Genomic DNA, 140,615 nt, shown 5'->3' with positions numbered 1-140,615 from the left:
TTAGATCTGCAATTTCTCTCCATCAAAACTTTGAGAATGATTGATTAGGTTCAATTGTTGGAATTGTTCAATTGAATGATTGCTGCAAGGTTCAATTCGTTCCTTTCCTTGTTTTGTGAGATTGGATTTTGAAAACCAATCTATAAAACTGGTTTTGAAAACTTAGGTTGAGACAAGGGAGTCCATCTTAAAAAGCTTCATCAACAAATTTTGGAATTGTTTTTTGCAAAATTAAAAACAGAAATTGCACCTTTTCCAAAAATAAAACAAAACAGAAATTGCAGTTTTGAAAATCAATTATAGGTTGACCACGAATAATATCGACAACGTTGGGGTTGTTCATGACGGTGGCGGCGCTCCGGCGACGACAAGAAGGCAAAGAGAGAAGGTGAACCAAGATGGAAATCAGGTTGCTGTTGTTGATGGTTCTCACGATTGTTCCGTGTGGCATAGAGAAGAAGAGAGTTTTAATCTCACCCATTAAAATTTATAATTACCACGTGTCATTCATCCATAAAAAAACTAGAGTGAAATGGAGGATAAGGAAATGGAGTGTATCTCAACTCATGAATACATCAATTTTCATTAATACATATGTCTTTTATGAATTAATGTATTTGGCAGTCTCAAGATATTAATTTGATGTTCCTAAAAGTTTACATACTTTTTCTTTTACAATTTGATTTAGAGTTTGTACACCGGTTTACTAGATTGTGACCCTAGTAATAGTAAAAAAAAAAGTGAATATTTTTACTTCGAATTGTGATTTATGACTTTTGTAATCTTTAGGATGTTTTTGTTTGTTTGCACCAATTATGGAAGAAGAGATTGTGTAAAGATGAAAAATTCATTTTTCTAGATTCATCCACCGTTTGAAACAACTCGCGAAAGGAGAGGATTGATATTTGATACTTCTTTCGTGCAATAATATATGTCGTTTTGACACTTTTACACATATTAAGAAAGATAATTAATTTTGTATGAAAAAAAGAGATTATGAGTTTATTTACAAAATTGTTGTTCATTTATGTTATGGTATGAAAAAAATAAATTAAAAAATTGAAAGAATGAAAATAGTTAAGGGTATAATAGGAAAAATAACATTAAATACTTCATTGGTAATATAAAGTAACATATATTGGGGTACGGAGGGAGTAACTTTTAAGTGGGTCCCATGTTAGTAATGGTGTTATTAGCGATATTTTTATTAAATAAATGTACGGATATTTGTGTTGCTTTACTAAATATGGGGAGAGAATTGTAACCAAAAAAATAAATATGGGGAGAGAATTATCTTCGGTAGAGTTTCAATGGATATTATCAAAGTGTAAATTTATATCGTGCAAATAATTTTTAAATTACTCTGACCGTCAGCAATATACATAATTGACGGTCAAGATATGACACTTTCTTTCCTTTCACGTTTTTTCTACTTTCAATCAAACCAAACATTACAAAAAAATATACGTAGAATTCAACTTGCCACTCACTTTTATTCTTTTCACTTTCTTTTATTTTATTTTCTACACCGATCCAAACAAAGCCTTATAGTTGTTTTTGTGTTGTGTATTATCTATCTTGGCTAGTTATCTTTTGTTTTTGCTGGATAATATCTTATGTACTCCAATTTTCTGTATTTATTTATGTAAAAAAAAAAAAAGTGGGTTTGAGATTTGACACATGGATATTTTTGTTGTTGAGGTGTAAGTAAAAAAGAAATTTTCTGGTCTCATTGATGTGGTTTGATGTTTGTTTGTTTTCAAAAATAAATGAATTGACAGATTGTTATATACACGAAAAGAAGTAAGGAAGGATTGAAAGTTGAATGTGGAGGCATCATAACAGGATATCAAGGTGAATGGCTTGCAGAGTTTGCGAGGAATGTTGGTATGTGCGTTTATTGCTGAACTTTGGGGAGTGGTGGAAGGTTTATGTCTTGCCCAAAGACTAGATTTTACGAAGATAGAGTTGTGCATAGGCTTCCAGGCAGCTGTACGAGTTATTACTATAGGGAAAACAAAAGGAATGGTCTTAAAAATCAAATTGAGTTTACAATGGGTTTTAGTTGCGCCGGTGGTTTTAGTTTTTGCGGTTGTGTTATTAGGAGTGTTGGTTGATGGCTGTGTTTTGTTGGTCGCTGTAGCAAGTTGTGGGTGTTAGCAGCAGTGTTTATTGTGGTTTTTGCAGGCGGTTCTAGAATTGTTTCTTTCTGTCGAAACTCTTTCCTCTGTCGACATTTTCTAGAGTCTTCCCCAACCGCCACACAATCGAATCACAATTGTAGGCTTTTTGCTTATACCAGATGTTTTGGGCGGTCTCCACCGAGCCAATTGTTTTGGTGGGCTGTAGTATGCTAAGATCTGTGTGGAGTTTGTTTGGTTGACTAAATTTACTTTTAGTTCTAAAGCGTTTAGTTTGGCAAGGGTGCTTATCAATGATAAATGATTATGTTACGCTTCTGTTCAACAATTTTTGCTTGGGTTTGCATTTTTTTTTGTAGTTTTGTACTTTTTCTTGCCATTAGTTTTTTTTTTTTTTTTTGATAAATCCATTAATATGTCTTATACTTATGGTTTAACATTATAATATATTTTGCTGATAAAAAAGCTCATACGACAACAAAAACTCATTTGGTAAAGTTTTTTCTCATGAGCTTTTAACTTATTTTTACTAGCTTATAGTTTATTTTGATAAGCTAATTCAATTAGTTTATAGCTTATCATTTTTCTTCAAAAGTTTATAGCTTATAATTTTTCTTCTAATTTTACCCATATCATCTTACTTAAAAAAATTAAATATTAATTAAGTATGTTTTTTATGTGATTTCATATTATAAGATAGTTCAATCGTTAATTTTACGAAACCCTATAAATTAAATTACCTATCTTATTTGCTACAAGCTATAATTAACTTATAAACTATTTATTAAATAACTTCATCTATTATAAACTAACTTATCTATATTTTTACGGCTTTGTAACTTAAGCATCATCGACTCATAAGAAATTATTAGTAATAAATTAATAATAATTGGACATCTATAAAAATATTGGTAACAATTTAAAATTTAAAATATAATTTAATAATATAATTGCAGAAGATCTATTTTTATTATTTTGATTACTGACCACTTTTGTAGTTTCTGGTTTTATATCTTTGCATTATGCATTTGAGCACTTTGCAAACAGATCCCAGTTAAACACCGCCATTCAATTTCCAAAGGTATAACTCTCTTCTCTCTCTCTGTCATTCAATTTCAATTCGTTCGTCTTAGCTTCTTCGCCACGGATCTTGTTTTTTCTTTTGCTTTATCGTGGAAGAATCACGGTTTCAGATTTAGCGTTCCTTATCCTGTTAAATGGAAATCGACATTGTTTCTAATATTTTGCATTTCTAATCCTGTAATGCAATTGCTCCTTTCTACTATTTGTTATCATGGAATATTATATCAAATGCTTTTTCCTATTCATAATCTTATCTTCTGGAATCTGTTGATTTTGGAAGGTTTCCTATCATGTTTCACATTTTATGATGAATTTCTTATAAATCAATGTTTTTTATTTTCATTTTATAATATATAATTGCATGTTTCTACATATTATTGATTGGTGGTAATGTGGAATTTTAGGTTTATATATGTATATATTATTATAGACTAGCGGGCCAGACAGGCGCGTTCCGCGCCTGCCTGTGTCTAACTTATGTCCAAAAAAAAAGACACGTTTTATGTTATGGTGAATTTGTCAATAAGAGATTTTTATTGCTAAAAAATAATGGTATTGTTGGTATTATGAAAATTCGACACCAAAAACATTTGTGTCCTCTTTATATATAATATAGATGTAGTATTAAGTTGGTAATCGTTCATGTATACGCAGCCCATTTGCCACTTATTCACATTTTTATGATTTGAATATTATTTTTTTTAAAAAAACCCATTAGTTAATGGAAGTTGTGAAACTAAGTCAAGGGTAAAATAGGGATATTGAAAAATCCATCCCAAACCCACCTATCCTTTTTATATATTGTTATAGATATAGATATAGTATTAAGTTGGTAATCGTTCATGTATACGCAGCCCATTTGCCACTTATTCACATTTTTATGATTTGAATTTTTTTTAAAAAAAAAAACCCATTAGTTAATGGAAGTTGTGAAACTAAGTCAAGGGTAAAATAGGGATATTGAAAAATTCATCCCAAACTCATCTATCATTTTTATATATTGTTATAGATATAGATAGGACAATGCATATACAAGAGTACTAGAGTTTTAAGCTCATACAAAAGGTGTAGGATCAAAGGAAAGGAATAAAATCATTATACTATTGTATGGATATTATGATAGAATGGAGTGAATTTGTCCCGTGAGCTTAGCTCAGTTGGCAAGGACATTGTATTATATATGCAGGGGGCCGGGGTTGGAACCCGGTCATCCCACTTATCCACCTTAAGGGTGGAATTTCTAGCCACTAGGCTACTTGACCCAAAAAAAAAAAAGAGAATGGAGTGAAGTTTCTATTTTATTTCATGCTGCTCAATTTCATTTTTTTTTTTCTCAATCAATCCAAACATGGTGCATTTTCTTATACCATTCTGGTACAGTCTTTACATGAAGCAATTTTCCACCCTAGCTTCCTTGTTATTTTTTTCTGAATATCAAATGTTAGTGATTAGTTGTTTGTCAAACCTTAGAAATGTTAGTAGAGAGAGTTGAACTCGTGATATCTTATATCTCCGACCCTTTTGTTCCTCCCCTCAAACCACCTTATCACTCCATGCTATAATTTCCTTGTATTTGTAATTTTTATTTCATTGTTAACTGAGGTGCATTAGTTTTTTTTTTATCCTTTTTCTTATTTATTTTATGATTTATTTGATCAGCTTTGTATTGTTTGCTTGAATAGTAGGTGTTTGTGCTGCCTTCTTCTATCTAAGTTCCAACTGGTGTTAGTATAGTAGTGTATAGTATGTACCAAAAAACAATTCTATATGTTGATTGATGGTGCTGGCCTTTTCTTTTTCGAATGCTTTGCTTGCTTGTGAAATTAATCCCCTTTCCTGCTTCATTTAATTCTATGTTCACATTTATATTTTTAATTGCTTTGTTTATGTTTTACCCAGTTGACGACCTGACTCGGGGCAAACTTTGCATCCTTTTGGTGTTTGAAGTACTCTTCCATCTGCCAAAATGAGGTAATACTACTAATTTTGCTTTTTTATTTGTTTGCTTATTTGGTTTTTTTTTTTATTGGGAGGGGGCAGGGTCTAAAAAAGGGTAACTTAACTTGGTTTTGTTATGATCCCGTCATGACAGAGTCTGGGGAAGGGTTGGATCCATTATGGATCTATATTAGGTAACCATACTTTACATTTGGGAGAAGCTACTCAAACCTCTCTCCCTAGATTAATTAAATTTGACTTAAAGTTTAGCTGCCCCTTATTTTTGTATATTTTATGAAATACATCGTAGTACTATGAACGTTTTTCTTTTCTTCTGAAGTTGCAGGGGACATGTGAGATGGGACGAAGCTAATATTGGAAACATTGAGGCAACCAAACCTGTGAGGCAAAAAATTACTGAGCCGAAGACTCCATATCATCCCATGCTGGAAGATGACAGTATGTAAAGAAGACCAGTTAAACTTAAACTGCATATGCCCTTTAAATTTTCTTTTGCATATCAGTTTGAATATGTCTGTATGGACATCATATGACTATCTATTGAATAATATTAGCCGTGAAAAATCAGATATGTTGGATTTATTCTTCATTGCGGGTATTATATTCAAAACTTTAGTTTGTGTTCCATGCACTCCAGTTTATAAATGAAAAAACTGCTTTACTGTTATAATGTAAGTTTCTGTTAATGGAGTTTGATGAAAATCACTTTTTGTAATGTTATTGTCGAGCCTGTTGTTTACTTCTAGATTAAAAGCTACTTCATGTGCAGCTACTTTTCATCTGAGTAGCTTAATTTTTTAGGCTCTCAATCTCCTGGAAGAGTAGGGTATGATGAATGTGTTGATGAGAAAACCGACCAAGCAAATGCTGAAGAAACTGCTTTTGATAAAGCGACCTGTTGCAGCAGAAAAAAAACTAGGCAATCTGATGGCTGGTCTTCATCCGAGGATGAGATAGAAACAGTAGAGCAAATCGATGAAGGTACTGTTATTCATTTAGTGTTTCTAACAAAGGTCATTATTTGCCATTACTGCCTATATCTGTTTGTGCTTCTTATTCACGAGATGGTGAAAATTGACGCAGTAATAAATGGATTTGACTAATATGCTAAAAATAAAATGGATATGATGTGATTGAAGTTGAAGTCTTCAATGTGTGTTTTGTATCAGCAACAAGTATTGCTGCTATCAGCTTCAAAACATCACTAAACTTAGAACCATATGTATAGGAACACCCTAGTTATCAAATATCAACAATGAATTGAGTAAAATTTATTGGCTTAAGACAGTTTCAAGAACATCCATATTTGACCCTCACCTATACCTTTTGTATAGCAGTGAGTTTATAAAATATTAAACAAGTGGGTTCTGTATCTGAATAAATTAGGACAGAACATGCATATTTGACCCTCACCTATACCTTTTGTCTGAGTTTTTTTTTTTATTCTCCATTCTCGGGTAAAAATCTGGATTTTTTTTGTCGAGGATAATCAAGACTGATGTTTTGATCCTGAAACAGATGCCAGTTGTAGTTTTAAAGAGCACCGAAGGGCCCACTATGATGAATTCCTTAAAGTCAAAGAACTGAGACAGCAGGCTGCTCTTCTAGAGAATGGAAGTGACGAGGAGAATAATACTGAGCTTGCTGAGGAGAAGAAATCTGACATATCATCTCCAGCAAGTGCTAAGTAAAGGAGGGAAATGGATTCTATTCGATTCTTCCAACTAAATGTTTCTTATATACAGTTTAATGAATAAAACCCACTTGGTGGTTTCATTACTTGTATTTATGGAAAGGAAACAGCTGATCAATTAACTGATTCATTTTTTCATTCATGTATAGATAGTTTATGTTTCCACTTGGTATGTATGTCTATTGAAACTTACATAGTCCGTTTAGGCGCGGGTGATATGCCTAGATTCTGTTGAGCACGGAGCAAACAATGGAACTTCAATGGTTAAAATTGGAGAAAATATAGTTTGACATCTGTTTAGTGTGTATAATACATCCCAAGAGAGTGCAGATAGGAAGAGACTGAGGAAATAAAATGTTACAAGTCAGAGTTGAAGTTAGTTACAGTTAAGTTTCAGCTATATTAGTTAGTGTCAGTTATATCTCCATAGCTACTAGCTAGTAGCAGCCGCCAGCCAATATTTAGTTAGGTTTAGGTGGTAAATGAAATAATTCAGTAAGAAATTCATTTTCAGCTCCAGCAATGCTCAACGCACTAATTCAATTGTTCTTCCATTTCCATAGTTTGAAAAGTCTCTTGAACTTTGTCATAAAGAGAAGCGACTGATGATAAACTGAGACAAAAACTTGAAAAAGAAATAAAGAAACTAGAATTATAGCATAGAAATTAGCTATATGACTTTAGATTTGGTGGTGGTATTCACAATCAAGTTTTTTTTATAAAAAATTAAATACCTCGATATCTGGTCTAAAGACCGACTAATTTAAGAGACACCAATTTCATCATCCATCAGATAGGTTTCGTTATAAGTTAGAATTTTGTTATATATGGCTGACTACTGACTCAATACAAGAAGTGACATCGGAACTTGAAACAAGAAGAGTACTCATAGTCAAGATGTGATGATAATTTTGAAGTTATGATAATTAAATTTTACAATTTATTAAAAATATTGAATAAAATTTGTATAAAAGTTTGATATCTTGTGTTAGTTTAGTCTTAATGATATTAAAAAATTTATGTGTATATTTTGTAAAGTGAGAAAAGAAAATCAATTTTTTGTGGCCATCAGATCAGACATGGACATAATAGAATAAAAAGAAAGCTTATTTATTTATTTATACTAGAGTGTAGTGATTGAAGAAAGTGATGGCTTCTTCTTCTAATTCTATTTCTCAAGATATGGCTTCAATGGCCACACAAATCTGCAACCAAATAGCTTCCATATTTTCAAACCCCACTCATCCATACCCACCTTCACTGGAAATCTTAGTCACCGAGCTCTCCACCGTCGCTTCTCAAAAAGCCCGCGTTTTCCTCTATGGAGTGGGACGTGAGGGCCTAATGCTCAAAGCCCTATGTATGCGCCTAGCCCATCTGGGCCTTTCGGCCCATTTAGTCTTCGATATGACAACTCCTCCAATCACCACCGGTGATCTCCTCATCGCCTCCGCCGGTCCGGGAGGCTTCTCCACCGTTGACGCTATATGCTCAGTTGCGCAATCTAATGGCGGAAGGGTGGTGCTTCTGACGGCTCAGCCTGAGACAGGGTCGTGTGTGAAGCATGCTAGTGTGGTGGCTTATGTGCCTGCGCAGACCATGGCGAATGATGCGGATGCAGTGGATGTGAAATCTAGACCGTTGCTTCCGATGGGAAGTGTGTATGAAGGTGCACTGTTTGTATTGTTTGAGATGGTTGTGTATAAGTTAGGGGAGGTCTTAGGTGAGAGTCCTGAAGCCGTTCGATCTCGCCATACTAATCTTGAATGAAATTGTATCAGCCGTTTGATCTTGCTGTGTGTTATGATAATGATATTGATAGTGTAATCACCATTCACCAATTACTTTTTAGTTTGAATAAATGGACATGTTTGTAAAATGAGAGAATAAATTGAAAAATAAATAAACAAAGTTCCGTGAGAATAATCAAATCTTGTGACCAAACTCATTCATGTTCATTCATTCAAGTATTTTTCATTACAAACAATCTTGTGTGGTTTTATTAGAGCTATGAAATTGTTTTATTAATTTGAGTATGTTCTATGCGACGACTTATCTATTACAGTATATGGCGGACTTGTGTGGAGTTTTCGAATAATTAAAGTTAATTAGTTTGACTTTATGGTTTTTGTAAGGAGGAGTTAAATATTGTGGTTATGGTCTTAAGTTTGAAGAGTGTAGAGGAAGAAAATTGGGATTATGAAGAAAGATAGGCCCATTAGTTCGAAGCCTTAAGTAGCTCATCGAATCATTTGTATCAATTTTTGGATAATAACTGCCCCCTTAAGATGTCAATTTTATTAACGATTCGAAATTGGCATCTTGGAACTCGGATAGAAAATTCACAATCATAATGCCCAGTAATAGGCGCATTACCACATTAATTCACCTAGGGAATAGCCATAACCGTCAAATCCAACTCTTTTTCCACGTAAATCGTGTGGGTTATTTGACGATGACTTTTCAACCTTCCTATTCATCTCCACAAAACTTTATCGTTAAGAATACAGATGAAGAAGAGGTCATTCGAGTCCTTTTGGCTGTCTCGGCCTCTCGGGTACTAATTCTCTATAACTATGATTCTACTTCTTGTACTTTCTTGGATCCTTTCACTCCTTAGAAAGATCCGAAGTTCGTTGAAACCTTTTTCCAAAGCACCCTGATCAGCCTATTCTGGCTTTTAAAGAGCCAATTGACACTTCGTTCCTTCGCAAAGTTGTTCATTGCAATTTAAATGAAAATTAGATTAAATATCGACGTCATCAAAAATGGTACTCAGCATCTGCCACATCAACAACAATTTGACATGTCAGCAAAAAATTTAGCAAACGGACTTTTTAAAAAGTTTTGAGATTTTATGGTGACTAAATTTTTTTTTTTTGCAGGGGCTAAAATCAAAACAATGTGGTACCGTTTTCATATTTAAGGCTTTAAAAGATGATAAATGTTTAAGAATTTTTTTTTTTGAAGCAAATAAATGATTAAGACCTGTATATGGGCCAATGCTAGGGTGGGAGACCATGACATGTCTCTCACCGGTGCACCATATGATATGTGGATTGGATTGAATGTGTACATGATATTATGATGTACTGTCAGTATTATATTATTTATATTTTTTTGAAAAAAAAAAGTTTTAAATTTTTCTGGAAAAAAGTTTTCTATCTTTTTTTCGGGCACAAAATTTTCGATTTTTTCTTTTGGAAAAAAAGTTCCTGATTTTTGGGGGAAAAAATTTCGATTTCACATAAAAGCAATTCCAGAGTTTTTCTGGGAAAAAAATTTTCCGTTCTTTTTTCGGGAAAAAAGTTTCGGATATTTTTCAAAAAAAAAAAGTTTTTGTTTTTTTATGGAAAAAGTTCAGATTTTTCCCAAAAAAAGTTTCCGATTTTTTGGGAAAAATAGTTTCGAAATGTTCACCTAAAAATTATTGTCGATACAAAAAAGAGTAAAAAAATAGAAAATATTTGAAACTTTTTTTCCGAATAAAATATTGGATCTTTTTCAGAAAAAAAATCGGAAACTTTATTTTCGGAAAATATCCGAAACTTTTTTTTTTGAAAAAAGAACGAAAACTTTTTTGTTCAGCAAAGACTCCGGAATTGTTTTTTTCTAAAATCGAAACTTTTTTCCTTAAAAATTTGGAACTTTTTTTTCGAAAAAAAAAACCGAAATTTTTTTTCCAAAAAAAAATAGAAAAATTTTATCCGGAAAAATTGAAAACTTTTTTTTTCAAAAAAATTAATAAATAATATAATACTGACAGTACACCATAATATCATGTACACATTCAATCCAATCCACATATCATATGGTGCACCGGTGAGAGACATGTCATGGTCTCCCACCCTAGCATTGGCCCTGTATATGAAGCATTAAGACAAGCACAAAAGAGTCTTTGTAACAGAAAACCTGCAAGTAACGCCATTTTTCACTCAGCTAACAACAAACACCAACCACAATGCTCCAATTGGTGCTGTTATACAAGAACCCATTGCTTCACGCATCACTCTCCATCATCCTCACCATAACTCTATCTTTCTTCAGAATCCCAATCCTCTTCCTCTACGCTCTCCAAACCTACATCCACCCTGATTCCCAACCCCAATCCAATGGTCTCAAAGCCGCCATTCGCCGCCCCGGAACCGAACCTTCTTCCACGGAGCTCAGAAAGAGGAACAAGTCAAAGGACAAGGTCGATTTCGACGAAAACAATGCTCAGATCTTCAGGATAAAGCTCGATCAAAGTCACCTTCAATCTCGTCTTTATATCGATCAGTATATCGTTGCTTTCACTGTTTCTTTTGTTGCCCTTTTTTCTATTTTGCTTCATTGGTTTTTGGATTGTTCAGAGAATAATGGGTTGTTGGCAAATGGGGTTTTTGTTCCGATTCTGCTATCAATTTTCAGTCTTTATACTTGGGGGATGCTACTTTTTAAGGTCACGTTTGAGAGATCTGCGTCAAGAAGATCAGAGAAGCAATTAAGTATTGTTTTTGGGGTTTTAGGGGCGTTTTTAGGATTGCTTTTGGTTCCTGAGGTTGCTTCTTTGGTTTTGGATTTTGATTTTGGGGTTTCTGTTGATGGGTTTTGGAGGGTTTTCATATCTGCAATGATGGGTTGTCTTGCTTGTTTCTTGTTCATTCCTGCTGTAAGAAGTGCAAGATCTTTTTGGCTTGGAACCGATCAGCTTCGTTGCAATTTGTCAATGATAACTTGTGGATTTTATAACCGTGTGATCCTTTATGCAAATCAAATCTTGCTTATTTTAGTGGCTTTATTATGGATTACTCCGTTGTCTGAAGTTTTCGTAAATAAAAACTACAATTACAGTATGGGAAATAGTGCGACAATGAGGGAAGTTGGTAATGCTGAGAGATTGGTAGGGAATGTGGGGTTTCTGTCATCTGATTTTGACAACTTTCGGCGCTGGTGCTTATTGGGATCAAGTTTGTTGCAGATTGTGGCTTTAAGGGCTAATATGCAAATGTATCTCAACGAAGCTTTGTTGTCTTGGTACCAAAGGCTTCATGGTAGCAAGGTTCCTGACTTGGATTATAGTAGAGCGAAGATGTTCCTGCATAATCACTATTTGTGCCTTGTGGTTTTGCAATTTCTTGGCCCTCCTGTTTTGGTACTTATCTTTCTTGGCTTGTCTCAGATTGATGGTCCTTCCTTTGGAAATTTTCCATTGGCATTGCCTAGCTCTGCTTTTTTCAAAGAGGTTGCATTGTTTTTGGCTTGGTGGGTAACCTTTCTGTCGGCAATATTCTCTTCGGTGATCCTTTTACTGCATCGCCATTGTATTTTGTATGTTTCTTGAGCCTTTGTTTTTTAAAGCACAATTTTATTGGGTGAGCCTTTTGTTGTATGTTGAACACATTTTTTTAGAATGTTGAGAAGAGTGAGAAGATTATTGGATTCATAGCAAAAGTTTTGCAGGTTAGTCTACTCATTATGATTCTATAGGACAGGTAACTTCAAAACATTCAGATATCATATGACTGACTTGTATGTTGTTAATGTAGTTATTCGACATGAGAGTCTTATGGAATAAACTAACAATAGAAAGACCGGAATTATATGACATTTCACATTCCCTTCAAAATTTCATGCAAAATTATTTATATATAAATTAGAGGTATGCAGTATATAATATATATTGGTAATCTATAGCTAGAAAATATTGCCTGCACGTCATGTTATGTGATGGGCAAGCTTAGCACTCTGTATTAGCCATTTGTCATATGTGTAGTTCCCTTTAACTAAACTTTGTCGTGTTTATTCATCATCCTTTTTTTGACCTCTTGTAGTCTTACTCTTTGGAGACCATGTTTCATATTTTTGCTGGAAACACTTTTGAAGGCATTCTTTTAGTTGTTTCTTGTCCAAATATAGCGTTACTAACTTACTATATATGTGCCATCATCTGTTATTTTTCTTCGCCTACATGACAACAATGTATAAAGAATGGAAATGAAATAGAGTACAGGCATCAGGGTCTAAAATAAATTTAAACCCCCTTGATGATGAATGTTAAATTGTTTCAAGTTCTATGTTAGTTTTACTATTACTATAGTCTTTATTGCATGTATAATAGATTAATAGTGGCATATTTAATTTAAGTATAATTATGAACACAAGATGTGTTTGTAACATGATATTTAGTTTTGGAATTGTGATGAATAAATAAAGAAACAAATAACTATTATATCTTGGTGTAAATCTATTGCCCTGTTAATTTCTGCTGTAAGAATGGCCAGTGTGTAACTGGAGATTTGAAATCTATGCATTTTGAGGTGTTAACTTCGCAATATGCTTTCTGTTCATAATTGTTTTCTACTCTGAGTAAAAATGTTTTGGAAGAACACTGTTATAGCTATTTTTCTCCCCCAAAAGAGTTCACTACATCTACAAACTATTTCAGGGAGGATACACCTTGAGAACACCCATTTATTAAACTGAAATTACGTATGAGCATCAAATTCATTTGATAGCATGTTTCAAGATCTAAAATTGATAATAATTGATTATGTGTTTGCACAATAAGTTTATCACATGTTCATGCTGTACCTTTTTAGGATTATGGTACCAAATGAAATCCTGAAATCAACTCACTATTTTTTTAATTCTAATTGAGAGGGCTATCTTCAACTGTTATGTTACTATATATTTTGCCAAATTTATGCTTGCATTGCATGTGCATTCAAGTCATTAGAGAGCTTTTTCATTTTGAGTAGTGCTTTTTATGCCAACCCGTTTGTACAAAAAATGTAGCATTGTTTGTTTTAGCTTCAGCTTCTATGGATTGCTTTGAGAATACATATGCCTTTGAGCATAACTGCTTAAGCATGAGGTGCCATATAGTTGGCCATTCCAGATTCTAGGATAGTGTTAACCTGGACTGTTGCAGTTATAATGTGTCGTGTCTATCAAAACAATGCTGTGTGCAAGTTTCTGGTGTAAACCCAACCCAGATTGGTATTTTTTTTTTTCCATTCTGAAGTTTTATGATGCTCCTTTGCAGCCTTCTAGATGTGACATTTACAGAGTAAATTGCATTTTGAGGCAGTGCATAAACTAATGACTTTAGGCAAGTGTTGCAATTCCATTTTATAGGTCATTTTCAATCAATTTCTAACATTCATGCTGGAGTTTGATGGAAAACTAAAATGTTTTATAGTATTCATTATGTCATCATACTGTAAACAAATGCTTATTTTATTCTTAACACATCCCACATTTATCTCAAGATTCATTTTTGTTTCATGAATACAATTAAGTTATATTGTTTTTTTGAAAGTAGAGAAACTAAAACAACTGATAATATGTAGTCTGATTATTGTGGCTGGTACTTGGAAAGTTGTAGTGTATAACATTATTTTTGGTTGGGATCATGGATGTACTCAAGTTTTGATCGACTTTAATTTGTTTTGTTTGTTTAGTATTGCAAGCAAGGTGGTTCATTCTATTATCTTACTCCATGATGTACCAATCTTCTGTATCATAATGCCCAAGTAAATTTATACTTTCTAGTGTTAAATTTTATTTGCTTCTAGGGATGAGAGTGTCAGTAAGACTTTTTTTTATAGACAGAAGTTAGTTTGTTGGTAGGGTGGGGGAAATGTTAGTTGTTGGATTGAACTCATAAAACTTCTTCGGTGTCTCAACCCAAATCACTTGGCTATTCCTTCGTGGTCACTGCCAACGAGACTTATTTTCATGCTGACTGACATTATCTTCTGTTCAATTTGTGGCATCTGTATGGAAAATTGATACCGGCACATGTGGTTTACATGAGGTATGCAATCTTAACCAACAATGAAACTCAGATTCTGAATCATTTAAGATAGCCATTTATTTATTTTTGTTGACAAAAGGTAGGCAATTATTGGCATCAAATCTCCAAACTACAAAACCAGAGAAAAATTTAGCCCTAGTAAGAAAATATATAAAAGACAAGAAAGAGGTAGATTGCACACACAAAAATCACCTGGTTTAGTTAATGTAAGGTAGGGTTTTTAGCTGTGTAACTTATGTTCTGCGCTGCTTTAAACCGTCCATCAATTGTACTATGGTGTTGACTACGAATATTTGATGGAAATAAAGGTTAAGATCCCACAGTACCGTCCAGTGGCTGCGGATGATCCAAATCTGGTTAGCAAAATAGACTATTAGCCTGAATCAGACACTCACTATACTGAGTTGAGACGACAGTGGTTCTTGATGAATAAATTGCAAGTATACAACTATCGTCAAGTAATAAAAATATCGTTCGCAGGGATTGTCAAAATTCGTACAAACAATTGAATCTAATACGTAATTGAACAAACGAAAACATGATTTGGGGGAAAGATTTCTTTTCAAAATAGTAACGCAAAATTAAGGCAAAGTTTGGTAAGATCAAGTAGGAAAATTAGGCTAGATCATAGAAAAGTCCTTGAATCATGCAATTCCAAGTAAACAACCTTGATGCAACACAAATTCCTCAAGTATTATGATAAGGTTAACCTTGGTGATGAACATCAATTTCTTGATTAGTTCATCCTCACCATTGAACTTAGGTTCCCAATTTCTTGGTAGAACCTCTGATCAATGGAGGAATTAAGTCTGTTAACCTATGAACCAATTCAATCAAGATCTCTAAAGATTAAACTAGTGCCCAATGAATTTCAGTCCAACTTCATTTAATATTCTCATAACAAATGCAATCTAAAATCAATTTCAACTAAACTCACAATTCATTGAATTATACTTGAACTGAGGAATTCATTACATCATAAGAAGGTCTACGAAGGGAATTACATCATTCAATTCCTAATCTAGATCCAACCCTGAGAATTCTAGTTCTTCATATCAATTTGAGCTATCTCCATCACAAGCTTGTGTAGAGAAGGATCCATGAAGGAATCTGATAGAATTCGTCCACAAAACAAGGGAAATCGAGATTCACACCTCAAAATACTCAAAAGTCCAATTCTCTGCCAAAAAATCCGAACCTTTCAACGGGTGCAAGAACAAGTCTTTTATACTTTTTCCTTACCGATCTGCGCATCATGCGCCTCCCATCTATGCATGATGCGCCTGCTGACGTGTCAAGCAACCATTGGTCCAAATTGGCGCACCATGTGCTCGTTCCTGCGCATCGTGCGCAATAACCCGGGAGACCACATTTCTTCCCTTTCCTGCGCATCTTCCCGCAGCTTCCTCCAACTTCATCACTTATGGCGCATCATGCGCCATTGTCCTGCGCATCGTGCGCAGCTTCCAGAGACCTCAGGCCAATCTTGATTTCTGGCGCATCATGCGCCACTTTCTTGCGCATCATGCGCAGATACCAGTGAGCTACTCCTGTTTACTTCCACTAACTTGCTTCCCAAGAAACCTTAGCTTAATTCTCATTTTTCCTCCGTTTTGGGTCCAAAAGCTTCCATATTGCTCTAATCTTACTCAAATCAACTTAAATTGACAAGTAATGACGCGAGTTCATCAGTTCTCAAGTCAGTCTTTATGCTAGTTACTGGCTTTGCAGGGCACCTACAACTACAAGGCTGCAACTTCAAGTTTAATATTTGTTAGGATGAAAATAATTACTCCATTCGTTCCTTTTTAAGTTTTAGCATAAAACTCTCCAGCTAAGATAGTAGATTGTTCTAGTTTTTATTTCTTCTATTATACCTTCATTTTGAAAAGAAAAAAAAAATGTAGTTATTGGGAAAGAATGAATTAATTTTATGGAAAATGTGAAGTAGTAGTTAGTGAGAAAATAATGGTATAATTGACAAATTGTCACTTTAAACTATTAAAATGACAGTTAATAGAAACAAAAAAATTATTCTAAAACGACACTTAAAAGAAACGGAGAGACTGCATTGTTTTTTTCTAATGCTGAAATAATTGAACAACTTTTACAATAGAATGTATGTATGATGGATAACTGATAGAATTTTCTTTTAATTTATAATTTTATAATGAAAAACAAAAAGATAAAGATACTATTTAGGCATTTGCAATAAAAAGGTTGGGGTTTTTTTGAATTGTAAAAGATATATATGATGGATAAGTGATAGAATTTTCATTCAATTTATAATGAATATAATATTTTCTTTTGACTTCTTAAAAAAAAAATTAGGCATTTGTGATAAAAAAAATTGTTGAACGTTTTGAAATAATTGTGAAAAAAAATACATGATGGATAAATGATAGAATTTTCATTTATCTTATAAACAAAAAGATAAAGATATATTTAAAAAGAGTTAGGATCCGTTGACACCAGGTGTCAAACTTTAATTTGACACCAAATCTCAACCATCTATTTCTTTTAATCAAAGGTTAATAATAGTTTCCTATATTAACTCATGTGTGTATCTATTTAGGAGATTCCTTATTTTTAGGTTGCATAAAAATTTGATTTGTTGTTCTACCAAAAAAATAATATTGTTCAAATAAAAAAAATAAAAATTTGTTGCTCTAGAAAAAAAATTGATTTATTGTTATTCAATCTCCCCAAACATTACTATTCCCCTTTGCGTTTTCATTCCCATGGTGTATGAATTGAGTTTAGGAATCTATTGGTCATATAGGTTATAAATCATTGAAAGCAAGTACATATATGAATCATCAATCATGGTATATATGAGTATAAAAATTCAATTTTATTGGTTTTAGTATAGAAAACCATTTTAATTAAATTGAGTTTGGTAGTAGGTTGTTTATGTGCATAGTTTGCAATTGACATTGACAGTTAAGCAAAGGAAAATGAAAACACAAGGAGAATAGTAATGATGGGGATAACAACAATTTACTATTGTAGATCAGCAAATTAATTTTTTTTTTGGTAGAACAAAAAAATTAATTTTTTTTGGTAGAACGTTTATCAATTTTTTTTTTGGTAGAACAACAAATCAAATTTATATGCAACCTAAAAATAAGGAATATCCTAAATAGATACACACATAAGTTAATATAGGAAACTATTATTAGCCTTTGATTAAAAGAAATAGACGGTTGAGATTTGGTGTCAAATTAAAGTTTGACACCTGGTGTCAACGGATCCTAACTCATTTAAAAATAGAGTTGGATAACGAATATTGCTTAATTGTATGAGAGTTAGTTACCTAGTGACTGGGCTATTTATTAGTGATAACCCATCTTGGGATTACCTTATAAATTAACACAACTTATTCAACCATTCATTCATCTAACACTTTCAAGCTTTGAATATTTTCTTCATAAACCTCTCCCTTTCTCCAAATTTTTTAACCAAGTGAAACAACATGGCTCCATCACTTTGTGCTAATGGTTGTGGTTTTTATGGTTCTCCTTCAACTAAGAACCTTTGTTCAAAGTGTTACAACGAGTATCTCAAAGAAAACATTGCCAAACCAAATCTTAAGAATATTTGTGATGATATGAAAGCTATTTCTCTCAATGACAATGAGAAGATGAAGAAGAAAAATAGGTGCAACAGTTGCAACAAAAAAGTGGGACTACTAGGTTTCAATTGCCGTTGCGGGGACGTGTTTTGTGGAATGCATAGATACCCAGAGAAACATGCATGCAAAGTGAATCTCAAGGAGATTGGTCGCAAAATATTGGAAAAACAAAATCCATTATGTATAGCTGATAAGTTAGAATACCGAGTCTAAGATATGATAAATTGATAGTGGTAGTAGGGTGGGATCTCATGTTGGTTAGGTGGTGTTAGTAGGTTGTTGTGTTGCTGAATTTATCCTTTTATTTCCGTCCGATTTTCGAGCACATGATTGGATGGGAGCTCTGCAACCCTTCATAGAACGTGGGTAGAATACTTCTATTATGATGTTGGATCGATCTTGTTGTAAGGATTTGAAACTTTGAGTATCTCTTTATTCCTTTTATTAATAAATTTTGTTTTTCTTCTAAAAAAATTTGATGGTGTATATTTATTTTTATTTTGAGTTTCTTATAATTAAGAATCGTGAATATTTTATTCTTCATGGACATATATTTCTTTCTTTCAATTCGGTCAAATTAATATATACGTGGACAAAACTTAGGTCGAATTTCGGTCATCATCCAACCTAATAATTTCGACATTTCATCCAATTAAGCTAAGTTGTATTTCTCTTATTAACAATTTCTGACAAAGAAAACTCTTCATAATTTCTTTATGGGGTTATATAACAATTTTTTTTAAAAAAAAAAAAAACTATTTCAAAAAATATCAAAGATTTTAATTTCGTATATATCTCCTTTATTAATTGTTTTAAATATACACATCTAATTAAATTATATCATAGTAGCTAGTAGTATTATTATATTGTTATATTAGTTACTTGTGAGATATAATGATATTGAATGTATATGTAAAAAACTTTAATCCAAATAGTGCATATAAATTTATATAACTTATCTAACGATTTTCTTTTTCTTAAAATTAAGTATGAAAAAAGAACAAGTACTTCTAAGATTGATGTCTTTAGAGGTGGTAAGTTGGTAACGGGCTATTGTTTTAGAGTATGAAATTTTGAAGAAAAATTCTTTTTAGGTCTCTCAACATGTTCAAAGTAGATTGAGAAGTCTAAATTTTTTTAAATTTTTTTGAAAATCTGACAAACATAAAAGTTTGTTTGAAAGCATATTATTCTGGAGTGAATTGAGAGGGGATGATGTTTGCCAATCCTCTTGGCCCAAAATTGCAAGATCTAATGGGCAAAATTCGAAACTCCACATCCTCTGATCGCATCGAATAGAATCTCCGTCTTCCATAACCCAAATCAATCATTGACGAACAATATGTAAAAGTCTTCTCGTCAATGATTGGGGATCGGTAAATAACCTAATAAATACCCGTTCTCAAGAAAGACTCATGTACGAAACCTCTACCCAAATGTCTCTCACTTCACGCCCTCTCTTACTAACTTTAACGTCAAAACATCTACAAATATTCTCAACTTTAATCTTGAAGTTTCACTTCTGATCAAATAGTTTACCAATTTTTTTATAAAAGTAATTTTACCGAATAAGTGACGAGTGGTGTAGAGTTTTGTTTTTTTGACGAAGTGACGAGTGGCGTACGTAGAGTTCTAAAGTAGACATGAGTGGAGGAGATAAAATAAAATAGGTTACCATTTGTTTGTTTTTTTAATCTAAATATAAGTGAATATTCTCATAATATATGCAGGGGAACACAAAGCCATTCATCACAAGAATGTAAGAGTTTTTTTTTTTTTTTTTATAGACGAAAAGATAAAATCATAAAAAATTCACACATACAAAGTGAAGTGACGAGAGTTCGAACTTCGGTCCCGACGTCCAACACAAAAATTTCGATATTTTTACTAGTTGAGCTACGATTTGTGGATTTTTTTTTTTAATTTAAATATAAGTGAATATTCTCATACATCGAATTTTTATTTCTAAGTTTTTTTTTTTTTTTTACAGTTTCTAAGCTATGAAATGTTAACGGAATTTTCTAGAAGTGAGATAAGGAAATCAATCCATCCATTTTTTTAATATATCGGCTAGATATTTTTCCAATTTTCATGCTCATTCAATTACTACTACTATACTACATGAACCCAGAATTAATTTGTTTTTTGTTATTTTTCTAAAAAAGCAATAGTGTAGAAGTTTCTTCCTTATCTTAAATCCATCTCCACATGGGAAAGGAAGTTTCGCGAGAAAAAATGACGTAACGTAATTAATTTGTTCTTTTCCAACCTATCTATTTTATTCATTCATCTCCGTAATCTTTCCTTTTTCTTCTAATTCCATTCTCCCGAACCTTCTAGAACTATCACCATAAAAAACCGTTCTCTATTGGTAGCTATAGATTCTTCCCCATGGCTCCGTCGGCGGAACACAACACCAATTCCTCCACTCCCACGCCATTTCTCACCAAAACATACCATCTCGTTGATGACCGCGCCATCAACGACGTGATTTCATGGAACGATACTGGAACTTCCTTCATCGTTTGGAATCCTACCGTTTTCGCTAGAGATTTGCTTCCCAAATATTTCAAACATAACAATTTCTCCAGCTTCGTTCGCCAACTCAACACTTATGTAATTCATCATCACCATTATCATACTTATTTAATTATTAATTAATTCTCATTTTTCTATTTGGATTATTTTTAAATTGTGTTACTTCTTTTTGTTAATTTTTAGGGATTTAAAAAAGTTGCACCTGATCGGTGGGAATTCTCTAACGAATGTTTCCGAAGAGGTCAGAAACGTCTTCTCTCTGATATTCAGAGACGGAAAATCGTTTCAGCATCGCCGGCGGTGGCTTCAAATGCAACGACAGCTGTTCCGACGGCGAAGACGATTGTGTCACCGTCAATCTCAGGGGATGAGCAGGTTATTTCTTCGAATTCTTCGCCGTCGATTGCGCCGGCGGAGATTTTGGATGAGAACCAGAGGCTGAGAAAAGAGAATATGCAGTTAACGAAGGAAATAGAGGACATAAAATCGCTCTACAACAATATATTCAATCTTTTGTCAAATTATGTCAAATCTCAAGGAAAAGAGTGTTGTTCGACGCTTCATTTGTTACCGGATAATCGGTGCGACGGAGAAGATGCAGCTACGATGGCAGTGGAGGAAATAAACCCGAAACTGTTTGGGGTGACGCTAGGTACGAAACGAGGGAGAGAAGAAGGACGGTGTATTGAGGATAATACGGTGTTGAGCCTGCATCAACCAGTTCATGCGGATATGAAAGCAGGACCATTGGATTCAATTAATAGTGGAAAGAGGAAAAAATTGTGGCTAAATCGGTGCTATAGAGAGAATCAGAGTGTATGTAATTGACACGTGTGACTTTAGACGGATTAGGAACACTTTAGATTAACTTAGGGTCCGTTTAGAGACAATATGAGTCCTTAAGCACGGAGACGCACGTTTATCTTTAGGGGTGATCGCGGTGCGGTTTGGTTCGGTTTTGAGCATAAAAGTCATCCTAACCGCGAGATAAAAATGCATGCGGTTCGGTTTGGTTCGGTTGATTTTTAAAAAGTCATCCAAACCAAACCAAACCAAACCAATGCGGTTTGGATCGGTTCGGTTGGTGCGGTTTAAAACATAACGATTGTACCGAACAATTTAAAGCATAAAAAAAAAATAAAAAATTGAAGTTCCAAAATAACATTGTAGTACCAACAAAAATTATTTATCCAAAATAACATTATAGTAACTTACAATTTTAAATATATAAAAAAATTGAATTTTCAAAATAACATCACGGTACCGATAAAATTTGTTTATTTAAAATAACATTACAACACCAAAATAAAATTTCAGTACAAAAAATAAAAACAACTTGAAGTTCGATTAATTTGGTCGACTGACTTGGTAATTGGGCATGTATATTGGAATATAAATATATTTTCTTTTACGATATTGGAATATAAATATATAATAGTAACTTAATGCGGTTTTTGCGGTTATCCGCGATTTTTGCGGTTTTTGCGGTTTGCGGTTGAGTAAGAAAGCCATCCAAATACATCCAAACCAAATGCGGTTTTTGCGGTTTTCGGTTTGGTTTGGTTCGATTTGCGGTTTTATCTTACATGTGTGTGAGTGTGGTTAACCGTTTGGGACACTTTAGAGTCCTTTTAACATTAAATTTTTGTGTGGTTATCATGTGTGTTCGTGATAAAATCATTCGCTGTAACTATCATTTCCGTAAATACAAACTTTCAATAATATTTGGTTAACGCTTCATTTGTTCTGAATACGCTATTTGTCGCGGTTGATCCCTGATTTGAAGCTTGATACTATGATATGGTGATTTCAACCGTTCCTAAAATAAAGAAAGCACAAATTTGATTTAAATAATTAAAATAAAAAACACAAATTTCGGATCTTAATTTAAAAGTGCAAAGTTTTAAGTTTTAAATTACTTGAATTACATTAAACTCTTTCAAGCAATCAACCTCTCTATCTACTTCATCAATTTGTAACATCTTCCAATGAGTGTTAGCCTCGTAAGGTCTAATAAGTAGTTTTCTATCAATCTTCAAAGCTATTAAATAAGCACATGACAACCTATACGTTTCTTTTATTACACAACCATACTTTTTTTGATTCTAGCTGCATTCGCATGATCGAATTTCTTCACCTCGAATAAAGTTTAAGGATTGTCTAGATATGTTATACACCACCTTAGTGTTAGGATTGTAGTAAAAGCAACTTCATCATTTTTAATTTCTTCCTTAAACACCTTAAGAAACCGGTTAAGGAGAAGCCGGGCAGCATCCATGATGGCAGCTTTGATTTGAATATTCGAAAACACAATACTAACACTACACATGTCTTAGCTAGTTTTCGAAGACGACATTTGGGTTGACGTAAACATATGAACAGGGATACATAAGTTGTTATTACTATAAATAGATTACTCAATAATAATGAATGAAAATAAATGGAGTGAAATGCTTTTTTCTATGAATCTAAACAAAGACACTTAATAAATATAATTAATTTTTTTAAATTATAAATCAATTGTTTTAACCACCGATAATGAGTTGTTAATGTTGCAACACTCGCCTATGTTGTAGATGAGCTTCGGCGATATAACCACCCTCACCACCCACTCTCAAAGTCCCCATTCCCACGTTGAAGTTGTGAAGGGGATATTTGATGATAACTATGCAAGTTGCGGCTTCATAGTTGTGGCAAATTCCCCTTATCCGATCGTTATGCAAGCCGGCTAAACGAAGTTGATTTATGTATCTAAATTATTTCCCATATTATTCTGAAAATTCATTTATAGTTGTAGTAAAAGCAACTTTATCATTTTGAATTTCTTCCTCAAACACCTTAACAAATCGGCTAAGGAGAAGCCGTACAGCATCCATGATGGCAGATATGAGCTGGAAGAATGTTGTTTCCCTGATGGCAGATTTGCGCTGGAAGAGTGTTGTGTTGTTTCCCTGATGGAATATCTGAGCTGCAAGAGTGTTGTTTCCCTGATGGCAGATCTAAGCTACGTGATGAGTCGTGGACAAGAAATTGAATTTAATCGTTACTATAGCAAAAGTGAGATTCGTCTTAAGGAGCCATTCATTCAGTCATTCATTCTTGAATTGAATTCAATATTATTTTTTAAAAAAGAAATTACCGATACCAATACGTGTTAGATATTTATCCGATACGCGTGTCAGAGAAGTATCGAGCAATTAATGTTCTTTGATAATGGAAATGAAGGAGAGAAGACGGATACAATCATTGTTCCTCTTAAATAGTGAATGTCAGGGGACTTTGTGAGAATATACTGCTTTTGTGGAATTTTAAAAGACATTTTTAAAAAACTGTGAGTCAATAATCCCAAAATATTTTGAATCTTGATTAGAGACCACCACCACCATCGAATCAACTTGGAGTTTTACATGACGATAACCCCGAATCGATACCAACTTCAAGCCTTCAAAAATTCCCATAACTTAATAATTTTGCTGTTACATTGTATTTATGAGTTGAATATAATTAAGAATCATTGAAAATGTACCTAAACTAGTAATCGGATCCATGCAACGCACGGGCACAAATAGCTTATATGATTAGATAATGACATAAATTTTATTAAATATAACAATTAGACAAATATTAAATAACATGACACAACCACATAATAAAGAAATTATAATAACATAATTGTTGTCATAAAATACCAAAAAGCTTATATGATTTGCTCAAAATTGTCATTTTTTTTTTTACCTATTTTATTTAGTGTTAAACAAAAGCTATATTTTGTTTTGTTCTTGTTTCAGCTAGAAATAAAACTAATTAAGACTGTTGCCATACATGACGTAAAACAGTTCAGTTTCAGTCATTTTATATTGGCAAAATTTGGCAAGAATACATATGTAAACAAGTTCAATTTCGGATACCGTTTGTTTAAAATTCCCAATACATAAACCACAAAAAAAAGAAAGAAATTCCATTGCAAGTGTTAATTTTGTTAGTTGCCGAGTCACATAGTTGCTCATGTTTTAGCTAGATGGACCGTTAATAAACCTATGCTTATTTGCTTTCTAACCTTTCCTTTCCATTATTGACATCTCCAAAAAGATTTCGATAATTACTCTTCTCCCGTCTGCATATTTTTTATCCTCCCAAACCAAGGCAAAAAAAAAAAATTCGGGGAATAGAACCCGAAGTGAGTTTTTAGTGTACTTTTTGCGTCACAAAAAGAAACGCGGAGGGCCAGTTGAGTTATTATCAAAGATTTCAGCCTCCTCTAGTTTTGTTTTAAAAAAAGGTTATGATATTCCTACGGAAAAGTGGAAAAAAATGGTCGGTGAGTATAATTATCCGTGGTTTTTAAGCTGCCGGATAATTTATGGTTGAAAACTGTAGTGACATTTTTCTTGTGACCAAATTGCCGGAAATTCACGGCAAAAGTTACTGGCGGTTTTAAAACAATAAAATAAAAATCAAGTTTTCTTTAATCTAGTAAGAATAAGAGGCAGTTTAAAACCGCTGAAAAAATTGGCGCAAAACGTGCGGAATTAACACACTTTAATATTTGTATTTATGGAAACCATAATTCAAATTTGTTTAAATAATACAAATCTTATTAAATAAATCTTAATATTACAAATGTTAAAAGAAGATAAACTTATTCAAAAAAAGAAAGAATATGAGTAATGAGAAATCGTAGAGAGAAGGGAAAGAGAATGAATATAGTCTCAAGAAAAATCGAAGAAATGAGTGTGACTATGGTCGAGAAATAAAATATAACTGTTGTCATTTTCAGCAGTTTCAAAATTACCGCTAAAAGAAGAAGAAATTCGCCACTTGTTTCCAGCAGTTTATTTTGAATTAAAAAATATAAAACTGGTGCCCAATGTTTACGGCGATTTTCAATCATTTTGAATGTTTCAGGCAGACGGTGGTAGTTTGTACCATGCTAACATTTCCCCCACCCTAGCAACAAACCAACTTTTGTCTATAAAAAAAAAAGTAGCAATTAAAATTTAAAACTATTGCTATAACAGAATTTCCAGTTTACTTGGGCATTAAGGTACACAAATAAGAAGATTGGTACATTGCTGAGTAAGATAATGGAATGTCGATGTTACTGAAATCTACAACAAGCTGAATTTATATTTCACTACATTCTTCATTAGGCTGAGTAAACAAGATATTCCTCAGATTATGCAAGAGCTACATCTTTGTCAACATTTGAAATATGAATTATTTTGCAAACAAGAACTTCCAATGAGCACAGTCTATATTAGATTATTCAGCTCTAAGCTTGTGTTAGAAAAAGTTTGCAGTTAATAAACAACTATTAATACTACATCAGCTACGAGGACTTAATTAAAACTAGTTAATTCTGATACCACCTTTCATCCCCTTCAAGAATTTGTGCACTTGAGACATGGTAGGCCTGTTTGCAGGATTATCAGAGAGACAGACACAAGCAATCTGAAGCATTTGAAGCATCATCTGCTTAGAATCCGCATCGAGAACTGTAGGATCGAGGACTTCAGCAGCCTGTCCTTTCTTGATCTTCTGACCAACCCATCCAACCAAGTTTCCACCTTCAATCTCTTTGAAATCTGGTCCTGTCGGCTCTTTCCCGGTCACCAATTCAAGTAAAATGACACCGAAACTATAGACATCACCTCGTGTTGTTGATCTTCCACTCTGTCCATACTCTGGTGGAATGTAACCCAATGTTCCAGCAATATCAGTTGTGATATGAGTCTCACATGCACTGATCAATCTTGCTAGTCCAAAATCAGCAACTTTTGGCTCAAAATCTTCATTTAGTAAAATGTTGCTAGCTTTAACATCCCTATGAATGATGTGAGGTATAAAACCCTGATGGAGGAAAGTTAATCCTTTTGCTGCACCAGTCGCGATTTTGTAACGTTTGTTCCAGTCGAGGATTTCGAGTCCCCCGGTCCTGTTTCTCAACCAAAGGTCTAAGCTTCCATTTACCATGTATTCATAAACAAGGAGTTTCTCCTCACCCATTGAGCAATAACCAAGCAATGCAACTAGGTTTTGATGCTTTACCTTTCCCAAGGTTTCCATTTCAGCCATGAACTCACGATGACCCTGCGTTTTAGCTTCACTAAGCTTCTTCACAGCAACCGTTCTTCCATTTGGTAAAGTGGCCCTGTACACAGTTCCGAAACCTCCGTCTCCGATTATGTTTGTCTTGCTGAAATTGTCTGTAGCTTCAAGGATATCAACCAAGGTTAACTTCAGAAGAGGCTGCTCAAACATTGCTACATTGATACTCAAAGGTTCCTTTGATCTGCTACTGCTCAGGAAGTAAAGATTTTGATCCACATAACTGTGCAGTTTCCGATCCTCGAGTTCCTCAGGATCATTTTGCTTTCTGCTAATCCATCTATGCAGAAGAAAAGCAAAGATCAAGGTTATTAGTATGACTGTGATTGCAATTGCACCAAGCCTCCATGCATTAAACAATGTATATCTACCGATGCTTTTGACCTCACAATTTGTTCCCAACATCTGGCCACAAAGGTTCCTGTTTCCCAAAAATCTAACTCTTGATAGGTTTTGGCAAATACCAGTTCTAGGAATAGGCCCTTCCAATCTGTTTTGAGACAAATCTAGGTAGTTCAAATTAACTAGGCTGCATAGCTTCTCTGGAATTTTTCCGGATAATTGATTACCTGAAACATCAAAATACTCAATGCATTAGATTATCTGTTTTGAGAAAAATCTATGTAATTCAAATTAACTAGGCTACATAGCTTCTTAATTGATTACCTGAAACATCAAAATACTCAAGTTGCATTAGATTCCCTAGGTCTAAAGGAATCTCTCCGGTCAACAGATTTCTGTGAAGATCCAAAATTGTTAAGTAGGAAAGATTTCCCAAAGACCATGGCAAGTTCCCGTCGAAGAAATTGCAACTTAAATTCATTGTCTCAATCCTCCATGTCATGGAGTTTGAGAAAAGCTCGCCGACATGGCCTGAAAGCCTGTTATTCTGCACATAAAGACCAACTAGACTTTGCACACCCGACATAATGGATGGAAGCTCACCAATTAGCTCATTATAGCTCAAGTCCAAGTGAGTCAATTCCTTCATGTTCCCAAAACTGATTGGAATTGGACCATGCAGCATATTTCCTGTCAAATTCAGCTTCACCAAACGAGTCAACTTTCCAAAATTTTCAGGGATTGTACCGGAGAGTTGATTCTGTCCCAAATATAAACCTTGGAGTGTTACAGCATCTCCAAGCTCAAGTGGAATGGTACCTGACAACAAGTTTCCAGACAAATCTAAAGTTGTTAGATTTGTCAATCGCGAGAATGATCTTGGAATGCTACCAGAAAGTAAGTTGTTGCTTAGCAACAGATCAACAACCATTACACAGTTTCCTAATTCGTCAGGGATGGTGCCGGACAATTGATTGTGCGAAAGATCCAACACACCAATGTGTTGAACAAAACTTAAATCAGGAACGGTAAGCTGTCGAAAATAGGAAGATTCTTTGGCAGGTATAGAGCCCGAGAGATTATTGTGAGAAAGAACTAGGCACTGTAATTGACTTAGTTTCACCAATTTCTCAGGAATAGAGCCATTGAGCTGATTGTTTCCAAGGTCCAATGTAGTGAGTGAAATGCAATCACCAAGCTCACTCGGAATGTTTCCTTCAAGCATGTTTCCATTCAAATTAAAAACTGAGAGACTCAAAAGACTTCCAATTTCCTTAGGAATAGTACCTATCAAACGATTGTTGCTAAGAACAAGCCTTTGCAGAATAACTGCATTCCCAATCTCCATAGGTAGAGAACCCTCTAAGTGGTTATTAGAGGCAGAAAATTCCATCAGGGTTGATGAATTCCACAAACTAGAAGGTATCTGTCCACTAAAATTGTTGTTATCCAAGTCCAACACCATCAAAGGAAGCTCAGAAAGGTAATTAGGGATAGAACCAACAATCTTATTGTTCATCAAACCCAATTGAGTAAGATTCTTACAATTAACGAAAGCCTTCTCAATTGTACCACTAAGGTAGTTATCATCAAGATCAATCTCCAAAAGTGAAGCAGCATTACAAAGCTCCTCAGGTATAGAACCTGTCAACAAGTTACTAGTCAAACTGAGATGCTCCATCACAGAACAATTCCCAAGCTCAGGTGGAATCACACCAGAAAAACGGTTAGCAGAAAGCAACAGAGAATCAACATTAGCCCATTTTCCAAGCCAAGAAGGCAAAGCTCCCTGAAGAAGATTCTTTTCAGCTGAAAATGTTTTTATAGGAAGCTGAGAAAGCTCTTGAGGAAGTGAACCAGAAAGAGAATTGAAAGAAAGCATCACAGAAGTTAAATTTGAACAATTTCCTAACTCAGGTGGAATTGACCCATTAAGCTCAGAAAAAACAAGGTTCAAAATTTTCAATTTTTTCAACTTCCCTATAAACTTTGGAATTGAACATCTCAAAGGGTTATAAGAAAGGTCAAGTTTAGTCAACGATTCAAGGTTTTCCATTTCTTCAGGTAATGGACCTTCGATCAAACAAGAAGGTGAATACAAAATTTCTAGCCTCGAAAGCTTACCAATTTCCTTAGGCAATGTACCAGACAACTTGTTTAACCCAATGTAAAGTGCAGTGAGGTTCTTCCAGTTTCCAATTTCCGCCGGAAGCTCGCCGGAAAACGAGTTGTTTGAAATATCAACAGAAATCAAAGAGAGTGTTCCGGTGAAGAGAGTAATCGGAAGAGAACCTGAGAAAAAATTGTTGCTAAGGTCAAGAAACTGAAGTCTTGTCAAGTTTCCAAAACTCTCCGGTATTTCTCCAGTGAGTGCATTGCCGGAGAGGTCAAGTGTTCCTAGCTGAAACAAGCCACCAAGTTCACCGGGAATTTCGCCGGAGAATTGATTATCCTCGAGGTTGAGTATAGTGAGAGACGAGAGAGAGGACAGAGACGAAAGAGACACAGAGAGGTTACTTCTGAGGTAAAGAGAAGGAAGTTGGAGTTCAGTGACTCGTCCGAGTTGACATGTAACACCAACCCAGTTACAGTGAGGAGTTGAACGGTGCCATGAAGAAAGAAAGTGAGAATTTTGAAGAGACCCTTTGAAAGAAAGAAGGGAAAGTTTATCTGGGTTTTGGTCATTTTTGTCTTTAATGGCGTAACTTAGTTGGAAATTGAAAACGACAAGGTACGAGAATACTAGAATGTTGAAAGAAGAAGCCATGGATGAGTGAAGAAAAGAGTGTGTTTTTGGTGTTTATTTTAAAAGAATTTGGAGAGAGTAGTTGAGAATGCAAATAATGATGCCATTGAAGAGAAATGAAGAAGGGTGGTGTAGTGTAGTAGTGGTAGTAGAAGAAGCACGAAAGCCATTAGAGAGAGAGAGAGAGTACAGTACACGGTGGTAGTTCTAAAAGAAGAAGGACGTGTCAGAAAGCAGCACGCAACTCACGTGATTTCTAACCTTCATAACGGCAAATAAATCCTTTGTTCGATATGGACACGCAATACTTCAATCCTTACACACATTAGTTATTTTTTGGGTATATGTATTAATGATCACTAATGTCATATAGTTGTATCAAAGAAAACATTTGTGTCACCCAAAAAATATTTTCTACCTCTATTTATTTGTGATGGTGTGTATTTTGTCGGAAAAAATATGCATAAAGAAAATAAAATAATGCAATTAATAACATAAAAATATAACGTGAAAATTTCAAAATCAAAGAAAAAAAACCGACACTTTAATAAAAGAATACCAGAGAAAACAAAAAAAAATCAAATATAAGTTTAAAAATAGTTAATGCCTAAAGTTGTGATAAATGAGTGTGTATATATTCATACAGTAAAAAAGAAACAGAAAATAAATTTAGGAGTAGGTGTATAGGTTTACATCAAATCAAAAGAAAAATAAGTGTAGATGTTTAGCAAATGATTCGACCCATTTATATATCCAAACACAGCAAATTTATTGGTTAAGCTTCATCAGAAAACACGGGTTTGGTCCAGCTCTTTTTCATTAATTTGTGGAACCTTGTCTCTTCTCACTTTGATAAACTAGGTATAAATATGTTCTTCCCTACTAATCCCTCAAATAAACAAATTGTTTTAGGAGTAATACTAGTACCATAATTAGAATATTTTTGTAGGACTAGCTTAGCTAGGCTTGAAGTTGTGATTAGCACATTGCACGGCTATGGTTACATTAATCCTCATACTACAAATTAATATTCTAACTTTTCTTTAAAGTATGGTCCGCTGATTTCTTTAATTGTCTTTGATTTGGCATCAAATGGAGAAAAGTGTTTGTTGATGCACTAACCACTTCTGCATGCCTAGTCTATAATAACTTTATTTTCTAAATATTCATTAATTGATCTTAAACACCTGTTTGGTTCCGTTCTGCTGCAACAATTCCACACATTTTCTCAAAATTACGGCAACATCGTTAATGTAGAAGCTGCATTTGCTAGCTTGTCAAAATCACGCCAGTTTTTGCTCACATACACTAAATTCATCTAAAATATGGCAAATGCTAAGTTGCATCCGAGCTCTCCAAGTAATAATGATATTAATAAGGAAATTTTATATTAAAAATGTAAAAATTTATTTTTTTATGTTTAATAAGTGTTTTGAGGCACTGTCTAGCATAACTCTTAAAATATACTACTGAAATCCTTAAATACATTAAATATATTTTTTTCAGATAGTTTAGTGGTTAAAAATTTTACTCTTAAAGTAGATAAGGAGATAATCGGGGTTCGAACTCCGACCTCCTAGATATATAATATAATGTTCTTGTCAACTGAGTTGAGCTCAAATGATAATACATTAAACATTCTATAACTTAAAAAAGTAAATTTTTTCTAATAATATATTGTAATATAGGAAAAATATTTAAACTTCTTCAAGTGGTCCACGGTGAATCAGTATTTAAAAAATATTTAAAATATGGGTCAAGATCATTTATGTAAAATTTCAGACAAATTCAAAATCATTTGATATGTTATTGAGAGACATCAAAATTAACGGTTTGCGTCTTTTTTTTATATGTCATTAATCTTTATGTGTCGCAATAGCATATCAAATAATTTTGGATTTGTCTAAAATTTTACACAAATGATCTATATGATATAAACTTTCAATCCAATGGTGGATTTTATAAAATTTATATCGGTTAAAATATTATTAAGAGGGTAACATTTGGTGTCAAACTAGTTGGTGTCATTTGATCCTGACCCTTAAAATATTATCGAAAATATACGATGATGTTGGAAAGTATAATTTAATGATTATTTTCGTTTTTATGATTGAAATAATGACTTAATTGACACCGGTTTGGTTAAAACAACATATAATAAAGATGTAACTCGTACTGAATTGATGCTAATAATGTCATTTTTTTGACCATATAAACGAGAAGAATCGTGATTTTTACTTTTAAAAAATATTATCAACAATCATTAGAATTGTTGATAATTTTAAACATTAGTCTACAATAGACACTTATGAAACTGGTCCACCATAACATTCGTCTATTTTTACCATTATGAGGTGATGATGAGATGTATAAGTAAAAACTACTACATGTGGAGTGCAGATCAGTGTTTGATATGGTAATTAGTGAACTGACATAACAACACTGGAGAGTGGTTAATGTTGGGATTTGGGTTAATTTGTTTAGCAACATTCCAGTTATAAGACTTAGTGTACGACCCAGGGTTGTTTTGGTCATTAGGAAACCAATTGACTTTTTAGCATAAGGACTAGATATTTGAAGGGACGGTGACCCATGACTAGGTCTATGGGTTTATTTGGAGCATCAAATTCCAAATAGTACTAATAGTAGTAGTGCTTTTGTCTGAACCAGGGCTGTCTCTTCCCCTCAAGCATGCCAAGTTTTGGAATATTTTGGAACCCTACAAATTACCTCTGTTTTTTGCTACACAACTCCGTTCTATATTCTTCTATTTTTGACCTTTATTTATTATAGGCTCCTTGCCATGTGAAATTCGTTTTCAAGAAAGAGGAAGTTTTATATGGGCATAATTTCAAAACAAAGATTTAGGTACATACATAAATAAGAAAAAATTAAAATTAAATAATTTAGTAACATTATCTAATCTAATAATAATAATAACAATCAATGTTTTTATCATTTATTTTTTTTAGTTTACATATGTAAGTCTAAATATAATTTATTTAATGTTATGCCTAAGTAAGAACTACTCCTATAAAAACAATAAATTAAATAGAGCGAAAATAAATGTAAAAAGAATAAATATTAAGTTTGTTTTAATTTCGTAATGTGTTGTCGCTTATATCGATATAACCGACAACACATTGAAGAATCCGGTTGGATTTGGATCGGGTCGCGGGTCAATAGTTGCGAAAGATTAGACATGAACAATTCCATACAGTCGGGTACTGGTCTTTAAAATTTCATCTCTTGGTAACCGAAACAGACCGAACAATTATATTAAGATAAAATTAATTTTTTTTCCATTCTCTCTCTCTCTATATATCTTGTATACTCTTTCCTTTGTTGTTTTTATCCATATATAATATAAGAGAGAAATATTATATTTTACAAGCTTATAATATGTTGATGAAAGATGTGTGAAAGATATTCTAATATATATTCTTGTTCTATTTTAATTTCTACTTCTTTTCTACTTGATTTATTATTGTCTTTAAATCTACAAATTTAAAACAAAATAACTGCATTTCACCCTCTTTGTTTTTTCTTTTAGTTCTTCTATCATTTGTTGTATTGTGTACGATGTATTAAACTATTTGAAAATTATGAATTTTTGGATAACCAAGTTTTAGATATAAACAAAGTTTTAATCGAACCCGTAATAACCAACATGATCTACTTGTCACACGTACACCCCAACAAACCGAAGATATATACAGTCGAAATTGGGTCCAAATGGTTACAATTTTTATCGTGATTTCATAACTTTTAACTCGAAAGGTGGGATGGATAACTCAATTGGTTAAACTATAGTTGAACTGTGAATTAATGAGTCGGAGATTCAGAATTCAAATTCTGACAAAAAGAAAACTAACACATCAATGTAATATAATAAAAACTAACAATTTTGCCATTAAAAAAAATACCCAAATACTACCAAAACTACCTGGTATGCATTTAAAAAAATTTATACACTCAAAACTATAGTACTAGTATAGTAGGAACATCTATTTATTTTGAGAAATGATGATAGTCATATACCCTACATACGTACACAACTCTCACTTGAATATATATGTTCATCTTTATTTATGGTATATTACTATATTATTACATCAATGCTTATATGTTGTCCTAAAATAATACAACGTGACAAGAGTACCAGTGATAATAGTAATATAGTAAAAAGACTAACTATAGTCTTTTTATTTGATATTTTTGAAATGTGTGAAATAATTGAATAGTTATATCAAGTTTATCTTCGTTTATTTTCACCTAATAATTCAACAACCAATTTAGTAGCTAGGTGTTAAGTGTTCACAACAATTATTTCTCCCCTTAGACATAAAACAACAATTATGTTGGTGTCAATTAAATTTTGTACGGCTCAAATGAATGTCAATTAATAGAAGGAAACGTGATGCAAAAGAGAAGGCATAGTGTTTAAAGAGAAGGCATATTATTTTGTAATAAAAAACTATCATTTCCATATTAATTTTTTTAGTATGTTTAACAAGTGTTCATGATACAGTTTAATATGAACATATTTTGTATTTGAATCGTAGAGTCCTTTGTTTATTGCACTTGACATATTTATCTTGTCTCAAAAAATTTAGAATTTCTTTGCGGGGACAATTCACACGAAACGGATTTGTGCTTTTAGTCTTGAATTATCATATAGAAAAGCATATATATATATATGTGCCCATATTTCGTTTTTTAAAGTCTACAGTACATTACATATATAACAAAAAAATAAGTTATTCCACTTAAGTGATTATTAATGAACTCTTCTTAAAAGAAAAATTGTTTATAGAAACTCGAGTTCAATTCCTTCAAAAATAATTTTTAATAAAATTTTATTTACCTCTCAAACTTATTTTGAATCATCATAGACATTTTCTTTAAGAATTAAAGTATTAACACACAACAAAGGTAGTCCAACGTCATTAAAAAAATAATTCCTCTATCTCAAATTAAGTATCACTTTATGAATAAAATTTTATTTTAAAATTGTACCAAAAAAAAAATTAAAATGAATGTTATTCCCACTTTTTTAATGTAATATTTTCTAATTCTACCCCTAATTATTACTATATGTCCCAAGAAATTACCAACTAATAATTTATAGGAATAATTTAGTAAAATGTTTACTTTTTTTTATAATATAATTATATTTTCTAATATGTGTACAAAAAAACTAATTGTGTCAAGTCACTTCAACCAATTATATTTTTTGGCCCCTCTCATAATGGGATTTGATTTGGAATGGCAGCACCTAATCGTTTAGGGTGGCAATGAGTACCGGGTACAATATGCATAATTTGTCTCATTAAAAAGTTTTGAAAGACAATAGAGAAAATAGTACAAAAAAAAATTGAAGATTGAACATAAAATCTACACTTTACTCATTGTTTGTTGAAACCGTACATAGCTAGCACATGAAGAATATGATGTGCAGCCCATACCTATAATGTGGACCTTTATTTACCTGCTCTATCTGCTGCACCATAAAGCAATGTTGCCTTAATCCTTTTCCATGACTCACCATTTTCTTGTGATCCAAATGAACACATAATTAGTTACAACCATTTATTAAGCACCTTGATGCAAAAAAGGAAAAATTGTTCATCTTTAGCTTAGTGTTACTGCTGATTTAAACCACCAAAGTATATAATTAGATTAATCCCTCTAATAAGAAGAAGTTTACTTTCAAAAAATAATTAGATTAATCTATCTGATACTTATTATAAGAAGAAGTTTACTTAATATAAGAATCTTTAGCTTAGGGATACTGCTATTTAAATAAATATGTATTTAGAAAACCAAAATTTAGTCTTTTAAAATATTTGATTATACAACTTTCAAAAAAAAATATTCTAAATTTAGTATACTGTCTTAACTAGTGCATTAGCTTAAAAATATAAACATATTGTCAATCTACTAGACTCAACCTCAACCACGGTTTTTTTTATTATTTAGGTTTGACAGTTAATAATTTGTCCAGCTGAATTATAATATCAAAAAATATAATTAAATTTAAGTGAAGTCTACATTATTTCTTGATAATTTGATACTACCTCCGTATTATAAGACAATGTTTGACAAAAATGTATTATTCATTTACTTTGTTTTGACCGTATTTTTTAATAATATATAAATGTAAATATTAGCTTATAAAATATTGTTAAATTTGTTTTGATGAGTATTTTCAAAATATTAAATTTTTACTAATAGAAAATTAAATATATTAGTGATCAAAATTGTGTACGTGCAGTGGTCAAACAGAGTCTTATAATTAGGGACGAAGGTAGTAGTATTTATCCAACAACTCATTATAACAAGCCACATAAATAAATTTGCATGCGTTGCTTACAACTAATTTTTAATTAACTTCACATGCGTATAATTTATTCTAATTAATTATTAGGTAATTAAATACCCCGAAATTATAAATAAATTGTGTAGAAAAAACCTTAAATCTATGGCCAATGTTCTCAATCTGAAAAAAAACAAAAGAAAATGTTAGGTGTTTGGATCGAGCAGCAACAAATATGGACCAACAACACCTTAGGAAAAAATACAATAATATGAAATTAAGTTAAAGGTTCAGAGGTGGTCCTGAAACCTGATTGTGGCAACTCATCTAACCAAGGAATAGAGGCACAAACATAAGCAATAATGTATCACTGTCAATCTTATACATTCAGAATCCAAATATAGTTTCTTGTATATATCATATTACTGATCAAGCTTAATTACATGAACATTTCTCTCACCAATGCAAATTCTTTCCAACCTGTACTCCATCATCCATCACCATCCCAATTCACTTCTTTTTCAAAAAACAAAAATACCTGCACGCTTATATTTTCAAGTATTTCATGTCAATTTTACCTTCAATATAGTGGCCATATGTTTCTCATGTATATACAACGTTAATGTCATATTTTCATATGTCACTATCTCCACATTGATTCCATCTTGGTAGGAAGCTGCCAATTTCTTTCCACAAAATTTGGCTTTCAATCTTCTACATATGTTTCTATAAAATGCATGCTTTTCTTATCTATTGGAATTACGATTACAGTAGTATTAATTATAGTGTCATTTTTATCACTTGTAAAAAAATATGTTTTATCCCTTATAAAAAATATGTTAAATGTAATGTATGTTGAGTGTTTGTTGATGATCTCTTAATACTAATTAACGACATTGTGCATATTTATTTTCATCATCATAATTTTGTTAAATTATCACAAAGTGGAGACGCATTCACAAATTCTTAATTACGTCTTAAATCATGAGAAAAGATTTATTTTATTTATGTTGAAGCAACTCCTATTTTTGTTCAAGATATTTCATCTTCGAGTGGCATGACTTTCCCTATCGTTGGAGATGTCCTAGACCCTTGAGAATGAAGTTTTTTTTGTGAAAAATTGCATCAAGAAGATGAAGTGGTAGTAGACTCAATTCCTTTAAAAAGTCGGACTAAGTTCATTGTAGTATCGGAATCTAAATGTTTCTTCTGCGACTCAGCAAACTATATGAATTTTCTGAGCAAACTATGGTTTTATACTTACTAATATTACTAGTATATTCCAACAAAAACATTTAATTTTGTGTGTGTTTCCTTTTGCAAATTTTAAATTCTTTTGTTGACCCTATTTACTGCCCCACCCTTATCTAGTTTATAGTTTTATATATAATTTTCTTGTTGACCTATTTCCACGTCACATATATTGGGATATGCAAGCATTATCTTTTCTAATGTAAGTGTTTCTCTTATCTTTTTTAGGTAATAGGTAAAGGGATTTGCAACCAATTAACCCGTATCATATGCTAGTACTAGTACATACTCCCTCCGTCCCAAAAAGAATGACCCAGTTGACCGAAACACGCATGCCAATGCATAACTTTGGCGACTAATATCTTTAATTGTATAATAGTAAAAATTATAAAAAATTGATATTTTGAAAATACTCATCGAGACGAATCTAACAACATCTTATATGTTAATATTTATTTTTATTTATTAGTAGAAAAATATGGTCAAAACAATATATATGAATAGTGCATATATTCAAAATGGGTCATTCTTTTTGGGACGGAGGGAGTACATATATTGGGATATGCAAGCATTAGTTTTGAATTTTCATCATATGTGTGAGTGGTGTTATTAAAATAAGTGGTCTTTAATTAGTAGTACCCGTACTTGAAATAATTTAGGTAGCATTTGAGGTAGCACGACCAAAAGAGAATTGCCATGAGTGGGTAATTTTATAGGGAAAAGAAATAAACAGAATTCTATCACTGCCATGGCAAAAAAGTAAGGCATGCCAGTGGTGTACATAGATAGATTCATGCAGAAGAAACTAATCACAATCAGGTCCCAATAAACATAAAAACCAACCACTCACACAGTTACACTAACTCTGCATTCACTATTATGTTATGTATACACAGTTAGTTATAGTGTGACTCATTATTTATTTGCACTCGTCACCAAAATGCATTGCTGTTAATTACTTCTATGTAAATTATTTTGTGGATATTTGGTTTCAATTCGGTCAGAATTGATTTATGGATATGTAGAATGATTCTGCTTTTAGAATGGATTTTATTTGAAGTTAGAAATTGTAGCTTCTCATTCTAAAATTGATTTTTACACTCAAATTTTTTGTTCAACTCATTTTTGTATGAATATATCGAAACATAAATCAATTCTATCAAACTCAATTCTATTAAAATCAATTCTGTCAAAATCAATTCTATCAACCGCAGAACCAAAGATATACTTCTATGTATTACTAGTTTACTAATACTATATATATATAATTTTGACAATGAATATCCTTAATTATTTCTTCTTAATTTATCTTATGGGGATTGAGGAGAGGACTCAACTCATGGTATAGCATAGTAGTAGTATTCTACTACTTCTACTACTACTAATACTATTGAGAGAACCGTGTACGCTTAAATTGGATTAATTTTTCCTCAGTTTGATGATGAGTTTTGATTATTGAACTGTAAGAATTTTTTTTCCAAAAATGGAAATTTGAGAAAAGATTGTGATAAGACCTTAGCGTGACCAAGGCCAAGTGGAGGCAAATTCAAGTTCATGATTTTGACTGCTCCTTTATTACAAAAGAGAGATTCTATTTCTCTTTTTTACTTTTGTACACGATTGATTGATGACGCCTATTTTTTTTACCCAAAAGATTTTATTTCCTTTGTGCAAGAATTTAAATTTTCAATTAGTATTTTTTATCTTATTAAATAGTATTAATTATTAATTTGAAAAATAAATCTCTCTATTTATAATTAAGGATGATATACAAGTACTTAAAATTTTTTCTTTAAGGTGAATAAATATAATATTTAAAATTTAAAATTTAAATTTCAATCCCTACATTCATATATAAGACAATGTTTCGAGTACTTGGACTAATCTCATGAAAAGAATTTCTTGTGATATTTCTATAACAGATCTGACCTCAAGTGCACATCTTTAAGGAATCATTCGCTATGGAGTTAACCTGTCAAAATGTTATCCTATGTAGAAAAGGGATTTCGATGATTTGAAAGGTGTTAATATATATTATCCTTAATCTCAATTACCAAATAATGCGACACTATTTTAGTGTATTCGAAACAAAAATTCATCTATCTAATCTAATAATAATAAAAATAAAGTTACCAATAATGAATTGGTCTAAGTGGTAAGGGTCTTGGTCCCCTTAAGCATGTGGTTAGGGGTTCGATTCCTGGCTCATACGTATGGAGAGAATTCGGTTGAGAGGGGAGAACCCATCTTGTGTGCCCTACAGGTTCCCCGACAGATGGAGATTAGTCATCGCTATCGGCGGTGGAAACTTCGTACCAATATCATGGTAACAAAAAAAAGTTATACAAAATAAAAATAAAAAAATTATTTCAATTATACACTATAAAGTTGAAAATGAGATAGATGGATACAGAGGAGCACTACTCAAGTGTAGTGTACCGATAAAATTGGTTGGAGCAGTGTACGATAAAGGTTGGATTGAAGTACGAGTTATAAATAAGATCATGCACACTGCCACTATTTTTGCAGTCATGTGCTGGTTCCCTTTTCTTATACTAATTGGAATCTTTTTTGTTTCTTTCTGATTTTCTACTACAAATTATTTTCTACAATCAAAAATTAATTTTGCCTATTTTCTGGAATTTGAGAGCCATTGAAAATGTCATTTTCTGACACCTTATAGGTGTATATTTAGAAATATCATGCATCAAAACTATTGAATTAAACTTGTCAACAGGGTAAACCCACACCCTTCAACTTTGCCCAATATTGTGGTGAGTATTAAGTACTACAAGAGCATCTCTCGTAAGCAACCTTTTAAGTATAAAAAAATGAGTAGAACAATAATTTATCTTCTTAGAGGAGTTTGTTTATAACACACTATCTGACTCCAGTTATTTTTAAGAATTAGTCTTATAGCAAATTCAAAATATGTAAACTACAAAGACATTTTAGAAAAATTATTTCACATTATAATAGTACTAGTACTTCAGTCGCATGAATTTAACTTAGTTGGTAGGCAAGAAATTTGCTATTTTCCTGCGGAAAAATATCTGCAGGTCTTCCTAAGGATTTTCCCGCGGATTTCACATTTAGGACCCATTTGCTGCGCAATTGAACCGGTGGTTCGGTAAACCGGCCGGTTCACCGGTTTTTAGCGGTTCATATCGGTCTAATAGCTTAGCTGATCCAACGTATGAACCAGACCGGACTCTCTCCGGTTCACGGTTCGACCGGTTCGACCGACCGGTCCGGTCCGGTTTTTAAAACACTGATTTAATTTTAAAGTTCTGATTGTTAGGTTACCAATCTTACCAACTTTCAAGATAGTGACCAACTAGGTCAAGTAATAGGCATTTGGATTTCTTAAGCCAAACCCAGATTTTATTATTATAATATTAAAAATGAAAGAGCAAATTACACTGTTTTAATTACATTTTTCTCTTATACAAAAATATTAAATAAGTAATCTTCTCTCTTAAAAGATGATTGGTTTACATTCTCCTCCCCCCTCTTTCTCTATTAATGTATATATTTTATTTTTCTATTTTTGATTCACAATAACTTAAATTTTTTTGAATATGATTATAATGGATGAAGCAATACAAGATTAAATTTTATTATATTATAAAATCATAAAACTAATAATAAGAAAATATTCAGAGTTAATTATTAGTTACATTGTAAGTTATAAAGAAAAAGAAGATTGATTTCTCAAGTGTGGCTTAAAGTTAATAGCTCTCATAAAAATATCCTTTATGTTAAAATGTAATGAATATTTAATTTTTTAGGGATCAGAGTGTAATTCAAATAGGGGTGAGATGGATAATATAACTGATTAAACTAGTTGAGCTAAGGGTTAAAGAAGTTGGAAGTCCAGGGTTCAAGTCCTGACAAGGTATAAAAAACTAGTAGTTTAGACGTTAGAGTATAAAAAGGGAGTTAAATATAATTTACTCACACTATAGTTAAGACCACAACTCTTTAGAAATCAAATAAATCTGGTAAGAATAAAACTTGGCCTGTAATATTAAACAAACATGCAGCATAATATGAGTAACTAACTAAATTATAATACCACAAAAGTGTTAAAATATACCCAAAATATCAATATAAATTAGAGTAAATTACACTCTCCTTTCTTGAAAGAAGTTTAAATTACACTTATCTCCCCTCTTATATTAAAATATACACTTTAGTCCATTTTAACATAAATAAACATTTTTGTGACAACAATTAACTTTAAGCCACTATTTTATGTTAAAAAATATCAAGTCATCATTGAAAAAATTAATTTTCTTTCTTTGAAAATTTTATTATTTTAGAATATAAATTTAATATATAATAGTTTCTTAATTGAGTTTAGTAATTTATCCAAGATTTTAATTTTATTTTTTATAGTTTCATAATTTATAAAAGCATTTAACATTATATGTTAATGATGTGCGTAAAAAAAAAAAACTTGCATTAGAAGTTTGATTATATTAAAATGAAGTTTTATTAAAAGAGAAAAATGTAGGTTTTAATATTAGGGTGGAGGGGAGTGTAATTTTCTCTAATATATTTTGTATATTTTGTATAAAAGGGGAGGAGAGTGTAATTTTCTCTAATATATTTTGTATAAGAGGGGAGAGGAGTGTATATTTTAACATAAGAGGGAATGGTAGTGTAATTTAAGCCTCTCTGAAGGGAGGAGAGTGTAATTTAGTCTATAAATTATTCAATAAAGTGGTTTATCAATGGACATGTAAAAGTGAAATGAAAAGACAAAAATGCCAATTTTCTCTACAAGGTTTGCCACGACCGTGGTCAGATCAACACGAGTTGTGGCAGAGCTTTTATTGCGAATCTTATCTCTCTGACTTGCCTGACATGGCCGTGATGAGACCCCACACAGCCATGGCAGGCTCCAGTTTGGTAATTTCTTCACTTTTCAATTCCTTCAACATTTAGTGACAGTTTTCTTATCTGTTGGCTATAACCATAATTTGATTGCATTGATTTTCCACCTTCTTTTCATTAAGGAAGAGGCTTCCACTATCATAATTGAAGTCTTGGTCACTACAGTACCGTAAAATACATAAAATGCACTCTTTTCTTCATATTCCGAGCATTAAGTCATAAAAATACAAAACAAACAAAAACATGTTAATAGTTCTACTTAAATTTATTAGAAGCTTAATTTATTTAAGTATAACACTACTAAATATTAGACATATTTTAGGGCTATCACACAGTTCTAATACCACTTGTTGGGTAGTCTAAGGGAGCACTGGAAAAACAACGAGTCAATGCTCTAGAACAATAAGATGGAGAGACACCACATCTCGACCTAAAACCTTAAGGCATTAGATTCGTGAGTCACCTCTCGTATAAATCCAACATTATTTTCATTCATAGCTGATAAGAAACTTAATCACCATCAATGATTGTTTTTGTTGGGCAATGTGTAAGGATCATTTGGACATGTCGTGTTCAAACCTGTGAAATCTACACACATTCTCCACTTTGAACTTGGTTTTTTTTACCATCACCATGTTCGCCAACCATTTTTGATATTTGATTTCTTTAATGGACTTCCTTGTCTACCGCCCTTCTTTTATCCTCTATCATTCTCCTTTTCCTTTGGGATACCAGATTTATGCTTGGTGACAATGACCATTTGTGGGTTATTATTTCTTCATCAATACGCATATTTGAAGGTTGTCAAGAAAAAAGATCAAATTTTTCCCTCAACATCTTTAGTATCCTTTCTCCTTCTTATACTTTAATAGTTGTGCACAAACTTGTTACCTAATGAGAGAACTCACCAATTTGTACTTCTTTGGAGTCTTTTGTAGGACTTACTCTCCTATTTTTAAAGTCTTTCTTGAGATGTTCTGCAATATTTTGTGTGAATTTCACATGATCTGCCTCTGACCTAGGCGACTGCACTATTTTACCTCGCCTTTGTTTTGTTTTTATACTAACTTGATAACACCTCTGAGTCGTCATCTGATCACCATGAATCGTCTCTAATATATATATACAGACAATATATTTGAAAGAATAGATGCTTCTTAAAGTATATCATAATTATCCAGGTTTCTACAGATTACTACTCTGATTGTTAAAGTATATCCAATTAAGAAATTGATCTAATTTAAAAAATAAACAAATCAATAGCAGATGCTATATATAAGAAATAAAATAGATTAACTTAAAATAATAATAATAATATTCCGTAATATATAAAAAAATAAATAACAAACCTCATAAACAGATTACTACTGATTGTTAAAGTATATTACGTTCGTTTTATTATATTAAAGATAAAGATTTTTATTAAACATTATTAATAATGGATTATTCAAGTTTTTATCGTAGCCGTTGATTTTATTTTTTTTCAAATGTCAAAATCTAGACCAATAAAATTAAATATGATTAAAAAATTGATCATTTAAGTTTTTATCATAGCCGTTGATTTTATTTTTTTCCACATGTTAAAATGTTGATTTTATTTTTTTCCACATGTTAAAATTTAGACCATTCATATTAGGGTTAGGGTTAAAGGTGACTTTAGTTTTTCTCGTTTTATTATAATAAAGAATAAAGATAAAGATTACTTAATAAAATAAATTGCAATTCATAATTTGAATATCTAAACATTGATCCAAATTAAACTGCAATAAAATGAATCGGATCGGATTTTTTAAAATTATTCATTCAAAACCAAATTGCGAATAATTTTATCTTTAAATCGGATGTGTTTTTGCCTCAAAACCGAACCACAAACAAACACCCCAACTCTTTGCGCTCAGGTTCAATTATCTCTGGTGTCAATTTGAGTAGGTTAATTTAGCTTCTTAAAAAAAAAAAACAAAACATTATTACTTGGTGATTCTGTAAGCCTGCAAACCAAAGACAAATTTAGTTTAGTATTATATATACACACACAACACAAAAGTTAGTATTTGATGTATTTTACTAAATTTTAAACACGACAGACCTTAACACACTTTGATAGCTCTTTGGCAATGCCATCCTTTCTAAGAAGTTCCCTTACGGGCTGCATAGAACAAAGAAACAGTCATTTAGCCTGAGCTACATACCAGTAATAGTAATAAATAAATAAATAAAATATATTTTTAATCCCTACAAAATGATAATCTTCTAAATTTAGTCCTTACTTAATTTTTATTATATTTTTTAGTCCTAGGAAAATTATTATGTACTTGCAATGTCTCTTTAGTGGCTTCATCCATCTCCAAAAGTGAAACATGAACAAGCGCAAAATTACATCTTTGACGGGGAAGATGAACGGTACACTGAAGATGATCGAGTGAGTAGGCGACACGAGAGGGATGAAGACACTGAAGAGACTAATTGTGTTTTGGTTGTAAAAATTAAATATCATTTGTTTTCATCCAAGGGCTGTGGGTTTGAAAATTATTAGTCCTTGGAAAATTATTATGTATATGTGTGTCTAAATTGAACAATTTATTTCATTAAATAAAAGTTATAAAACAAAATATGAGAATATTTGACAAATTTAATGTCTTTAATCCCTCATTGATCAACATTGTTTCGAGTTTCGACACATCTTTAACCCTATAGATGTGTCTAAGATGTGTTCATGGAGTATCTTAAGTGTGTCGAAGCAAATAAGAAATAATTAGGACACTTGTCTAAGTGTCTGATTCGTGTTGTAGGAGCGTCATACATCTGTCGAACACCGATTCAAGGAGTATCGAAACAAAGGAGAAAATATATTTTTTGGAACACTTTTCTGAATTATCTGATACGCATAGTATCAGACACGGCGACACATCTTATCCAAGAAGTGTCCGTGCTTTATAGACCAAAACCTTTCTAGAGCAATATTTCGTCGTGGAGTAAGAATACTACCAAGGAGGAATACTTATATGCATGGTAGTTATTAAACACGTGATGTCGTGATCTAACTCTTAATATTGTACGATCTCACGTGTTTTTCTTCACTCACCGTGCCGGAGCTGAACGAAAATCACCAAAGAGGTCGAAGCGGTGAGAGTGCAGAGAAAGATCGTATAATCGTGGGAGCAGCGCTCTGCCGCATCGTTTCGGTGGGTTTTAATTGGAAAATTACTTTCCAACTTGGGAACTTCTCATCTTTTCAAATTACGTGTTATTCAATGGTGGGAATTAATAAAAAATAAAAATTGTTATAATTTATGTTTAGGTCAAACTCTCATTTTAATGATTAAATCAATAAAAATTACTGTTTTATTTAGGATAATTATGTTAAGGTTATATTTTTTAAGTCATTTTAATAATTTTGCCGATTTGGTGGGATCTTACGATCCGACGATTTACGCTCTTTCTATACCCAAACAATCTTTGGTGGGATCCCAATTTTGACAACCTTGCTTATATAGGCACAACCCTAAATGATAAGAAGATGCATAAAGATAATCAGAAAAATCACCTGTAAAATTGTGTTCAAGGACTTCGACAGAGCCAATTTAAGGTCATATGGATGTAACTCTCCGCTTTCATAGTCAACAACCAACTCTTCAAAGCTTTTAAACGTCCTAGATGGAATGGAAGCATATATCAACCAAACAATTGTACACAATTAAGAAGGCCTAAGGCAACCAGCATGACTCCTAAAATTACTATTACAAATGGAAATTGGAAAATGAAGTTCAACGGAGGAAATAACAAATTAAATTCAAAACTTACTTATTTCCACCATTATCTGCACCACGCTCCACGGTGAACTCGTTGAACCAGGGTAACACAATATATTGTATATACTCTAAGCATGGATTTTGTTCCACAATCTTTGGCGGGCAAAAAGCCTTTTGTATTTTCTCATGCACTGCAGCCTAGGATATTTGAACAGACAATAATTTTTAAAAATATACTAAAAAAACTCATGAAAATTAGTGTAACATCACCGAATGCTAAAGTAGTATTTAAAACCTAAAATACACACACGTCTTTAAATATGTTTTTGTGTGTTAGTTAGAATTTTAATCATTATAGAATAGAAATATAGAGGAAGGGATATATGAGTCATCTAGCACCTTGAGTGCCCATATAAAGAGGATGAGTCCACCCCCATAAGTCAGAAATCAGAAGGGGATTGGATGTAGAATTCATGAAATTAGGTCATGAATTGGAGAAAAGTGGAGAAATTAGAGAAATGTGAAATTAGGGATAGTGTTTTGATTGCTATTAGTCATGTATGTGTAAATTTCTGGTTATTTTGCTATTAGTCATGTATGTGTTTAAAAATTAGAGAAATGACTATTTTGAAGAATTAAGGGTGCTTTGGTGGTTGATCATGGTCACTAGTTCTTCAAAACACTCCCAATGCATATTATCATTGTCTTAATCCTTGATAAAATGGGTAATTGGTACTAGGTGTTGAGGAAAGCTTACGTTTAGGATGAACCAAAACTATTATTACTACTATTATTATTAGTATTATTAAAATGAATGACATGAACACTTTGTGTTAGTGATGATGGCTGCCAGTTGTGATTAACTTCGGCGTAGTGACGAAAACTTAATTAAAGCATGAGACAGTTAGGGCGACCTCAGATAACAGAGGAAGCTCTCCTTCTAAAGAAGGGATGCAGTAAAGTGCAAGTTAAGTGGGACGCTCCTTAAGACCAGAATTTAGGTTTACCTTATGAATATGCTATGTAATCCTTCATAAGGTAAATTTGATGTATGAATATGAGACCAGAATTTAGGTTTACCTTATAATGTATGTATATTTGTATATGTAATAGAAGTCTTCAATTTTTAAGCTTCAGGAATGGCCTATTATTTAGACTAATTTATGGTTTAGTTTGAAGAATTCATTGAGATGTAATCTCACCCCTCGTAGTTTTATTTTTAGAGATGAGCAGGTGACTAAAGGTAAAGACATAGCAGTTTGACGGCAATGCTTAGTTTAGAGAACTGATGTATTTTCTAGTTTTATGATCTAGCTGAAAACCCATGTGTTAACCAAAATGGTGTACCTTGTAATTCATTAACAAAGACAAGTGTATAATGTACTTGATCCTTAAGTGATATTCTAGACAATTAATTTAGGGTGTTATAAATAATATCACGAAAGAATAGATAGCCAGTATTTTACATTAAATCACGCCATTTTTTTGTCTAGGCCTTTTAGTGACAAATTTGATAATCCTATGAGCAACTTACCTCCTCATCATCCATGAAAATGGAAGAAGATGGGTCACTTTTCGACATTTTCTCTTGCCCTTCTTGTAAACCAGGTAACATGTCTGAAAATTACCCCATAATTAGATAACAAGTAATTTACAACTTCAATATACAATAGCTGAAAGGAAATCTGGAACATACGGTGAGACAAAATGATCGGTTTGTTCTTCCTCTTAATAACATCACAATACTCTCTAGCAAGTACATTCACTTTTCTCTGATCCATTCCTAATTGGCAGATATCAGCCTATTTTACGATAAAAAAAAACATGCATTATTGTCCAATATCTTGCAAACAAATTAACAGCTTTAGATGAGTCTAGAACATAATAAACACAACATATAGGTACTTAAAGATGATAAAGAAAGAAAAATCAATATAAGTAGTTTCCATTGTGGCAATCAAGCATCCATTTGTTTTTAAATAGTTTTATATAGTAAACTAACAACAACCGCCATGGGTGGCCTATAATGGCACAATTCTACCAATTTAAATTATTTCATGTTACATGACACAACCCAACATTGGATATATAAGTTGAAGTAATCAATAAAAACATCAATATATCATTATATAGGAAAAAGTGAAGTACACCTTGAGGAAAAATATGTCAGCACACTGCATGCATGGATAGATTATTTGAGCAGCAGTCAGTTCATCTTTTTCACTCCGTCCCATTATTTGGCTACACCTATAACATGGAACAAAATAAAATTCACGAAATAAAATTTATCCAAATCCATCATTTAACAGATCATACAAGGTGAAAAATTAGCAAAATGAACCTGATAATCCTGTTAAGGCTGTTATTCGAAGCTATATCCAACACAAGAGGCCAGTACTCATCGGCTCTTGCATTAATCTCTTTAGATGACCACAAAAATTCAACTTTTCCTCCTCCAAGATCCATCCCAATGGCTTTCCAGATCTCAATCATGTAGCGGCCAACCGTCTCTATTTTCCCCAGATCTCCCCCCATTTTATTATTAAGCTTTGCAAACCAATCAGCAATCCATATTTTGACTCGACAATCAGCGGAAATTAGCTTGTTCACATTGAGTGTTTTCATGATACCCTAAATATAAGTAAAAAAATAAATAATATAAGTCATATAACTATGTAATCCACGAATCACCTTCAATAGAGTATAAATCATTTATTCATCCTAAATCTAAACTTGATACTTCTTATTTCTTTGAAGGAATATTATCAATATTCAATAACTTTATCAACCAAATATAACATTACCAATGGTTAATTTTTATATTAGATTTATTTGAAAAAATAAATAAAAGAGGTGACCTGAGCTATGTGCATTCTGCCAGAAGGTTCAAAACCATCGTAACAGAAAATTATGGGCTTCTTGGCGATAAGGTTACGAAGTTCATTTTCTTGAATGCACTCTTCCCCAACGCTCTTTACGATTTCAAACTTCTGCTCCAACGTTAACCTGGTAGTGGCAGAGAAGAGCAATAAAGAAATTGAATAACCAAACCCTGCAAGTTTGAGGACAAAAAATGCTAGTCGACAAGAAGAAACTCACTGGTCCTTATTTGAATTGGATGATTCAGAGACAGACAATAATTTAAGAGCTTCTGCGGCGGGTGCTTCCATTGCTCTAGTAGACAATTCAGGTAGATAGAGTACATCAAGTGATCATGGTTTACTATATTATTTTTTATTAAAAAACACGTAACTGTAAAAATTATATATATTTTTTGTGATATATGACTATATATATTTTAACTTCACTTATATTTAGATATAATTATTTTCCGTAATCTTATAGATATATTAGTAGTTTTCTCTTTTATTAGGGATGGTATATTTGACCCATAATGTAGGTTCCCAAATGCACAAATGTAGGTTTCCTACAAGTCGATGTGCATTTAACAATTAAAATTCAATAGCTGCTTATTAAATAATTTAGTTAGCCGAAATATTTAATCAACTTACTTGGTGACTCCACAAGCCTGCAAACCAAAGACAAATTAAGTTTAATGCATATTGATAGACAAATAAATAAATAAATAAATACACACACAGACCTTGACACTCTTTGGTTTAGCATGCTTGTCCTTCCTGAAATGTTCCCTCACAAGTCAAAATGTGCAGTTTACAGTTAAAATTCAATGGCTGCTTATCAAATAATATGGTTAGAATAAATATTTAATCAACTTACTTGGTGACTCCATAAGCCTGCAAACCAAAGACAAATTAAGTTTAGTGCATATTGACATACACACACACACACGCAACTTCTAAACCAGGCTTACCTTGACACTCTTTTGTAGGTTGTTAGCATATGTGTTCTTTTTGAAATGTTCCCTTACAGGCTGCATATTCCAAGAAACAATAGTTTAGCTTGTGCTACATACCTTCTGTAAAATAATAATGGAAGGATTTGAGCATGAGTCTTCAACTCATATAATTGAATGCTACATCACAACTCTTGCTTTGGTCAAGCGCACAATATATAATCAGATAATATAATTGATACAAAGTATATTCTCCAAAGCAACCTATGCATGTGTGTGGTAGTCTGTTCTGTTGTCTAACACTCATTTTCTCTCGCAGATTGATTCAACTTAATTGCAACATGAAAATTTTGTGGTTAATAAACAAGAATCTGGTGGTGTGCGGCCAACCATTGTTGCTCTGCTTCAGGGCGATTGCAGCGCTGTCTGCCACTATTAATTACTCCATCCCTAATCTTTGGTCTTTTTAGCTTTTATTTTTGTACCAAAACTTTGGATTTTTTCGGAAATCAAGATACAACTAATGATGATGCTCCACTCCAAACGTGATTGCATCACTATCTGCTGCTATTAGCTACTCCATCCCTAATCTTTGGTCTTCTTATTTTTGTCCAAAAACTTTGGGTTTTCTGGAAATCAAGATACCCTAAGGCTTTGTTTGCGAGTTTGGAGGGGAGTGGAGGGGAGGGCTTTGGAGGGAGGGAAATAGAGAGAAAATTAGAGAAATCTTTTACATTTTTTGAGAAAGTATTTTTTATAGAGAATGACAAATAAATACTTATGATTAATATATTATGAATTTAAGAATATTATAACAACATTAATTAAATTTGAAGAATTCATATAAACCCTCCAAACCCCCATCCAATACAATTTTTGAGTTCCCCCAAATTGGGGGGTTTTTGTGTTATGAAGAAAAAATATCCCTCCAAACTCCTTCCCTCCCAAACTTCTCTACTCCTTCCACTTGTTTCTTCCTTTTTAGCCTTTCCTTCCCTTCCCTTCCCCTCCAAACTCGCAAACAAAGCCTAAATGTTTTTCCTTTTGTACCCGTACGAAATCCAAAAGCATGCATTAAATGAGTTGAACTTTTACAAAATGAATTAAGGCTATAATGGTCTAAATTTATCTCACTTCATTATTTCTTAATATGTGTGCATGAAGCTTAAAGGACCAAAGATTAGGAGAGAAGGTATCACCTAGAATGTTATGGTGTATGAATGTAAATGCAGAAGTATTAAAGTGACCAGGAACGCTCCTTTACAATTAACTTTTACTTCCATTCATACTCTCCTCCAATTCCTAGACCTTCCTTCGAACAGACTAACATACTTCAGAATGATATTTCAAATTCCTATTACAACTTTGCCAATCCTCTTTGTTTCCCTCTCTGCCTCTCCTTAGATAGACTATCCTCATTGGGGTTTGCTAACAAAAGGTAACACACTAAACAGTTCAAAATATATTAACCATGGAAATTTTAAACCAAACACATTAAAAGTACACTAAACAATATGAGTATAAGAATATTGAATGTGATATATTTGCAGAGTTCAAGTACATATGGACCAAAACCTTTCTAGAATATGTGTTTCATTCTGAGTAAGAATACTACAAACATAGTACACATGGATAAATATAATTAGAAAACATCACCTCTAGAATTTTATTTAATGACTTTGACAAAGACGGTTTAAGATCACCCGGATGTATCTGTCCACTTTCATAGTCAACAACTAGCTCCTCAAAGCTTTTGTAGGTCCTAGATTGAATGTAAGCATGAACAAATATTCAACCAAACAATAGCGCATAAGAAAGGTTAAAAAACAGACTTAAGGTGACCAGAATGATTCCATAAATTATTATTGTAAAATTTGAAAGTAAAATTCAGAGATAAATTTGAAAAACCTAAAACTTACTTATTCCCACCGTTATCTACATTGCGTTCCACAGTGAACTCGTTAAACCAAGGTAAGACAACATATTTAATGTAGTCTAAGCACGGGTTTCCTTCAACAATCTTTGGCGGGCAATAAGCCTTCTTTATTTTATCAATCACTTTAGCCTATGATATAAAGATATAATGTTTGAATAGTCAAAAAGTATCCAACATTTTATTTCTCCATACTAAATAGTTTTCTAAATAGTTTTAAAATTTTCAATGAACAAAATATTTGTTTATCATTATGTTCAAAATAGAATGCAACTAGATATAGCTCATAGTTGAACTTAGTCTTTGCAATGGTAATAGTCCTAATGTCCTATTAGAAACTTACCTCGTCATCGTCCATGAAAATAGATGAGAATGATGGGTCACTTTTGGACATTTTATCTTGCCCTTGTAGCCCAGGTAGCATGTCTGCAAATCAACCAAAAATCAGTGAGACTTAGTTAGGATGACCAAATAAATAGAGAAGAGACAAATATCAAAAAATTTAAGTAGAAATTTTGTATTGTATAACAGTTTTCACTGAGCAGTGTACTGTTGTCTATGTTGCTTTTATAGACCCCTGTCGTCTACTTATTTTTTATTTTGCATTTTGTAGTGAAAGAATCCAAAGACACAATTTGAAATTGGATAAATGAAGTCTATGAATTTTCCATTATGAAGCATTAGAAAAATATTTAGAGTTAGTCTAGTGCCTAACCAACACTAAAACTATGACTGACACCAACAGCTTAAGATTCTAAAATATTCTAGCTCAACTTAAAAATGTCTATACTACTAACTTAAGATTCTGATATATTCTGGCACAACAGGTACTTGTGGAGAAAGACAACTACAGCCCCACTTAAGAGTGATTGAATCCATACTAACTCAGTTACAGTGAGGGCTAAAATGTGGTAGTCCGCTTTTGCATATGAAACCTTCACATGGGACTTATGGTGTGCTGGAGGTGTGAGAGGGCAGCCTTTGAGCTTTTCATATGCAGCAAGCAATAAAGAAATCAAGTGTGTTTTTATTTACAATATGAAAGTTATATTGTTTACAATATAGGGAAATAGGCAACCATGCTTGTCAATATTGAACACATGTCAAAAGAACAAGGGGAGTTATATGCCAAGACTGTCACGGCCCTAACCCATAAATACAGTATTTCTTTCCTATCTCTCTCACACTTATTTCACTCTTTAGTAAATCTACATAAACAAACTATATATTAGTAAGTGATACAGAACTTCAATAAAAGCTAGGAAAAAGGAAATCAGAAGCATACGGTGAGATAAAATGATTGGTTTGCTCGTCCTCTTAATATTATCACAATACTCTCTGGCAAGTACATTCACTTTCCTCTGATCCATTCCTAATTGGCATATGTCAACCTATTTTATAACAAAAAAATCCAAACATTATTCACCAATATCTTCCAAACAAATCAACAGCTCTATATGAGGCTAGGAATCAATATTAGCTAGTTTATATATAAAAATTTGAACGAAACTAGGACAAAAATACTCAATAACAAAATAATTTAGATTTAAAAGAAATCATTCAACATTCAGCTCATACAATTAACACGCCTTAAGTTGCGAACATCTATCACATTTTCGAAATACTAGAGGTCTCCATGGAAAACAACATCCATTGTGGGGGGGACTATAATCAAGCAGAAAAATTGTAGTAAATAATGCAGACAACAATCATACAAATAAATATAAATGCACCTTGTGGAAAAATATGTCAGCACACTGCATGCACGGATAGATTATTTGGGCAGCAGTCAATTCATCCTTTTCGATCCGTCCCATTATTTCGCTGCAGCTATAATGTGGAACAAAAAAATAAAAAACAACATTTTAAGTTTAAATCCTTCATTTATCAAATTATATGAAATAATTTATAGTAAAAATGAACCTGATTATCTTGTTAACACTGTTATTCAAAGCTATATCCAACACAAGAGGCCAGTACTCATCTGCTCTTGCATTAATCTCCTTTGACGACCACAAAAACTCAACCTTTCCTCCTTCCAAATCCATCCCAATGGCTTTCCATATCTCAATCATGTAGCGGCCAACCGTCTCAATTTTGCTCAAATCTCCCCCCATTTTATTATTAAGTTTTGCACACCAATCAGCAATCAATATTTTGACATGGCAACCAGCTGATATTAGCTTTTTTACATTGATTGTTTTCATGACACCCTGTATATATATATATATAAGCAATTATTATATACAAGTTAGTTATGAGAAGTTAGTTGTGATTTCTCTTATTATGAAAATAGATAGATGTTGAGTGTTGACAATTAAATGAATAGAAAAGTTTGATTTCTCATCATCTTATTCTCTTAAATAAATTCACAAAAGTGTTGTATCAATTATAAGTGAATGTAATCCACAATGAACAATTTAAAAAATATAGCCCTCATTGTTGATTTTGTGATTTGTTGCAATAAATAAATAAGTAAATATATAAAAGAGGCCGGCGACCTGTGCAATATGCATTTGTCCGGAAGGTTCGAAACCATCATAGCAGACGGGTTGATGTTTACTGGCAAGGAGGTTAAGAAGATCATTTTCTCCAATGCACTCTTCCGCGACGCTCGTAACGATTTGAAACTTCTGCTCTAAAGTCAACCTGGTAGAGTATAACATTAACACCAAATAAATAAATAAATTGAACAATGAAGAGACAAAGATCATATGTTATTAGAGGAGAAACAAACAACTTACTGCTCGTGAATTGAATTTGAATTTGAATAGGGATTGGATGATTCCAGATGTTCTTCTATCATTGCTGCTGTTGGGGTTTTTTATTTTCCAGAATTTGTCGATCAAGGAAGAGAGATTGCGGCGGATGCTTAGAATATAAACAGGGGTTAAGTGCATACACCCATAACCCCTTGATTTTTTCTTGTTATTTAAGTTTTATATTACACTAAAGTAGAAAATTTATTTAGAATAAACTATTTAGAAGTATCTTATAAATATCGTTAAAATATAAGTGAATATAGAATTATTATTTTTATTTCGAAAAATACAATATGAAGTATGTATTTATGTGGTTTGAATTATGCGTTTTGAAATAATTAAATTACATAGCTTCCCCAATTATCATCCCATCAAAGCAACTCCATTTATTGAAAATAAGAAAAGAAGACGACTTCTAATGCCATCTCCGGACGCAGCTAAGAATGGTCTTCTACCTGAAAATCTACGATTGCACATCGTAAGGTTAAGTTAGAAAGGGAAACAAAAGGGGTATTGAGTGATATAATCGCATAAAAACAGCTGAACTCAAGTAATACGAAAAATAGTCAAACATGAAATTAATAAACAAGTATCGTCATTCTAGATGATCAAACAGATAAACAAACACAACACATAATCATGGCAAGCAAAAGAAAAAAAGCGGCCAAAAGAGAACAACCCAAACTTAGTAATTTAAATTAAAAGACAACAACTATTAGATGAATGCAATGCGACCTAAACCCTCTAAATGCATGTGGTACCAAAAGGTAGAAGGTCAAAATTATATCCCTAAAAGCACTCTCAACGGCTTGGACTCAAACTCTCATGGATGAATGCATGAGCATGTTTATGACTCGTCAATCATTTAGGTAAACAACACCTTAAGACAACAACTTATAATCACTAGCTTATAACAACGGCTTATGAACAACAACTTTTATCAATAGCTAAATCAATAATAAATTAAATATTATTATTCAAAGTTTCTAATTCACTTACTTTTTTTGATGACGTTCTAATTCATTTACTTAAATTGACTAACAAACCTATTAATATTTTTAATCAATTGGTCTGATGGTATTGGCTTGAGACCTGGGAGTGTGCTTTTCTTAAGGTCTCAAGTTCAATTCTCACCGGTGCCAATTTAGGTGGGCTAGTTTAGCTTCTTCAAAAGAATATTTTTAATCAATTCAATTATTAAAGAAATTGCTTAATAATTAAGTCCTGGGCAAAACAAAACTGGAACGGTTCTCAGGAGGTTAGAGATTAATTTTAGAAATCGGGAAAAAAGTTGAGTTATCGAATTCGAAACAAAAATTAGCAAAATTAATTTTTTGATGCTAGGTTGCACTGATGCATAACCGGTTTGAACCAATGTAAATGGTTTCTGAAAAAATTGAATCGATTTAAGGGGTCTTGAATCGATGTAAGGCAAATTTGGACAAGATGAACCGGTGCATAATAAGGATACACCGATGCAAGGAACACATGAGAGAAATAGAGAGGATCTTGCACCGGTGCAAGAAGGTCTTGTACTGATGCAAAATGCCTAGAAGGCTAGAACCCAACACGAGCCGATTAAAGTAGCAGTTGAAAATTGCAGAAAACATAAAACTCCATTAACACCCACCCAAATGTAAAAATATTATTATAACTAAATTAGACTAAACGGTAACAGAAAAAAGGCTAAACAAAGTATCACAACTCAAAAAAAATTTCAAACAATCAGAACTCAAATAATTTGAAAGTTAGAATTTTTTTTTATGATTTACCTTATGACAAAGAAAGATGAGTTGAATCTTCTTCTGCAAAGAAAAAAAAAATGCAAAATTGATTTACCTTATGACATATGTGTTCATCATTGTCTCGTTTTTTTAATTCAATGGCTGTTTATCCTCAAAGTAAAAAAAGTAGTGTAGAAGAGAGATGAATAAATTACGTAGTTAAGATGAGGATGTAATAAATAGTATGAGAGAAATGACTAAAGAGGACACAAATAAAAAATCATTGATACAAAAATTATCTTAACATAAGTTAACATACATAAATAAGGGGAAATCTTGTGGAAAAAAAAAATAAAGAGGGAGAAAAGGTGACAGAGTACCATGTGATTGGGATTTGGAACGTGAGCAGGAAAAGGGAGAAAATGTTTTGCAAAAAGGAAATAAGTGAGGTCAAAATGGTCTTTTCGTCAGGGTTTAGCTCCTCTATTATACTTTCTGCGCGAAGGAGAGCAAATTAGTTTTTGGGGACCTACCCACCAGTACTTTCTACGTATTTTGTTACCCTCACGTAGTATTTCGGAAATGGATTTAGTAAAGTAACCCCTAATAGCCGTTGGATTAAAAGTGAACGGTTGAGATTAAAACTATAAAAAGTTATTAATTATAACGGGATTAACCAAAATCATTTGATTATGTTTCTAGGAATGAAATTATTGTCTACTTACTGAGTGAAACTATATAAAAAAAGTATAACAAATAATTTACATCCGTCTTTCTCTCCACCATGTATCTTTCATTCCTCTTTCGCCTCAATTAAACAATCTCACTCCTCTACTAAACAATGTACCCCGTATTTAGTCTCAGGAAAAATTTGACCTACAAAATGCTGATGTGCCACAAAAACATGGCGAATAATTTGCTGAGGTGAGTTAATAAAATTTTCACCCATTTATTTTTTTCAAACGATTTTTCTGCCATTTATTACAATTTGTAGTATATTTTAATGTAATATTAATTAAAATATAAAAACAAAACAACCTAATTAATAAAAAATGAAGAAAATTCACAAATTCTAATTCTACAGATAAAAATGCTAAAATTCTTAAATCGGATGGTGTGTCTAGGTTTGAATTTCAACTCATTCACTTGTGTGACTATTGTTTGTCTATCTACAAAACGAACTTGAAGGTGGGTTAGTTAAATAATCCATAGTTTCAATTTGAGGCTAGAAGTTCGCAATAATAAAGACGATCTCTATGATTATAATATATTGGCTATTAATATTATGTAATAACTCTCTCCATTTTAATTATAGGAGAAAAACTTATTTTATTTGTCCCTAATTATAAAAGAATTTTTTTTTTTATGATTTTAATAATTACTTCCATTTTTTTTACAAAAATAATCACTTTCATTTATTTTCATAAAAATGAGTATTAATTACATTTAATTTTGCTCTCTCTCTAGAACGACCAGAGTTGTAATTAAGCAATTTGAAAAAAATCTAAAGACTAAAACTATATTTTATCAAATTAACCATATAAAAATTAGAATAATTAGAATTAATTTAAGCTAGTTGAATTGAATGAAAACAATAAAGATACACAAAATCTTTTTAGTAGAGCACTCTGCTCTAACAACACGGAAAAGCGCAGTTGGTTATAACAAACTACAAAAGACCTTTCAAAAAAAAAAAAAAAAAGAAAGAAAAGAAAGCAGAGAACGTGTAACAAACTAGAAAACGTGAAGCTTCATCACCGTTGAGTTGATATCTATAACAATATATAAAGGGGATAGGGGAGTTTGGGCTGAATTTTTCCTTGGTCCATTTTGCCCTTCACTATCATTTGAAATAACACTTAACAATAATACCAATAATACCCTTGATTGGCTCTCCAGGTTGCTTTAGTGTAACCTTCTCCAGGTTGCTTCCCCTCATCAAATGTTATCAACATCATCGCCATCATCATCTCATTGGAAGCAAGATTGGCTCTCTGGAAAATGATCGCGTCTTCCATGTTAGCAACGAATTCCATAGTTCTCTTTCTCTCTCTTGCGTTGTTTCTAAAAGTGTGAAATGATAGTTCTCTTTCAATTGGTTTTTCAATATTGATAATAGACACAACGCAGTGGCCTGGGATAAGTAATGTTAAACAATTGGAAACAATTAACTACGTGTAAAAACAAAGTAGAAAAAGCTTCATCGTCATATATATATATATATATATATATATATATATATATATTGAAGTCAAAATTTAATTGGAAGTCAAAATATGGAGTTGAGTGGAATTGCAAGCTCACTGAATTAGTTTTACAATAAATTGATAAAAGAGATGTGAACATTTGTATGTAAACTGTGATTGATAAACAGAGCACCAAAACATTGCAATCATCAATATACAGAAAATACTAATTCATATCATGAGCTAGCGTCCATACAAATAATGATTCAAACATATAATGTGCAACGCAGTGGTGAACATATATATAATGGTGATTATATCCACAAAACTCTAAAATCATTGGTTAATTAATATCTATGAACAACCAAATTTCATCGATGAAGAATCACAAAATATCGAGAAATTTGATAGAAGATTAGAACTATGGAATTCGTTGCTAACATGAAAGACGCGGTCATTTTCCAGAGAGCCAATCTTGCTTCCAATGAGATGATGATGGCGATGATGTTGATGACATTTGATGAGGGGAAGCAACCTGGAGAAGGTTACACTAAAGATCAGAAAGATCTCATTGCAAAACTGCAAGAATCGACCGATTCCGAGAAGAAGAAACTGCTTCTTTATCTTCAAAGGAGGAATGAACTGATTGTGAAGATTGCAAATGGCGATCGAGCGTGTACGTGACATTCCACCACCGGCAGCGGAACAGTAACATCTTTCTAATCTTCTATCAAATTTCTCGATATTTTGTGATTCTTCATCGATGAAATTTGGTTGTTCATAGATATTAATTAACCGATGATTTTAGAGTTTTGTGGATATAATCACACCATTATATATATGTTCACCACTGCGTTGCACATTATATGTTTGAATCATTATTTGTATGGACGCTAGCTCATGATATGAATTAGTATTTTCTGTATATTGATGATTGCAATGTTGATCTACTATTGATTCCGTTCCATTCAATTGATTCCAACTATTGTTGATGTTTGGCATGTTTTGCTAGCGCTTTCGCTGCATGATAAACCTCGAATTCGATCGTCACCGATTTTAGTATCAATCAACCTTTTGGTGCTCTGTTTGACACTCACAGTTTACATACAAATGTTCACATCTCTTTTATCAATTTATTGTAAAACTAATTCAGTGAGCTTGCAATTCCACTCAACTCCATATTTTGACTTCCAATTAAATTTTGACTTCAGTATATATATATATATATATATATATATGTATGACGATGAAGCTTTTTCTACTTTGTTTTTACACGTAGTTAATTGTTTCCAATTGTTTAACATTACTTATCCCAGGCCACTGCGTTGTGTCTACTATCAATATTGAAAAACCAATTGAAAGAGAACTATCATTTCACACTTTTAGAAACAACGCAAGAGAGAGAAAGAGAACTATGGAATTCGTTGCTAACATGGAAGACGCGATCATTTTCCAGAGAGCCAATCTTTCTTCCAATGAGATGATGATGGCGATGATGTTGATGACATTTGATGAGGGGAAGCAACCTGGAGAAGGTTACACTAAAGATTGCAAATGGCGATCGAGCGTGTACGTGACATTCCACCACCGGCAGCGGAACAGTAACATCTTTCTAATCTTCTATCAAATTTCTCGATATTTTGTGATTCTTCATCGATGAAATTTGGTTGTTCATAGATATTAATTAACCGATGATTTTAGAGTTTTGTGGATATAATCACCATTATATATATGTTCACCACTGCGTTGCACATTATATGTTTGAATCATTATTTGTATGGACGCAAGCTCATGATATGAATTAGTATTTTCTGTATATTGATGATTGCAATGTTGATCTGCTATTGATTCCGTTCCATTCAATTGATTCCAACTATTGTTGATGTTTGGCATGTTTTGCTTGCGTTTCGCTACATGATAAACCTCGAATTCGATCGTCACCGATTTTAGTATCAATCAACCTTTTGGTGCTCTGTTTGACACTCACAGTTTACATACAAATGTTCACATCTCTTTTATCAATTTATTGTTAAACTAATTCAGTGAGCTTGCAATTCCACTCAACTCCATATTTTGACTTCCAATTAAATTTTGACTTCAATATATATATATGACGATGAAGCTTTTTCTACTTTGTTTTTACACGTAGTTAATTGTTTCCAATTGTTTAACATTACTTATCTCAGGCCACTGCGTTGTGTCTACTATCAATATTGAAAAACCAATTGAATGAATTGTTCTCCATTCATACGTTTATGTCTCCCATAAATCACTTTTCAAACAAAAAGAGAAAATAACACAAAACTAGCTTTTTCATCATTTCAAGTGATCAATAAGCTAGCTTTGTTATAAGCCAAATTCTCCTCTGATTAGATTGGTGTAAGTTCCCTTTCTATTCCATTTTTATTGGATTCGTGAATATTCCAATTTATTAAGCCTATTTTAGTTTTTCAAAAGCTGTCATAGTAGATGGAATTATGTTTTCTCATTCGTTCACCATTGGATCGTGCTCATCTTTGAACAATAGTTTCACAACAGTAGAACTTTGTTTTCAACACCAGATTGATAAGAAGCTCTAATTGCCCTCTTCCTTTTTCTCTCTTGGTGTCAAATTGGTCAGCACCAAAAGCAATGTTGTAAGGCCTAATTCCGCCAGCACCGATTGATAATAGTCCAAGACCTGCAAAGAAAACTCCTAGTTGCCAATTTTGTGGATGTTCACAAGTTGGTATATGAATATCCTTGCAGCTAATAGGTCTCAATTGATGAATATCAGTTGTTAGTGTAATGGTCAATATTCCCCTGCCAAATAAAATCCAAGATTGTTTATGTTTATATTATGTGCATTCTCAGTTCTCACATGTTAATTAAATAAAAGTGAATAAATAAAGGATTGAAAAGCTTGGTATATCATTTGTAGCTAAATCACGGTCTCTTTGGTTTTTGGTACATAGCTAAATCACAGTCTTAACATAGTATGATTATATTAGACGCAACTTCTTATTTATAATTAATACTATGTGACTACGGTTGAGGATGGTTCATATTCAGGGCCCATCCTGACTATTTGAAGGCCCGATTTATATAATAAAAATGGGCCTTTAATAAAAAATTTAAAAAAATTATTCTCTATTTAAATCATTATTTTTTACTCCCTCCGTTCCTTTTTATTTGTCGTTTTGAAAATTTAAGGTTATATTTTGTCTATTATACCCTCCTTCCTATTTTTTTTTATCGACTAAATTTTAGATAATCTTTTTATGGTATTTTTTTTCTTTTTACTAAACTTCTTCATATAATCTTTTTATTGTATTTTTTTAACTAAACTTCTTCATATAATATTTTTATTGTTTTTGTTTTGTTTTTTTTTTTTTGAAAAGGCAAAAAAAAAACTGGTTTGTTTGTTGTTAGTTGTTATGATCCGCCTTTAATTTTTTTGGCGGTTTTAATTTTTTGGGAAGAGAAAGTGTGTGCTAAAAAATAGGAATTTGTTGATGGATTAAAATTAGGGTATAATATATTCCAAAAAAAGAAAGGTATAATTGGAAAATAAGGTAAAAAATACACTTTCTTAATTTGACTTTTTTTTTCTCAAACAACACATAAAAAGGAACGGAGGGAGTATTTGATTGAAATTTTTTTTCACCAAACATATGATATTTTATGAACATTGGTAATATTTAACCATTATTATATGACCTCAAAATTAATTTATCAAGTACATCTAATATTTTATAAAAACTAACGATATATAACTATTATTATAAGACCTCCAAATCTTGAATTGAGACCTCCAAAATTTTATGAACATTTCTAATCATTTTTAATGGTCAAGTATATCTTATGCGGAGTTGTTTTAAGTATTGTCAACATTTTTCTTCAAAGGACTTTGTGAAGTCAATGTTGATGGTTCTATAAGTTGATTAAATTCTATAAGAAATTCAGTTGTTAATAACTTGATTCAAATTTTACAAAGAAATTAACTTTAACTCTCAATGCCGGTATAGGAAACTTATTTCATGAAAGTTTGAACTTTGAATACTTGGATTAAACTCTACAATTTAAAATTTTAACATTTGAACTTAATTGAAATATTTCTAGATCAGCAAATAAAATTTTTAAAATTCCAGCTTCTTCATGATAGGGTTCCACCAACTCGCCAAAATCTATGGAAAAATAGGATTTTAGCAGGACCCTGGCAGTATTTTGTGGTGCGATGGATTGTTTGTTGTCATGTGTGATCTTGTCATTCGGGTGTGGTCTGAAATAATTAGGTGGTTATCGATCTTGCTTAATTGTTTGCCTGATCTCTTCGAGGCTTTGTGGGGGCTAAGAGGACTAGCTAGGATTAGGTTAAGGTTGTTATTGGTTTGACACTCATTTGTGTGGTCTATTTGAAAAGTCTAGAATGATTCTATTTTCTGTGGGATGACAGTAATTGTTGAGCAACTCGTAAAAAGTATAGGAATAGCCACAGATTTTACTCGAAAACCATTTTCACGGGATGACGGTAATTGTTGAGCAACTCGCGAATTTAGTAAAGTTCCCGTGAAAATGGTTTTCGAATAAAACCTGTGGTTATTCCTATACTTTTTACGAGTGAGAGATTCAACATGTTCTTTGTTGGAGGCCGATAGAGGTGTGGGGCGACACCATGCTTGGGTCATTTAGAGTGTGGTTTGTTTGTTGGCGATTGTTTTGGCTACCTTTGTTTGTAGAGCCTGATTCATTTTTCCTTTATAGGGTTGATATAAAGTTGTCTAAAGTTTTTGATATAATACGGAGTAAATTATTTGTTTCTATGCTATGCCTAGTTTTTCTACCAAATTTCAGGTATTTAGGGTCTGTTTGGCAAGGCAAAGAAGCTAGCTTTTAGCTTTTAGTTTATAAGCTAAAAGACCTGTTTGGTAACGGTCTTTTTAGAAAGAGCTTTTTCATAAGCTATTTCAAGTAGCTTCTGAGCCATAAGTCAGAAGCCAGAAATCAAAAGTCAGTAGCTTCTCAGCCAAAAGCTATTTTTGCCGAACAGAGCCTTAGTAGTATTATGAGTGGGTGGGTGTTGCCTCATTAGGGAAACAGATTTCCTGCTGTCCATTATCACACAGTTTTCACGCAGTAGTTGATCAGGACCGTCCGATCTAAAATGAGTGGTTGAGATCTCAAACTGTTAAAAATCATAGAAATCTGTGCTGCATAATTACAGCTGTCTGATTAAAGATCAATAGTCGATATTTAAAACAGCGGCTAACTGTGTGATATTTTTACTGTAGGCAATCCAGATCCCCTCATTAGTATACTAGTTTCTTTCTGTTTAACTTTAATTTTAAAGTTCTGATTGTTAGGTTACCAACCTTACCAACTTTCAAGATAGTGACCAACTAGGTCAAGTAATAGGCATTTGGATTTCTTAAGCCAAACCCAGATTTTATTATTATAATATTAAAAATGAAAGAGCAAATTACACTCTCTGGATGTTTTAATTACATTTTTCTCTTATACAAAAATATTAAATAAGTAATCTTCTCTCTTAAAAGATGATTGGTTTAAATTCTCCTCTCCCCACTTTCTCTATTAATGTATATATTTTATTTTTCTATTTTTGATTCACAATAACTTAAATTTTTTTGAATATGATTATAATGGATGAAGCAATACAAGATTAAATTTTATTATATTATAAAATCATAAAACTAATAATAAGAAAATATTCAGAGTTAATTATTAGTCACATTGTAAGTTATAAAGAAAAAGAAGATTGATTTCTCAAGTGTGGCTTAAAGTTAATAGCTCTCATAAAAATATTCTTTATGTTAAAATGTAATGAATATTTAATTTTTTAGGGATCAGAGTGTAATTCAAATAGGGGTGAGATGGATAATATAACTGATTAAACTAGTTGAGCTAAGGGTTAAAGAAGTTGGAAGTCAAGGGTTCAAGTCCTGACAAGGTATAAAAAACTAGTAGTTTAGACGTTAGAGTATAAAAAGGGAGTTAAATATAATTTACTCACACTATAGTTGAGACCACAACTCTTTAGAAATCAAATAAATCTGGTAAGAATAAAACTTGGCCTGTAATATTAAACAAACATGCAGCATAATGCATTCTTAAACTATAGTATTTCAGCAGCAAAATGTAAATGTTGATGAGATAAACCTTACAATCCAAAAAAGGTATTTATAGTTTCATCAGCAAGTGGTTCCAGTTCCAAGATTTGTGCTTTGTAAATCTATAAAATTAGTGGCAAGCCATAATATACAAATGCTCCTAATATGTTACATAGCTTAAACTTTCTAGTCATAAAAAAACACCCCTGACAAAATGAAATCCAATTTAAAATTAAAATAAATCACAAACACAATTTCCTGAAACTGAAACTAACTTTACATCGGCTCTCTTAAATATTATAACTCACTCTTAAATATCATAACTCATAAGACTTAAGAGGGCATGCAGAAGGTGGTTGAGTAAGCTGAAATACCAGAGAATTCTGCGTACGAGTTTTTCGACTTTCTGATATGTCGACTGAGTTCCACCATTTGAGTCTGGTCGGTAAAAAAAACCATGGACAGCTCTGTTGATTGAAAAAAATGGAACCAATATCCACACGCACAAAACACTTTAAGCATTTATCTCTGAATTGCATTGGTGCTCCCTGCTGCAACTTCTTCTACCCCAAAACATGTTCGAGCAAGTTGTTTTATCCAGTCTCGGGCCTTCAATTTTATCCTGATCTGTTGTGGACTCTTGTAAGTGATGAGGTGATTCATCTCGTGTTTCCACACATCGTGGTTCAAATGATGGACACGTACCATCATTGCAGGTGCATAGAGGTATTGCCATAGATGGAAATGGACTACACGTGACGGGGCATAGTAACTCTGAAGGAACAGAATCAACACAGTTTCTTTGGATCTCTGGAGTGTGAGAAAGAGACATCTGATCTATGTCACGTGGATGTAGCATGCATGGAGTACAGAGGCCAAGGGACACATGTAATTTATTTTCTTTTGCTTGCGAACCTGGCAACTTGACAAATGAGACAATTCCATGTCTACAAAGGGGGCAAGGGATAGAGCCAGGAGGGCCAAGCATTTCAGAAGAAACGTTACTTGTCGAGCAAAGATAGAGCGCACATCTCACACAAAGTTCATGTCCACATCCTGTACATAAAATCTAAAGGCATCACTTACACTGTTATGCACTATGAAGTACAAACAGGGATACCAAATACGTCGAGACCAATAATAATTTGAGAAAATGATATACTGCGGAGGATGAGAACACTACCAAAATTCCTCGTTCCATACACATAGGTGATAGATAAATTTACTCTAATAGAATGACATTTTCGAGTTCCAACTTTGAATTTTAGATTCTGGAAAGTAGTCCTAACATAATCACTCTTTTAGGTTATGCGTCCATATTTTAATGCAGAAAATGCAAGCAAGCAAACAAACAGAAATTCAAAAGGTAAAGAACGCAGTACCTTCAGCAGCCACTGAACATGGCCTCTCTAGGCATACAGCACAAAAGTCGATCTCATCAGAGGAAGTTGTAGATGATTGCAATCCAAACTCTCTGCAGTTATTTCAAATCAATCTTAGTCCCATTTTCAACATATGTATGTTCTACAATTTTTCTCAACAACTGACTACAAATATCCTTAGGCTCTAGGCTAGGCTTGGCAGCAAATTTGATTTTGTTGTAGAAGATTTTATAAATAGAAGGGAGCTGTGTAGGGTTCGATGGAAGAGAAGAGGCTGTAGTATACACTAAATGCAGGATAGGACGGAGTAATTTACCCTGAATATATTGTGTAATGTCATTTCAAATTTTCATTGTGCAATATCTTTAAGAAAAAGAAATCGCATACATCAAATGCCAACTATAACAGTCCATGACTGCTCAGAGTTGAACATTGATATTAGACAGCTAACGACCAAAGAGATAATATAGATGTCCGTTCATTGTGTAAAAGACTCATGGAAATTTAGAAGGCACAGTGTTCCATTTGTTATCTACAAAATGAACCAAAGTCTAAAAAGTGCAAAAGTCTTGTAATATATAATTTATTCTTTTCTTTTTGTGGAGAAACTTAATGTTACACACCGGTGTCTCACTAGTTCAGAAACGCTTACTTTTTAAATTATTTTCTTATTTAAATGAGGGGTGGTGGTGGGAAGCCATACATGCCAATAGGTTCTTCTAATTATGTTCACCAATAATCTGCCTTGCGTTCCTCTATTTGTTTGTTATGTTGATTATGTAATATATTTTCACACGAAAAAGTTGGGTAGACTCGCAGAAATAGACATAGTGGATTGCAAAATACCTGGCTATGTTGAGAGCACTCATGAGAGGCAAGGACAAATAATTTGAATGAGGGAAGGCAGGTGTTACGGCATCAGAACTAGGTGCTAACAACGGTTCAAGCCAATGACGCCCCCACATCCGAGCAATATCAAGAGGAAGCCACCTAAGCGATGAAGAAAAACAATCAAATTTATATTGATATGTAACAAAGCAAGTAAGAGTTTGCACACAAATACCCTTTGCAAATAAATTACCCGTTGCAATTCAAAGCAGTCCGACTTGCACCCCTTGCAAGGAGGACCTGAAAAAGAAAAACGTTATTGTAGGAGTCAAAATAAAGAGCCAGAAGGTATGTCAATATCATGCAATATTTTAATCTGAAGCAATTCTTACCTGACAGCATTTTAAATTTCCCCCACAAGCAGCGTAATGCAAAGGAGTGCTTCCAGCCCCTATATCAAATTACATCAGTTAAGTTGAAAGGGAAAAACAACAAGAGGAATATAGCAATAGCGTAATAAAACAAAAGACATACCTATTAAATCCATTGATGTTCCATAATGAAATGTCACAGAAGACAAATTTGCATTAAGATCTAGTAGCAGTTGCACACAATCAAAGTATCCATTTAATGAAGCCATATGAAGGGCAGTGATACCACCATCAGCAGTCTTATTTACAAACTTCGACAGGGCACTGCACTGGAATAAAGTAAATAAATTGCTAGAATAAAACATAGACGAATAAAAACTATAGTTAAGTCACGCCTTAAAATGAAATCTCAAATAACCATTCCCACAATAAAAGTATCTATATCTTTTACAACCAATACTTTTATCTAATACTACTTATTCATGTGGGAACAGTAATACTATAATTGCATATGACATAATGAAAAGGAAAGGGGTACCTTTGCTCATGTTTGCTTTTCACATTTGATCCACCACCCTTGTCAGCGGCATCTGAGTGAGCACGTATCGCTTCATACGGAGCACTTGGAACAAAGTCGGCCACAACAAGTCTAATACATCTTACATGCCCGTTCATCGCTGCAAAGTGAAGAGCTGTCCTCCCACTGAGATAATCTGCTCTCATAACCTGTTATTGAATAGACTACACTCTAATGATTTTCAAAATCAAACTTTCATCATAAAAAGATAAGTTTTTTTTAGCAAAACTCACATTGCATCTGAAGAGTAGAAGTGTCTGTGCAACTTCCCAATGCCCATATCTACAAGCTTGCATCAAGGCCGTCTTCAAAATTCAAATCAAGGATCAAATTAAACCATATTTTCTAATCAGTATAGCAAACAAATGTATAAAAACTAAAAAGGGGTGGATACAGATTATCCAAGAAAATCTCCTATATCTAGTAAATTAAGCTTCATGTTATGATTCTGACATCTATTGAATTGATCTTAGATCCATTGATCTAATTGCTTATCATAACACACACTCAAAGCAACAATTTTGCAGAATAGAATCACACCAAAAAATCGGAAATGTATAATCCAATTTCATCAAATATTTAAAATTTACCACTAAATGTAACCATTTCATCTATTAAAATCAGTATAGCAAACAAACGTTTAAGAAAATTACATATATCTAATAAATTAAGCTTCATGATACTGACATCTATTGAATTGATCTCAGATCCATTGATCTAATTGCTTATCATAGCGCGCACTCGCGCGCACACACACTAAAAGCAGAAATTTCGCGGAATAGAATCATAACAAAAAATGGAAAATGTACACTCCAATTTAATCAAATATTTAAAATTTACCATTAAATGTAATCATCTCTAATCCATTAGAATCATTATATGATGTAATTCTTGTTTAAAATTAAAAAAAGGGTACCTGGCCAGAGTAATTTCTTGAATTAACATCAGCACCATTCTCAAGCAACAATGCAACAATCTAAACAAAACCCAACAAGGAAAAACAAATAAATAAATAATCTTTGAAGAAAATAATGAAAAGGGTTAATCAGAGAGATGTGAATTATAAAAACCTCGTTATGACCCTTTGCAGATGCAAAATGAAGAGGAGAATTAAGACCACCAAAAGTGGAGTATTTAGCAAGACAAGGGTTACAGTTCAAAAGCATCTTTGCTTCCACAAGGTCGCCGTCTCTGGCCGCCGATACAAGTCTCTCGCCGGAGGCGGAACATCCAAAGGAATTACCCATCTGAAAGAAAGGTCAACGTCGTCGTGTAACTAACTAAACAACGTAGTGATATCTTCACGCAATGTTATGAAGAAGGTGATGATGACGTGGAAGGTGTGTATATGACTATGAGTGAGTGAGTATGTTGGTTTGGTTGGTTGGTTAGAACTTAACCTGTTTGATTGTGATGTTTTTTTGCTTCTATGGAAAATAAGTTAATTTAGCGATTGAGGTTTGAACTCCGATCACAATTTTAAATGTAGTAATTTTAACATTTTTTTATAAATGTTTTTTTTTTGGGTTAATAAAGTGGATAGAAAAAGTTAATTGAGCGGTATTATTTTTGTCAAGTTAGTTATTATAAACTCATGCACATAAGTAAATAAGTAAATGAGCTGAAATTTGAACCTCGAACATCCAGTATGATAATTTTAGTATTTTTATCGGTTGAATTAGTATTTATGGACCTATTGTAATTATACGATATCATATCAAAGTCCATATTGTATGTTTGATATTTTTATTTTAAAAATAATAAAAATATATGATCATCTTAAAAATTATCCTAAATGTGTGAATGTTTTTTAATCAAACAAACATTTGCAATTAAATAGTAAGATTATTTTTTGGGTACAATAAATAGTAATTTTTTTGTCAAGGAGTCTCTAGCGGATAGGAAATCTACTTTAAAGGTAAATAAATGAAGTATTTGAGGTTCGAACTCCGACTTCTTTATAAATAGTGCGATGTTCCTACCAACTGAGTTAAGTTCACGGTACGAGGACTAAATAGTAGTAAGATTTTATATAGTTGAGTGTTAATATCCATCGCGCATGTTAAAAAAGTAAATATAAAAATTATTTTTTAAAATTTGTGCATTTTAACTTTTTAAGTATTAAATTTCTTGTGTAAAAAAAAATTCTTGCATTATTAAATGCAAAATTTTTATATTAAGATACATAACATGTGTCCGAAGACACAACTCTTTTATATATTAGATTTAAAAGATATATATAATCGGTGTAAAACAATTTTACAGAAACGTTTAATAAAAATCTATTAATTTGTCTTTTGAAACGTGACATAAGACTTGTGGTTTATTATTAGATATTAGTAATGTAAAACTATTTTATACATGATGTGCCAATTAAATTCTTATATATTTATAATGAAATTGAATTTTTAAGCTCTTATTTGTCAAAAAAAAAAAACAGTCTTAAAAAGTTTCAATTTGGGCCATTTATCCCTTGAGCTGCCTTGATGAAATTGATACTTTACTTTATCTTCTTTTGTTCTTTTCTTTCTTCTAACAATCACTTTAAAAAGTTTGGTTCTTTTCTCGTGTCAGCAATTTCAATATAAAAGACCCATATCAATATAAAAGTGAAAAACATCACTAAAACTAATTTATATACTATACAGTGAAAAACATCACACATAATTGCTAAATTTTGTGTTCGAATTAAGATAAAAATGTAATAATGTTAATTTTTACCATTTGAGATAAGACTTATCGAATATTAATTTACAAGAGATCAGCTAAATATTTTGGAAAAAATAGTTTTTGAGATTGTTCGGGGTATGAATATATACATCATTTATTATCTTCGTGTGCAAAGTTACATGTGGTGAGAATTTTTTTCAAAACCTGAAAGTTACATGTGTCTTCATATAGATCTTAATCTTATGTATATATTTTCCAGCTTCGAGAATTAATTCAGTAACGAATGCCCCCCAAACTCTTTTGACTAAGTTGCTATATATCAACTTCTGCAGCACAATTGAGGAATAAACTTATCTTTTCTATGAGTGTCAATTTTACTATGTGTTTTTAAAATTTTGTAGTTGATAATAGTTGGTTTATACTACTCATAGTTAGCATAACGGTTGAAATGGCTAGTCCAATTATATCATAGGCAGACCAAATTATAAGTATTATTTAGTCTAACAACTCGCCGAGAAACATTCGAGGGGTACTCCCAGACATACAGAATGCGTAGCACGTAGTCTCACCCCAAGTGACATTATTACATTCCATGCCAGCACCTCAGCATCTAAAAGTATGACAATGTTTTGTTTCGCCTTTCTAGTTATTTGGAACATATCCACATCGAATAAGTATTAGAATATTTCTAATGTCATAGAAGCGGTCAAATATGAGATAGACACACTCCTTATCTCTGGGTTCAATCATGTATCAAAATCTAAACTGATACGATTCAAATGCAAATAGTAACAACTAAAAGCTTATAATCTCGCACTACAAATAAGGGGTCTTCCCTCAGGTACAATTATATTGTACCCTATGACCTAACATTGATATTGGAGTGTCTTTTGCACATACTACCTTCTAACTTGGAGAAGGAACATATGATCAGTACTCCAGCTACAACCAAATTCTTGAGTGTGGCATAAGCAACCTTTACTAACAGAGATAACCCAAATTTTTCAAATGAGAACAATAATAATTTCCCCCATCCAACCTAACCTTAATATTTATATTGATTTCTATTTATTATTTTATGTACTATCTATATATCACTTTATCCTTTTTCAAAGAATGAGTCCACAGAAATTAGGCAAAGTAAGCAGAGGTTATGAATGCCTTTGCCAAAGTTTGTTTTCTTCACATCTATCATTCACTGGTCCAAATGCAAAGTGAGTGAGTCAACAAGATGGCTTGAGTTTTGAATAAAAGAAGACTATTTTCAAAAGTGTATGGTTAATTGTCTATTGTTGCTTCATGGCACAACAACTTTTAGAACTGTCAGATCTAGAGAGTGTATGCTTGACCAGACCCATAACATAGCTACGTTTGACAAAAGGTGAATTTTCGGTACACATCTTATTTAAATATGTATTTGTACGGTTGTACATTGCTGAAGTTGATAATTTTAACAGGTTCACAAATAACGTTTATTAATTTTTAGACCTATCAAAATTGTCAATCTCATGTACCGATACATATCGATATAAAATGTGTATTACCAAGTTTAAAATGTAAACATCTTTTTCAGCTATGGGGTATAAGTAGTAGGGTGTAGGGTGCATTATAAAGTTTTTGGCCCATGACTCTATGTGGTGCATTAGGAAAAATTCCACTTCATATATATTCATTCATATATCATATCATATAGCTCCAATACAGAAATGAGAGTATTGATCAAATGTCAAAATCTTGCAATGAATACACATAACAAACAAACCACAAGCAAAGGGTAGTTGGATTTTAGATGACAACTAATGAGTGCATTTAAGTATGATATATAATATCTAAGCTTTCAACAAAATAAAGCAAAGTTTCCATCATACATTATGAATGCAGAACGTGCAATTTGTTGTGAATAAGATATGATATGGTCCAAGTGAGCTAGTCACAATAATTTTCAAACAATGACTGTATCACTTTGAAAGATGGTTAATTTGCTGGCTTTAGATGGAAACTTTAATTTATAGTTTGTGCTGTATAGCTTCAAATAGTCAACAACTATAGCAATAATATATGTCAGGGAGTAAGCATATCATTAAAATCCTATTAATAGAATACTGTATCAAAGAAGAAAAATAAAATCAACAAGATAAGAATAATTGTATTTTTAAAAGTTATTCACAATCATTGATCTTTGTCTGGATAATGAAATAAATTATAATTAAAACTATATTGAGGTGCTTGGTAGGAATTACTATATGGGAAGTTCTTGAAAAGGAGAGGGTTTTGAGGATCAAAGTAGAGCGAAAAATAGAAAAATCTTTCATATTTTTTTAGAGAATGCTTTTATAGAGAATTATAACTAAATTGCCTGTTTGGATTGTCTTATTTTTTAGTTTATGCATAATAACTTTTATAAATACATACGTTTTTATGTATTATTATAAGTTTTTTTAAGATAGTTTATGAAAAAACAGCTTATGAAGATACAGTTTTTGTTAGTGAAACTTATGAATTAACGTAAAAGTTTATGAGAAAACAGCTTATAAAGGGCCACCATTAATTGTTGAACTCGCGGCTGATGGTGCATGCAGTTGCATGATCTTGTTGATGATGCTCCATTTGAACACATTCCCAAACATATGGAAATGGTAGTTGTTAAAGAGGGTGCATATATGTGGAAGATATTGGAGTGAAAATTGTTCCCCAAAATCACCCTATCTTCAACACTACATTGAATCTCTTGCTCAATTCTTATCATAAAATTCCTAGTTTGTCTTAGAATATTGTTGGTTTCAATTCTCTCTTGGATATCAAGAATACGTAACGTAATTGAATTAAATTATATATATGACTGTCAACAAGTTTGTGAATTTCAGTTCAAATTGATGCAAACAATTCAAATCCGATAGCGACTTCACCTATTTATGTAATGGTCTCATACTCATAGGAACATGGAATTAATATTCTTTGGGCTAGTCTATTTCATTAGGCAAAATAATAGTTTTTAATATAATGGCAAAACAATGAATTTAATAGTGATTTAAATACCTCATTATATCTATTCAATTAAGTAAAAAGAAACGTAAAAGAATTTGTCAAAAAAAAAAAACGTAAAACAAAAGCTCAGAAATTCTTCAATTGAGTAAAAAAAAAATTGCAAAGTGGTATCATCACAAATACATAAAAAAGTTTTCATAAAAAAAAATAAAAAATAATTAGGAAAGTCTCTTAAATCTCTTGATACTAGTTAGTCAATTTGAAGGTTGAATGAAATTAAAATAAAGGATAATAACTAAGCATGTATACTAGATATTATGATAGAGAAACCACTCTTGACAAATACGACAAAGGTTTCATTGAAAAAAATAGGAAAGTCTATTAAATCTCTTTGATATTTGATAGTAGTCAATTTGAAGTTGAATGAAATTAAAATAAAGGATAATAACAAAACATGTATATGCATGCGGGGCCTAAATTCGAACCGAGATCTTCCACTTATTCACCTTAAGAGGTGAATTTTTAGCCTAATAGTTGGATGATAAAAAATAAAAATAAAAACTAAGCATGTATACTATAGATATAATGATTGAGAAGCCACTCTTATAAATACAAGAAATGTTTCATAAAAAAAATAGGAAAGTCTCTTAAATACCTTGATAGTCAATTTGAGCAATAGTTAAAAATTACAATAATTTCTTGCTTTTCTACCCACGAGATAAGTTTACTCTTATGAGCTATTGGAGAGATCATTAGAAGTACTAATAATTCAGGTAAGGTAGGTAGAATCTAAAACAAACTTGTGTACTAAAATGAATGAAACAAGGATAATCCGGCTTATTAACATTTGACATAAAATAGTTACAAATTTTGTTAACTTATGTGAGAGGAAAAAAGTGATAACGACACATTTTAAAGTTAAAATAATTTTAGTATACCAAATTTCATCTCAAATAAATGAACCAAAATAAAAGAAGAAAATCTATCACCAAAATATAATTAAAACCAAAACATGAAAAATGCTTTAAAAAGTCATAAATAGTTGTTCAGTTCACATTTGCAAGTTGCAACTGTATAGGACAGCATTAATAACAGAACAGACACATTTGTTTTAGATATGTATGTAAGAATACCAAGACTAATTCGCGGGTCAACGAGTCAATACCCGAACCACCATGTCTAGAAAACTTGCTTGCATCACACGGTGCATGGATCAGTCTCAACAACAAGTTCCTTTTTACGCGGTTCGTTCTTGACTCGAAACCTTCCTTACGCGATATTTCCTATACAACCAAATTTATAACCTCTTTCTCTTCAATTCAAAAAATTAATCAAAAAACAAGTTCACAAAATAAGGTATATAACTTGCATTGTGCTAACGAGATGGTTTTGTTATGCAACTCTAAGTGCAGCTTTGATCTTCTGAATGGTGCATGAGATGAGATTGTTAACTGTATCAACTGACTCCATTGTAAGCTTAGCAGATGGAAGACTATTCACCAGAATTTGGAATCCAACTGTGAGCAAACTTCCACCATCATCGCTGCCGTTGCCTTTCTGTAAAGTTCCATTTGATGCACCATAGCCAGAGGAGTTATTGCCATCAGGAACAATAGCAAAGCCTGAAGGCAAGAGTGCCACGTATGCAGAATCTCCGCCACTCATCACCACGTTCAATGATTGCCCGTCAACAGGTGCGTACACCACGACGGAACACGATGTATCCATCCATGTCTCTTGCAGAATCAACATGCTGCTATCGTTCGCATTAACGGCCTGCAAACACAAACACGGCAAAGTTTTTGGATTTTGGTCGTACTCATATACATGTGATATCAACATGCAAACAATAGTCTTATGCTAATGAACCACACTAAACCGATTTACGAAATCAACATGCAAACAACAGTTTGATGATCCAAACTCAGTTCTACAAAACCAATTTATAAAACAAACATGCAAACAATAGTCTGATCCTAACTTAATTCCGCAAAATCGGTTTATAAAATCAACATGCAAACAACAGTTTGACCCAAACTCAATCTCATAAAACTGACTTACCTATGACAACTGTTTAAGCTTTACTAGTTCTATCTATGACTTATAGCTAGCCAATGTAGAATTTGGATTTTTTCGGATAAGTAAAACTTACATTAGCACGGAGGAGAGAAACACAATTTCCTTGTCCTTGTCCTTTTGCAATGTGAACCATCTCTTGCATTGGTCCGCCATTAGACAAAATGTCCCACTCGCTTCTAAGCCGTTCATCACGCAGAAAATCAAACAGCCTTTGCCGTGAAACTGGCATCCAAACAGATGTAGCAGCGCTGAGCACAATACCGGGAGGCTCGCCGGGGTCATCAACATTTTTCCTAGTCATAACTCTCATGTCATCACTCAAGGTCCCCATTTGAAGGCTGTCCCATTTTCTAGCAGATGAAGCACAAACACCAGAACAGAAGTTGTTGGTCATGCGTTGTGCCAGCTTCAACATGCTTCTTCTACCAGCTTGGCTCAATGCTGCAGAATCAAAATGACAAATTTACACAATTTAATTTGCAGTTAACATGTGATTAGAAGCGTATAGCAATTTAAATTCATGCATGCGGCATGGTTTACCGGTGTGATCATCACTTGAGATGGAAGAGGACATGAGGATAGCCAAGCCTTCACACTGCCTTTGGAGGGTGGCGATCCATCTATGAGCGCCGAATCCAGAACCAGATATTATCAACGGACGATAAAGGTTGTGGACAACACTCTCATCATACTCCCAATGCTCAATCCAAGTGACCTACAACAAAGCAACTTAACTTATGTCACTATCCAAAATAGTCCATGCAATGGTACAAATATATTAACTATATAAAATAAACAAAGTTATTGTAATGCAATCCACATTAAACTACATAGAAAATGTTGACATCAAACACTAGGCTAATTATAAAATGTAGAGGTGAATCCCAACACACTTGGCAGATTATAGAATTTTCATAATTATTAAAAAAAACTGCTATATTATATTAAAAGGCACAGATTAACACCACACATGTCTCCATTATATTAAAATAGCATTAGCAGCAGAAGACTGGATCCAGGTCATATTGGTCTCGTACACAGTAAAACCAAATATTTTATACAAAAGGAGACAGGAATAGAAGCATCAATTGTATTGTTTATGCAACAAAGATCGAAGAAACCAAGATTTAAAATTTTCATGCAGTTTAAAATAGTAAAAGATGCTAAAAAAGATATGAAGTTTCAAAACTAAACAATATAAGCCTTGATTCACTAATCTCTAGGAGTAATAGTGGACAATCTAAGTACAGACAAAAAGCATCTTCTCAGACAAAGTTCAACCTTACTCTATTTAGATGGATCAGTGAGAAGTCACTGTAAAGAAAACAAACTTCAAAGTACAAAAAATACAAGATAAGAGAAAGAGAAAACTTAGATTAGCACTTACCTTGGAGTAACCATTTGGCATATCCTGCACAATACAGCCAGAAGGAAGCCTTCTACAGCTAATGAAAGGTTGCGCATTAGCAGCATCGTGACCGATCTCAACAGAAACATCGACCACAGCCCATACACCTTCTGCATGCTGCTTACAGAACCGAAGGATTTTCACTTGACGAACCGGGACTAGTGGTGAAAGCAATTGAACCTCAGCATGCATCTGAAATGCATAATCCTAATCAGCTCTTGCAAACTAAGGAAAAATGAATGCAAACATACAGTAAGAAAAAGCATACCAAATGTATAGCACCATTTCTTGTTCCACCGATGCCACCCGATAAAACATCAAGGTTGACTGATCTAGCAATCATCGACTGAAACATATCTGCGTACCGATTCTATTCGAGAAAATAACAATCAATTAAAACAATATACTAAACAAAACAGCATAAACACCAAAGGTAATTCAAAAACAAAAACTAGTAGTTTCATTTCATCACTCGAAAATTGTTGGCTATAAAGCCTAAGAATTTGAGTATTTGAAAATCATACCGCATCCATCAAAGTTTCCATCAGAGCTAAACTGTTGATTATTACTATGCCAGTTTCTCTGGTAGCTTCAGAGACAAAACCAGTGGGTTTTGGACCAATACAAGAAGAAAATGACCTTGCATACTCTTCATGATTTAATATGTCCCTTTCTCCATCCAATCCCTTAATCCAAATAGGATTATCTGTCTGAGCCATCTTTAATAATTCATCCATAGCAGCCAATGCAAGATCTATAAGCACCGATCTCTCGAGCTGAACATCATTACTATTTCCCATCAATCCCATTGGCGACCTAATACCATGCATCGCAGGACCATCTCCAAGATCAAGTCCCATTGGTAAAGAAGTGCCATGAGAGCTTGAACCACCACCAAAACCATTCCTTCCAATACCAAGTTCAAGACCAGAATTTGAGGTTGGTAGAGCCATGGGATTAGCCAATGACGATATTGGTTTGCCGAGGAACTTGTTTGTTAAGGCACATATACGGTTCAATTCGTCTTTTAGACGAGCATTTTCAATTCTAATCTGGTGCTCTTCAAACAAAATTTGGCCAGGAATTGCTGGTCCACCACAGTTGTTACAAATTGGATTCACCATTGCTTCTTTCATCATACTATTCTCCCCTCTTAGCTTATCATTTTCTTGCCTAAGCATTATGTTCTCGTGTCTTTCCAGCTGAGTCTGATTCAAGGAAAAAAACAATTTAGTTAACCGATACAATATTGCTATTAATCTCTATATATACAAGTCAAATAACTACTGTGTTTATGAAGGCTTTAAATCGCAGTCATGATCTCTGCTATTATGGAGAATCACAAATAAATGCGGCTGAAGCGGCCTTGTGGTGGAGACATAAAAAACATTAATGCCGCTACTCAGCCGGCATTCACCGATTATAGAGAATTGGACATAAATGCGCAGACGAAGCCTTGTTGTCGAGACAAAAAAACTTTAATGCCGCTACTTGGACGGCGATACCAGATTTACAAAAAATAAAAAAAACTTGTTTAAAATTCACCTTCATTTGGGTTCGACGATTCTGAAACCAGAACTTGACTTGTTTATTTTCCAAGCCAAGTCTCTTACTAAGATCCAACCTTTGCTTTTCATCAGGATGAGGACACTCTTTGAAGAAACTAAAAGAAAAAAAAAAAAATCAATAAAAGAACAAAATAGATCAATCAAAAGAACAACATTAGTCAAACACAAAAAACACAAATTTTTCGATAAAACCATACGATTCAAGCTCTTGAATTTGATTAGGAGTATGTCTATGGTATCTCTTCTTCCTCTTGCGCTGACCATCATCACCATCCTGGTCATCACCAGATATTCCTTCAAGATCAAAGTTATCGCTTCCGGACCGGCTTTCATACTCATCCTCCCTCATTCTCCCTATCATACTAGTATCTAAACTTTCACTAGTGAGACCAATCTCACTCTGACCCTCCATTTTTTTTTGCTGCAGAAATTCAAACAGCCTCATCAGCAACAGTAAAAAAAATCAATGAAATCAATAACCAAGATTCAAAAATGAAAAACCAAATCCAATGCCAATAAAGAAGAAAATATAAATAAAATAAAACATATAAAGCATACAGTTGAGAAAAAGGTAGAAGAATTTTGCATTGAACTGGAAAAGGGTATAGAAATATCAGTGACAAGTCTTGCAACCTTACAGGAACTGTTCACACTCTCAAACCCCATTTTTTCTCTCTAAGAACTTGTCTGAGAAGAATAGTCTCTATTCCATTCATTCTGACTCTTATGTACTCAAAAGTTTATTTTTTTATTACTAGCAATCGTCACTATCACTTTTTGATTCCACACAAGTCTTTGACTTTTTGACCCTTTAAATCAGATTAAGCTAAAAACTGACAAGATTGAATTTTTTGATTAAAAAAAGTTGAAAATGAATAAAAAGCTATTTTCTTTGTCAACCCAACAGCATCACACACAGACACAAACAAAAGACTTTTAACACTTTCTCTCTCTTCAGAAGAAAGCCTAATCCAGAAACAGATTAAAAAGGTAACAATAGGACAAGAAGAAAGTGTCTTCCTTTCTGATCCAAGGTTCACACATGCTTCTCATGTCTGAACCAACAAACAGCAAAGAAAAAAAATCACAAAACAGTGACAGATAAGAGAAAGAGGAAAAAAAAGTCTCTAATTTTCTTATATTTCACACTTGACTAATTTCTTGTCAGTATTGAGAATTTTGACAGAGACCCAGAAAGGAGAAAATCCAAACAAGTGTTTAGACAAAAAAAAAATTTATCATTTTTTTTTGTAAGAAAATACATCAAAATAAGGAAAAAAACCTTATCTCACATGTATCTCAAAGTCATATTCACACACAACACCAAATCTAAGCAAAAACAACTGGTTGACATTTCATTCTCTCTCTCTCTCTCTCTCTCTCTCTCTCTCTCTCTCTCTCTAAGAAGACACACACAAAGACACAACACTGATAATATAAGTGAGAAACAAGAGAAATGAAAAAAGTTAGATGGTTACAAACCAACCAAGGTACGAAGAAAACGATACCTTTAAATTTGACAGTGAGCAACGTAAAAGGACCCAAAAACAAATAGGACTAATGGGTTCCACAAGCAAAGAAAAAGTTATGATTTTTATTTTTATTTTTTTTATCAAATTTATATGGTTGATGAATTTGACGGTAGCTGCATTAATAATTTTATAATAAATGGTAGATAAAAAAAAAATCATTTATTTCGATTTCAAAAAATCATAAATTTTAAAACACCACTATACACAAACAATTACATTGATATATTTTTCTTGAAAATTAATGTGTTTTGTTCAGATTCTTCAACACTTTCTCTCTCATATTTTCTCCCTATCGGATCTGTGGAAGAGAAAAGGACAGGTAAAATATTATTCTACTGTGTGACAATAGAAAAATGTAATATATGTATGTGTATATAGTATCTTGATTGAATAATATTAACAATTAAAATAACGATAGTGGAGCTGACTTACAGTGACTATGTATGAGATGAGGTAATCACAAAGTCAATGGCTTTTCACAAAATATTTGTTTTTTGTTGCTGTCACAAAAGCCCTTTTTTTTTGCATTGAATCTTGTTTCTGAATGAATGCAGAGCAAATTGTTGTCAATGCCAGCTTCTTCAAGCACATCTTTTTTCGCTATGTGGTCTTTTCCCCTTCTTATTTTTTTTGTTTTTTTAGTTTCTCTCTCTTTAGTTGTGAGACTGAGAAACAATGTAAATATTTAATTTTTGAAGTTTAAATTTTATGATTTACTTCCTTCCTCTTGTCCTTAATATAATTATTTTTTTTTACTAAATTCATGAAATGATTGATGTATTTGGTTTAAAAAATGGACCAAATACATCAATCATTCAATAAATCTAAAAAACAAAAATTTTCTTATATAAAAACCAGAGGAAATAATTAAGGAAAAAACGTTCTAAACGCACATGTTAAGAAATTCATTATAGAAATATTAGCCTTAAAATCCGTACATTTAATTTTAAAAAAGTCAAAGCATTACCTTTTTCAATACAAATTTTCCATTTTTAAATATTCGCCTTAAAACATGTGCTCTAAGGGCATATGCTAGTAAAACCATTTAATTAGTTAATCAGTGTCAAATTCTTTTTTTGTATTAACTTCTAGTTATGAGGGGAAGACAGCCGGTAATTTAGAGTTTGACTGTGAGATAAGTAAAATCTAATTAAATAATATTTCTATTATAAATCGAACTCGGATTTTTTTCGAACAATCCATCCGTTCTAGAGGGAGTTCATTAACCATAATATTTCAATTTTTGACCAAAATAAAATAAAAAATTAATATTTCAAATCTTATCCTAAATGTTGATCAGTTTTGTTTTCATACTATTTTGATCTTTTCTTTTTTAAAATGGTAGTGGTATGGTAGAAGATGTAGAATTGGAGAATGCATTTCATATTTTTGGATTTTAAATTTGGTCTCAGTAATTTGAACAAATTTTGATTTTCGTTCTTGTTATTTGTACGAATTTTAATTTTTGTATGACATGACCACATTAAGGACTAAAACTAATTAATTTGAAATTACATGGACAAATTAAAAGAATTTTGTTAAGCATTAAAACTCAAACTCGTTAACATTACGAGCACTAAAAGCATATTTTACACTATCTTTTATTAAAATAAAAAAAATTCAAAAAAAGAACAGTGTAAATATTCATTTGAGAGTTATCCATGCACATAACTTTGGTCTGATCATAGTAAATAAAAAAATAATGATATTATTACATTAAAAATTACACTCATTTTAAATTTAAATACTATACTTACCATGAAATAGAGCGATTAACATATGTACTTGTTTCCTTCAACAAAAAAAACATATGTACTTGTTTTTTTTAAAGAAAAGAAATATATGTATTTGGAGTCCATGTTAAAGAACCGACATATATATCTTAAAAAAAAAAAATTAACTTCACAAAAAATTAAATGTGCAATTTTTAATATAAAATTTCTCTATTTAATCCACTAACAAGTGCCCTAAAATATAACATTTATCTAATTTTTTAATTTAATTACAAAAATAATTCAAATTCCATAAACAATATAGTAAAACAAATTCAAATGCTAAAATATAAGTAATACAATCCTCTTGAAAATAATGAAAGTAATACAATCCAAATGATCATGAACTAGGGCATTCTCCATCCAAAACTTGAGACAAGTACAAGTAATAAAAATAGTCGATCCGATACGCATTAACGATACATGTAAGAATTTCAGATGACTCAATAGGTTGTTAACAAACCAAAATTATAATCCAAGCAACCAAACTAATTTCTTCCTTAAATGGTTAAAGATCGATAATAATTCAAGATTCACAATTTTGGTTTCATTCAATCACAAAAAAATTATTTGTAGGTGTTCGCTAAAATCGACTATCGATAGGTCACGAGACAACCAATTTAACCACATACAGATAAATCATTTGTGAGGTCGAGAGGATGTCATTTTGGTGATAGTCCCATTACTCTCTTCATCAAAATATTGTATCGATAAAATGTATTATTCTCAAGTGTTTCAACAAACACACAAGAGTCGTTTGATTTGAAGAAAGTAAATAAGGCATAATAAACTTTTTAAAGATATATATGACGATTCTTTTTATCGTATCATCAATGAAATTTGCCGCATCTAATTTCTTTTATCGTTTCTCTGTTATTTCGAATGATTAAACATTTTACACATTACTATCTTAAAATAAGATTTTGTTGTTGTAACTATGTGCAAATACTACAACAAATCATCTAAACTCTTGGAGTCTGTTTAGTTAGAAAGAAAGTGGAAAGAAAAAAAATACAAAAATCAATAAATAAATTTAGATTAAGATTTACCGTAGTTTAAGTTCATTCATCGATTTATTTTATTTATGCAATTAGTTTGTTTGTGAACCAAACATTTTTCTAAAATATTAGACGCAAGTTAAGTGTGGGGACGTGGGGTTCACTAGTTGAATAAGGAGTTCGTGATGTCTGCCCTCGATTCGACTATGAACGCGTGATGCACGCGCCTGTAGCTACTGTTTGTCGACACTATTTATTTTCCTTTTTCAAATGGCATTAATACAGTGTGTGCTAGACCACGGCAACTACCAAATGTTGTCTAAAAAGATCCAATAACGGTGTCAAACGCTTGAAGATTATACGGTCATTTCTGGAAAATTAAGGTTGCGTTTGGAACATAAGTTATAACGTGGTTGGCCACATGCTGATTTTTTAATTACTCCCGGCGTTTCAAATCTTTAATTTTTTTAACTTTTTAATTTTATCACAAAACTTTAGTCCTTTTAAGAAATGAATATACATTTAGTGATACTTTAGCATTTGTACCCTCACAAAAGTTAAAACATTAATTAAATATATTTTCTCTTTCTTAATAAAATAAGGATAAAAATAATTTTACTTATCATTTCTTAAACTCCGTGCAAAATTCAAAAAAACTAAAGTTTTGGGACGGAGGGAGTAGTAGTCGGTGTAAGTGAGTGTCCAAATGACCAAATTTGTGAATGAGTGGCGTGACCGTAGGATTTAACAGATTGGATTTTTTTGTGCCACTAATCCAACTTTTTTTTTATATCCAATATTGGATTTTATTCTTTTCCATTTTTCTAACTTTTCTATTTTTTTTTTGAATCATTAAGCATTTCAACTTTTCTATTGTTTAATTGTAAATTTGTAAACGAGAGTGGGGATGGAAACAAGTTCCCACATATAAGAACATTTATAAAAAATCATCTAAACTATATATAAAGAGGATACATGAGTTTTGATGTGGACTTTTCATAATACCAACAATATCCTTGATTTTTTTAGTAGCAACAAAAATCTTTTATTAACAAACTCACAAAAACATAAGGCACATCTTTTTTTTTAGCAACAAAACTCTTTTATTAACAAACTCATCATAACATAAGACATGTTTTTTTTTTTGGGGACATGAGTTAGACACAAACAGATGCGGAACGCACAGGCAGGCACGGAACGCACAGGCAGGCGCGGAACGCGCTTACCTGGCCCGCTAGTGGATAATAAAGAAAACGTAGGAACAATTTTTTTGTCGAGCTTTATTTATTTTATGGGTAAACTTGAATTGTTAGGGCCTCTTTTTCTAAGAACCAAAAGATTAACACGAAAGAGAAAAAGTTGTTGCATTTAGAATTTTTTTCGTTAAATTGTGTACACGGTAATTTGAATTTTTTTAATTAATGTTAGATTGAAAAAGTAAAAAAAACACTTATTTTATAATAATAATAATATTTTTTGCTAAAGCAACAATTATTTTAAAATAAATGGAGAATTATTTAATTGTAAAAGTGGTGGTTTTTTAATTTGAATAATTGAGATTTTTGGTTGAAGAACTTTTGTGTTGTTTTTTTTTTGTCAACAATGTTTGTTTTGAACTGAGCTAGAATTTGTGATGTGGTCTAGTTTGAATTGTTAGAGTTCTTATTTTTGTGTTTCCTGGTTGTTCGCTTGCTCTTTCGGAAATTTTATAAATATTCTTTCGTTACTTAAGTAGCAAATTCAAGGGCTGCACAATTTGAAGAAGAAAAAAAAAATTTATATTCTAGGTAGCGAACTCAGTTCGTATCCTAAGGTGCAAACTGTTTTTTCCCCCAATATTTACTATTTACATATTCACATCTCACATTATAAAGGGTAGAATTGAAAGGCTGAAAGGTGATGAAAAACTCAGAGGGTGTGAAAAGAGAAACTCTGAATTGTTATATGCATTCTTGAATTTGCACCTCTCATAGTCTCATTAAAACAATTTGGGCCTTGAATAAGACAAGCTCCAGCTATATGTGAAAATTGCTTTTTAGACCCCGCAGTGTCTTAGGCCCCCAAAAATCTAAAAATATCCCTGATTTTTGGGATTTAGGATGGTTTAGAAGATACAATCCGAAAACGCGATATGTTAACCACCACTTTATATATTTCTGTCCAACCCAAATACCTTGTAACAAAATCTAATCAGTAAACCATAAAATAAAAAAACTACTCAGTAATGATTGTATAAAATTATGTATCTATATTTCTAATTATTTTGAGAAATTCAATAAAAAAATTATTTATTTTGAGAAATTAATTGTATCTATTTTTTAATAAAAAACTTGTTCTACTAATTAATATATAAAATAAAAACTACTTTAAATTTATTTATTAAAACTTATAGAAATTTTTAAAAACTCAAGCATCAAAGGAATGGTTAAATTTTTTTTTTTTTGAACAAGCAGGAATGGTTGAATTTTACTACTAAAGAAATCTATCTTCGATGAGATTTTCCCGGGAGAAGCAATAGAGACAAGGCAACGAATCTTGAAAAGCCAGTGAAGTTATTGCACGTGAACAGCACCGATTGGTTGGTAGTGATAAGAATAAGAATTTTGCTTACACGTTGTGTTCATATGGTGCCATTTTGCAATTGCATCCAGCGGCACATGTTTCAGTCTTATCAGAATGGAAGCTATCGATCTGTTTGGTAAAAATAAGCTATAAGCTAGCTGATAGCTGAAAAGCTAGCTTATAGCTGATAGCTGAAAAACTAGCTTATTGAAATTAAAGTGTTTGGTAAAATTAGCTTTTAAAGTGGTTATTAAATATAAAATTACATAATTGATAGTTGGTAGTTTATTTTTTAGAGTGGGTAGTTATTAAATTAAAGGGTAAAAATGGAATAAAGTGTAAAAAGCTATAAGCTATAAGCTCAAATGCTACTTGAAATAGCATCTGAAAAAAAGCTATAAGCTAGTACAAAAAGTTTGTTACCAAACACCTCTAATTTTTTGAAACAAGCTTATAAGTTCATATAATAAGCTAAAAGCTAGCTTATTTGTGTTACCAAACAGAGCCAATATCTCTAGTTAACTGAAATTTATTTAGCTTATCATTTAATTAATCTTAACTAGAATCAATTTATCTTTATAATTGATTCTAGCATACTTCTTTAGCTTTGTAGTGCGTTAGTTTCAGTGGCGGAACTAGAAAAAATATCGTGGGTGGGCCGAAAAATAGTCAATCTATTTTCAAATTGAATTTTTTGCTCTTCTATTTTCACATGTTACTATTTTGGTACCAACAAACTACATTTTTACTCTAAAAATTGTGATTTTTGGCTATAAAGGTGATTTATTGTCTCCAACATTGAATCTAAAGATGAAATATCAAATTTGAGACCAAAATTCACAATTTTTTCCCATTAAAATTCGCTAATTTTACAGCAAAAAAGTAATAAAAAAATATTTAGATAGGACTAAAATTACAACAAATGTGAAAATATGGGACTTTAAAAATTTAATATTAATTAAACATATTTTTTATGTCATTTCATATTTATATACGCTAGTTCAACTGCTAATTTTATCTATTATTATAAATTCAATTAATTATGAACTAACATTTACACTAATACTTGAACTAATATGTGTACCGAATTACTTATAGTCATCAATAATATACTCTAAATTAATATTTATATTAATATTTGTACATATATATACCGGGTGACTTAAAATCATTAATAATATATTTAAATTAATACCCTACATATAAAAAAAATTATTTTTTTGGGATGGGGTGGGCCGCGGCCCACCTCAGCCCACCCCTAGGTCAGCTGCTTTAGTTTGCCAAGAGAGTAGAGACTTAAAAGGTAAGTTCATTGCACCTTCAACACGAAGACCATAACATTGACAACAAAACAACCTACAAATGAACACTGTTGTTCTAAACATCCCCATAGGAAGCTGTCCTGGACTTCCTGTGGCAATTCAACCTATATTAATCCAAGACAAAATAGGAGGATGACGATTGGCAAATAATAATTTCTTAAGGTTCATATATAGAACGAATAAAACTGAATAATTTAAGTTGATTCAAGTCGGAAGAATGACTTTTGATGTGTGGAATTAATGGTATGAGAGCTGATGGTTCAACGAATGGTTTGATCGGTTCTTTGAATTGAAAGTTTTTATAATAAAAGTGGTCAGCACCGAGCTAGTGGCAGAGCCAAAAATTTTATTTAGCATGGGCAAAATTTTAGTTTATCTTAGTTTTGAACAAAAAATTCAATAAATCAACACCTAAAAATCTTTATTTTTCTCTAAACTGAACCCTAAAAATACCAAAAATTTGGCAAGAGCCTGGACAACTACCTGGGCTTGCTGGCCTGAAGAATCGCTCATGTCGTGAGCCATAAAACTAACGTCTTAAGATTTTGGGTAAAAGTGTGGTGTCTAACTCATTTATATAGTTGTTCTTAAACCTAATGTAGATGATCTCCGACTGACCCCCCGCGTGACCCAACATTACAACTCAAAATGACGGACAATGGGAAAACTAAGTGTAACGTTAATGTAAAGTTTTTAGCCTGGACTAGTGTGACTTCAATGAGTGCTTGTTTTGTTTCCGCGGTCGTACAAATGATCTTGTGGTTGTGTTTTCGCAATCAACTATATAACTTAAGTGCGATTGATCTGTTAAAAAATAGAGGACCGAACAATTTTTATTGTACCTTGTTTGATTTTAAAAACTGTTTATGGGATTGAATAAAATATGTAGCAATAGATAAAAAAACAAGATTTTTTGTCCCGCACCGAATCACATCACAAATTTTTGTCCATCATAAAGCTATAAAAAATACGAAAATATCCATTTTATTTTTAAATATAAAAAATATTGGTGTATCCTTCCCCAATACAATATTGTCTTGTGATATTCAATACTTGTTGTTTGTGATATTCAATACTTGTTGTTTTGCACTTAACTTAATTAGTCAACCTTAAACATGATTAAACCGATCCATTTATTTTTTCATGATTAGAAAACCGAACCTTCCGGTTAAGTAAAAGGCAAATTCTTATCTACCCATTCCATTAAAATGGGCTGAGGTACCCATTTGAGTTGGCACAATCTAAACCATTTGATCTATCATCTATTATTTATGTAATAAAATATAAAATTTGCAAGGCTAGTATGTTAGAATAATGTAATTGCAAAAAAACCCCTCTAATTTTAATATTGGTTTTTCGTTTCATCTTCAGATTTGCAAGTGAACATTTTTTTATTTTCATCTCTAAATTCTTCTTCTTTTCTTACTTTCCAGATTATTTTCGTCATATTCTTTTTTCAAAATTTCGAAACTTGAAATCCAACAAATTGCAGTGAAATATTATAAGGCTTTTGTAGATCATGATTTTAGGAATCTAATGTCACAAATCTTATGTTTTTTCAACAATCATGGAAGGAGTAATCAAAGAAAAACGTTTTTTTTATGGGATTCACAACTTCAGAATTTTTTTAAATCTTATGTTTTGATGTTTAAAACTTGATAATTTTGTGTTAAGATCGTTAGATTATCAAATCCGGGTATTTCTTCCATAAATCTGGGTGAAGTTCTTCAGCAATTCTGAGTATTTGTATTTGTTCACATTTTGTCAGATTTGGATTTTGGTATTTGATTTAACACATTTTTAATCAAAAATAAAATCAGAAATAAATTAGAAATGATTTGTATGATTTTTCTGGGTTATTAATTGTAGTTTTTTATATTAAAATTAATCTGAATAGTGCGAATTTTGATATACATATGCGGGTCATATTCCGGGTCGCTGTGACCCGCTGGAGGTTGAAGATGATGCTGTTTTTATGTAACCTTTGTGATATATATATTAAAGAAATAAATAACAACTCAACTATCATGTATTGTGCAGCGGTAACTGTTTCCTTAATCAAGCAGCTGGTCGTGTGTTCAAGTCCATGCTATGCCACTTTTTTGCGAAAATTTATAAAATTATTACTTAAACGTTGGCCTAAAGTGGTATATATATGGTAAAATTTATTAATTACTTAATATTTTGTGGAAATTAATTAATTACTTAATTATATATGGAAGGAATCATTTATTAATTACTTAATATTTTGTGGAAATTAATTAATTACTTAATTATATATGGAAAGAATCAAATTATCGGTGTAACTTTTGAGTGATGTTATCTATCTTTTATATTATAAGCTTGTATACACAAGCAAACTCTAAACTCCTAATTTGTATACACAAGCAATATTTCCAACCACTATGGCAAGTACACCGACTGTGATTAAAATTATGTGCAATAATTGATAAGCACCAGCAATTTTAAAAGTATATCATATCAAAATTATTGTTGACTATATTATTCATCACGAAATATTTTTATGTCTTTCCTGATCAATGATTTTTTTTTCTACCGGATAATAAATTTAGAGAATAATTACCGTGTGAGATTTGGAAAGTTATTATCACGTGTGATTTGGAAAATTATATATATTCTCAAACTATAACACTTTCAACAATATTGAAATCTATTAAAAAAAAATATCTTCCGTCGCCGGTGTTTTCACATGGTCAGTTATATCTTGCAATTTCAAGAGTTAATTATAGAAAAAAATTAAAAATATTGATCATCGATGACGGTTTATAAGGAAGTCTTCCGTAATATAACATAATTTTCTTTGTATGAATATTTATCCAAAATTATTGTTGAACTATCGTTTAATGTTACTCAATTTTTTTCATATACCTTACATTATTGGAATTATCTTATTTTATTTAATTATTATATATCTTACAACTAATCAGACTCGTGCACCGCACGAGTCGATGTTCTAGTTATTAATATATTAAAATATATTACTACCAAAGTTACTAATTTATCCTTATTGCTTTTAATCATGTTGCAAGTTTTATATCCTTAATTGTAATTTCACTAAAATAGATTATAAGAATATAGAAATAGAAACATAAATAATATTTTTCATAAAAAAAAAACATAAATAACATTTTTCATAAATAAATACAACTATTAATAATAATAATAATATAATAATAATAATACAATAAAGTTAATTACTATCAAATTTACTAAATTATCCAAAATATTCCTAATTTTTTTATTAAAAAATATACACGGGACCGTTATTTGTGACGGATACATAAAAAATTAGATAGTTTATCATTGATAATTATAATCAAATTTATTTATTTATTTATTTAATAAGTTTTACAAAAAATAGCACAATAGTTTCGCTTATATTTTAACAATATTATATAGTAAATTTTTAAATATTTAATTCTGAATAAATTTTCTATCATGATATAATGACAAACTTAAATATCGAATAAAATTCAATGACTTGTGTTCTTATAAAAAAAAGTCAATGACCAGTGCGACTGGACGAGTCTTTAAACTCTATTCTTTCTTACTACTTTTAACCACGTTGCAAGTTTTATATCTTTCAACGTAATTTAACTAAAATAAATATTTAAAAAAAATATAGAAAGATGATATGCTTAAAAATAGGAACATAGAAATTATAGAAAAAATAAGATGAATATGCATAAAATTATGAATATAGAAATAGAAACATAAACAATATTTTTCATAAAAAAACTAGCAGGACAATGAAATATAAAGATAAAATATAAAGAATATAATATTTGGTAAAAAAAACAGAAAAAGATCAATGGTAAAACTATCACCAAGAAACATTAGGTCTCCGTATTAATATATGAACATAAATATAGATAATGTATAAATTATGAAAAAACAGGCTACCTAATTAATATATTAGTAAAAACATAGGTCTTGTAAAAATCACCAAAAACTTAGGTCCCTGTATTAAATATATGAGTATAAATATAGTCCCGTATAATTATTAAAAAATAGGCAACCTTATTAATATGTTAGTGAAAGTATAGGTCTCACAAAAATTGGATAATTTATCATTGATAATTATAATCAAATTTATTCACTTTTTTTTTAAAAAAAAAAGTTTCACTTATATTTTAACATTATTACATAGCAAATTTTCAAATATTTTCTAAGTAAAGTTTCTACCATAATATAATGACAAACTTAAATATCGAATAACTAGTACTCTATAGAAAAAAACATAAACAATATTTTTCATCAAAAAAATAAAAGAAACATAAACGTTCTTTTTTTTTAATAAACGAAACATAAACAATATTACTAAAAAAATTGATACTAACCATTAATAATAATATAATAAGTTTAATCCTAACCATTAATAATAATATAATAAAATTAATTAGTATAAAAAACAATCAAAAGAGGTGATTCCGGGTCAAAATTGATCATAAACCACCCCTGTCTAATTAATAAACCAAGAAAAATCATGTACAGTGTCATATACAGAGTTTTACTACATTTTTATGAGAGGAACAGGAAAACTGCACCTAAAACAATACATATAAGTTTTGTCTTATCTATATAAAGATCATTAAATCTTTCAAAAGCTCTTCTAAAACTCATAAATGATCTGTAACACTAATGCAGACTAGATACATTAAATATACGAACTGATAAAATACATTTTTGCTTATAAAGTATTTTTATTTTTTTTTTCTCCTTCAATTTTGCATTTAAAATTCTAATCATAAAAATAATAAATTAATATTTATATTTTAAAAATAGAGTTAATAGGTTTTACCCCTATAATGTTAGCAAGTTTTGCTTTATCCCCGTGTAATTTTTTTTTTTTTTTTTGCATTCCCCCCTAAAATGTTAGCGTAATTTTTATGAAAGAGACATGAAATTTGACTAAAACTATTGATTTTGACGGGAGATTTCAAATTTTATCAATTTGACTGTTCAATATCACTTAATTGGACTAACAAACGAATTAGAATGAGAATTTTGATGATCGAACTTCAAACGTATAGATCAATTGTAATAATAGTCTCATCTGAGACCTAATTTGTATGAAAGGACCATAAAGTTTGACTAAAACTACTGATTTTGACTGAAAATTTCGAATTTTATAAATCCGACTGTTCAATATCACGTAATTGGACTGCCAAATGACTTAGAATGAGAAATTTGAAGATCGGACTTCAAACATATAGACCGATTGTAATAATTGTCTCATCATAAAACTAGTTTTAATGAAAATGCTAAGAAGTTTGGGAAAAACTACCGTTTTTGACTAAATATTATGAATTTTATCAATATAATCGGACTAACAAACATATGGGAATACGAATTTTGATGATCGAACTCCGAAAGTATAGAACGTTTGTAATAACGGTCTCATCGAAACATAGTTTTAATTAAAGGGTCGTAAAGTTTAACTACATCCATCGATTTTGACTGGAGATTTTGAATTTTATCAATCTGACCGTTCAATATCATATAATTGGACTAACAAACCAACAAGAATGAAAAAATTGATGATCGGATTTCTAATGTATAGAAACCGATCGTAATAACAGTCTCATCGAAAACTTAATTATTTTTTTTTAAAAGAAACATAGTTAGTTTTTAAAATATAAATTAAGAGGATTTCACAAAAATGTTTTAAGCATGAATTGAATGTATGGCAACGTTTAAGTAATAAATAATAGTCAAAAAAAGGCACTGCCAAGGTTTGAACACATGACCTACTAGTTTGGTTAAATACCCAACCGCTGGGCCAAGGCTGCTACTTGTTAAATGGTTTAGTTTCTTAAATTATATACCATATAACCAACGTAAAAAAAAGAATCATCTTCAACCTCCAGCGGGTCACTCTGACCCGGGTTACGACCCGCACATTTGGATCCAAAAGTCGCACGTTTCAGAGCATTTTTAACATAAAAAATCACCACCCATAAACATCATACAAGTCATTTCTAATATATTTATGATTTTAATTCGATTAAAAAAAGTGTTAAATCAAATATTAAAGTCAAAATCTGACAAAATACAAACAAGTATAAATCTCAGATTTGCTGAAGAACTACCCAGATTTGTTGAAGAAATATATAGATTTGATACCAAAATCATGGTTACATTATAGTATGTTAACAATTATGCGAGATGAATTTGCATAAGAAGAAGGAGAGACATTTAGTAAAAAGAAGAAGTAAAAGGAGAGTTTTTTTTTTCCGAAAATTCTAACAGGTTCATACGAAGAGGAAGGAGATGGAAGAGAATGACAGAAAAATTAGGAAATATGAATTGGATCATGGGTGAATCTATAATTCTTAAAAAGTTGTATTGTCACAATTGAAAAATACCACATTTTAATAATGCTATAAGTGATATTTTGATTGAACCAATGTATTTAAAACACATAGGATGGGCTATCTGACCCAATTTTAAGAAATGGGTAGCCAAGTTCCCACCTAAGTAAAAAACCCTTAAATGACGTGGATAGTGTCCAAATTTTAGTAACACGATACAATGATTAAATTAGTGATGAAATTGGCTTAATCAAACCCCACTACTTTGTATTTAAAACCCATTCACCAACAACTACTCCACCTCTTCATTCTACTAAATTGGCTTTATTTTTACAACCAAATTTCATACTTCAAATATTCCTCAGAGACACAGAGTCAGAGAGAGAATTAACAATGAATTCTAGGAGAGATGTTGAAAGTGGAGGGACAAAAAACAGAACAGGGGACAACAACAACGATTACTCTGCACCACCTGCTTCTTCCTATGTTTATGATGATGATGCTGAAAATCATCATAGAAATTCATGGCTTGTACCTCTTTTTGTGTTTATTAATGTTGTTGTTTTCATTGTAGCCATGGGCATCAACAATTGTCCCCATAACACTTTCGGTTTTCAAGGTGATTGTGTTGCTAGGTTCCTTGGCAGGTTCTCTTTTCAACCTTTCAGGGAAAACCCATTGCTTGGTCCTTCTTCTTCAACGTAAGGGATTCATCAAGTTTCTGTTTTTATTTAATTTCTGTTATTCTATTTTTGCTTCTATTTTTATTATTTTGTTATTTTGTTGGGTTTAATTTGATTTTGGTATTGTTCTTATTGGCTACTGAACTTGCTTAGTTTAGTGAATTGTTTCTGTGTAATTTGGTAATTTCAGTGTTTGATACTAATTTGAGTGTTTGAACTTTGAAGGAGAAAATTGCAGTTCTTTGAATGTAACAGTTTAATTAACTAGTATAGGCTGTTATGTTATTGAAGAAAAATTATTGATTTGAAATGTGTTGTGGATTTTTGAAGATTAACCAAAATGGGAGCTCTTAGATGGAATAATGTTGTGCACCAGCATCAAGGATGGAGACTTTTCACTTGTATTTGGTTACATGCTGGAATTATTCACTTGCTATCAAACATGGTCAGCCTTGTGTTTATCGGAATTCGCCTCGAACAACAATTTGGGTTTGGTAAGTTTTTCCTCTGCTGAATGTCATACAAAATAAGGAAAAGCACCCTTTAGAGACTTTTGATTTTATTAATTGCAATAACCTTATAATCTTATGCTACCTTTTAGAGAACTTGATGTAGTTGTTCTAGTAAATGGTCATGACCTAATATTTTAGTTTGACAAATTTATGGCAGTCAGGATTGGATTGATATACCTATTATCTGGATTTGGTGGAAGTGTACTTTCTTCTCTTTTTATTCGAAACAACATCTCCGTTGGTGCTTCTGGTGCTCTCTTTGGACTCCTTGGAGCAATGCTATCAGAACTTCTTACAAATTGGACTATATATTCCAATAAAGTTAGTGTAGCTAATGAAATGGACACCCTAATCGAATTATAATTCTTGAATTCGAGAAACACATCAAAGTAGAGTTGACCTTTATTTATGATTCTATTTTTCCCGGGTTTATGTAGGTGATGGCTTTGTTCACCCTTCTCATTATCATAGTCGTCAACCTCGCTATAGGCATTTTGCCGCACGTTGATAACTTTGCTCACATTGGGGGATTTGTGGTAGGATTTCTCCTTGGTTTCATTTTGCTGCCACGTCCTCAATACGGTTGGTTAGAGCAGCGACGTCTTCCTACTGGTATTCGCCTCAAGTCAAAATTCAAAGCTTACCAATATGTTCTAGGGATTGTCTCTCTAATTCTCTTGATTATTGGGTAACATCCTTTCTCATTAGTAATATTAAATTCAGTTTCAATTTTTTTATAAGTTACTAGTATATGTCATGAACTTATTGAATTTATTTGTTTAAATGCAGGTTATCAATTGGAACTGTGATGCTGTTCAAGGGTAAGAATGGATATGATCATTGCCATTGGTGTCATTATCTAACATGTGTGCCAAGCTCTAAATGGGAATGCAACAATGACAGTTAAACTGCAACAGCTTATATATGGTTTTAACTAGGAATTACTCTTTCTCTATGTATGTATATACATAGCTGTTATTTCGTTTGTTTGGTTGTTTAATTGGTCTGTCTTTGTGGATTTATATCTTCCTTTTTAATGATAAATAAACATACAAAGTATATATATAATATATGAAGAAATTTATTTGTATATGAATTTGTTAGGAACTTTCAAGTTATATATTCATGTAATGTAATCCTTTAAGTAATCAAGGGAGTGATAAACTGATTTAGAAGGAAGTATCAATCAACATTCCAAATTAATTATCTTATAAGTTATAATATAGTGCTTCAACTTATAAGCATACATTGAATTAAAAAACATGGCCAAGCATACATCAATGTCTTGTAAGAAGTATACATCAGAATGTCTTATAAGAAACGATAAATACGAAAATTTATCTGTAAGAAATGTCTCAGAATCAAATGAATGATGTTTTACATAAGCAAATTAGGTAGGAAAGCAACTGATTAGAAATAAGATGTTTACATCTCACCAGAATCATTACTGAATCTATAAAGGTTTAAAAAAGCTGTGTTGAGTTTTTCCTAAACTTAAACATATGATCACAGTTTACATTGTTTTCCTTAAACATTGGTACTTGAGTTCACACGTTGCAAGGTACTGAGACTTTGATGCAATAGTGTTACATTAGGAAAAAAAACAAAACAATTGGCTTCGCCCGGGTTCGAACCGGAGACCTTCAGTGTGTTAGACTGACGTGATAACCAACTACACCACGAAACCTTTGTTGATGAATTTCGTAAACAAAACTACAAATAACCTTGCGAAGAATCACATTGAATGTTCTGCTTATGAAAAAATAGTTGCGTCATGCATGCCTCAAAGTTCATATAAAATTCATGTATGTAAAATGTAAAACCACAAGCTCCACATTGCACACCAACCAAATTAAAATTTCACACTTATATATGATTTTATAATTTATTTTATAAGATACTCATTATTTGGAAAGTTTTTTAAGCAAAGGACAAAAAAAAATAGAGATTAAAGAAGTAGAAGAAAAAAATATTTCCTTTGAAGAAGCATATTCTAATGGAACTTTGTACAAATGGAAGCTACAAATTATTAAGAATAATTGGAATTTTGATGTTACTATTATCCTCTGCCCCTTTTGTGTTAGCATACATAGAATGCTCCACAGTTTCTCAACTTTTTTCTGCATGCTCCATATTCATCAGCTATGGTACCCCAGACCCAATTCCAGGGTCCCCATGTTGTGATGCCATGTTAGGATTAAGTATAATTGCTAATTCAGGTGATAATAAGCAATCTGTTTGTAGATGCATAATGGGCCTTCTTCAAAATTACAGCACAAATGCCACAGCTATAGGTACCTTGCCAGGTTTATGTGGTATTTCTTTGGGCTTCACAATTATTCCTAATCCACAATGTATACTTTAAGCGTAATTATAAGAAAGCTACTTTAACACTCTCATTGATTTATTAAAAATTGCATCTCTCCGAATTTATCAATCCAGACGGAAAAAAACATCATTTTTTCTCACTCTCGGATCTATAAATTCATACGAAATGATATTTTTTTCCCGTTTGGATGGATAAATCCAGAACGGAGTGATTTTTAAGAAACATGGGGGTGGAAAAAGAAACTTCCTAATTAAGCAATGCCTTTTGGGCTTGGCCTTGAGTAAGTGTGATTGCCAATAGTCCAAGTATTATAAGATTCACTAATGGAAATAATAAAAAGTTTGTTGTAATGTCATATACAATATTTTGTTGTAATTTTTTCTTGCTGAAATCTTATCAAACCAATTAAGAACGAGTTGATTTGGTTTGGTATACCGGATTAACATTTTTAAACATTTAAAAATTTATATTCTAAAATCTAAAAATTAATTGCTTTTAATCACATTTTTTATACCCTTAGAAGAACAAGTACATAAGCTAAAATTAAAATAAATACATGAACTTAGGCAACATATTTTATAAGCCAACACTACTAATAAAATGTGAAAATCAAAGAAATAATGACAAATATGGGTTTGGTTTTCGAGCGATTGATTTTGAATTACATAAAACCAATACCCAAACCAATACAGAAGTTGTGTTTGTTTGATTTGATTCGGTTTGAACCTGAACTTAGAAACAAACCGAACCAACCTAACTGGTTTGAATTGAATTTTCTTATTGATGGACTCATTAGTTTGCTTCTTAGCCACTCTCCTAACCCATTTATCAGATTATCCCCCACCATGTACTATTGTATTGTATTCTAGTACATTATATTGATCCTATAATTCCTCTTTTGTTTCTCCATCAACAGATTAAACTATTCATGAAGATACATTCAAAAAATGGACCTAGAGTCAGTGTACATCATGATGGATATGGCACATCTTCAATAATTAATCCTAGTACAGTTTTATGATTCACCATCAGTGCTATAGTTTGGTCCTGTTCTTCTCATGGTGCTGTAGACCAGGTGAAAGCAATTCAACTAGCACATTATCATCACTCTTAGTTTAACTGTTGAAATTCAAATTGATTCAAATAAACTTCTTTTTTCAGCTTTTATATGATTGATTTATAAAAAGAAAATCATTTTGGCATAATGAAAGGCTAACAAGCCATCACACTTTACAAAAGCAGTAAAAGAAAAGTGCTTTTTTAGTTGCCATTTGATACAAAGGTGGTATACATAAAAAGAGAAGTAATTCAAGATCAAAACAGCACAAGGGAAAGGGAAAGGGAAAGGAGATGGTACTGTAATGGTGTCATGTTAATTTCACTTTTATTTATATGAATTATTTTGTCCTTTTGTTTTATAGTATCTCATTAAATGGACCACCGAAAGGCTTAACTATAATAATAGAGATAAGTTATAGTTTCCGTGAATTCACAGTGGATTGGATAAATCATCATGGCCAATGGGAACTATACTGATTCAACTGTGTATTGGAACCAGGTCTTCTCAAAATAGCTATCTATGATAACTACTACACTATCAGTATCTATGTAGCAGCTGAGATTCAAACAAAACAAAAAATAAATTGTGCTCGTGAACTTAGTTCAGTTGTTACTTGTTAACCATAAAAGAGATTGATCAATTGAACTAGTTTTTGTTTTGTGATTTCATTTAAAAATTGAATCACACACAAGCATACAACTATACAAGCAAGGATCTCCACCAAGAAATGATTACTTGGGTCCATCATGAACAATATAATTGCAAAAGTAATGTATTTGCATATAAAGTGAAAAAGCAATAATTTTATTCATATTGACACTAAGTACTGTAACTCTTCTGTTCACTTTGGAGAAAAACTCCTTTTAGGGTAAGTATGAACTATGAAGGGGCTAGTTTCTTGTTTGTTAGTAACAATTCAAACCAACCATGCACATTCCACTAAGCAAAATAGTCAAACCAAGTCATGATTTACAAATCAACACAGTTATAAAGTCAACAAAGTAAAAAAAAAAAAAACATAATTACATTTTTAAAAGCTGCCACACAAGAAAAAACAAGCAAAAGAAAACATATCTTCTTTTTCTTTTTTGTGGTAAAATGAGGTAATTCAAATATCTTGATAATACACATAAGCATAAGGCAAAATGTGTCACCTTAAATTATTACTACTTCCAATTCTATTAAAACGACTCAAAGCAGGTGAGACTTTGTGACTCCTTGAATATTCATATTCAGAATCTTGGTCTGAATTAGTAGGCCCCACATCCCAAAATCCCTTAAAAGGTTTTCTAGTTGAACTGCATCTCTCAAACTCAACCCTTTGTCTTGGTGCACTTTGTGATCTAACCTTAGCTTTAGAAGATTCAGTATTTGCCATGTAGTTAGGGTAACCAGAGTATCCACCTAAGAAACTCCATGAACACTCACTCCTTGTAGGTGTAAAGGGTGTAGCTCTCCTTACACCATTTCCAGTTTTTGAAGAAGCAGAAAATGTTTGTGGACTATTATCAGCGGTACGCGGGAGACTTTGATTTTGAGGTTTTGTTGAATATTTTGATGGTGAATCATGTGGCTTCCAAGTATCTACTTCGAGAATCTTGTCGCATTTTTTATTATCGGCTTGTCGATTCTTTGATGAAGTGTTTTTTATTTTGTTACATGAGTTATCTTGCATCCAATGGTCTAACCAATTGGGACCATAACGTGGTTTTTCTGACTCAATCTTCCTAACATTTGCATTGGAACTGCATCTCTGCAAGTTTATAGAAACTAAATCAATTAAGCAGAACTTATGAAACATTTTCTATCTTTGTTTTATAGTCTAAATGATAGTCTCACATCGATTATAAATGAATTAAACAATAGTTTTTTAAGATTTTGAATGAAATATAATGTGCTATTCGAACTAAAAAATGAGAGCAAGACTTCCATGGTCACATAACCATATAGTCAGACTGACATAATTTTTTATTATTTATGAAATAATTAAAAGAATAAATTAATAAAATAAAAATTCAAATTTTGTGAGTGTGACAAAAAAATTATATTTGGTCATGTGACCATATAAGAATAATTCAAAAAATGATGTCATATTAATATATTAATTTTGTTACAAAAATATTAATTCCTTCATAATTAAGGAGTAATATTTTTTTAAAAAAACATATTTTTTTATAGAATTCAAAACAAATTTTTTTAATCTACTTTATGAATCAAACAACTATCTTTTACCGTTAACAAATATCTCATTCTTAATCTGAGAAAATTTTAGAATTGAAATTTAAACTTAACTCAACCATACAAAATTAATTTTATATGGTAAAGATTGCATCTGCTTATAAACTCTATTCATATCATCTCACATCCGATCGGATGTGAGACTTTTTAAGCATATTGTACCTTGAGCATGGAAGATCCACCGAATTTTGTAGTGTAGACAGGATGTGAATGCTCATATTCTTCAGGGACCTACAATTAAGTATAAATTTAAAATACAAAGGGAGATATTAATGATCATCAATTATTATATTTTTTAGTAATAAGTACATTCATTCAATCCAACCTAAAACAGCATAGTCAATCACAATCTTGATAGAGTTTGGTATACTTACAGGGTAATGAGAAAGTGAAGACTTAAAAGAATGCAAATTATCTGATGTTGATAAGTGGGCACGACTTGCACGTGCCTGTGTCTGCAGTCTCACTAATGTTTGCATACGCCTAAGCATATCTGCACTTTGTTTTCTCACTATGTGCCCTCTAACTAATGCTTGCAACTTTACCAATGATTTAAGTGCTCTCAACGCCCTCCTAGCCTTCCAAAATTAATCAATAAAAATGTTGTTATTGTCTATGAAACATTTACAAAGACAACAAACAAGACACAAATACGTCAACACGAATAATAGTAATTTAAAAATGACATATTTCAATATAGTTATATTGGATACTAATGTGTGTCCGACACTGAGACACACCTAATATGATGAGTGATCGTGTTTCATAGTTATTGTTCACAAATAAATGTCTTATAATGTTACCGGTGTGCGGGAGGAGATCCTCACTCGTGTAAAGTTTCTCCAAAAAAATTTGGACCATTTATTAAAAATTTTAAGAAGTGAAAAAACATAAAAAGATGTTTTAATGGTGCAGACATATATTGTTCCCTCTCCAGTGAATATTACACCGGTGACAATTACACTTGAGTGAATTCTTTTTCCTAGTGTGTACTCATTGATAGCAGTAACACAATTACTGCATTAGCTGTCCGATTAAAAAGTGACGGTTGAGATCATTATCAATTAGTTTTATTAATATGTAATATGGACCGTCCGATCTGTATTTAGCGCATGAGATATAAAATTGTCTGCTTTCTGCACTGCTGTGAATCCGGATCCCTCATTTGTTAGTCCATACTATTTTTTTTTGGAGCAACATTAGTCCATACTATTAATGCCTAGTATGCAAAGACTTATTCAATTGGGGGTTGCTAAATTTCAACATGGTATTATTAGAGTTTAATATGATCTAATAGTCTATATAGATCATATCCAAAACAAAAATAAAATGAGAAAAAAATTCAATGAGTAACAACCAAATTAAACTATTCTTAAGGACAAAGAACAATTACCATGGTCCATAAGACATCATTTAGAAAACTTCATAAAGAAGAAATGAAATGTTTGCTCCTAGTTGAAGTTAATTAAGACTACATAGTAAAATGAAACTTCATTTGAGAAATGACAAGCAAGGAAAGAGTGCTAAATTTCTCACCTTCGCTTGCCTTGCATAACAAACTGAAAAACAAAAAGGTAATTATAGAATAAGTTAAGCTAATTAGTTAGCTGATTGTAACCTCTCTCCTTCTCTCTAATATTATAGTAGTTTGTTAATTAGTGACCTTAACCAAATTTAGTTCTTTCACCAATAGTAATTTGCAAAGCCCCTTTTTTCCCACAAAGGAATGTTTTTTACCTATTGAATTGGCAAAGCATAGAAAAAGACTTGATCACAAAGAATACATACCCCATACGCAGCCACAAACAAAATAAGTGGTTACCAACTTGTTAATCGCTCTCCTATTACATTGTGACATTACAATCAGTAATAGCAACCCTACCTACTAGTACTTGGGGCCATTAGCTCAAACGTGTTGATGATAGGTTGGCAATGGTCCAGTAAGGGCCATCTTAGTTTGCCTCATGTAAGGGTAACTATCATAATTCTTTGTCTAGGGGGGATCTCACTCACAACACTACCACATTTCCTTAAATGAATAAAATGTCAAAATATATATTTTTACTTTTTTTTTTTTCATCTAACTCGCTGTAATTAGAGTCTTTGACCGCCAATAAGTTATTATGAGACTAATTATTGAATTAGTAGTAAAACATTTATTTATTTTTTCTATACAAGATTGAACCGCCTCCTAAATGATCAACTCCACAATGAAATTCACGATTTACTCTCACACTCTAGAATTAACCTTACATCTCACCAAATATGTGGGTCTCTTATGCTATTCCTTTAATTTCATTCTTCCTTTGAATTCCCACACAAGTGACACAACACATTCAAATTCTAAAAAAAAATACACTTTTAAAAGTTAAATATTGTCACTCAATAGTCAATAGAGACTATATGGCTAAGAATTTAGGAGAGGGAAATAAAAAGAAAAATTGAAGGTTTGAGTGTGTGACGAAGAAATGACACATAAAGCAATTTGTTAGCACGCAGCATCAGTACACAATTCCAGGCGACAGAGAAACAAACACTTTCCACAATGTTACTACTATAAATAGTAACATGACGTTGCCAATTGACATTGCCATCTATTGTATCCCTTTAAGCATTTTAAGAAACTCATACTTTTTTGTACGAAAAAATATACTCATACTTAAGTTTAGCAACAAAAAAAGTTAATTATAATTTATAATACATGGTATTTTTATTTAACAGGTTAATTAAAAGTTGTTCATTTAGATCATATGAGATGTACATGTATGGAAGGGACCAACTCCGATGTCCACGGAACAGTTTGCTTTCACTAGCTAATAAAATTGCATTATTATTAAAAAACAAACATTGAAAAGTATTTGACCTTGAATAAAAAAATTATTATTTGATTGACAAAATTTGACCGGTGTATAGTATGCCAACCGACTGGATAGGAATCATAAGATGATACCCAATTTGAAATTACTGCGACGCGGTGAACATGCCTTGATGCCATGATTATTACTCCATCTAGTTGAAAACTTACTATGAATTGGTCCAAGTAGCAAGAGTCTTAGTCGCCTCAAGTACATGATCGGGAGTTCGATTCCTGATTAAGAAAATTTGGTTGGAATGGTAGAATCCACCTTGTATACCCCACAAATTTTTTGTTGGAGATTAATCATTTCTAATAACGGTGAAAACTTTGTAAAATAAAAACTATATAAATTTAAAGATAACTTTTTTTGATTAGTGTCCTAGTTAGCATTAATTTTTATAACTTTAATTTTTTTGATTAGTGTCCTGAATCAGGAAAACGAGAAACCAAGGGACCAAAAACATAATCCTCGTAAGCAAATCCTCGTAAGCAAATGTGACTATGATTTCAAAGACATCGTTGTAAACTACCGAAAGTAAACAAAAATATTGAAAGACAATTTTTACTCACCAAATAACCGCGGAAAGCTGACTGTATTTTAACAGCGGCGGTCTCCACCGGCAACCGTGGATGGTCAACACGCACTCTGGGTCTGCTTACGGCACTACTTCCACCGACACCGTTGCTTGTCAGTCTAACCACCTCAGCAGCAGCACGAGCAGCGGTTAGAGCAGCCTCGGCTACTGCTGCTGTAGCTGCAGCAACAGCAATTGCATGTTTGTTGCGTTCTAAGGAAGTTGAGGAGTCAAATTGGATGAAATCAGTTGGTTGCGGCGGCGGAGGTGGCGGGAGTGACCTTCTTCTGCCACTTTGTTTGGCAAAGCTCCATTTTTTCTTATTAGTGTCTTTGTTAGGCTTGGTACCCGACCCATTAGAGGGAGGAGCCGGTTTTTTGGCGCCAAAGAGTCGCCGGAGAAATCCCATATTTCAACTCATTAGTGAATTTTGTTTGACTTTGGAAGGAAGGTGTTTAAGGAATTGGTGAGGAACAGGGAAAGAGAAGTTAAGGTGAAGAAATGAGAATGAAAAAGTAGTTGAAGAAGAAGTGGGAACACAAGACTTGGATTCTATAGATGGAGAGTGTCGGAGACTAGAATTGGTCATGGGACTTTGGTTTTTATAGTCAAATTTCAACCTCACGCGTAATTACAAGGTTGACAACTATGGATGTCATCTCTATCTACCTTACCTAGCCACAATTTGTATTGCAACACTTTCATAACATAGACATTTCATTGCATAAAAATAAATAGCATAGACATTTCAATTCAGTAAATACTATTTAAATTTGTCGTATTATCCACATTTTAACCAACTGGTCATAATCAAGTTGTTTTTCTTTCACAGAGAATCAAGTTGTTGATAAACAATTTTTAATTACATTTTACTTAACTTTCGACTACACTCTATATTATCGTACTCCTTTTCTTTTTTTTCTTTCTTTTTCTTCAATTATATGAAACAATAGTCTCTCAGTTGGAACTAAGGGGCTAAAGAGTCCATCAGTCCTTGAGTGTGACGTGAGTTCAACCTTTATTTGGTGCTTTAAAGCTCCGACCTCATATCCATAACACTGCATTTCGTATGAGCCCTCATAGTTTTATTATTTGTTAATCTTCCAATTCTTAGGAGAAAAGATCCTGATAATCTAGAGTTCATTTTAGGGGAACTGATTAATAATTCGACAATCACTTACTTTTTTTTAAAGAAATAAATAATCTTTTGTATACATACATTTTAGAGAAAAGAAATGTTGTTTATCCAAAATTTGTGTTTATGTGTTAGAACGATTAGTAGGAGTATTTAAAAGTTTATTTTATTCTAAACTCGGAACCCTCGTCACTCAAATGTCCACGGAATCATTTTTCACTTTTTTCTTACTTTTGTGTCATAACTTCTCTTTTATACACCCCCGTGATAATATATAAGCAAAAATTAACTTTTTAGATTCATTGCATATTTAATGCATCTGTCTTGTAATATAGACCAGATACATTAAATATGCAATGGACCTAAAAAGATGATTTTTGCTTATATATTGTCACGAATGGAGTATATAGAAATGAGGGTCGAAGTCCCAAAAGGTGTTTTGACAAAGACCAATTTTGATACCGCAGCCTATGAACTATATACAGGTCACGGTATTGAACCTAACGTTTGCCAAAACACTTTTCGGGATTAGGCCCTCGTTTTTATCAAAAGAAAAAATTACGACAAAAGTAAAAAAAATTCTGTAGACAATTGAAATTACTACCATCTTGACCAAAAAAAAGAAAAAGAAATTACTACCATCTTATCTTATGAATCTTTGTGTTAGATGAATTATTGGATACACCAAGGTGTAAATATTTGGTTCTGAATTCGAAAGAACAAGGAATGTTTCACCTTTGAATTCACTTTGTCGTGGTCTGGATGAAGCTGGGGGGCTGGCTGGTTGTATGAACGAACAGGACCTACAAAACATTAATGCAAAAACAACACTTTGGTGTCATTATTCACTCAAGTTCTTTCTTTTTTTCTTGGCGTTTGATATTTGAATAGAACGTGGTAAATAAATTATTCGTAGTATACTAAAAAAGTATAGTAATAATGTTTTAATTAAACATTCAGTAGTATTATTAAAAAAAAATTAAACATTCAGTAGTCAAAAAAGAAAAAACACTAACAATCATTTTCATTCGTTTGTATTTTTAAAATGTATAGATATAGAACATTTTCATTTTAATCTGTTCATCTAACGCTAGCTATTTAAGAAAGACGTGTTTTATGTTAAGGAGTGTGGTGTACAATAAGACAAAATTCTCTCATTTTCTGCATCCCAATCATGACTGTGTTGTGGTTTATAACTATCCTTGTCATTTTAAGGCTGTTTTATAACTAACGACTGTGTTGTGGTTTATAAATCCCTTAAAGAATGCCATAGTCAAGGACCACACAATTGATTTTACCCTTGAGTTCAGTTAATTGCAGAAGTTGTGTATCTACCTTTTCATATGAATTGATGGTTATCTACAAAAAAAAGGGATTTAAGCATGTTTGGTATCATGGTGGCTCACTATGATTACGGTAAACCCCACCGTGATAACAAACACACTACGTTTACAATGCTTATGCGTTATGACTACTTGACTAGACTACAGAAGCAATGGCATTGCCAATACAAGATATGATTCAACCATGGTCCTTTAATCCGTTGTGCAGGGTCGGAAGCATGATACAGGATTCTGAATGAGGATTTTGGATATCAAGATCCATCCCCTACAACATATATACACAAATTAGAATCTGGGAAGGGGGTTTTGTTCAAATTGTGAACATTAACTAATGTTTTACCTGTCGCGTCTGATTATTGCTTGGCATGGATTCATGGTATGTGTTTTGGATGATAGGAACCTGAGTAAAATATTCATGATATGTTATACAAACTGGAAAATTCCACATAAAAGAGAAACTAACGACTGGAAAGATTAAAACCTGCGATAGGTGAGATCGGCAAGGAGAACTCTGTTGATTAGAATAGTAGTTTGGTGGTTGGAACAGGTTAGTATTAGATTGATGGTTCAACACAAGATCAGGCTGTTCATACATACATTGAACCACTTGATTGGCTTCAAAACCAAATAAGCCCTGCAACACAAATGAAAAAATCAACAAATGCATTCTCTTTATTTTTTATTTTAAAAAATAAATAAATATGCACATATTATTCTCTGAAAATTTCTGAGCATTACTAAACTTCATGATCTCTATATCAAATATGAATATATGATCACAATAATATAAGGTACCATATCAAATAAACAATAAAAGCTTACCTGCAAAAGGGAATTTGGTGTCACGGATTGAGATGAAACATATGGAGATGAGGGGCTTGATATGCAGACAACGGTATTTGGAGGATGTACTTCTGCATTTAAAATCCTGTCTGAATCCGTTTGATTATAATTCACCGTTGTTTGGGCAATATCCTGTGTAGCGCTCCTGTCAATTTCTCCACTTACTCTGTTACTTACATCCTGATCCTCAGTTGCATGTCCATTCCGAAAGATCTCTGCAGGCGCACTTTCTGAAGCATCTTCTTCCTCACCTTTCAAAATCAAGATTTTCTGCACTCCTTCCATCACTTCATCAAGCTGCCTCACGGCAAATTGATAAGCTTCCACGGATTCAGAAGCTCTTGCTGATAACTTGACAAGTCTGTGGCACAAATCTTTGTAACAGCTTGCTACAACCAACTTAGGGTTATCTTGCATTTTACAGTGTTTAATCTCCCTGATATTTGCCAACCTTGCATCTTTTGTCCATCTCTCCAAGATGTAACGAGATGGAACTACTTTTATGTTTCTATAATCAAGAACTTTTAGTGCATGGCTACACAGAAAACCAACATGTTCAAACTTCATACAACTGCAGACAACTGTATCATCTAAAGAATTGAAGGTGACACTGTATTGTCTAGCCTGGCCAAATGTATTCACTTTATACTCAAACAAAGATCCATCTACGTTGTGCTGGTTGACAAGAACATTCAAAGATTTCTCATATCTTTGCTGAAATACTTCAAATGCTCTTGGAGTATAAGCAACACTTGCATGTTTCAACATAACCACATTACCCATTAACTTTGGAAAACATCCCTTCATCTCATCATCAGCTTCTATTTCTTTATAGCGTTGCTCATCTACCACCCTTTCAAAATGGTTACAAAATTGAACTACATCAAGGTCAGGATTTAGATAACTTCTAAGCTTACGAGACAAAACCTCACCTAAATGAAAGCCTTTGACATCTACAAAAAAGGTATTCTGACCAAAGAAAACAGCCAATTTCTCCCTTTCTCTATACATCCATCTCAACCATTCATTTTGCTGGAGGTTATACTTCTGCAGCATAGCCTCCCAAGCATGGGCAAATTCTTCCTCATCCTTGGGGTCATATATACAACTCCTTAGATCATTTGCAAATGATTCAGCATCTTTAACAAAATAGCTGAGGTGTTTCAGAGTATTCTCATACATCTGCCATACACATGTATACCGGTTTGTTTCAGGTAAAACCGTATTGACTGCTTCAATGATTGTAGCATCTTGTTCTGTTATAATGGCCTTTGGCTTTTTCCCAGACATTGCGCCGATGAATGTTCGAAATAACCAATTAAATGATTCAATGGTCTCATCATACAAAAAAGCAGCAGCAAATATTAATACTTGTTTGTGATGATTAACACCTAAAAACTGTACAAATGGCCGCATAACTCTGTTTGTTCTGCAAGTTGTATCTAAACAAACAACATCCCCAAAATGGTCGTAATCAGCCACCATATTGTCATCAGCCCAAAATACATTTGTTACCTTGTCATCAACATCAAGCTGTATGGCATGAAAAAATGTTGGATTTTCAAAGTGTTGCCTTTGAAAATAACCAAGCAAACGCCCCGCTTCTCCTTTACTTATATCTCTTTCCCTTACAGAATGAAGGTAGTTGTCATAATTCATGGACAGTTGATCAAGAGAATCACGTGCATCTAATTTTTTATTCACCATACTTAATGCTGACCTAGATTTGGGTTCCAAATTATTATTAGAGTCAACCTCCACAGCTTGAGCAACATTAATTTCATTTTGCAACTCTAGTAATAACATGTTAGAATTGATCGAGTTTATATCATCATGATTATGTTGTCCTTCAAAATGAGTGACCTGGTATTTCCCGTCTGGTTGACGAGTGATGATCATGTGTGCCAAACAGCCAGTTCTCGTCTCCTTCCGATGTTTCTTCACATTATCATCTCTCTTGTCTTTCCTACGGTATCCCTCTTTCGAGCAGGTAAATTTCCTAGAAACCACCATACCATGTACCTTACTCCTATTTACCCAATCTTTTCTAACATTGAAACCCATTAATCTGGCATACTTGTTATAGAATTTGTATGCATGTTCATCAGACTCAAATACGGTACCAATTCCCAATATTGCATTGCTGCAGACTACATTTACTGATGCGACACCAGATTGAGAGCCATTAGCATGAACAACATTTGGGCTGGAACTGTTTTGCTCCACATTCAAGTCCAAATTATTCGATGTTTCAGGTCCAACATCAACATTTTCTTCATGCACATTACCTAACTTGTTACGATCACCATCCATGAAATACCTTCGCCGAATTAAAAATAAATAACTAAATTAATATAACTAACTAGCTCATAAAAAAAATAACAAAATGATCAATAATCCCAACAAAGGCGATAACTTAGAACACATGTCAAATCCACAATGATCTTCAATCACAGATAGATACATTTTACAATTTGCATATTTGATTCGAGTAGACAATAATAAGCTAAAATGAACAGAAAAAAAATCCCAAAAAAAACAAGAAAAAACTTAATTTTGCACAAAAAAGGAGAACACTGATTATGATTAAAACAAAAAACTTACCAATTTGAACTGAGACAAACGGGAACTGTGATTGGAAATTGTGATCAGAGGCTGAGAATTTGATTGAAGGGAAGGAACAAAATATCCTGCTGAGGACGCACGACACTATCCATGGTCTATGGGGTTCGCGGCGTGTTATAGGTGAAACGAAGCAATTGGTGAATCGCAACTTCGTATTGTATCGTTCTTTGAATTTGAATTGAGGTTCTGATGGAGCATTATTTGAAATTCAAACTCCAAAATGCAATTCTGCAAACCCTAACTCGATGGGGAAGACAAATCCTGAGCTTCTTCTTACGTGTTAAAACTCAGAGTTTCGATGATATTGTTTTACAATTTTGGGACTAATTTACATTATTATTATTTTTATTTATTTTCATTATTAAAAAATGATTTTTTTTCCTACCTAACATAGCATGACCGAATTGGATTTGCTGATATAAAAGGAACACACAATGATGGGTGAGATGCGTAAGTTGAGGTGAGAGTTAAAAAAATTAAAGCAAATTTTCGATTTTGAATATTTAACTGAATCTCACATGTACGCATTATTCAAGTTATTTCAAGATGTAAAAAATTAACAAAAAACACATAGTAACACGTTATTTTTATCTAAACCATCCGATTTGATTTTAACGGTCGAGATCAATTTAACTTACTCCATCCGTTTCGAAACTTTAGTCTTTTTGGAGTTTTGCACGGAGATTAAGAAATAATAAGCAAAGTCATTTTTACCCTTACTTTATTAGGAAAGAGAAAATATATTTAATTAATGTTTTAACTTTTGTAAGGGTACAAATGATAAAGTATCACTAAATGTGCATTGGTTTCTTAAAAGGACTAAAGTTTTGAGACAAAATTAAAAAACTAAAAAAACTAAAGATTTGGGACTGAGGTAGTAGTTTTTAATCTAAGTTCTCCAATCTAAATTTAATATATGAGATTAGAAAATGCGTATAACTATATATGTGCATATTTAACTATGGCAAATCCTAATCCTTAGCATGGCTAGTTTATAATAAGATAAAAGATTTAATATATTTTTGGTCTTTTTATTTTCACCATTTTAAAGAATTGATTCTCTATTTTAAAATTTAGTCATGCTAAACGGTATCCTATGACAATCGTTAAAGAAACAACAATGAAAATAAAAGCAAATATTTGAAGTATAAAATATTTTTTAAAAAATAAAATTCAAGTCATTTATTGCACTAATTTCAATATTATATTATCATTTTTTTACTCAAATATTATATTATCATTTTTGTTTCCTTACCAAAAAATAAACTATATCATTTTTACTTTAAGTTTGACCTTATTTCATATTTGATCTTTGAAGTTTTTTGTTGTTTTTGAATTGGTCTTTTATATTTCATTATTTTTGTATCGTTAGTCTTTCAGTTATGTTCATTTTATCTAGTGTTATATATACGTTATATTTTGTGACCCTATAAACCACAACTTTTTTTTTGGTAGAAATATAAACCACAACTTTTATTTCACAGTAAGAGATAAACCACATCACATGTCTCACACTATAGATGAATTACCTAGTGTTTTAAGTTCGTAAAATTTGTAGCATCACTGGTTTGGTAATAAGTTTTTCTACAATGAATATTCTTCTAAATATTAATCAAGCATGAAAATATATAATAAATCATGCATAATATAACATGCTTACTCTTAGCTAGGTGTATGTAAGGTCTAATTTTTTAAAGATAACATGTCAGATTTAGACTTTGAACATTCTCAGAACATGATAAGTTTGTTTTGCAAAAGAATTGTGAGGTTCATCTTTTTTGTTTGAAGCAAATTGAGAGGTTCATCTTATTGTCACCAAATTCATTTTTAGTTTTAATTGTTCTTTAGGCATCTGATTTTATTGGTTTAGGGAAAGGGACACCAAATTGTAACAAATGCAAAATGTCTACATAACTTTTTTTATTTCATAATAACACTGATCACATATATTATTTTGTGATAACAATATCACAAAACATTCAAAACAGAGTCACAAAACAAGATGGGTGTTTCTTCTTTCAACCTTTTATTCTTCGCCAATGATCACATCACCATGCTAGCTCTTCTAATTCAGAACTGTAAATAGATAGACATCATAGTAATTAGATTAAAATAACAAGCTAGGAGAACATAAGGAAAAGGAATATGTAAGTGATTATTAATTACCGCAACCAAAAGATGGGAGTTGGCACTGAGAAGTAAGTTGAGAAGCGATTCTAAGAGTGTTGCAAAGACAATCACGGTTGGTTCCTTGAAGTGCAGCACAACATTCAGCACTTGGTCCAGTGTTGGGTGCACCAGGTAACACAAATGGTGCACAAACATTCAGATTGGTTAGTTGAGTTGGACATGTATTTTGTGCCTCACCCATTTGGGTTCCTAATGCCACAACCAATAGTAGCACCATTGCAACTTGGCACCTTATTGAAACAATACTTGCCATTTCTTTTTTAGTTCTGAAATTTGTTTACTCAAAAGTATGACTAATATAACTATGATTCTTTTTCTTGTTATGATATATGATATGATTAACTAATGTCTCAAATTTATAGTTAATTTTGAGATTTGGAGGCTTGGTCATTTTCATGAGTTACCTAACAAGTGTTTTAAGGCTCACAACATTTGTGTTGAAAATGAGAAGCTACCATGATGTTTGGTATATACATATTAAAAATTAATTTTAATATCTCAAATTATTAAACAATTTTGTCTTTTTAATAAAATAAACTACTCCACTTTATTGATACATACATATGTTAGAATAACAACTTGGTGTAAAAGATATTATATTGATGTAAAAGACGGATCAATTTTGAATGAAAACATCAAACTATCAAACATGCTACAAAACTTTTGAGCTTAACTGGGTTTTTTTTTTGGTCAATGCTTAACTGGTTTTTTATTCTCCAGTAATACCACAAAGATGCTTTATGCACAGTTAAAGCAAAACTCCATTCCATAGACAAATAAAGCTTTATACAAGTTTTATTTTCCCACTAATGGATCAACAAATCTCACCATTAGACCAAGTGAATGGAAAAATAACTTGTGCATGACACAAGACTATCTTATTTGTACAACATAGAATAGAATTAGCCTCAAAATATGTGTGAATTGTTTGAAAGAATTGGAAGAAAAAAAATCAGAAAATTAAAGAATCTAAAAGTTTTTAATTAGTCTTGTCGGAAGCAGCAGGAGCAGTCCAATACTTCTTGACAGCAAATAGAAGCTTCTCCCTTTGAAGTGGTCCATCTTCATGATCTACAATAACACTATCCCATTCTAATCCATTGCCAATGTTCTTTACTTTCAACAATACATCAACATCATCTCTGATTATTACTGCTCCTTCAGGTCTAAGAATCCTATCCATTTCTAGCATTATGTCTTTCAATTCACATCTAAAACACACAGAAAAACCATGTTAGTTGGTAACATTTTACAGAATCCAAATCTAACAAAACTATGTCCAATATTTCAATTGTCATCAAAAGCATTTCAATGATCAATAATACCAAACACTTGTAATGCAACATATTATTTACCTGCCATTGTAAAGGCTGAACAGTGAATCAGCATGAATTAAATCATAGGTTCTTGGATAAGTAGACACTGCTTCACACCTACAAAAAACATAATCAAACTTATTAGAGGAAAACCACAGAGAGAAATTCATCAAATAAGACACAATGGAATATTAATTTTGCTAACCAATCATGATATATTCCAATCAATCCCCTTTCATATATTGCTCCAAGTGTATTAACACTAGCTTGAACAGGAACCACATTCATGACCCAAACAGGATCCTTAATTAAAACAGATGCAAATCCACCCAAGTTAGCATTCATATCCAAAATGTTACGGTATCTTGTAGTTCCTAGTTGATTATTCACTTTCTTATAATGTGACACTCTTTTCTTCCAAAGCTCATAATCTTTAGAAAAAGTTTCAGAAGTAACCCCTTCAATAGTACCCTTGTGAATCCTTGGTGGAACAGACTCAAGTCTCTGTGGCCAATTCTCCAATATCCCACCAGCAGTTTCTTCTTTGTTGGAAACTTCAGGAACAGGACTCAAACATGTTTTCAAATCAGTATACCTGAAACAAATAAAGAAATTAGTCTCCACAATTGTGCGCACAAACCATAAACTAATTCAAGTTACATTAAAATTTGAATGAGCCACAAACCAGGCACTGTCAGGACTATCTTGTGCACTGCAAAAGGGGCGGCTTGTAGCGAGCTTACGCGCGGATTTGCAATCTAAATGGTTTTTGGGTTTCTGCCAAATAGCAAGATCATCTTTCTCAGTTAACTTAGTCCAACAAAGACTTTTAGCAACCTTTTCAATTTTGGTCTGTTCTTCATTCAAATCCTTCTTTGTTCTCTGCCATCCTCTCCAGTGTTTCTTCCAATTAATTGGTGGTCCAGATAAAATCCAGTAACCACCCGGGCGCAAAACTCGATCGACTTCATTGAGAAAAATGCCATCATATTCAGCCCATGGAATTAAGCAACGAGAGCAGTGGGAAATGTCAAAAGCTCTTGAAGGAAAAGGTAATCTCTTGGAGGCTAAGACACCAATCATTGCAGGAACACCTCGTTCTAGAGCAAACTGAACTTGTGCTTCATGTGTATCCCTTGGTGCTATTGATAATGTTATTATGTTACGTGATGCAAGATATGCACCCCAGCTAGCAACCTGCATTATACACACACATCCATCACCAAAGTTTCACAATGTATATTACTAACATTTTGAGGCAAAAATAAAAAACAAAACAGTACTAATTATATATTATAACCAAAGTTTCACAATATATAGTACTAATTATATATTATAGCCAAAGTTTCACAATATATAGTTAAACAAAATAAATTTAAGTAAAAATAAGTATAAAATTTATAAACAAAACAGTATTAATTATATTAAAAAAAAAAATCACATTCACACATTTGACATATTCGAAATTGATAGATCAAAATTGAAAGGTTCATATTATAGGTTAAATTGTATTTTTGACCCCTTAATTTTTACAAATTTACAATTCTGACATCTTAACTTTCATAATATCATTTTTAGTGGCAAAATTGTAAATTTATGAAAGTTAAAAGGTCAAAAATGTTATTATAAAGTTAATGGATTAAAATTGCAAATTTATAAAAATTAAAAGGTCAAAAATACAATTTAACCTAAACTTAATCCAACAACCGAAAATAAAAGCGGTCCTCTACATTCCAACATCAAATTTTTAACGACTTTACAAACACTTCATTATTTTCAAATATTAAAAAAAATCTTGAGCTAAAATTAAATTTTCAATTTTCTTGTGAAAATAAATCTATTTAAAAATCATTAATTTTTTTTTTTGTCTAGTATATAAAAATCATTACTACCGTCGACAATAACAATATGAGTATGATACGCTCATAAATTACAATAAATATTTATTAAAAAAACGACAAATCCGTTTTTTCAATAAATAGAAAAGATTTGATACACACGTGTATACATGTAAGAATAATATCTAAAAATTAAAGAAAAAGACAAAAAATAATAAAATAATAAAAAACAAGAAAATATTTGACTAAAAAATAATTAAAAAGAAGAAGAAAAAGAATATACCCCACAGCCAGTATCAAGAGCAGTCCTAATAGAACCATCTTTAAGATTTATCAACTTTCCGATATCATCAATGTAAGCATCAGCACCATTAGGAAACATAGTTCCACCGCCGGGAAAAAAGAACCTATCACCGTCATAACGGATCCAATTCTGAACTGCTTTTTCAACCGTAAGTTCACGGTGAGGTACATTTGCATACCAAGCAACATCTCTACTTGCTGGCCACGGAAAGGGATTCCGATAACCATACGGCGGCGGAACTCTACACTTCAAATCCTCTTCTCCTTTAATTGGACAGTGTCTTTCTCTATATATCATTCTACTACGTTTATACCTTAACGATCTTGTTGGATCTTCACACGGTGTGTATTCGCTGAAATTCGCGGTACATCGAGGGAAGACGATTGTTGTTGTTTCAGTTGTTTCGGTGGTTGTGGCGCTGTGATTTGATTGAAAATTGAGGGTAGTTTGGGGATTTGGATAGTTGCATGGTGTTGTTGTTATGATGGTTTTTTCGGTTGGGGTGGTGGTGGTGTATGGTGCACGTTGTTGATATGCGCCTAGGAGATAAAAGGCTCCGCAGAGAAAAACGAGGAGAACGTAAAGATGAGTTTTTTTCATGGATGATGAAAAAGAAGGTTTTGTGGATTTGTTGATACGTGAATAAGATGATGATGAATCCATAATCACTGTGAAGAAGATTCAAGAAGAAGAATAATGATTCTTGTTCTTTGTGTTATGGTTATGGTGTGTGTAATATATATGTGATGAGTTTGAGTATTTTACTTTCTTGATGAGATTGAAATTGAATTGAATTGGACGCGTTTATGGATATTTGGAGGAAGGTTTTATAACATACGCATTGGGTTTTCCAACAATCCATTAATTTCTATTGGTTTTTATTTTTGGAATAAATAAATTAGTAGAAGATTTTTGTTTTTTATATGAAAGAAAGTACTGATTTTTTTAATTATGGGAATTGGGTAAATAAGGATGATTCTGTGCATTTATTATTATGATAAATATTTTTTATAAAAAAATATATACAGTACATGCTGATTTGGATATTTTTTTATGGGATTTCTAATAATGTGATTGTGAGATAAAATATAATTATTACCTTAAATAAATAGTATACCAAATTCACCAAAAAAAAAAAATAGTATACTAATATACCAAATTACCAATATTAGGTCCAAAGCTGCACTCCAGTAGGCTCATACCTAGAAGCCTAAATTAAGAAATACTGCTGATTTGGATAATTTGTTTATGGGATTTCATTAAGTCTTGTGTTTGATTTATGGTGGGTTTTTTTCGTCTTCCTAAATTGTTCATATTAAAAAATAGTAGTATATTATTGGAAGATATTTTTACAGCGTAATGGCTCAATGAAATTAAAGAGCACTCAGAGCACAACATTGAAGGGTTTAACGACCGCTCATCAATGTTGTCGGACAGTTCTATCATATTTTTTATATAAGGTGTTTTCCTCTAACACTTTAAAGTATGTAATTCTAATTTTAAAAATTTCTCAACTCACCTTATGATACTGGCTTCAAAATGTTTAAAAGTATCCTCACCATGAAGACTTCAAGTCTTCAACCATAATAATTTTCTATATATGAACCACCTATATGGGCACTCTATATAGAACACTCTATGTATAACTAGTGCATATATGCTTAGACAAGGCATGTGCATGCATGAAGAATGGTATGATGGCATGTAAAATTTGGTTAGTTGCCCCACAAAAACAAAACAAAAAGTCAAATTCATTTTTCTGCCTCGATAAATTATTTTCTTAAGACCATTAATGGTTGGACAAAAAATACTAGTATAACATAAACGTAGAGATTATAAAAGAGATAAAACAAACATAAAATTAGTAATTATTTATTTATTTATTTATTTATTTATCCGTCTATTAACTTTTTTTTTTTTGTTGAAACAATCCGTCTATTAACATTAAACACACACAATAATACAGAATACATATATTTTAGACTATTTGGAGGTTTATGTTTATAAAATGGAGGTTTTTGAGTCATCACCTGATGTTAAACTGTTGGTATTTGACGCATTATGGAAGTGGATTTTCCGAAGTTACAGCACGTCGTTGTAATGAATTTTGATCGTACAACTTCAGATTTACGGCTGAAATTATTTTGAATGAAAAAATTATGTTTAAAATATGGACTAAATATCAAATCCAATCTTTAAGGCCCGGCTCAGGTTTCACCTATAAGGTCCAACCCAGTGCTTCCATTTGATAATGATTTCATATTTAATCATTAAAGTTTGTAAAATCTACTAAATATCTCAATAATTCTCCTAAATAAAATTTTGCTCCCTCATTTTTCACAAAGATTTCTATCTTAAAATTTCCGAACATTTTTCTCTATGACTAAGTTTTTTTGAATAAGTTTATCAACAAAAAAAGTATTAAATATGAAAATTACTTTTTAGATGCTCATATGGTCATATTACTCTCAAGCCCCCAAATTTATGTTTTTGCCAATCAAACTCAGTTCGAAAGTTATGTTTCGAACTTGATGTTAGATCGGAACATAGATTTTGAACCAACGTTACATAATCACGGTACAAAATTTAGTTTCCGAACCACTACCACCGTATTGCATCCTTCGATGTTTCTCTCGTCTTTTCAAAACTATTTCTGACACCTAGGATCCATATATGTCTCTTCAAAAACCAAAACCCATGATTTGTTACATATCAAATATTTTTCTAAATCCATTGTATCAGTTTTTTTTTTTTGTCTACCCTCCAAATTCTTGAATGACTTGCATACCGGCCAATATTGATTGCAAGTATTTGTGTCCAAGCCAATACAATTCATCTCAAGCTTCACAATCCATCAAAACCACAATTTGGTGATACATCTCTTAGGTGAGAAAAAATCTACTAAAACCATCAATTTTCTACGATTCCAAAATCTTCAAAACATTGTATCAACTCGTAATCCATTCATCCCTCTATTGTAATATAAAGTTGTAGTTGTATTTTATTGCATTTGATTAAGGATTCATTGAATAAAGTACTCAATTATTAAATTGGATTGGGGGTAATAGTGGTTTGGAAACTAAATTCCGAATTTTGCCTATGTAAAACTTGGTTCGGAAACTACTACATTCATAATCAACATCATGTTCAAAACGCAATTCCATAACTAAATTTAAGGGGCAAAAATATAATTTTGAGGGGCCTGAGAGCAACTTGGGAGTTTAAATAGCAAATTTTATTAAAAATATTCAGAACTCATTAAGTGGATTAGGAGAAATGGGAATATTGTTGTTCATGAGAAATGGGCTGTCAATGAGACCAACGTTCGTTGGACTACTAATGCACCTCCCAATAATATGTACCATATCCAAAAAATATGGAAGGCTTTTAATTTGTCAATATTTGTTTTGTTTCAAAATATATTTTTGTTCAGACAATTTCAAAAACTGAAATTTCCTAAATACAACAACAAAAATACCATTTTCCAACATCAACATCTTTCACGATTTCTAGTATTCAGATCAGATAAATACTAAAAACCCTAATTATTTATAGTGTCAACGGAGTATTTAAATGAGATAGACGCCCTCGCCTATCTCAAGTTCAATTATTCTTCAATATTTGAATATATATGAGTCGAGTTCAAGAGTTAAAATAGTAACAACATGGAGTATATCGCCTCAAGGCCCTCAACTCACTTGCTACTTACTAACTGCCATAAATTTTTTTTGGTATATATCCAATCCATGTTTGGAGAAGAATGGTACAACTGGTAAAAGAGCCTTATTAAATATTCGCTTTTTAATTTTACTTAGAATAAAGGTAGCAACAACTTTCATCAACAAAATAAACAAGTAGCAACGTTTTGTCAAAAAATTAAAAATAAAGATAACAACGTGATTCTCGATTAGCCAGCTAGTGTCACGATGATCACATACATGTAGTCATTTACTACACAATATCTCCAACCACTAGATCATCACAAGAAATAATTTTGTCGGGAAGTGTCCAATTTCAATTGGAGAAAGATGTACTCATAGGACTAGAAAAGACATATATCAGTATAGTATAAAGTAAATAATGTTAATTTTGTTTCAACTAAATCTAATGTAATTCATTAAAATATAAAGGAAACAATACATGTTAGAATGTCAATATAAAAATATGCTAATAAAGAGAATTGAGTTTAAATCTCTTTTGTACTAAAAGAAAAAAATAATGTGTGGATAAGGCAGATAGTTAATACGATTTTTTTTCTTCTAAATTCATTAAAAAAAATAGTTTATATTTACCTTTACTTTTTTTTTTTTTGATAAGCATATTTACCTTTACTTACATTCTGATTAATTTATGTGTAAAGAGAAAAAAAATTGAGTTGTCTTTATCTTCTTGGTTGGATATATAACATCACAATCTAATATTAAAATTTCTCAATTTGGTTAGTCACAGACTACAACTGTTTAACGAAGAGAAGATATATATATATATATATATATATAGAGTCAGGATCCGTTGACACCAACTAGTTTGACACCAAATGTTACACCTCTCAATAACGTTTTAACCGATATAAATTTTATAAAATCCACCGTTGGATTGAAAGTTTACATCATATAGATCATTTGTGTAAAATTTCAGACAAATCCAAAATCATTTGATATGCTATTGAGACACATAAAGATTAACGGCATTTAAAAAAATACAAAAACCGTTAATTTTAAATCTTTGACTATCTTTTATTTTTTATTTACTTTTAATTTCGCTTAGATATTTCACTAAATAATATTTTAATTAATAATAATAATAATAAAAATTGTATGACACACCACAACAACTAGTGGCAACACAAAAATCTTCTCTTCTCTCTCATTTTCATTCGCATTCTCATTTACTCTTGTTCGCTAAAAAATAATAAGTAAACATGTCATGTCATAAAAATGTATAGTCATATACCAATATGTGTGGTCAGAGGACATAGGGTTAGAAATAGAGAATTTTTAAATTATAGGGGTAAACAAAATTCACCCAAATGACAAGGTGCAAAACACCTATTAACTCAAATTTTTATTAAAAGCTTATAATATATTGTAAGCATTTAATTTCTTCTTTTTAAAACGAGTTTAAATTTTTTGTACATATATAAAAATGTAATTATATTGTTAAAAGATATAACAATTTTATCAAATTAATCTTATTTATTATTGATGTAACGTTTTGAGAATAGGGAATACCTATGATAGTGAAGGGACCATTGTAGTTGTTGCTAAATGACTATAGGGGTCTTGATGCGACTCTCTCATAAGCTTCATATCAAGTGTCTTGATTTTTGTAAATGACTTGGTTGAGTGATTCATAATATTCAATTCCAATGGATTTAACATCTTGCACCATTCAAATTTCAAAGCCAATCTCCAATTATCCTTAGTTTAAGTTCCATAAAAAAAATCTTATAATAAATTTAAATTATTAACTCTAATGCAAGAAGTTAAACTTCAACAATGTGGGAACTAATGTTTGAATTCTACTTAGAGGTAATATTTCACCAATTTTTTTACATGCTGGAGTCTTATATTTCTGTATTGTTGAACATATATGTACTTGAGCATCCTTATCTTAAGCGCTAACTTTTGAGAGTAAAATTCAAACTCATTCAACCATTTTCACAATGCTATAATGGAGAGCTTATATTGAAATAATTAGAGCAATTTCATGGAGGAAGAAGAAAGTCCTTTTAGGGTAAAAACATTGAAAAAGCAATTTTAACTTATATACCTTTAATCAAGAAACTTATATATATTTGCATACCGTAAAAAAAAAAAATCAAACCCTTAGCTCAACTGGCTTAACCAGCTGAGCTACACATCCTACCCAATAGCGATAACTTTTGATGATATATTAAAAATGAAATCGCTATTACTGATAAAAATCAAAGAGGCCTTGTATCTTATTTTCAGAATGTAATTTGTCTTTACTAATAATCATAATTTCAAGAAAAACAATGTTTTAAACCAAAATAACTCAGGAAGTTTTGAACGGTTTATAATTATTTAAATTTTTTTCTAAAGAGTTTAGTATCGAAACTTACCCACTAAATACATAGAAGTGAAGTGAAGTAATATAGGTTGGAACCGTTTTCTAACCTACGAAATGTCATTGCACTAGTGGCTGCTTGCACACATGTGCGAGATGTGCGACGGCATCGGGCCTTAAAATTTTGAGGGTTTTGACTCAAAATTTTGAGATCCTATAATATTACTTATATATTATTTATATCTATAAAATATCAGATGTATATTAATATATTAATTTTTAGGCCCTAAAATAATAGTTATATATATATATTGTTAATGTTCATAAAATATCATATGAGTATCAATAGATTAGTTATCTATACTCGTAAATATAGTTCTACTCCATTTTAATCTTTGCATAAAATTTAACCTTAGATTAGGAGGTTCCTTTTTGACGTTATATACAAAAATGATTATTTTGTATTTCTTGTCCCATTTGATTTAATGCAATTGGTTTAATATTGATAATTTATATGTTTACAAGAATAAGAATGATTTTTTTTTTATATTATATGCAATTTAAATCAACAATTTTTTTTTTAAAAAAATTATATTTTTTTATTAAGGAGTCACTTTTATATTTTGTACAGAGCCTCTTAAAACTCGGAGACGCCCTGTGTAATCGTAACATTTTACCATATCAATCAATTGTATTTACAAGTTTTTTTTTCCTTTTTATTAACATTTTTATGCACATATATACTTTTCTTATATTTATTTTTGACACATACTTTTCTTATATTGAACTTCTTAAGTTTTGAATATTATTCATTAAAATGAATAAAATAATTTTGCTATGTGTACACGAAAAGTAAATAGGCGCACATAATCTCCACCACCACACACGACAAAGAGGCACTATGTATTTATTGACTTATTGACAAAAGGTATATATTATACTCCTTTTATATCAACAAAAAAAATAAAAATATACAAGTATGCATGAGTTTGTTTATATGTAAGGCTAGAAATTAATTAACTAGTTCTACCAAAAAAAAGAAAAATTAATTAACTAGACTCACCAAATTCCATGCACCCATGTCTAAATGTCCCATTCACAAACAAATTCTTTCCCTTGTTGGAACTTTGAAGATTAAATTGACATAAAAGAATTTCACTTTATACCTTTTCCCATCTCACAAACGCACACCACTCACATGTTCATTATTTAAATCAAAAACTTATAAATATAAAAAAAAATATCTATATGTTCCTATGCCACCACTCTTCCACACCAAAGTCTAATAAAATGGAACCACTTTCTTCATCATCACTTTCTCCTCCAATCTCTTACCTATTTTATCTCCTCTTTTACCTTTGAACCAAACCCTTTTCTCCAAATTCTCTCATCATTCCATTTCTTCAACAAAGATTTGTTTTTTCAATTATGGGGGCTAATATTTCTTCAACTACATCAATAAGAGAAAAATATGATGAAGGGTCAAATTCTTCATCATCAAGAACTAGTCTTGGTGATATTCCAGAGAGTTGCATCTCTTCTATCCTTATGAATCTTGATCCACTTGATATATGCAAATTGGCTAGAGTCAATCATGCTTTTCATAGAGCTTCCTCAGCTGATTTTGTGTGGGAATCCAAGTTACCATCATGCTACAATTTTCTTGTTAATAAAGTTCTTGGTCAAGAAAATCTTTCTACTATGACTAAGAAAAATATCTACACAAAACTCTGTCAACGTAATCTCCTTGATGATGGTACCAAAGTAAGTTAATCCATATCTTAATCTTAAGTAGCATACTTAATTTGCCACTTAGCGTCAATTGTTCAATTGTTTTGATCTGTTTTCTTTTTGGTGTAGGAAGTTTTGTTGGATAAATGTAGTGGACAAGTTTGTTTATTCATGTCATCAAAGTCTTTGAAGATAACAGGAATAGAAGATAGAAGATATTGGATTTATATTCCAACTGAAGAATCAAGGTGAGAGATGTACTATAGATATGTTATATTTAAGGCTTCTTTTTATTAACCGTTAAAAAAGTCTAACGTCGGTTGTGAGGTGACCTGAATACGTGTTTATGAAGTAGAGATAATCACCATCATACAAGCCGATTTTGTAGGGTTAAGTTAGGTCCAACTCGCAATTCTTAGATAGTATTAGAGCCTCCTCCACGATCTGTTGGGCTATCTGCTATCAGATTTCTGATCGGGACCCATCATTTATATCCACGCCACTAGCCCAATAGCGTTGGGCGTGAGGATGTGTGTTAAGAAGTCCCACATCGAAAAACAATCTTCACCATTCAATTCAGTTTTGTAAGGTTGAATTAGAACTAAATTTTAATTATAAGATTAACTTATAAATAATATTAAACTATTTTCTCCTATATATTTGATTTTTTTTTATTATTATGTATTGAAGGTTATGTTTCTAGTCAAAATCATGTGTCCCGACTCCTTAACATTTTCTATCGTTTGTCTTTTTCCTATACCTGCTTGTGTTTACAGAAAATTACTAGTTAGTAGGTTGAATTATTCATTTTCATAAATTTTTGGTTTTGTGTATACATGAGAAACTCAATACACATTAAAAAGAGATTAAGTTTGAAGAGTATTTATAAAGAGTGACCGTCATTTGGTTACAAGTCCATCTTGTAAGAATTAAAAATTAAACTCAATATAAAAATCTTAATATGGTATTAGATTCTATCGATTCTAACGAACATCAAATAAGGCCTGTTTGTTTGAGACTTAAAAAAAAAAAAATTGAAAAAAATCATTTTCAAGAAAATAGATTTTCTTGAAGAAAATCTAAATATATTTTTCGTTTGTTTACGATTATAAAAATCTATTTTTTTAGAAAATGATTTTTAAACTATGAAATTACCATTAAGGACGAAGTGAAACTGGGAATGGATTAGCGGTCAGTAGAGGTGGGAATAGGCTTGGCCGGCCTACATGGCCTTAAGGCTCAGGCTAGGCTATTTCTTTAAATAGAGTAGGCCAAAACTTTTTTATAAGTCTATTTAATTAAATAGGTCAAACTGCAAGCTATTAAAAAAGCTTTTTAGCATACTAGACCAACTTATTTAAGTTAATATGAATAATATTTTTATTAGTATTATTATTTATAGGATATGGATCCTCTCCTTCACACACACACACACACACACACACACACATATATATATATATATATATATATATATGTTAGACATATGTTGGTAGTAGGCTTGATCTTGTATATGTGCAGGCTTGAATGTTGTGCAGTAGGCCTAAGCTGGCAGGCCTGGCTTGGCTGGCCTGAGGTTGGGCGCGCGCGTGTGGCTTGCGTGTGGGCCAAGTTAGTTAGTTAGCTTTGTTGTTAGTTTGTTGTAACCGTTTTTACTCTTTGATCTTTGGCTATATAATGCCTAAGACTATTCTAATAACATGAGAGATTCCATTTGCCTCCACATTTGGTATCAGAGCCTGGTTTAAACGATCCATTCAGTTTGTAACAGAAATTAGTTACAAAAGATTCATCGCTCGTTTTCTTTCTTGCTTGAAGCATCCATGGCGGATTCAAGCAACTACCTGCAACCATCAATCCCTCGATTTGATGGTCATTATGATCACTGGTCAATGCTTATGGAGAACTTACTGAGATCCAAAGAGTATTGGAGTCTCATAGAAGATGGCATTGTTGTAGCTCCTGCAGGAGCATCGCAAGAACAAATTCAACTTGCAAATGAAAGCAAATTGAAAGATTTGAAAGCTAAAAACTTTTTGTTTCAAGCAATTGACAGATCCATACTTGAAACAATTCTTGCTAGAGGAACGGCCAAAGAGATTTGGGAATCAATGAGACAAAAGTATCAAGGATCCACCAAGGTGAAGAGAGCACAGCTTCAAGCATTGAGGAAGGATTTTGAAACCCTCAATATGAAAATTGGTGAGTCCATTGAAGAGTATTTTTCAAGAACTTTGTCTATTGCTAATAAGATGAGTAGTCATGGTGAGACTGTGACACAGAGCATGATTGTTGAAAAGATCTTAAGATCTTTGACATCAAGATTCAACTATGTTGCTTGTTCAATAGAGGAATCTAATGATACAACTAGTATGACAGTTGATGAACTGCAAAGCAGCTTGCTAGTTCAAGAACAGAGAATGAAAAGTCAGAAACAGGAACAAGAACAAATTCTAAAGGTGTCTAATGGGGGAAGAGGTTATGGTGGTAGAGGAGACAATTCCAATGCCAGAGGTCGTGGCAGAGGTAGGGGAAGAGGTGGAAGAGGTGCCAAGATCAATAAAGAATCAGTAGAATGCTTCAGATGTCACAAGCTTGGGCATTATCAGTCTGATTGTCCAAGTTGGGATGAAGACAATGTCAATTATGCTGAGTTTAATGAAGGGCAAGAAATTCTTCTGATGGCACAAGATACAGTGATCAATGAGTCTCAAGATTCTAGTGAAAAGCTTGAACTGTGGTTCTTAGATTCAGGCTGTAGCAATCACATGGTGGGAAACAAGAATTGGCTGTTTGACTATGATGATTCATTCAAGGACTCAGTGAAATTGGGTGATGATTCAAAGATGAGTGTTGAAGGAAAAGGTAACCTGAAATTGTACATTGAAGGTTTTACTCAGATTCTTACAAATGTATATTTCTTGCCTGGTTTAAAGAACAATTTGTTGAGCATTGGTCAATTACAACAGAAGAATCTGACTGTCATCTTCAAGAATGATACCTGCAAGGTGTATCATGAAGAAAAGGGTTTAATCATGGCCACACATATGACTCAGAATAGAATGTTTGTAATCAAAGCACCTGTAATAGTCCCCCATTGTATGAAAGCCTCAAAAGCAAGTGACACTGTTCTATGGCACCAGAGGTATGGTCACTTAAGCTTCAAAGGTATGAATGCTTTACATCAGAAAGAAATGGTTATTGGCTTACCAAAATTGAAAGAACCAGATGACAAATGTTCAAATTGTATGAAAGGTAAGCAGCAGAAACTATCAGCACCTAAGATAAGTTCATGGAGAGCTAGCTCAAAATTGCAATTGGTTCACTCTGATATATGTGGACCAATCAATCCTGAGTCAAATGGAAAGAAAAGATACTTCATTACTTTCACAGATGACTTGAGCAGGAAGACATGGACTTATTTTATGAATGAAAAATCTGAGGCCTTGAGCATGTTTAAAAGATTCAAAGCATTGGTTGAAAATGAATCAAATCAGGTGATTCAATGCTTCAGAACTGATAGAGGAGGAGAGTACACTTCTAATGAGTTCAATGAGTTCTGTGATCTTCATGGCATAAAGAGACAACTTACAGCACCATACACCCCACATCAGAATGGTGTTTCTGAGAGGAAGAATAGAACTATTCTGAATATGGTTAGGTGTATGATTAATGAAAAGAATATTCCAAAGACATTTTGGCCTGAAGCAGTGAATTGGGCTGTGCACATACTCAACAGATGCCCCACTTTTGCAGTGAAAGATATAACACCTGAAGAAGCTTGGAGTGGAATCAAACCATCTGTAAGTCACTTCAGAATATTTGGTTGTATAGCTTATGCACATGTGCCAGATAACTTGAGGAAAAAGCTAGATGACAAGAGTGTAGTGTGTGTACATTTAGGGCTCAGTGAGGAGTCTAAAGCATACAAACTCTATGATCCAATTAGAAGAAGGATTATTGTCAGCAAGGATGTGATGTTTGATGAATTTAAACAATGGAACTGGGAGAGTAAAACTGCTGAGAAAACCAATTTGATAGTTGACTGTGATGAGATAGAAACTTCTGCAGTTTCAGCTGGAAATGAAACTATCAATGAGGATATGAATGAGGATCAGGCAAGTAATTCACACAGTGAAGAGATGGATCTTAGTGTACCAGATTCAGAAGATGAAGAATACCACATTGGCAATCATTTAGGTAAAAGAGTGTCTAAGAAACCTAATTACCTAAATGATTATGAAACAGGAGATGTTGAGGTTGGAGAGAGCAGTGCCAGTCAAGCTTTCTTTAGCCCTAGTGATGACCCCATCTCATACAATGAGGCAGCCAAACATGATGTATGGAAGCAAGCCATGGACACTGAAATTGCAGCCATTGAGAGCAATGACACCTGGGAACTTACCAGCCTTCCTCCTGGAGCCAAGAAAATAGGTGTCAAATGGATTTATAAAACAAAATACAATGAACAGGGAAAGATAGATAAATACAAAGCAAGATTAGTTGCTAAAGGATATTCTCAGCAGTATGGCATTGACTACAATGAGGTATATGCTCCTGTGGCCAGATGGGACACCATAAGAACCATGTTAGCAATAGCTGCAGCTAGAAGCTGGTTTGTGTATCAGCTTGATGTGAAAAGTGCTTTCCTACATGGTGAGCTGGAAGAGGAAGTCTATGTGGAACAACCTTTAGGGTACCAGAAGGAAGGGAAAGATATGGTGTATAGATTGAAGAAATCTCTCTATGGTTTGAAGCAAGCTCCCAGAGCTTGGTATAGTAAAATTGAAGCATACTTCTGCAGTGAAGGCTTCATGAAATGTGCTCATGAACATACATTGTTTGTAAAGAAGGAAGCAGGAGACAAAGTAATCATTGTAAGTCTATATGTTGATGATCTGATATTCACAGGTAATGATCAAGAGTTGTTTGAGAAGTTTAAGACTTCAATGGAAAAGAACTTTGCTATGACTGATCTAGGCAAAATGAGATTTTTCCTTGGAGTTGAAGTAAAGCAGACAAAGGAAGGTATCTTTATGTTTCAGCAAAAGTATGCTAGTGAAATTCTGAAAAGATTCAAGATGGAAGACTGCAATAGTGTGTGTAATCCAATTGTACCTGGGAACAAACTAAAGAAAGATGAAAATGGAACAGCCTGTGATGCAACTAACTATAAGCAGATGGTTGGTTGTCTGATGTATTTGCTTGCCACTAGGCCTGATCTAGCCTTCTCAGTATGCTTGGTTGCTAGATTCATGGAGAGGCCTACAGAAATACATGTTGCTGCAGTCAAAAGAATTCTCAGATACTTGAAAGGCACTATCAGTTATGGCTTGTGGTACAAGAAACAAGAGAAGGATGAACTCATTGGTTGGTCAGATTCAGATTATGCAGGAGATCTTGATGACAGGAAGAGCACATCAGGTTATGTCTTTATGATTGGATCAAAAGCTGTGTCATGGTCCTCAAAGAAACAGCCCATTGTTACTCTGTCCACAACTGAAGCTGAGTTCATAGCAGCAGCTAACTGTGCTTGCCAAGCCATCTGGCTGTCAAGGTTGATTGCTCACATCAGTTCAGATATGAAGGAATGCATCACCATTTTCTGTGACAATAGCTCATCAATTAAGCTGTCAAGAAACCCAGTCATGCATGGAAGACGCAAACATATAGATGTTAGGTTTCATTTCCTCAGAGATCTAACCAAAGATGGTAAGATACAGTTGCAGCATTGCTCATCCTTTGAGCAAATTGGAGACATAATGACCAAAGCATTAAGCCTTGACAATTTCTGCAGAATTAGGGAGCTACTTGGATTGTGCAAACTTGAGGATGTAAACTGAATTTGATTGTGTGTTTATGTTGTGTAAGTTCAGTTTAGGAGAGGCAATGTTAGACATATGTTGGTAGTAGGCTTGATCTTGTATATGTGCAGGCTTGAATGTTGTGCAGTAGGCCTAAGCTGGCAGGCCTGGCTTGGCTGGCCTGAGGTTGGGCGCGCGCGTGTGGCTTGCGTGTGGGCCAAGTTAGTTAGTTAGCTTTGTTGTTAGTTTGTTGTAACCGTTTTTACTCTTTGATCTTTGGCTATATAATGCCTAAGACTATTCTAATAACATGAGAGATTCCATTTGCCTCCACAATATATATATATATATTATTATTATAAACTAGAATTGAAATATGATGACATATATAGTCAAAGTCTCTAAAATATCATGTTAAATATCAAAAAGATAGTGGTTTATTAATTTATAAGTATATTTAAAAGGGTCATGTTAAACAGTGCACCCGGTGCACTTGTTAAACATACCAAAAATAGAAATAAAACATAAAGTTAATGTTGATAAAAACAATTTTTTACACTTTCAATGGATTGAATGCACGAGTTTCAAAACAAAATTTCTTTATTTATATGTTTAACTAGTGCACTCGGTGCACTATTTAACATTTTTCTATTTAAAAATAAATATAATTATTTATTTAAATATGTTCATGTGAGATAGACTTTTAAATAGGCTAACAGACCACACTAGGCTTTCAAAAGATCAGGCTCAGACCTAAAAGATAAGTCAATAATAGGCCACAAGTCAGACTTAAACCTTTGAATTTTTGATAGGTCAGACTTAGACTTGGCAAAACCTATTCCCACCTCTAGCGGTCAACTTGAAATTGGGAATGGATTAGCAACATCAACATATGTTCTATTCAAAAAAAGTGTTCTAATTTCCTATAACTAGGTTGAAAACAGATTTCTTTCAAAAAAAAAATAGAATTAAAAAAAAAAGATTTTCAAGAAAGTTGTTGAAAACAACTTTTCATTTTGAAGGAAAAAAATGATTTTTTACCAAAATGATTTTTGAAAAAAATCTTAAACAAACACATGTAAAATTTAAAAAAAAAAAAAGAATTTCTTTTGCAGAAAATATATTTTCTTGCAAAAAAACTGAAACAAATAGGTCCATTATCCAAACATCAAATCCAATATATAGTTTGGGTCTAACATGAGCGGGTTTATAAAAAAATATCTATTGAATTATTTACTATTAAAAAAAATTCATATTTTTATATTAAAAAAAAATAATTGAGGGTGTGAGTATAACATCAGATCAAATATAATCCGAACATTTGTTTATAAGTGGTTGACAAAAATCCAGGTTGCTTGCCCAAGTTTTTTTAGAAGGAACCGTAATGATTTTTATTTATATTGAAAATCTTCCATTATTAGTTGTAGAACATGACATTTTCCTGAAATTACGATGGAAGTTTTCACCCTATGGCAGTTTCTTAACGAGGGGGACATTGATTTTAAAAGCCTATTAGCAATTCTATTGGCTTATGTATTTTTTGTGGTCAAATAATATATCTTATATATAATTTAAGTAAACAAAGAAGTGTACAAGCAATCTGCTCCAAGAATATATTATCAATATAGCATGAAAAGGACATTTGTTTAAGGGAAATTAATGTTAACAAATATCTATTATGGGTAAATCAAAGTAGAGAAGCAATGCCATATTCTATTCTTGGTATTTGATTAGTTGTGTATTGCTTGCCACAAAAGCTTCTTTGGCCAATTATATGTACTACCTGAAGTGCCCTTTGTCTTATAATATAATTATAATAAACTTTATAGTATATATGCATGCTTTTAAATTATGCGCATTTTACATGGCATAAAGACACCCTTTCCCATTATAATAATATATGCGATTCTCAACCGTTTATTATTACTGCTTTTAGCAATGAAAATATGGAATATATGGTAAAAAAATCAAATACGTCTTTTTATGTGGTTGGCTTGGGATTGGGACCATTTGTTGAAAAATAGAAATAAAATGACAAAATTATTACTTATATGTTCTTTATTATAATAGTGGTCACATACATTATTTTAGTCAACAACAAAAAATAGTGGTCACACACATTAAATGAACATTTATAAAAATCTTATCAAGCTTATCAAAGAAAAACAAGAGGATAAAAGTTATACCACTAGCAAGTTTATGTGAAGAGAATACCACCAAGGCACCAATTAGAGGATCAATTAGTTAGTGGTAATTAAGAAGTCTTAATGGTAATTAACAAAATAACACACATGTGTGCCCGTGAGCATAGCTCAGTTGATAGGGACATTGAATGTTATATGCAGTGGCCGAGTTTAAACCCCGGTACTCCATTTATTCACATTAAAATATGATATTCTAGCCACTGGGATAATTGAAAAAAATAAATAATAACACATGCAAATTTTTATTAATATATTGTTACTAGCATTTAATTCACACATATACTATTAGTTGTAAAAAAAAATCCATATTGTCAACCAATTATAATTCACATATTATTAAAAATGTTTGACTTTTATCGTAACAATTTTAAAATTACACACATAATTGTTTGAGATGTGATTTACTTATCTACAGGTTTAAGAATGTGGCATATCTTCAACAAATGTGGTGGGTTGAAGTAGTAGGGGAGTTAGAGTTTGAATTCCCTGTGGGTAGTTACAGCATAACTTTCAGACTCCAATTGGGAAAGTCATCGAAACGATTGGGGCGGCGTGTGTGCAACGTTGATCAAGTGCACGGCTGGGACATCAAGCCGGTTCGATTCCAACTCTCTACATCTGACGGTCAGCGTTCGATCTCCGAGTGTTACTTGAATGGGCCAGGTGAATGGGTTTATTACCATGTAGGAGATTTCATGGTTGTAAAGCCCAATGAGCCCATAAAAATAAAGTTTTCTTTGGCCCAAATTGATTGTACTCATACCAAAGGTGGCCTCTGTATAGATAGTGCAATTATTTGTCCAACTGAGTTCAGAGAAAGACTCAAAACAACTTAGCTGGTTATTATAAGAGAATTACTTTTGCCACCTTAACGGTTACTCGCGCGTCCTACGAAATTACCAAAATACCATTCCGCTACTTAAGTAGCGGACGTTATAAAAATCAAAAAAATTGAAAAACAACGTCTGCTACTTAAGTAGCGGACGTAAGTAGCGGACGTTATAAAGGTAGGGTGTTTTGAGGGTGTCTACTACCTGCGGACAAGGGTATTTTGGTAACTTCATAGGGTGTGCCCCAGAATCAGTAGGGTGTCAAAAGGAGATCTCTTATTATAATGTACAAACATAGTTTAATTATGTACATGTATTACAGACAAAAGAAAAGGAAAAAAAAATTAAACAGACAACATAATATTGGTGTTTGTGGTAACTGATTATTATTCAAGTAGCCGTTTATTTTAGGTGGGTTTGAGAGCATTCTTTTGTAACTTATATGCATTTGTTGTTCTACAAAAGTGTGTTATGTTAATTTAGAAGCAAAAAAAAAAAAAGTGTTTAAATCAATTATAAGTGTATCAACTATCAAGTTTAAGAACTTGCATAGTTGCATTTTATCCTTATTCATCTCATGTTTCAGGAACATAACTTTTTTCCTCTTTAGCATTAGGGAAATGAAAACTCCTTAGTAATATAACATATGTTAAAGTGACAATGCAAAACTTCATATGAATAAATTGGTATCAAGCTTTTCATTCAAAAACTCTTAAATGAGTTTGACAAAATCACGGTGAACCGTCATTTTCTAAAAGCTACACTTTATCAATAGGCTGGTCAGGAGATCTGTCCCTTGAGTTTAACCAAGATAAGAGGCTTTGGTCACAAAAACTTCTCCAAGCCATATACCAAGTTCTTCAAGGATAAAGGGGGAACAAAAAGATTGAATCAGAACAAGTAGAATTATATAAAAAAAGCTAAAAGCTCATAATTCAAAGAGAGTTGAGGTACCTTAAGGCGCACTACTTTTCTAATGGCTAATAACAGGCCTGGCATGAGACATTGTACATCTGTGATATCATGCTTGATGGAGTAAACCTGCCGCAATTGACCTCGTGATCAGAAGATAATCGGTGATTGACACGTAGAATAAACATATGTTAACCAAAGACATATACCTCTCCTGGACCAGAAAAGTGAACTGTTGTACTAGAGGGAAGCCCTGGTAAGACTAAGCTGTGCACACGAATTCCATCTCCCAAAACTTGACCCCTTGCCTTGTCATGTGATAAATAATTAACGAAACAAGTTAGATATCTCGCTACTAGTATTTATTTTTTGTGTGTATTCATATGAAGTGAGTGTGTTTTTGTCCTTACCAAGACATCTGTTGAAGAATCTTCTCTGTTATAGATTTGGCCGAGGTTAGAAAGATTGTTTGCAATTTGGTTTGCATCCGCTGATGGAAGATCCTATTCAAACAAGGCTTTTCAGAATATTTGATTGCAAATCTTTAAACATTGATGTAACTATAAAGAAATTTAATAAGCTCTTACATTTGCATTAGCCCTGGATTCCACGATTTCGATGTTGCGATAATGAAAGGAAGCTGAAATTGCAGCTTGCTGCAATAATATTGATCCTATGGAAAGGGTTGGTGCAACCAAGACACCCTGACATTATAGTTAACCAAATGCAAAAACAGATTAAATGGCTTGGTAGCAGGTTTAATCTAAGGCTGTATTCCTTGCTATTCAAATGTGGACTATATATATAAATCTCACCACTAGCTCACCATGCTGGCCTTCTCACAAAATGCAGATAATGCTGCAACTGTATCTAATTCGATTCGGGGAACGTAAACTACGCTTTTCATGCCAAATGCTGTTGCCTAGAGATGAATGAATCAATGTAAAAGTATCAAATGTAAAGATAAAGCCTTGCTCCAAATGTGAAAGTGTCAAAACACAGTCTAATGCTATATTTGGGGAACTATAAGCATGTTGGTAGCCAGAATTCTAACCTGTTTTACATTGTCGTATACTGTGGTAGGGTCTGTGAAATCAATTACAACTGCTGTGGCCTTGGACTGCAAATTATTGTTCAAAAAATCATTCTAGATACAAAAATATTAAAGAGGTATTAATTGAATAATACTAAGTTTGCTGTTGCTTATTCACACACATTACCTGAGATATAGAGCCCAAAACCATAGTAAGGTCATTTAGTATAGGTATTTCAAGGGGCTCTTCCATGCCACAAACCTATAAGAAAATACAAAATTTGGCCCCTTAAGCACACATTTCATCAAATAAGTACGTATCTATAAGTCATTTCTATAACAAAAGATACAATAGTTTCATAAGCTATCCTATAGAGCTTATCGAAATAAGCTGAAAACTGTTTATTGGCATGTCATAAATTGTTTCTATAAACTCTATCAAACAATTTCACGAGTATTTATGTTCGTAGATAAACTCAAATGAACCGTTACAAACAAGCTCTAAAGACAAGACTAGAAAAGTTAGTTTTGCTTTAATGCAATTAAAATGAGACCAAAAACCTGTCCAATATCTTCCCCAACAAGGTGAGAATCAACAGCTCCAGCTACTTCCATTCCTCTTGCATTTGTGACAGCTAACACTGCTGCTCTTCCTATTTCCTTAGCTGCTCCATTTATCACAACCTATTCATTCCACAAAGAGTGATGAAAATTGATATCACTAATCACTTTGTAATTTCTGATTTTGAAAATGCTCTTCAAGTTGGTACCTTTATATTGCTTTGTATAGGCTGTGCTGAGCAGGAAATTATGGAATGCTTGCTTCTGCTTTTGACCTTTTGAGAATTCAAGTGGTTGATGGAATGAAACTGGCAGCTTAAGGCTGCCATAGATGCTCAAAACCTGTGTTCAAAAGAAGATAAGCCTATATATATTCTGTGACACGCACATAGCTTCAGCTGAGCTTGGGTAATATTTTGATGATAAGGTAAATTTATTTTTATAGCCAAATTATCTCTCAATTTTAAGTCCTTATGATGTGTGTCAAATAATGTGTTGCTAGCATAGGGAAATTTAAAACCATAAAAAATCATAAAAATCCATGAAGTTGGTTTTGAAAGTGTTAATAAAAAACTAAAAATCAAATTTTATCCTTAGTTCGATGACAAATATGTCGAAATTGTTAGGCTAAACATGTCGAATCCAATTCTTCTTCTCCTTATATGTCTAAGTTTTCAATCACTATTCTTGTTTAAGAAAAAAATCATTGCCTGTGTGAGTTTAAACTCTGTCGGTAAGGAGATCGCTCTATATGTAGGAGCGAGATTCAAATCATCATAACACTCCGCTTAGGATCCATTTTGATTAGGCTTATTATTAAGCTTATGAAAATAACTTATGCAAATAAATAAACTTTTCTATTAATTCATAAGTTTTTATGGACAAAAATTGTATTTTATAATGAAAAATTTATGATAGCACATAAAATCTTATTTATTATTTTTACATATAAGTTATTTCCCATAAGCTGAAAAATAAGTGATACCTTTGTTCACCTTTCATCAAAAGGCTAGTTGAGAAAAAATAATCACTTCTAGCCAAACAAACACACAAAAACAAAAATTAGAAAAATCAGTCACTCCCTCTTTCTCTCGTTCGTTCTCGCACTCGATCTTCACTCCCAACCCAATCACCGCTCCTCGCAGCCGCCGGAAGTCTCGAAGGCGCCGTCGGACCCCTTCCCCCCACGACCTTGCCGCCAACTCAATCTGCCTCAAAGCAGAGGATCTTTTCACTGCACAGTCTCAAAAGCCAGCACCGAATCATAATTTTCCATTGTTTCATATGTCAAACACACACCTCTCATCCAAACGCTGCACAAGCTACAAGAATGTACAAATCAACGGTTATAAATAGTTCCTTCAATTCACTAAATGCAACTAATCCCTCGTTAGGTCTTGTTCTTTGAGTTCCATCATTTTCTGATTCAAACCCATCTTCAATTCACGCTAATTGTATCCAAAGTTTTCATCTTTACCAATTGGGTCTATGGTATTTTTGTCTTTTGTTTCTATATAATTTTTTAGAGTTTTTGAAGCTATGGAAGCTTATAAGAGATGGGTTAGACAGAACAAAGACTATGTCCACTCCTTAGAGTCTTTGGCCAATGTAAGTTTATGTTTTTGATTAACAATTTCACAATATTATTTTGTTTCATTTTCTTTTTTAATTTATATGCCATAATCAATTTTTTAGAAAGTTCATGCTTTTGTGTTGTCTGTTAGTTTTGGCTATTGTTGCATTAAGTGCTAACTTATGCTGTTTTTTTTCTTGATAATCATTAATCACCATTTTGAAATTTCCTTCATAAAATCTAACAATTTGGTGTTGTTGTAATTTGAATATCAACTAAAAATGGAACCTTAAAATAAATTAAGCATCTAGTTTTCTGTGATTGTCATTGTTGAAAAATTGTTGTATATGAGCATTTGTACACGACTTGTAATCTTATTTGGGGATTGAAAATGTTGACAGGGATTGACATGGCTTCTTCCTGAACGGTTTTCTGAATCAGAGATTGGACCAGAAGCAGGTTTTGTGAATTTTTTGTTCCATTTCTTGAATTAAAAGTAGTATAACTAATAAGACTATGTCTCACTTTAAGAAATTAAATTAAATTTCCGTTGGTCACAAAATGGGAAGAGAAATATGTAAGACTATGCTGGCACCAAATAGGAGCTTCTATCAACAATTATATGTTCATATTGGTCTTGAAAACATTAATTAGGAAAGAAAAAAAAGACTACATAGCTGAGCCTTGTGACTTCCTAGATTACTTTTGTGAATTACCAACTCATATTATGTCCTCATAGTTTAGTAGTTTACCGACATTGTCTTTAAAATTAAACAAGTTGCGATTGTCGTATGCATTTTTCAATTAGTTTTCTTCTGCTATAGAAATTGGTTCCTTACTGAAAATTTTCATGATTTCGTGTAGTGACAACCTTTTTGGGAATCGTCACTGCTATCAATGAACATATAATTGATACTACTCCTAACCAAAATATTACAAGCTCTGTTGAGCCTAATTCATTTCCTTATCCATTATGCTTATCTGCATTAAAGGATGTGGAAACGTTAGTTGAAGTGGTGGCACAACATTACTATGGGGATGATAAGAAATGGAATTTCCTTGCTGTTACCGAAGCAACCAAGTAAGCAGCATAATGCAATTAATTTAGCACATTGTCCTTAGGATGTCATTTTATATATGTAATCGCGTCTATCCATTTTTCTTATTATCTTGAGTCATTCGAACTCAGGGTACTTGTTCGATTATCTTTGTTTCGAAAGAGTGGATATAAAATGTTGTTACATGGAGGGGAGACATCTAATGATGTGATGCATTCAGACGATTCTTCTACTTCACAACATCAAATAGCCGGAAATCCGAAAGGGCGTTTTAAACCTGGAACAAACCCTTGGAATCTGGAAGGAAGAGCACTTTCTGCTTTAAGTCAATTTGGAGAAAAAGCACGAATGGTGTCAGAACCGGTGTGGTTACGTAGGGTTCATCACCAACAAGCAATCATGGAGCCCACTGGTAATCTGTTCTAAAGATACTTTTAGCACTATTCTGTAATGGAATAGATTATAGTTATAATGATTTAATTTGTTTGTACTGTCAGTGTTAAAACTTTTTTACACATGTATTCAATCACATTTCACACCAAGTAAATATTTGTAGAGATATTTTAGGAACAAATATAACAAAGTGACATCAATCATTATGATGTAATTTGATTGGATACATGTTTAAAAACATTTATACTGACCATGCATAGAAATTAATCTCTAATTATAGTGCAGGTGAAATTCCACTAATACTTGTTTTCCACTGCATTGTTACAGCTTCAAGGGCAGTGACACCTACACTATCCACCATACTGTCAAAAAAGGGTTTTCGTGGAGCTTTGTTTTTGATAGCAGAAGTTCTATTTATTGCTAGACCGCTTATTTATGTTTTATTTATTCGAAAATACGGTATTCGGTCATGGACCCCTTGGTTTCTTTCACTGGCTGTTGATAGCGTATCAAACAGTATTCTCTCACTTGTTACAACAACGGTGGCGAGTGAAAATCAGAAAACAATTCATATTTCTGCTCCAGAAAAGGATGAGGTTTGTGTTTCTTTAGACTTAAAACCATACAACATAAGATGCTTTCGGCTTACTGGCGTTCTGGACTGAATATACTACATTTAGAACCGGTGTTGTTAAATAGTGGTGTTTTAGCGTAGCGGAATTTGAATATATCATGATTGTTCCGTGATGTACTATTTAATACAAAATGTTGTCAAGTAGTGGCTAAAGTGGTGCTATAAGCCTATAACACTGTTCTGTTGCGGAATTTAAACAAACTGCTATTATCTATGATTTGCGATTGACAACACTTTAGAACTACCTTATTTGCCAATAATGTTCAATCCATTAAAGAGCTACCGCTGAAATAGTTTTCCTTCAGGTTAAACGACGGAAGCTGTTATTCGTACTTTACCTAATGAGAGATCCATTTTTCAGCAAATATACTAGGTACAATGATTTCACATTCTGCTCTCATGTTTTTTTTTTTTTTTACTTCTGAGTAGGAAAAGAAATGATACTAAATTTTCTCTGCCCAATTTTTTAGGCGAAAACTCGAAAGCACAGAGAAAGTTTTGGAAACTATACCTGTCATCGGATTTCTTACAGGTGCGCTTGATATTTATATATTTCATTTTGTTACCCTATTTATGGCATTTTAGATTAGTAGACTACTTTGAATATCTAATATGTATTTCTTAATATATTTGTTGCAGCGAAAATTGTTGAGCTTACGATCGGAGCTCAAACACGATACACTTACATGTCAGGATCATGATACAAAAGTCCAAAAGAGAGACCTTATTGCCCTCCAAAATTGAGGGAAGATATTCTCACACAAGGGAAAAACTAAATGCCTTAGCCGATAAGGTTGTATGGACTTTATCATCCACCAAATCTTCTGATCTCCTGTTCTCAATTATGTTAAGCAGCTCCTGATCTCCTGTTCTCAATTACCCTTTTTATAGGGGAGCCTTGCCTCTTGATCACCACCGTCTGATCCGAACAAAAAGGAATGCTTCACACTAACTTTTGTTTCTGATTATTCAAATGATGAAGTGATATCAAATTTGATACTATTGTGATTGAAAAGCAAGAAACAAGCAAGTGTGAGACAAATTGTTTGCAAGGATAGTTCAACTGTCAACAATAGGGCATAAATTGGGAGATTGGGGGATTTTGTTCAACTGCAACAATTACGCTTATGATTTTGAACATCAATTGGATAGTTACATTGTATCTATTGAACTTAGAAATTATTTTTTTTTAGGCTAAATTCAAAAGGAAACATATTTACATGAACTAGAAACATATTTTTTTTAAAAAAAAACATTAAGCTTATATCATTCATTGCATCCTTGTGTGCATCTGTGATTCTGTGAAGGTGTAAATTCATTTATCAAGAAGTATGTTCAAAACAAAAATAGTCTTGTGGATTTCTTGCATAATTTTAAAAGAGCTCTCAAAGAATAGATCGAGCTGCACCGATGCAGAAACAGACAGCGGGAGCCGCGGAAGAAGCTAAGAGACTCACCAAGCAGCAGCAACATTCAACACTGCAATGGATAAACAATACAACCCCGTAAGAGAAAATTACTACATATAATACTTTCCATAGAACTACACACAACATACAGAAGATATAGAAGCAATTGGGATGTATTTTGTGGTTACAAGAGAGAAAAAGGAAAAACAAACAAAAGCAAAAAAAAAGGGACAAACAAACATGTCTGCACCAGTTAAACAACTCGTCCATTGTCGAATTCGGAATCAGATTATGCAGACCAACATTACTCCAAATACAACGTGCTTACGTACAATCAAACAAGCCATGGAATATAGTTTCGAACGCAACTGAACATCTAGGACACACGTTTGAGTCGCAGACCCGACAGTGATGTAACACGTCTTTAGTGGGGATAGAATTATGTAACACTTGCCACACAAAAAATTTGAATATTTGAAGGAAGCCTCATATCCACTTCCAATTGGGATGTTTTAAACATGAAATTATCTCAAGTGACTAAAATTACCCATGTATACTTTTAAGCATGATGCTTGAAAAATAAATTTTGGTAAGTGAAAATAAATCACTATATATTTGACCTAGACAGTTAATTTGATTGGTGACATGTGACATGAGATAAACTACCTCCAATTTATTAAGGAATAATATAGGCCCTCACCAAAATAAAATTAATACGGCGAGTTTAACTCGGTTAGTAAATATGAGTGGCATGTATAAGAATTTATAGGTAAGAGAAAATTATCATCTTGTAAGTAGGTTTTGCAGGGTCGAGTTAGACCCAACTGAGCTGCCTGCTATCAGTTTCCTGATCGGACCATCACCATTTATATCTACACCTCATACAGACCCAAATAGCATTGGACGCAATGAGAAATGTTAAAAATTCTCCCATCAAATCCGAGTTGGTTTGAATAAATGTTTATAAGTAAAAACAATTATCACAAATTTTTGTTATAATTCTTTATGGCACCATTAAGGCATAAATGAGTATGACCATACAAGAGACATATAAAAGTTTGAAAATGGCCTTGTAGAGAGACACGAAGAGTAAAGTGCAAAGAAATAGTTAGAGAGACAAGATAGGTTGCACCGCCTCTTTTGTAAAGTGGAAGCACTGGATCCCACCCTACATAAGCAGTTTGTCATGTGGGACGACTTGAGTTGAGGAGGAGTGTCAAAGTGTCGGTGGAGAGGGTAAGACTCACACTTTCAAGTTTTTCAAGAATTCAAAAAAACAAAATACATTGTTTGTTCTGTGCTTTTTGCTTAGAATTTAGGACCTTACTCGATGCATCCAATGCACGACGGTGTTTAAAATTAGAGCTCAATTTTTAACAATTAAATTATTTGACAAGAAAATAACAAAGATGAT

At 32.2% G+C, this 140,615-nt stretch overlaps 18 protein-coding genes and 1 non-coding gene across 26 annotated transcripts; 9 read left to right on the top strand and 10 right to left on the bottom strand.

Annotated features, from left to right (window-relative positions):
* The first annotated feature begins 3,077 nt into the window (after positions 1-3,077).
* LOC123903078 (protein phosphatase inhibitor 2) lies at positions 3,078-7,041 on the top strand. Of its 3 annotated transcripts, none has more exons than XM_045952952.1 (5): positions 3,078-3,222; positions 5,124-5,195; positions 5,509-5,621; positions 5,985-6,164; positions 6,702-7,041. In XM_045952952.1, the coding sequence occupies exons 2-5, from the start codon at positions 5,191-5,193 to the stop codon at positions 6,872-6,874; spliced, it is 471 nt and encodes a 156-aa protein (XP_045808908.1). In that variant the 5' UTR covers positions 3,078-3,222; positions 5,124-5,190; the 3' UTR covers positions 6,875-7,041. The 3 variants fall into 3 exon arrangements, with proteins under 3 accessions (XP_045808908.1, XP_045808906.1, XP_045808907.1); XM_045952950.1 differs by having other exon boundaries at positions 5,503-5,621; XM_045952951.1 differs by lacking the exon at positions 3,078-3,222 and adding an exon at positions 3,311-3,401 and having other exon boundaries at positions 5,503-5,621.
* A 944-nt stretch (positions 7,042-7,985) lies between these two features.
* Positions 7,986-8,815, top strand: LOC123923826 (3-hexulose-6-phosphate isomerase). Its single transcript, XM_045976569.1, has one exon. It carries the CDS (start codon positions 8,026-8,028, stop codon positions 8,644-8,646), a length of 621 nt encoding a protein of 206 aa, XP_045832525.1. The 5' UTR covers positions 7,986-8,025; the 3' UTR covers positions 8,647-8,815.
* Positions 8,816-10,751: 1,936 nt separating this feature from the next.
* On the top strand, positions 10,752-12,679 carry LOC123902576. Its single transcript, XM_045952343.1, has one exon. The coding sequence runs from the start codon at positions 10,838-10,840 to the stop codon at positions 12,197-12,199; it is 1,362 nt and encodes a 453-aa protein (XP_045808299.1). The 5' UTR covers positions 10,752-10,837; the 3' UTR covers positions 12,200-12,679.
* A 5,473-nt stretch (positions 12,680-18,152) lies between these two features.
* LOC123902604 (zinc finger A20 and AN1 domain-containing stress-associated protein 12-like) lies at positions 18,153-18,524 on the top strand. Its single transcript, XM_045952373.1, has one exon. The coding sequence runs from the start codon at positions 18,153-18,155 to the stop codon at positions 18,522-18,524; it is 372 nt and encodes a 123-aa protein (XP_045808329.1).
* A 2,038-nt stretch (positions 18,525-20,562) lies between these two features.
* On the top strand, positions 20,563-21,798 carry LOC123881398 (heat stress transcription factor B-2b-like). The gene is made up of 2 exons (XM_045930083.1): positions 20,563-20,927; positions 21,033-21,798. Exons 1-2 carry the CDS (start codon positions 20,703-20,705, stop codon positions 21,675-21,677), a joined length of 870 nt encoding a protein of 289 aa, XP_045786039.1. The 5' UTR covers positions 20,563-20,702; the 3' UTR covers positions 21,678-21,798.
* A 4,162-nt stretch (positions 21,799-25,960) lies between these two features.
* On the bottom strand, positions 25,961-30,884 carry LOC123895306 (leucine-rich repeat receptor protein kinase EMS1). The gene is made up of 2 exons (XM_045945563.1): positions 27,624-30,884; positions 25,961-27,526 (listed from the first exon to the last, which is right to left on the bottom strand). The coding sequence occupies exons 1-2, from the start codon at positions 30,064-30,066 to the stop codon at positions 26,199-26,201; spliced, it is 3,771 nt and encodes a 1,256-aa protein (XP_045801519.1). The 5' UTR covers positions 30,067-30,884; the 3' UTR covers positions 25,961-26,198.
* Positions 30,885-44,428: 13,544 nt separating this feature from the next.
* On the bottom strand, positions 44,429-54,907 carry LOC123893388 (tyrosine--tRNA ligase 1, cytoplasmic-like). 3 transcript variants are annotated; one of them, XM_045943246.1, is made up of 22 exons: positions 54,758-54,907; positions 54,515-54,662; positions 53,937-54,226; positions 53,747-53,843; positions 53,299-53,404; positions 52,357-52,439; positions 52,000-52,145; positions 51,737-51,842; positions 50,099-50,158; positions 50,005-50,021; positions 49,871-49,904; positions 49,779-49,795; positions 49,366-49,440; positions 49,125-49,272; positions 48,608-48,897; positions 48,417-48,513; positions 47,963-48,068; positions 47,801-47,883; positions 46,319-46,464; positions 46,062-46,167; positions 44,604-44,663; positions 44,429-44,505 (listed from the first exon to the last, which is right to left on the bottom strand). In XM_045943246.1, exons 1-22 carry the CDS (start codon positions 54,817-54,819, stop codon positions 44,485-44,487), a joined length of 2,298 nt encoding a protein of 765 aa, XP_045799202.1. In that variant the 5' UTR covers positions 54,820-54,907; the 3' UTR covers positions 44,429-44,484. The 3 variants fall into 3 exon arrangements, with proteins under 3 accessions (XP_045799202.1, XP_045799218.1, XP_045799290.1); XM_045943262.1 differs by lacking the exons at positions 49,871-49,904; positions 50,005-50,021; XM_045943334.1 differs by lacking the exons at positions 44,429-44,505; positions 44,604-44,663; positions 46,062-46,167; ... (5 more) ...; positions 49,125-49,272; positions 49,366-49,440 and adding an exon at positions 49,554-49,693.
* A 9,935-nt stretch (positions 54,908-64,842) lies between these two features.
* LOC123893644 (E3 ubiquitin-protein ligase XBAT33-like) lies at positions 64,843-69,401 on the bottom strand. The gene is made up of 10 exons (XM_045943446.1): positions 69,021-69,401; positions 68,867-68,926; positions 68,184-68,255; positions 67,912-68,099; positions 67,537-67,697; positions 67,395-67,453; positions 67,256-67,302; positions 67,021-67,164; positions 66,175-66,266; positions 64,843-65,848 (listed from the first exon to the last, which is right to left on the bottom strand). Exons 1-10 carry the CDS (start codon positions 69,195-69,197, stop codon positions 65,307-65,309), a joined length of 1,542 nt encoding a protein of 513 aa, XP_045799402.1. The 5' UTR covers positions 69,198-69,401; the 3' UTR covers positions 64,843-65,306.
* Positions 69,402-74,604: 5,203 nt separating this feature from the next.
* LOC123893145 (homeobox-leucine zipper protein ANTHOCYANINLESS 2) lies at positions 74,605-80,536 on the bottom strand. 3 transcript variants are annotated; one of them, XM_045943101.1, is made up of 9 exons: positions 79,219-80,536; positions 78,858-79,081; positions 78,638-78,755; positions 77,617-78,300; positions 77,361-77,462; positions 77,072-77,284; positions 76,225-76,399; positions 75,758-76,125; positions 74,605-75,381 (listed from the first exon to the last, which is right to left on the bottom strand). In XM_045943101.1, exons 1-9 carry the CDS (start codon positions 79,324-79,326, stop codon positions 74,998-75,000), a joined length of 2,376 nt encoding a protein of 791 aa, XP_045799057.1. In that variant the 5' UTR covers positions 79,327-80,536; the 3' UTR covers positions 74,605-74,997. The 3 variants fall into 3 exon arrangements, with proteins under 3 accessions (XP_045799057.1, XP_045799127.1, XP_045799184.1); XM_045943171.1 differs by having other exon boundaries at positions 79,943-80,040; XM_045943228.1 differs by having other exon boundaries at positions 79,953-80,035.
* Positions 80,537-93,455: 12,919 nt separating this feature from the next.
* Positions 93,456-95,468, top strand: LOC123902850 (RHOMBOID-like protein 2). Its single transcript, XM_045952652.1, has 5 exons — positions 93,456-93,882; positions 94,195-94,358; positions 94,534-94,697; positions 94,814-95,064; positions 95,166-95,468. Exons 1-5 carry the CDS (start codon positions 93,575-93,577, stop codon positions 95,281-95,283), a joined length of 1,005 nt encoding a protein of 334 aa, XP_045808608.1. The 5' UTR covers positions 93,456-93,574; the 3' UTR covers positions 95,284-95,468.
* Positions 95,469-95,989: 521 nt separating this feature from the next.
* Positions 95,990-96,063, bottom strand: TRNAV-AAC. Its single transcript has one exon. It is a non-coding gene; the product is annotated as a tRNA-Val (tRNA).
* A 255-nt stretch (positions 96,064-96,318) lies between these two features.
* Positions 96,319-97,058, top strand: LOC123902593 (putative non-specific lipid-transfer protein 14). Its single transcript, XM_045952360.1, has one exon. The coding sequence runs from the start codon at positions 96,373-96,375 to the stop codon at positions 96,739-96,741; it is 369 nt and encodes a 122-aa protein (XP_045808316.1). The 5' UTR covers positions 96,319-96,372; the 3' UTR covers positions 96,742-97,058.
* A 1,491-nt stretch (positions 97,059-98,549) lies between these two features.
* Positions 98,550-104,247, bottom strand: LOC123911020 (protein IQ-DOMAIN 23-like). The gene is made up of 4 exons (XM_045962339.1): positions 103,431-104,247; positions 100,378-100,581; positions 100,166-100,234; positions 98,550-99,518 (listed from the first exon to the last, which is right to left on the bottom strand). Exons 1-4 carry the CDS (start codon positions 103,842-103,844, stop codon positions 98,916-98,918), a joined length of 1,290 nt encoding a protein of 429 aa, XP_045818295.1. The 5' UTR covers positions 103,845-104,247; the 3' UTR covers positions 98,550-98,915.
* A 1,600-nt stretch (positions 104,248-105,847) lies between these two features.
* Positions 105,848-109,732, bottom strand: LOC123911013 (protein FAR1-RELATED SEQUENCE 7-like). The gene is made up of 5 exons (XM_045962327.1): positions 109,361-109,732; positions 106,736-109,076; positions 106,395-106,547; positions 106,254-106,313; positions 105,848-106,178 (listed from the first exon to the last, which is right to left on the bottom strand). Exons 2-5 carry the CDS (start codon positions 109,067-109,069, stop codon positions 106,092-106,094), a joined length of 2,634 nt encoding a protein of 877 aa, XP_045818283.1. The 5' UTR covers positions 109,070-109,076; positions 109,361-109,732; the 3' UTR covers positions 105,848-106,091.
* Positions 109,733-111,284: 1,552 nt separating this feature from the next.
* Positions 111,285-111,883, bottom strand: LOC123901863 (protein MEN-8-like). The gene is made up of 2 exons (XM_045951711.1): positions 111,548-111,883; positions 111,285-111,457 (listed from the first exon to the last, which is right to left on the bottom strand). Exons 1-2 carry the CDS (start codon positions 111,822-111,824, stop codon positions 111,447-111,449), a joined length of 288 nt encoding a protein of 95 aa, XP_045807667.1. The 5' UTR covers positions 111,825-111,883; the 3' UTR covers positions 111,285-111,446.
* A 308-nt stretch (positions 111,884-112,191) lies between these two features.
* LOC123896919 (probable methyltransferase PMT15) lies at positions 112,192-115,829 on the bottom strand. Its single transcript, XM_045947349.1, has 5 exons — positions 115,009-115,829; positions 113,573-114,084; positions 113,093-113,482; positions 112,927-113,004; positions 112,192-112,782 (listed from the first exon to the last, which is right to left on the bottom strand). The coding sequence occupies exons 1-5, from the start codon at positions 115,690-115,692 to the stop codon at positions 112,551-112,553; spliced, it is 1,896 nt and encodes a 631-aa protein (XP_045803305.1). The 5' UTR covers positions 115,693-115,829; the 3' UTR covers positions 112,192-112,550.
* Positions 115,830-122,023: 6,194 nt separating this feature from the next.
* On the top strand, positions 122,024-131,962 carry LOC123884108 (F-box protein PP2-A13-like). Of its 2 annotated transcripts, XM_045933122.1 has the most exons (4): positions 122,210-122,823; positions 122,920-123,038; positions 131,214-131,636; positions 131,672-131,962. In XM_045933122.1, exons 1-3 carry the CDS (start codon positions 122,488-122,490, stop codon positions 131,632-131,634), a joined length of 876 nt encoding a protein of 291 aa, XP_045789078.1. In that variant the 5' UTR covers positions 122,210-122,487; the 3' UTR covers positions 131,635-131,636; positions 131,672-131,962. The 2 variants fall into 2 exon arrangements, with proteins under 2 accessions (XP_045789077.1, XP_045789078.1); XM_045933121.1 differs by lacking the exon at positions 131,672-131,962 and having other exon boundaries at positions 122,024-122,823; positions 131,214-131,664.
* Positions 131,963-132,240: 278 nt separating this feature from the next.
* LOC123884098 (dihydrodipicolinate reductase-like protein CRR1, chloroplastic) lies at positions 132,241-134,539 on the bottom strand. The gene is made up of 10 exons (XM_045933111.1): positions 134,344-134,539; positions 134,135-134,257; positions 133,761-133,835; positions 133,595-133,660; positions 133,367-133,462; positions 133,128-133,244; positions 132,951-133,043; positions 132,750-132,848; positions 132,583-132,669; positions 132,241-132,486 (listed from the first exon to the last, which is right to left on the bottom strand). The coding sequence occupies exons 1-10, from the start codon at positions 134,461-134,463 to the stop codon at positions 132,454-132,456; spliced, it is 909 nt and encodes a 302-aa protein (XP_045789067.1). The 5' UTR covers positions 134,464-134,539; the 3' UTR covers positions 132,241-132,453.
* A 578-nt stretch (positions 134,540-135,117) lies between these two features.
* On the top strand, positions 135,118-138,991 carry LOC123924517 (peroxisome biogenesis protein 16-like). The gene is made up of 8 exons (XM_045977446.1): positions 135,118-135,742; positions 136,109-136,166; positions 136,572-136,788; positions 136,897-137,177; positions 137,486-137,754; positions 138,098-138,165; positions 138,263-138,324; positions 138,432-138,991. The coding sequence occupies exons 1-8, from the start codon at positions 135,674-135,676 to the stop codon at positions 138,491-138,493; spliced, it is 1,086 nt and encodes a 361-aa protein (XP_045833402.1). The 5' UTR covers positions 135,118-135,673; the 3' UTR covers positions 138,494-138,991.
* The last annotated feature ends 1,624 nt before the right edge of the window (positions 138,992-140,615 follow it).

Source organism: Trifolium pratense, linkage group LG1 (assembly GCF_020283565.1).
Source record: "Trifolium pratense cultivar HEN17-A07 linkage group LG1, ARS_RC_1.1, whole genome shotgun sequence".
Taxonomy (NCBI): Eukaryota; Viridiplantae; Streptophyta; class Magnoliopsida; order Fabales; family Fabaceae; genus Trifolium; species Trifolium pratense.
Note: the sequence above shows the minus strand (reverse complement) of the source record. Positions and strands in the feature narration are given on the sequence as shown.

What these genes read in the sequence shown, in the direction of transcription:
- LOC123903078 (XM_045952950.1), top strand. An exon ending in TCCCATGCTGGAAGATGACA is followed by an intron (nt 5,622 to 5,984) that starts GTATGTAAAGAA and finishes TTAATTTTTTAG; the next exon opens with GCTCTCAATCTCCTGGAAGA. An exon ending in AGTAGAGCAAATCGATGAAG is followed by an intron (nt 6,165 to 6,701) that starts GTACTGTTATTC and finishes ATCCTGAAACAG; the next exon opens with ATGCCAGTTGTAGTTTTAAA.
- LOC123923826 (XM_045976569.1), top strand. Translation starts at nt 8,026, where the DNA reads ATGGCTTCTTCTTCTAATTCTATTTCTCAAGATATGGCTTCAATGGCC.
- LOC123902576 (XM_045952343.1), top strand. Translation starts at nt 10,838, where the DNA reads ATGCTCCAATTGGTGCTGTTATACAAGAACCCATTGCTTCACGCATCA.
- LOC123902604 (XM_045952373.1), top strand. Translation starts at nt 18,153, where the DNA reads ATGGCTCCATCACTTTGTGCTAATGGTTGTGGTTTTTATGGTTCTCCT.
- LOC123881398 (XM_045930083.1), top strand. Translation starts at nt 20,703, where the DNA reads ATGGCTCCGTCGGCGGAACACAACACCAATTCCTCCACTCCCACGCCA. An exon ending in TTCGCCAACTCAACACTTAT is followed by an intron (nt 20,928 to 21,032) that starts GTAATTCATCAT and finishes GTTAATTTTTAG; the next exon opens with GGATTTAAAAAAGTTGCACC.
- LOC123895306 (XM_045945563.1), bottom strand. Translation starts at nt 30,066, where the DNA reads ATGGCTTCTTCTTTCAACATTCTAGTATTCTCGTACCTTGTCGTTTTC. An exon ending in TGAGTATTTTGATGTTTCAG is followed by an intron (nt 27,527 to 27,623) that starts GTAATCAATTAA and finishes TTGATGTTTCAG; the next exon opens with GTAATCAATTATCCGGAAAA.
- LOC123893388 (XM_045943246.1), bottom strand. Translation starts at nt 54,819, where the DNA reads ATGATAGAAGAACATCTGGAATCATCCAATCCCTATTCAAATTCAAAT. An exon ending in TCCAATTCAAATAAGGACCA is followed by an intron (nt 49,273 to 49,365) that starts GTGAGTTTCTTC and finishes TGCCACTACCAG; the next exon opens with GTTAACGTTGGAGCAGAAGT. An exon ending in CTGACATATTTTTCCTCAAG is followed by an intron (nt 48,069 to 48,416) that starts GTGTACTTCACT and finishes ATCGTAAAATAG; the next exon opens with GCTGATATCTGCCAATTAGG.
- LOC123893644 (XM_045943446.1), bottom strand. Translation starts at nt 69,197, where the DNA reads ATGGGTAATTCCTTTGGATGTTCCGCCTCCGGCGAGAGACTTGTATCG. An exon ending in AGTGCTCTCAACATAGCCAG is followed by an intron (nt 66,267 to 67,020) that starts GTATTTTGCAAT and finishes AAATAACTGCAG; the next exon opens with AGAGTTTGGATTGCAATCAT. An exon ending in ATGTTCAGTGGCTGCTGAAG is followed by an intron (nt 65,849 to 66,174) that starts GTACTGCGTTCT and finishes TTTTATGTACAG; the next exon opens with GATGTGGACATGAACTTTGT.
- LOC123893145 (XM_045943101.1), bottom strand. Translation starts at nt 79,326, where the DNA reads ATGGGGTTTGAGAGTGTGAACAGTTCCTGTAAGGTTGCAAGACTTGTC. An exon ending in GAAATGGTGCTATACATTTG is followed by an intron (nt 77,285 to 77,360) that starts GTATGCTTTTTC and finishes TATGCATTTCAG; the next exon opens with ATGCATGCTGAGGTTCAATT. An exon ending in TGCCAAATGGTTACTCCAAG is followed by an intron (nt 76,400 to 77,071) that starts GTAAGTGCTAAT and finishes GCTTTGTTGTAG; the next exon opens with GTCACTTGGATTGAGCATTG.
- LOC123902850 (XM_045952652.1), top strand. Translation starts at nt 93,575, where the DNA reads ATGAATTCTAGGAGAGATGTTGAAAGTGGAGGGACAAAAAACAGAACA. An exon ending in CGAACAACAATTTGGGTTTG is followed by an intron (nt 94,359 to 94,533) that starts GTAAGTTTTTCC and finishes AATTTATGGCAG; the next exon opens with TCAGGATTGGATTGATATAC. An exon ending in CTAATTCTCTTGATTATTGG is followed by an intron (nt 95,065 to 95,165) that starts GTAACATCCTTT and finishes GTTTAAATGCAG; the next exon opens with GTTATCAATTGGAACTGTGA.
- LOC123902593 (XM_045952360.1), top strand. Translation starts at nt 96,373, where the DNA reads ATGGAACTTTGTACAAATGGAAGCTACAAATTATTAAGAATAATTGGA.
- LOC123911020 (XM_045962339.1), bottom strand. Translation starts at nt 103,844, where the DNA reads ATGGGATTTCTCCGGCGACTCTTTGGCGCCAAAAAACCGGCTCCTCCC. An exon ending in CAGCTTTCCGCGGTTATTTG is followed by an intron (nt 100,582 to 103,430) that starts GTGAGTAAAAAT and finishes TAATTTTGGAAG; the next exon opens with GCTAGGAGGGCGTTGAGAGC. An exon ending in GTGGATCTTCCATGCTCAAG is followed by an intron (nt 99,519 to 100,165) that starts GTACAATATGCT and finishes ATAAACTTGCAG; the next exon opens with AGATGCAGTTCCAATGCAAA.
- LOC123911013 (XM_045962327.1), bottom strand. Translation starts at nt 109,069, where the DNA reads ATGGATGGTGATCGTAACAAGTTAGGTAATGTGCATGAAGAAAATGTT. An exon ending in CACCAAATTCCCTTTTGCAG is followed by an intron (nt 106,548 to 106,735) that starts GTAAGCTTTTAT and finishes TTTGTGTTGCAG; the next exon opens with GGCTTATTTGGTTTTGAAGC. An exon ending in GCAATAATCAGACGCGACAG is followed by an intron (nt 106,179 to 106,253) that starts GTAAAACATTAG and finishes TATATGTTGTAG; the next exon opens with GGGATGGATCTTGATATCCA.
- LOC123901863 (XM_045951711.1), bottom strand. Translation starts at nt 111,824, where the DNA reads ATGGCAAGTATTGTTTCAATAAGGTGCCAAGTTGCAATGGTGCTACTA.
- LOC123896919 (XM_045947349.1), bottom strand. Translation starts at nt 115,692, where the DNA reads ATGGATTCATCATCATCTTATTCACGTATCAACAAATCCACAAAACCT. An exon ending in CTCTTGATACTGGCTGTGGG is followed by an intron (nt 114,085 to 115,008) that starts GTATATTCTTTT and finishes TGTATAATGCAG; the next exon opens with GTTGCTAGCTGGGGTGCATA. An exon ending in TTCAGCCTTTACAATGGCAG is followed by an intron (nt 112,783 to 112,926) that starts GTAAATAATATG and finishes TGTGTGTTTTAG; the next exon opens with ATGTGAATTGAAAGACATAA.
- LOC123884108 (XM_045933122.1), top strand. Translation starts at nt 122,488, where the DNA reads ATGGGGGCTAATATTTCTTCAACTACATCAATAAGAGAAAAATATGAT. An exon ending in TCCTTGATGATGGTACCAAA is followed by an intron (nt 122,824 to 122,919) that starts GTAAGTTAATCC and finishes TTTTTGGTGTAG; the next exon opens with GAAGTTTTGTTGGATAAATG. An exon ending in ATTCCAACTGAAGAATCAAG is followed by an intron (nt 123,039 to 131,213) that starts GTGAGAGATGTA and finishes ACTTATCTACAG; the next exon opens with GTTTAAGAATGTGGCATATC.
- LOC123884098 (XM_045933111.1), bottom strand. Translation starts at nt 134,463, where the DNA reads ATGGCAGCCTTAAGCTGCCAGTTTCATTCCATCAACCACTTGAATTCT. An exon ending in TTGGGGAAGATATTGGACAG is followed by an intron (nt 133,836 to 134,134) that starts GTTTTTGGTCTC and finishes ATTTTCTTATAG; the next exon opens with GTTTGTGGCATGGAAGAGCC. An exon ending in ACTTTTCTGGTCCAGGAGAG is followed by an intron (nt 132,670 to 132,749) that starts GTATATGTCTTT and finishes CAATTGCGGCAG; the next exon opens with GTTTACTCCATCAAGCATGA.
- LOC123924517 (XM_045977446.1), top strand. Translation starts at nt 135,674, where the DNA reads ATGGAAGCTTATAAGAGATGGGTTAGACAGAACAAAGACTATGTCCAC. An exon ending in CCTTAGAGTCTTTGGCCAAT is followed by an intron (nt 135,743 to 136,108) that starts GTAAGTTTATGT and finishes AAATGTTGACAG; the next exon opens with GGATTGACATGGCTTCTTCC. An exon ending in AGAGATTGGACCAGAAGCAG is followed by an intron (nt 136,167 to 136,571) that starts GTTTTGTGAATT and finishes GATTTCGTGTAG; the next exon opens with TGACAACCTTTTTGGGAATC.